We start from the raw sequence: 138,744 nt of genomic DNA, 5'->3' as shown, positions 1-138,744 counted from the left end.
TGTGGAGGTGGTAATCTGTATCCAGCTTCCACTCGCCTGATAACCTTGTGAAAAATTATGAAAAGTTTTAATTAATAAAGTTTAATTTACAAATTTACATTGGTAATTCATTCATAAATTCATAAAGAAAAACCTTCGATCATGATTTCTTCAACTTAATTATTTAGAAAAAATCAAATAATTAAAGAAATTAGTCGGTGAGGATCAGGAAATATTGATATCCGATGGCATCAATATTTGCCCCTTTATAATAATAAACCCCAGCTTTAAAAGAAACTTTTCATTTAAAAATTCTAGGAAAAGAGACAAATCATCTTTATCACAAGTTGAAATTCTCGTAAATGAAATCTTGCCGCTGTTATGAACCAATTAACTCTCTTTTCTAAGAAGTTCATGATAATGTTCGTTATCTCGCGGTATCACTTACATCGAAGTTGTCCCAATTCCAGTAAGGTCTGTCACAATATGACGTGATTTCCCACATTAGAATGCCAAAGCTCCAAACATCACTAGCTGAACTGAACGTTCGATGCTGAAGCGCTTCCGGGGCTGTCCAACGAACTGGAATCTTACCCCCCTTTCGGGTAATTGAAACAAAGACAAGCATTTGTAAAGGATGCAAGTCACATGGTTTCTTCGCTAAAAATCTATACCTTCGCTCAGTACCGGCCTCTACTAATGGTGTTGGAAAAGATACTTAAAGATCAGCAGGACACTTGATTAATGGGAACAAACTGGGACCTCACGTTGTGGGTCACTTTCTTTGAAATCGCACCTAGCCTTCAGATGAACTTCCGAAACATGATCAAATAATGGCGGCCGCGAAATCTGTCTCTCGTAACGAACTGAAATTTGGCTGGGTAGGTAAGAGAGTCACAATGTACCCGAACATGTGAAAAATGAAATACGAAAATTTTGATCTCAGGGGACTAAGTCTTTCATTCGAACAGAAAGAAAACAAGAAAGAGCATGAAACAGTGCCTGCTTCACTGGGTGACGTGAATCACTCAAAAGAAAGGTAAGACTGTGAAATAGGAAACACGTGATCTCTACTGTCATACTGACATAATGCGTCACATTAATCGCAAATGGTAGCGCGCAACCTAACGTCATTGTTGATTTTCAAAAAGTCAACATTTACCTGTGTCGTGTATTCAGCTTGTGCCTCATCGTCTTCAGCCAGTTCTCTTGAAAGACCAAAATCTGATACTTTGCACAGCATGTTTTCGCCCACAAGAACATTGCGAGCAGCCAGATCCTAAGTAAAGACAAACATAATTACAACTTCTCGGTACTCAATCAGTTTTAAGCTATAACTGTAACAGCTAAATTCAAAACACTGAAATGCAGAATAAGCCAAAATGCGTTTAGATCTTGAAGAACAACGCCCTCCTTTACGTTAAAATCGTCACTTTTACATGGAGATTATCCCACTGAAACTGAGGCTAACTAAGAATTCTGTGAGGCACGAAGATCGCTGACCTCACACTTCTGTGGCGCGCGTTTCCTTCTGCAACTGATGTCTCATGAGAATTGAATTTTTGCTTGGTTATCTTCTTGGCCACGAAAGCGTCACTCTCCAGGTTTATGTTTTTTTCTCCAAATAAATCACTTAATTCCAAACTCCAAACCCACCTGGAAACAGTGGACGAACGACCTCGTAGTTTGTGTACCAATGTTGACATCCAGGGCCCAGTTGTAGAACTGGCGGGTAACGCTACCCAGCGGATAGAGATTTATCCGACGTATAGCGTTATCCAACCTTCGAACAACTGGGGCCAGATGTGTAAAATTCATATTAACCAAATTAACTTAATTTGGTTAATTAACTTAATTTGGTTAATTAACTTAATTTGGTTAATATGAATTTTACACATCCTGAGGAACGATACAATGAAAACAATGTGTAAAGATACATATATACCCGATGAATGAAGTTTAATTCTGAAAGGTACTTCATTCCGTGAGCCACGCCTCTGGCCATTCCAGTCAACTGAAGGCTCGTCAGCTGATCCTTTCGGTCCTATGAGGAAACCAGAATATTCGGCACCGTTAGATATTTTAACTCCTGAGGTAACTGGGATCTAATTTCTCTTTACAGCGTTGCTGCTGAATCAAACATTAAGACCACGAGAATATGGAAAATTATCACAAACTAAAAAGCCTCTTGATTGTTAAACAAATTCTCCTTGTCAGTACCATAAGAAAAGTAAAAGGAGCAGTATGGAGAACAAACATGCAGATGAGAGGACGTGAAGGGTTTAGTCAAAGCGAATGATGGACACTACTTTAAAAACACTACAATTACTGCCCCAAAAGGTGCCTGGCACGATATGAGTAGTTACTCGTAGTTACGAGCGCTGGTCACCCAATCAAAATTTGCTTCTTCGGTCTTTTGATTAAGTTTGAGTAGTGTTTTGTTGTTGTCGTTGTCTTTGTTAGGAGAGAATTCTTAACCTTCACCAAGCGAGGTCAAATACCAGCTCCTTCTTCCAAGCTATCATTGACAAAATATAACTGAAAAAAACAGATGTTAAAAGGGAACCTTTAAATAGTGATCCAATGATCCACTTTTCAGGAATTCTGTTAAAATCATCATTGGTCTACCTAAGGGCATAGCAAATAATTCAACTTTAAAATTTTGTGTCAATATAAATAACAGCATATTTCAATTTTGTAAGTAACTAAATACCCTCGTGATTTCATTGTCGAGTCTCTAATACAGATTAATCAGTTCTCCACTCACTTCTTGTCACCACTCCGATGAGGCGGATAACATTTGGATGATCAAACTGGCCCATTAGGGACGCCTCGGAGAGAAAATCTTTCTGATTTTTCTCACTGGAACCAGGCTGGGATGGAGAAAAAATGATCATTGATTCAGCAACATAGCGCTATCTATGATAGGATGAAGTATTTCATTTGAGAAAATGAAGTAACGAATGCAAAGCCACGCGTATCTGCGAAAAATGTATTGAGTTAGAAAGATTCAAGCTGTACAGCATATATATCATCGAAGAAAGTATGACAAAACTTACCCTCAAGACTTTGACAGCAACCACTCCTTTGCCTTCACGAGACTTTAATATTCCTCTGTAGACATCCGCAAACTCCCCTAAAAAAGAAGAGACCAATTGAAAGCGAATATATGTGTGACAATAATATATATATACATACATACACCGTTTTCAAAAACGTTGCCATTTGAAAATATATGTCAAATATACAGAGGTTTTCTATTCTTATCAAAAAGGTGTTGATAGAAGAAATTAAAGGAACAATTTATCATAAGGAAAGTACAATAGCTGCTGTCAAGAGTTCCAAAGTATTTGTTTCACCTTCGCAAAATTTTTTCGCTTCAAGTGCCCATTTACTCAGATACATTATGTAGATCGAATTAATGAAGGTGAAAAAAAGGGAGAACGATTCAACTGTGGTCAGTTAGACAAGTTTTCCGGCTAAATACGTGTCTGATTGCATATATTATGAATCAATATACGCTTCCTGTATGGTCCCGAGGGAAACAGTAAGTTTTGTTTTCCCTCGAGTCCTGATATTTCCCGAGACGAAGGGGAGGGAAACATCAGGACTCGAGGGAAAACAAAACTAACTTGTTTCCCCAGGGGCCTGTACCTTCAGTGCTTTTTTATATATTTAGACTTTCCCTTAAAAAATCATTTAGCAAAAAAATGCTGTTGTATTCGGCACGCGGGCAACAACTGCGCAACTGTATCCCGGTCGGGATTGGTCGGGATACATTTGAATTTGATCAGAAGCACGTGACCAAGAATCAAGCAATCACAGCGCTCGTTTTGTTAAGTGGAAGTCTATAACAATAATCATTGTTCGAAATAACTTGACGATGAACGACATAGGACTACGCAGTTACTTGGAAAATTCACAAAGGTTTTGTTGCATCTTTCAATAATAATAATGATAATCACAAAACAAAAATTTGATAAAAGTAGCATTTAGTGGTAAAATCTTCCAGATGTACGCATCGAACAGTTCTACTCTAAGTCGTACCGTTGTACACCAGAAATGGACAACATTTCTCGATGAGATGGTATTCATACGGTCAGACCTACTTTTTCACAGTTATGTTTGACTTTAACGGCTATAATTAAACAGTCCTATGACACCAAAGATGGCGCTGAATATAACTAAAAAGTTATATATATATATATATATGTATGTATGTATGTACATATATATTGAAATTCTCATGATTTGCTTGAGATTTCAATTTCTAACGGCTTCCTATGCGTCAAGTACCAGGTATGTCGAGCATAAACAGAAAGCATACTCCGTCGTTGTTGTTCACATTCCACAAAATATATTCATTTTGTGATTCCACGTTGCCTCGACGAAATCACGAGGAATTGCTTTATTATTTAGCTTTGTTCTTGTTTTGTGACCTTACTGGAATGGACATCTTCTGATATTCCACAGTTAAAATGCTTTTATGTAGCCATGAGGTTGCAGCTTTGAGTTTACAAGCTACACATTTTCTTTCGACGTGGCTCAACAGATTTGGGGAATAGTAGTTCGGGTGATGAATGACTCCCGAAACAAAGGTACGTACAAAAATGTTATTATTGATGTTATTGATTACTATTGTCGATGGCACCGTGCAAAGGCTGGTGTAAGACAATGTTAGTATGTACAGCGACTCTCACACGATTACAAAAGAGATATTGTTCCTTTGATGTGCAACATACATGCACCGTTCATCACCTTTTTGATGAGAAAACAAAAGATATATATACATATATAAATATATATAAAGTGAAAATTTTTGACTTTCGTAAAACAGTGCTCAATACATAGGAGTAGAGCGATGTATATATTTTGGGAGGAAAAAAGGAAAAAGACAAATAAACTACAAGTTCATCCCTACAGGCCTGTTTCGTGGTTGCCCACTCATCAGGGGATTTTCCCTGATGAGGGGGAAACCACGAAACAGGCCTGTAGGGATGAACTTGTAGTTTATTTGTCTTTTTCTTCGCACAATATATATATATATATATTTATATATGTATATAATTGTGGGAAATTTGAACTATATATATAATATATATATATATGTATAATATTGCAACGATGAACACACATAACCTCATAAGGATTTATATACACAAAAAGTAAAACATCTACCTTGTCCGATAACTCCTTCGAGTTTAATGTCACTTCTTTTAAGTTCAGTCGTAAATGATGTCAAAAGTTCTTGCACGTCACTGTAGTCGTTTGGATCGATATAAGTTCTCTGGTCTCGGGGATTTGTAGTTTGAAGTTCACTTCCTAATGGTGGAAAGTTTCAAGAAATATTAACTTACGTCACGCCTTTAAACATATTAATTATGGTATTTCACCAAGGAAGAAGCGCCGTTTCTGTGCATAAATGACAAACAGTGCTCAAAATTGTCATTGGTTTGCTGTCACTGCACATTGCCCTAGATTAAATCATAGCTGCACAATTCCATTTGTATAAGTGACTTCGCTAGAGTAGTAGTACGTAGCGAAAGAGAAGAGAACGGAAAATCATGAAATATCAAACGTAATTGAAATTTGTAATTGCTCAGTTGGTTAGAAAGATGCACAAAGGCTAATTGGTCGAGTGTAAATCATATCACGAGAAAATGCAGACATTATTTAAATCACTAGTGTGAAAATATTAAAACGATAATTCTCCAAAGAAAATAGAAACATTTAACAAGATAATAAGCCCGAGATTCCCATTGTGTCATAGTTGACGAGGGCTGAGCCAGAACCCAGTCACACGCACAGAAATCGAAAGCGAATGTTTGTTTTTTCGTAAATTTGCTAGTCGTTCAATTCTGATCCAAAGGAAAGGCTCATGCTTTTATTTCATTGTATTTACAGCCACACTCTGTTGGGGTTTTCACTTTAATAACTGTCTATCGAGTAACAAGTAATAACTAATGTAGCCAATCAGAATGCAGCATTTGTAATAGAACGCCAGTAGATTTATACTATTACCGAATAGTCTTACCTAGCTGAAGGGCTTCCATATAGGCTTTCTCTACACTCTTTTTACTTCTCCTAGTTAAACACAGATAAATATATTGTATCATACTCAAGATAGAAAGGGGGATGATAGCTCCCATTTCACCGAATGGAAGACCAGATCTCAAGGTAATTTTCAAAACACCTCATTTTGGAAAGACTCACCTTCTACGAGACACAACGCAGGCAACAATGACCACTATCAGTATGATAAGTAGCAGTGCTCCTGCTCCTCCGGCTGCGTAAGCAATTAGCCGCAATTTCTTCGAGTTATCTGTGGCCATTCAATCAAAAAATCAGTCGATTAATCTCTCAATTACTCGGTAAAATTATCAGTGCAAAAGATACGAGAGAACTTTCACAAGCAAATACCTCCAATTAGAGTTACTTTATAACTAATCATTTTTCTAATTTCGGCTTTACTTCCTCTTTCAATTTATCTTTCTGTCAAGTTCTCCTGAATTCCAGTTATAATTTCTTCAGCCTTAGTTGCAGCTATGTTGGTGTCATTTTGCCGCAATGCACGGTAAACAAATTTGGAAATGCAGCGTTTTCCTTTTGGCTGATTTCATTTTGCGCTGAAGTCACAATAATGCCTGGAGGAAAGATATCAAGGCTGGTAGGGTCTAACTGAGAGGGTAAGATAAGTGAGATAAGTAGGTATTATTAATTCGATTAAACAGTAATTTACCAACCGTTTCTCAATGTAAAGATCTTCACGCCAGCCTGTCCCTTTCCGTTGTCGTTTACAGCAGATACCTGAGAAGGAAATAGACAAATGAATGATTTATTTGAAGGTTGCTTTAAACAATTTTCCAAACGACATATACTTAATCTACAAGAAAAAGCGGGGTGATCTCTGTTGCTGAATTTAGACCATTCAACGAGTCGATCGTGCATGGCATTATTCAGACCAATTTTTTAATCAAGTCATGTCGTTTATTCCTAAAATACGTTCCCCAATAATGTAAAATAATTCTTAACAATATTCGTCTCACCATAAACTCGAAGATATCACAGGTTAGTTTCCGCCATTAAAAACCAGGCTACGGTATTTTCCCAAGCTACTTGAAACCCACTTCCTTTTTCAATAGTACTAATTCTTTGATCAATTTCACCTTTTTCTTTTTTCGACGGGTTAGGTTGGTAAAATGGTAAAAAGAAGACCTACCTCAAATTTATAAGTGTTTCCTGCGTTTAAATCAAACTGTATTTCCGTTCTTTTCGTCTGACGACTCTTGGTTTCTGACGAATCATTCGTATTTATGTACGTCACGTGGTACTCCCTAATAACTCCATTTTTTCTCTTCAGTATCCAAGATACAACAACAGCTTTATCCGGTTGTTCAACAGACACTTCTGGCATACCTGGGACTAGTCAGTCAAAGATTAATGAAAAACTTCAATTTTTCATACAGCTGCTACCATACGTAACGGGAACTAGAGCGTACCTCTCTTCTACCTCTCAACAAGTAATGCAGGGACTACGTTATCAAATTAAACGAAATCATATCGAATACAGTCGAATGTAAATATTTCTTGGAATTCTGGAACAAGCACAAATAGAATAACAATAAAATATTAGAAAGATGTTGAAAACATAGGCAAACTACAGTTAACGGCACTGTTTGTTTTCATGGAAACAAATATTCACAAGATTGTTACGTCAAGATATATAAACATAGGTAAACTCAGTTTCAGTCAGATTCATCGGGCTTTCTTTCGACTGATACTTTGTAAAGAAACTTACTCACCCGATCCATTCGTCCTTACGGTGATTGTCTCGAATTTTCCATAATCTCCATGTTTACTTTCAGCAACGTCACTCACTCTATTCCTGGCGTAGATTCTGATAGTGTAGTTTATAAAGGAAGAAAGGTTACCGACAATGACTTGAGCTATGCTCAGCTTCACCTGAGATGGTTCGTAAACGACGTCATTCCCGCAAGCTTTATCCACACAATTGCTGTCGTCATCAATGTCGCATGGCTTACGGCAGTAGACGTCGTACCATACTTGAGTCTGATCACCAGTTACTTGAGGGGGCTGCCATTGTAACCCTAGTGCGCTTTGGTTAACGAAGGTCGTGTGGGCATTCCTTGGGGCTGATGGTAAAACTATGTGAAAAAAAAAAGATAAACACATCCTTAGTTTGGGATAGTTGGAAAAAAATTAATCTCTCTCTTTCATATGTGACCAGAACTACTTGGACAAATTTAACGACCTTTTTTTCAGGAAATTAAACTTGACTCCGATTGACTCAATTGTGCCCATCAATGCTTAGGATCGAGTTGCTTTCATTTTAACACCGAGTCTCGTATTGTATCTACCTACTTCTCCTATAGCATACGTCTGAGCCGTTTTTCGTTTATGACTTATTTGTCCCCACTGTAGAAACATTTTTTATTTTGGGTGATATTCGTGTTTCAATCGCTTAAAAAGGGGGAATTGAGATTGCCGAGGAATTCACGTGAAAGGCCAGATGTAGAGTGCGTGATTGAGTCTATTAAGCCATATCGAGAATCGAGGTATCGATAGCCACAGTAATGTGCTGACTTTCAAATTTGTCATCAAATTGAAACAGTACATATTTCTAAATTTTTTCCGGTCTGGGATAATTAAATGAGTACCATTAGACTCTTAAATTGTAATTCTACATCATCTAACAGAGAAGAATTTTTGTAGCATTTTCTCTCGTACCTGTGCAATTAAGGCCACTCTCGTCGTTGTATTTTCCCTTGACACAATCTAACGAAGCAAATACAAATGACCAATTGGTCAATAGATAACTAAACTAATTACTTGAGAGATTACGAACGGAACATGTAACAATTTGACTTTAAAACTTTGCCAATTTAACAATCTTTTTCAATTTCGTTTGAAAGTAAGTCCCAGTGTTCGGTTATGAAAAACTCTATTTACGGTTTGTTAAGGATCTGAACGTAATTCGGCGAGATTCTGCGGTGTACAACAATTGCTGATAAAGCAACCTTGAAATATTACAAGGTTCTCGATAGAAAAGATCAAGAAAAATGAAAATTAAGGTGACATGATACCCAAAACTATAGGAAATTTTGAAGGTAAGATTTGAACTCGATTGTACTTTTTCTGCTTGAAAGGCTATTTACAGTTTCCGGAAAACGTAAGTTATTTTTGTTTGTCTTAAACTGTTCATTTTTCTTTTTTTGCAGTACCGCTGTCATTGGCCAGTTACTCTATGAATACGTGATCACTTTCTTTTGGGAGGTCTTTTTTCGACCAGAAAACTTAACTAGATTACGAGCTAGAGAAATCTATCGTGTGATGAGAGAGAAAAACCCGAGTCAACTTTCACACTTATATAACGAGAATAAATAATATAATCTTTTTCCTTAAATAAACATACGCTCGTTGTTCGCCATCTGCCACGGAATAGGTAGCGAGTAGCGCGGTAGATCATGCAGCTGTGATAGAATGTTAGTAGATTAACATCAATACTAGTTAGACCTTGTCTCCGCATATCTACTTTTCTTTCCAAGATCCTCGATCGTGTCACGGGTGTGCACATCTTCCGCGAATTCTCCCTACCGCTTATGTTTATACGAAGGTTTGTAACAAGAAAAGAGTCCTTTGTTGCTGTTATAAAATTTTCCCAGAACTCATACGTAACAAAGAGGTCAGAATTGTGTCGATAATTATTCTCTCATCCAAACGCACCTATCAGCCAGTGAGACGCGCGCACCATCTTAAATGTTTGATAAATACGTGTGTATTTCGTACTCGGCCGTTAAATAAAGTACGACTCTCCTTTTGTTTGGCCAGAAAAAGTCAACTAATCGAAACTACTCTACGTAATGAGAATCAGAAGAATATCATGGTCAAAAATATCCTCAAGATAAGAATATGATGTTACTTTTTCATAGAAATTATGAAATTAACTTTCAGTAAAAACATCAAGTGGAGTCTTTTACTTTTAAAGTAAGTACGCGTTAAGGATTTGGATTTAATTACAGCAACGACCATAGGAAGCATGTTTCAAATAATCATCAATTCTTTAGAAGAATGATTATATGATATGCTGGTATGCTTAACCTGGTCCAACTGGAATTTATTTACCAACTCTTTCTATCTTAATCTAACCAGTTAGGTGACGTACCTTTGCATTCTCCTCCACTATTCTCCAAGTCTTCCTTGCATATACATCTTCCTTCAAGTGAACTGATGTTCCAAACGCCATTGCTTTGGCAGTCCACACTTGGAATACCTTGCTCGAAGTCGGCATTTGTAACACAAATGCCTTGAACTGGCTCAGGGTTGTTTGCTGGAGCCATAGACTGTGGTAAGGACATCAAACCACTAACAACAGCAAATTTTGGGCAGAAGTAATAACTGACTGTGACAGAGTGAATGGTGCTACACGAACCCTGGTTATGAAAGGCCAGAACGATGTAATTTCCTTTTACTTCGACTCCAAAATTTTTTGTTAACTTCCGAAAACCAAGGGTCGGCGCAATTATTTCAGCAATCTTTTCATAAGTGATATTGTTCTTGGATGGATCAGGTACCGTCGAACCTCTGGACTGATGCACGTAAAGGTCAAAGTATTCTCTACAGAAATCACCTCCACCTACGCCTGAACAGTTCCTTGTATTGTATTGAAAGGCAACATCAACCATTTTAACTGAATTCGGGACTGTGATACGATTGCTGGAAAACCAAGCATTTGGTTGTTGTCCACTGACCTTGCAAATCGAGTAGAGTGGATTACCATCAGGATCATGTGACTGTGTCCACTATTCAGAAACAATTATAAAATAACAGTATTTCAGTCCCCGGGTTTTCCAGCTAGTAAGAGCTTAGCAGTGTGCTTAACAAAGGCAACCGCTGGAGTATCAAAAATATGCATGATCAATGAAACACTGGTAAACGTTTTAACATTACTCGATAAATAAAACCATACCTTAAGAGGTCCAACCGATTGTCGATTCCAATCGTCCCACTTTTTACCTATCGTCGGCCTCTTTTGTAAAACAACTGTAAAGAAAATATTGTGTTTAAAAGTAAGACATGCGACGAAGCTAATCATTAACGGAGATACTTAATACTCAAGGTGGTAATAAAGGAAGGTTGAAGGCAGCCTGCTGGTGTTTACTCAGGTCAACAGCAATTTTCTCTTTACAAAGTATAGTTGGTTTTTCGTTCCTAATTAGCTCGCACATAGCATGATTCATCTAGGAGCTACTTTATTAAACAAGACACCAACTCTTCAAGCTTCTTCTCTTCTTCAGCAATCTCAGTAGAATAAAAACGATGAAAAGGAATGATTACCACAAAAAGAATACTCATGGTGCCGTTTTCTTTTATTCTGGTTGGTCTTTGCCTTTGATTTTAGGACTGAGACAGTAAAAATTTTACGTTCGACCCAGAGTGCATGTACCAAAAAAAAATAGACAAAGAAAATGTATGAAAACCTGCAGTTGAATGCACTTTTCTGAGGGTCAAATTGCTCATAATCTTAACATTTGCCTAACTTCTGAATTATACAGCCAAAGTGTCAAATGCATTGACTGTAACCAAAAGAAGGCCTTTTTGTCTGTAAATCAGTTAACTTATGATTCTTGTTCAATTTGATCTAATGAAACTTTTATTACGTTAAGTTGTCGCTATTACTCAAACGGGCATTTTTGGATACCAGGAGAAATAAGATAACGATTTAATGACATTTCTTATCTCATACCTTTATCAGTCGATGAAAAGGCTACAATTTGCAGTAAGATGAAGAGGAATCGTATTCGATGATCCATAAGCCACGTACTGTGCTTTTCACTGGAAAACAATAAAAATAGTATTACTGTGCTTTTCACTGGAAAACAATCAAAATAGTATATACAGTAGAACCTCGATTTAACGAAACCCTAAGTAACGAAGTCCTCAGTATAGCGAACGATACTCTTCAGCCCGGCCAAAGTTGCAGTGAAATATACGAGACGGAACCTGGATGTCACGAACCTCGATTTCACGAAATCCTCGTTAAATCGAACTCAATGCAAAAGCCCAAACGCGTAATATACCCTGATATAACGAACGAATGTCGACACGTGGCAACTTTTAAAAAATCTTAAACTATAGTAGTGAGCAGCACTCTGCGAACAGTAGTCGTAAAATTCCTTCATTCTCCGACGCATTTCATATAGCTGTCGTCGACTTCTTCAGGGACTTTTACATGCTAACACTAAAACTAAAACCGTGGCCCCAAATATTTTTCTCACCTTGCTTAAAATGTTTTCAAAATCTTTCACCACTCTGCCTATTCCTGTTCGTAAGTCCAGCCAAGCCTATGTGGTAATTGGCCTCCGTAATAGCCACTAACCATGGCTTATAAATACATGTGTTTGGTGTTAACTTGTAAACTCCTTGGGGAAGTCTACGACGGTTAGACGAAACCCCTCAGAGATTAAAGAAAAGTTTTACAACTGCTGTTCGCAGAGTGCTGCTTACCAGTTTAGTTTTTGATTTTTTTGCAAATTCTTCGTTTAGACATTAAAGCTAAAATGTTATTTACAGTAACTGTTCCGATCCCAAAATGCTAAGTACCGCAACGTCACACCACAAAAAAAAGGAAAAGAAAAAAGAATAAAAAAATAGTTATTACTAACCATACCTCGATATACCGAATATTTTGGTTTTTCTCCGCAAATTCGTTAAATCGAGGTTTTCGACAAAACGACTCGATATATCGAACCAATTTCCTTAGTGCCTTGACACTTCGTTAACTCGAGGTTCCACTGTGAACTAATGCGTTTGAAAAGTCTACAAAAGAAGAGATAAAGCAGCCGACAGTGCAGTAGAGATACTGCTTAGCCTATTTCTATTGCCCATTTCCTGTAGCTAGCTCAGTTGCCCATTTCCTGTAGCTAGCTCAGTTCCGGTTTTCCTCCATGCGGGTGCATTTCGCCCGTATCCCTGTGGTTTTGCTCACTGGTTATTATTTTTGCGAGGAGGGAGGAACTGCGTTTGTCTTGCCGATGACTTAACAACACATTTACCCCATCCTAGCGATCATGATAACAACATTTTCCGCTCAAGGTGTAAGAAAAAGCATCTAAGTTTCTAAATAGGATTCGAACCTTAAAACCATCAGAGTTCGTAGTCGAATGCTCTACAAGGTGAGCGAGAGAGAACACGTGGGTAAACCAGAAATTGCAAGGATTCTGTAACAGTTTGCATAATACTGGAATCAGCGACGTTGAATTTGACAAGCATAGGTACAAGGTTTCCACAGACATAATCCAATCCAAAGAAAAAAAAACCCCGGAAAGTCGCCTTTCAGATGCTCTATTCATTTTTTAATTGTTTCCGTACCGTTACTTACTTGGCCTATGTGTTTCATCATGTGCGATATGATGTCAAAAAGTGATCGGTCTACAAGAGACGACTGTGTTCTATAGTCTTCAGGGTACGTAGGCCCATCCTGAAAGCTCAATAATGTTTTCTAGTTCCTTCATCAAAAAGACGGCAGATATTACTCAAGTCCAAAAACTCGTCGTAAAAAGCAGTTTCACTTTATTCTCATTTTCATATCATCATTGTAATTTAAACGGAAAAAAGTGAAACGATAACGACAAATGCTAAAGCTGTGAGATTTTAGTTTTAAATACGAAATAACTGGCCTTTGAATTTCAGAATAGAGCAGCGACGACAATTTGATAGTCATTTGGTGGCCTTGATGTTATTTACGGCTAACTGGAGGGGTCACAAACACTGAGATAATTGGCTTTCTTTAAGTTACTTGGTAACATGTTTGAGTCTAATTTTTTTTCAGTTGTTTCTCCTCATTGAGCGAAGACAATTACGTGACTTTTCTATTGTTTCTCCCTGTATCATTGACATAATGATTGGACTCTTTGTATTAATTAATTATTAAGTACAGACCTAGACTGCCTTGTACCTACTGGCTAACTTAAATATGCATACTTTCACCATCTGTACCTTGGTTCTCTGAGGAAGATTTTGCGGGTAAAAGCAATGCCTTAAATCTACTAAACCTTACAAAAACACATCCTGGTTGAAACAGCAATCCAAAGACTGTTACAAGCCAAAATAGTTTCAACAAATCTTTAACCAGACTATTAACTTCCTGTCAAGGAAAGATTTTAAATGTTCGGTGTTGTTCACTTCTAGGAATGATTTTTCCTCCGTTATCTTCGTTATTCAAACCATAGTTAGTCTCCTCTACTAACTATGTTCAAACTAAGAAAATGTCGAAGAGTATGTACTACGGGTAAAGGCGACGAATACTGTCCAATTCTTAGTAGAACAAAGTTATTCAGAGAAGTAATCATAAAACTTAAGCGAGTAAACAATGAAACGGAGTGGCTCTTGCTTGCTTCAATTAACGATCGCTATTGAAGAATAATTTAATGTTCTCTAACAGAGGGTACACTTACCAGCTGCCAGTAGTTAACTGACTGTTCCAAGTTGATCGGAAATTGATGGATGATCGAAAAGAGGTTACCTTTAGAACAGGTTGAGGACAAAATGGCGTAATAGAAATAGGCTTCCGCGGTGGTTTATCAGCGACAAAAGGTCATGTGCTTATTGTTCGCCAAAGCGCGACTGAAATAATATATGCAGTTGATGTCACTGATGGAAAAGACACGAAGCAAAACGCTGATTGTCTATCTTTCCTGTTGTCTTCATCAGCAAACTAAATCCATGTGTTCTTCGTTGCTAATATTCTTGATAACTAATGTTTCTCAGCGGTTTTCAGAAACTAATATCAATTCGTGTGACTTCCAAATTCAACCGTGACATGATTTGGTAATAATTTACATACTTCCAAAATAGTTGCATCACATTACATTTAACGCGCTTTAAAATTACTTATTAAGCAAAGGTCAACAATAGAAATTTCCTGGTTCAGTTGTCAGACCTAGAGAATTAATTCTGAATTCAAAGCTTTTATTGTTGTGGTTACCTCGAGAAGGCCAGCACTGCAGGCAAGAGGTAATTAAAAGTTGTGGGAGAAGTAAGAAGTTGAATGTCAATATTTTATGAAAACGTTTTAACTATTTTTGTTTTGATAAAGACCCAAGGCTTGAGAAAACATTTTTCTTCGCAAAAATCCACAAACGTCTAATAATAATATGGTTTGAAAACGGACGTTATGTTCACAATGCACTTTGCCGTAGGGGGTCCGGATAAATGATCAGCGGCTAATATCAAATGATATAAATACTATTGACATCAGTAGAGGCTATAAAACCTCAATCACCGATTAACGTAACTCATCTATAGATTCTCGCCGGTTAAAAACTTCTCTGAACTACTTGACAAGAAGCTAGGTTCCTATTAAAATAAAACTCTCTAATAGAAACATACTTTATACCGACTGGACTCCAAAGCAAACCATCCTGCTACTGTTGAGGGGTGTCATTCCACTTCCCTTTTCAGCCACAATATCATGGAATGCAGTTCAAATGATTTTTTCTAAGTGTTTCCTTTGCGTGGTATCTTCTAACTTAATCTTGAAGTGACGTAGTTTTGTTATCTGATCTGTTTATCAAATAGTTTTTCCTCGGTTGCCAAGGTTCTTGAAATTGTCGTAATTCATCCTATTAAAATGGTGACCTCTGCTACAACTTTGTGTTACTTTTCTTTTATTTAATATTTTTGTCTTTTTGTTTCAAATTGTTTTTCTTCTTTTTTTCTTTTGGGCGTGTGAAAGGATTGACCAATTTCAGTACATCCTGAGATCGACTAAGGGCAGTCTCCCGCGAGAAGCGCGGTTATTTTTAATTGGCCTCGAGAGACTCGCGCAAGCGATGTGCGCCAAAGAATCGCAACAGAGTAAGTTCAGCCATAGATTTTAGAAAACGTCATAAAAAAGCTTTGGACATTCTCAGCAAAAATGGCTGTTTCATAAGTTACTGTTATTGTAAGGTTGGTCAAAAGTATCTAATGAAGGAAAAATTACTTTTTTAGCAAAGGACACAGAGGTGTCACAGAATATCTGAGAACCGGAAACTATAAGTGAATGGTATGTCTGACGTTATATCCTTTCGCAGCACTCAAAAAAGAACTAAATATGTCACGATAGGTGAGCCTTGAAATTTCTTTAGTCTTCCTTTTCAGCAATCCGTCACAATCCTCTTAATCCACAGTCATCCTTATTCCTTCTTGCTATATCATTGTCCTCTTTGTCTTTTTCTGCATTTCAGAACTAATAACTATCACTTTTTTATTGGTGGAAAGTAGCTATATAGTTTGATGACCCAAGATTTACTAGTAGTGACCTCGATCATTACAGCAAACTCATGTGTAAGTACTCTGTTCATGTTGTCCTTCAGCAGCAGAATTAAAAATATAAAACTGTTCTAATGAGGCCTTAAACTACTGTTTAAAAAGTAAAATCTAAAATCCAAGCTTTTGCCGATCAACGGCATCATCAGGGATGAGAAAATATTCCGGGCGCGCTATATATATGCAAAGAAAGTGTAGTGTGAAATGTGTAAAAGATGTGACTTATGTCTGATAGCTATAGAAATAAACTATGAATGGAACACAAGGCTCTAATGATGGACTGCCTCTAGACAAAAGACCTCTAAAAGAGCTAATATGTGTAAGTGCTCAAGCAACCAATAGTTAAATGAGTGACTTGTTAATCGTCTAAAGGTATCGAGTAAAATTGGCTTCGAGAGAAAATACAATGCTCTTAGCTCCACTGAGGAATGGTTAATTCAGTTTTCCTTCCTCTATTTAGTTATCAGTGGATATATCTAAGAACACGTTTGCCCAAACAGCCATTCAAACAGCAAGAATTGAAGTTTCGCTATCTCCGCTGTGTATTTTCCGTCTGCTCAAAGCATAGAACTGATGTATTTCAGGGGCTTTTTTCGGCGAATAGGAGGTATTTTTCACTTTTCGTTGGACCTATTTTTTCGTCTCAGGATCTGTGCATAATAGTTTCTTAGTGTTTGATTTATCCTTATATAGCCTGAGTCTATAGTCCAAGGTTTTTCCCGGCTCAGGTAACATAAAAGGTTTCCAAATTTAAGATGTATTGGTTATTTCAGTGAAGTAATTGCATATGAATGTTAGTGAGATAGACTCGGCTGTGGGGACTAACCTTCAAACACTTGGTAAACCATACAAAATATTCTTGCAGAGATAGAGTTTGAACTCCATGAAAGTTCCAATCGCTGCCGTTTTCGTTTTCCTTTCAGTCTAAGTTCTTCCAGCTTGTTATTCGACCTTTCTTTTTCACGTGTTTATCATTAGAGATTCATGTAGGTCTGTTTGTATTCGCTTTCTCGAGTTAAGTGATGCAAATATGCTGAGTAACAAAGGTCAATGGGGTATCGATGGAAACCTTCAACCTGTTCACTATTCATCTATTTAGTGGTTTTTTGGTATCAGTGGTATCAGTGGCATCAGTGGCATTTGCTTTAGTAGTAAGGCCTGAAAAATGAACTCAAGAATTTTGCTATGGTATAGAGGCTTTATATCATGGCTCAGACCCTTAGTGCCTACAGTTTAGCTTAGCTGTGCTCAACCAATCTCCCGATGGTGTAGCACCATTTAATGTCTAGAAGCCGAAATATTGTAGAATTAAAAGCCAATTGAAGGAAAGGTCTACTTCCCAAGCAAGCTGTAAACGTGCAAGTGGCTTTTCAACTTGCACCTGTTGCTTATACATGTACGTGAGAGCATTATTAGAATTCTCAGTAATGCTTTAAAAGGCCGGATGCTAGTTCCAGCTTTCCGCCCCAATATTGTGGTTTTTACGGTGGCGAATTGCGATAAAAATATAACAAGTAATTCGAAGTGGGAAGTTTTCTCTTCAGTTCACCACCTCACTCACCTTTATTTTTTTAACAGATTTAGATGTATTTCCGGCTACCTCTGCATTTTGGTTTACACGTTTAGGGTGTTGGTAACCTTGAGTAGAAGTGACAAAATTGCTATTCAGAATTAAGACGATTAGTTCAAACGAAGTATAATCGTTGTATTTTATGTTTACCTAAGACTTCGGCCTTAAAGAGTAATCACTTCAGAGACACAACAGTTTTGTATGTTACTTAGTTATTATCATAATTGAGTTTCATTAGATTACCAGCACATGTACCTTCAACAATAATATTGTTCTCATGATGCAAACATCACCATGAACACATTTAACCTTTTTCCGCATTTAATCTTTGACTAATTGGAAGCTTACTCCAAAACGCATGAGAGTAAATCATATAAGCGTCATATCTCCGCAGAAATAAAAGTGAATCAGGGTTTAATTTTCCCATCCGTGACGTTTAAATACTCGGTTGCTGTCGGCCATAAGAAGCCCTTTGTCAGAAAAAACATTCCTGATTTGGCCAACCTTTACTGATTTTTACCCTGCAGATAATCATTTTATGACAGACTACAGCACAATACAAGAGGTTTCGTTTTGTTTTTAATTAGAATTTCAAATTATTCATATCGTTCAACACAGTCATTCGAGATAAATGTCATGCTCCGTTTGATAATAGATCAGGTAAATTAGCAATGCTATTGATGATAAAATCCGGTTTACTCTCTGCAATAAACTCTCTACTCTGTGTCCCAGTTAACACTGAGATCGTCCAACAGCCAGCGTTCTTCCCTTCTTCAACATCTACCTTAGTGTCCCCAACTTTGACGACGGATCGTGGATCTTTTACGCCACAAAATTTCATAGCAGAATGGATCATTGCTGGATGAGGCCTTCCATGCCCCGCTTTCTCCGCACTACAAACAAAATCGACCAGGCTGGACCAGTTCAAGGTATGTGTGATAGTTTCGACGACACTATGCGGGAAGCCGCTGCCAACAGCAATCTTCACCCCTGTGGATTTCAACTTCTGAAAAACTTCAGTCGTTCCGACGATTTCGTTTTTAATCAATGACAAATTCTGATTCAGAGATAATTTGAAATCCTTAAATAAACCGTCGACGCTGATGTTAGATGAACTGTTGTTTGACCCGTTTAACTCGTGCAGTTCGTTCAAGATACTCTGAACTGCGTCTCTCTTCTCCATTCCACGGTATTTGTTGACTAAGCTTACGTCGATTTTGTAACCATTTTTGTGGAAAGCTTCTTTCATTGCAATAGCCACAAGTGGTACACCCTCAATCGAGTCATCTACAGTTGTGCCTGCGAGATCAAACACGAACAATTTCATGTTTGCCGCTAGGTTCGCGTCCGCCATTTTTGCCAAGTCATAACTGAGCCAGTGGTAAGCAGCTGGTATGTACAGCGGAAATCAGAGATGGCGGAAAGCTTGAGGGTAAGAAACTACTAAAAACAAACTTGCCATCATGTGTTCTAGAGCAAAGTTTTCCTGACAGTTTTAATATATGTTTGCTCTTTAGATATTGGTACTTCATGGATACAGGTAAATAAGCAAAATGATAATACAGCCAGAGATTTGGAGAGGTTTGAAGTTTATAGCGAAGGTAGAGGTTCAGCTGCGTTTGCAGAAGTGATAAGTATTGTGAACGCTTTTTAGTTCCGCTAAAGTTACATTTTCCGTTAATTTGTAGCGCAGAAGTATGAAAATATAATCAGAAGGGTACATAAATGAGCTAAAATTGTACCTCTATAAGCCCTTCCCCCTCCCGGCCAAATGATCAATGGAGGCTCCACTCTCTGCTAACTCTAGGTGCGTAGTCAACGAGGTTAGAAGTAGGAAACTCGTCATCATTTTTATTTATCCCTTTTTCTATTTTTTCTATATATGTTTTTTTTAAGACAGAGTGCCAAGACATGTAAAGAGAAGCTTGGTGCCTTCAGGAAGAACCTTAAGAAACTTCCACTTGAATTTGGTAGGAAATGTTAGCTTGAGGATGTTGTTTTCATAGTCCATCAATTGCATATCAATTATTTAAATTTAAGTTATTTATTTTTAATTTTTTTGTCATTTTATCTTCTTGTTCTTACAACAGTGTATATAACTGCACCAAATAAAATCCCAGCTGAAAACAGTAGTGATGTTGCTTCTCCAAAGGAACCCAGGTGGAAATCTTATTAAGATCTTGGAAGATCTTGTAAGATCTTGGAAGATCTTGTAAGAATCTTATAAGATGGCAATTAAGATGAAGATCTTACTAAGATCTTATTAAGAATTAATAATCTTAATAAGATCTTGCCAAATTTCTTGAACAAATCTTAACCAGGTTTGAGCATTGTAAGATCTTAAAAGATCTTATTAAGTTTATACAAGAATCTTGTAAGAATCTTGACAAAATTTAACAACACATGGGGATTAAGATCTTGGAAGGTTCTTAACAAGATCTTATTAAGTTTATTTAAGAATCTTGTAAGAATCCTCACAAAATTTTACAAGAAATGGGGGTTAAGATCTTGAAAGGTTCTCAACAAGATCTTATTAAGTTTATTTAAGAATCTTTTAAGAATCCTAAAAAAAATTTTACAACACATGGGCATTAAGATCTTGAAAGTTCTTAACAACATCATATAAAGTTCACTTAAGAATCTCAGTCGTAAGAATCCTAATCTTTAAGAAAAGGAAGATCTTACAAGCTTCTTGACAAGATCTTGGTAAGTTTGTTAAGAATCTTAATAATTAAGTAAGATTTGTAAATGTAACATCATAAAGATTCTAGACAGGATTTCATCTAAAGTTCATCTAAGAGTTTTGTAAGAATCAAAATTTTAAGATCAGTAGGAATTTAAATGTTCTTGACAAGATTTTATCAAGTTCATTCCAGTACATTCTTGAGTAACTTGAAATGCTTATCCTGTTCTGTTCATAAGAGAGCATGGGGATGCATAAGGCTTGAAACCTCTCACACATGATGTGAAAAATCCCATGTCCAAAAGGGGATCAAATAACGTCAAGTAAGCTTCCATGGTATGGTGTGCAAATTTCAGACCTGAGAACACAATACACATGCAGCTGCTTTCTAACGAGGTAATTGTTCCACTGGAATTATGGTATCAACAGATTAAATTTGGACAGACTTTTCAGATTACATTTGATGATTGATTATGAAATATACTGAACAGCTAGTTTAAATAATCACTAATCATGTTCATAGGGAGTGTCTAGAAAGGGATTAAACCTTCCCATCTTTGCCTTGAACATAAAGACACCCATAGATAATGTCACCACATTCCACAAGCAAGAGACTTTCGCTGATATGGTTCAGAAAAAAAAATATGGCAGTATGCAGACAGATGGCAGAATGAAAAGATGTATTTAAAAAAAATTTATAGCTAGCTACTTGTAAAAATATTTTTCAAGAAAGTTGCACGAAATTTGTACTTTCACCAAGGCATTCCACGCCACAGCGCATACGCAGAATTGCAAATTGTACACTTGATCGTTGTTGTTAACCGTTTTTGCATCATATCGTTTCGGACAAAGTTCGACAGAAATTCTACTTTGGTCGAGTGTTATCTGCCTGGTTGAGAAATTTAACTGTGCCTTACAGCCCTAAAGAAGAAGAATGATTTTGAGAATTAGGATTTTACCGACCAAATTCTTTACAATATAACTAACAAATAAACATCGAAAATTTGCAGACCGGTCAGATGGCAGAAATTAAAAGTATTTTTAAAAAGTTTATAGGTAGTTACTTACAAAATACTTGCGAGAGTTGCGTGACATTTTGTACTTTCACTAAGGCTCTCCCCAGTCTCCCGCTACGGCCGGCGCAAAATTACAAATTGTTCACTCGACCGTTGTTGTCAACCGTTCACGCGCCATTTCGTTTCGGCAAAGTTCTACAGAAATTTTACTTTGGTTGAGTGTTATCTACCTCGTTGCGAAATTTAATTGTGTCTAAAGCCCTGGCGAAGAATAATGATCTCGAGAATTAGGATTTTACAAGCCAAGTTCTTTGCAAAATCACTAATGTTACTGTCGCTTAAAATACAGAAAATGACGCAGTCGGTAAGTAACATGAGTTTACAGCACACCAGAGAAGATAAATCGCGTTTTGCTTTTCTTGTGAAAGAACACTACGATTACACATTCAAGGTTGCGATATCCTTGTTTTATTCTGTCACGTGAAGTGACCTCAGGTGAATAGTTTACACATCTAAGCACATAGAAAGCACACGTATGATTGTGCACGACACTCGCTTCATAACTCAAGGAACACATTGGTCTTGGTAGTTTAAGTATCTTGAGAAGATTTCCAAAAAAGCAACTAGTGCACGACTGCAACTGAAGCAAATGAAGGCAAATCATCCCGAAGGTAAGTGCTACTGACTTTTATTCATTAAGTTCACGTTATCAACATTACACATCTGCTGGAAGGTGATGCGATAGACTTATTTCTCGCACTTTTTAGATTCTTTTAGCATGGACGAAAAAAGTGACGATAAGTTTATGTAATTACAAGGCCACGGTATTTTTATATAAGGCAAATCATAAAATCTCGTCAGGGTTCGATTTCGTCAGGAAGCGTTTTTGTTTAGAATTGAGTGGAAACTGACACGAGATGTAACGCTATCATCATCAAAACCCCGTAACGGCGGCTGCTAACCTTACTGCACTTGTAGCAATTCTCTCAAGTCAGTTTTAAAAGAGAGATTGTTCCGGATTTAAGTGTTGTAGGCAGAATCATCGTAGCTTCCAGTCGTCTCGCATGGAAATGGTTCACAATAAACAATTAATTTGTCTTCGGCTTTACTAATAACCACTAGAAGTTAAGCTAGAAGGGTGCAATAACAACGCGAAATCGATTATGGAATTACTTTATTCCCAAATAATGAATTATAAATTGCCACGTTCTACTTAAAAGTTTCCACTGATGATGATGATGATGAAAGCCAAACTGGGTTTGATTATCACGACCATGTCCACAGTGATGGGAATCTTCCCAAAGCAAACAAAAATTACCAAAAAATGGGAAGTTCTTCTGATGATGTAAGAACTCTAAATATTCAATGTTGGTGCATGATAGTTCATTTCCCCCCCTCCTTCAAGACTTCATTGACTTAGATGCCTTAAGGAAGAATTTTGGCACTGTTATCCTGTTAATTTTTACTCTAACACATTCTATACCTGTATTAATTCCATGCAACATTTTTTGTATTTTGTTTGGTTCTGTTTAGTTTTTATTTGTTTTGTTTTGTGAATGTGTGTGTATTTTTTTCTGGTTTTCATTTAATGCTGAGTCATGATTCCTTGCTTCCCTTTCTCACAATTTTCTTTGTTCTAAAGGTTAATGAAACTTAATTCAGTGGAGGGATTGCTCAACAAATGTAAACATTTTTTCAATTCATATTCACAGGAGAACTGGAGAAATAGGATCACCTGTAAAAATGATTTTATCCTGAATAAAGTAGACTTTGAGTCCCATCTTAATGCTACAAGCACAAAATGGGATAGAAGGGTGGCAACTCCTGATTGTAAAAAGGTAATTTTTCATTTATCAACTTTTTGTGGGAATTTGGAATAGCTGTTTCAGCAGTGCAAAGCGTAAACAAAGTTTGTTGGATTGGAGTTGGGCAGTGCAAATTGCCAAGATTCATAACTGGGAATCTGTGCATAAAAATTTTGCTCTTAAAGATGATAAATTCTTGTTAAAGATAGTCACTACCTCCTTTCCTTTGCGTACAGATGAGGCATGATGGTGATCAAGGAGAACCATTGAGAAGCTCCTCCCCTCTACCTTAATAAGTACTCCTCACAATGAAACCAAGCTCCTATTACTCCTCTCTGGCAGGGATTTTAAAAAATACGCTCTTAAGGTTTTAGTATATTTTGTACCTGTATACAAATTACTATTTTATTTTTTTATTTTTTTCTTCCCACAGGAGCCATAAATCAGAAATTTGGTGATGCCCAAATGAATAAGAGGTGGTCTCAAATAAGGCTCTACTTGAATAAAAAAAATTGCTTGGATTCCAAGAGAAAAGTTCACAATGTAGAGGGCAATGTTGAATGAACTAAAGCTTGGTTGATATTTGTACAAAATTGAAATATTTGCAAATTTGCTTGTCAAGTAGCTGTCAAATTGACTAAAATGCCAACTGAGATGAGTGTTGTGAGCTTTAATTCTTTGAACACGTTTGCTGCAATACAAAATTTTGTTGTTTTTTTTTTTTGTTTTCATGCTTAAATTATTCTAAAAGAAGAAAAACCATTGCAGTTTGAATCAAACGAAGAACAATTTAAAACTGGGACATGCCTTTAGTTATTATGGCTTATTTGTGTAAGGATAACTATGGTAGTTCAAATCAAACTGTCAAATGACTCCAACAATTAAAACAATTGTTTTTTTTAAATTTTTAAAACACACCAAAGGGAAGAACAAGAACTCTTCTTGTACAGTTGTCATTTAAATCGTGCATGTTTACCAGTTAACGTTTCTTATCAAGATATTTTTTAGTAATTAATTTCACAGTGTTGAGAATTTGCAATAAATTTTGCTTAATGTTGGATGAAGAAATTCTTTCTTAGTTGTGATCTCCATTCCTCAATCATCCAGTTACTGAATATTGCATAAACCATCAGTTACCTACTATGGTCTGAAAAAAATATGATACTTAAGAATTTTTACAGATTCTGCAAAAATTCTTGTAAGTTGTTTGAAAATCTCACAAGTTCTTGTAAGTTCTTTTAGAGATCATTAAGACATTGTTGAGAATCTTAACAAGTTCTTTTGAAAACTTGTGAAGGTACTTAATTAAGATTCTTGTCACAGGAATCCTACCAGATCTTGTAAGATTCTTGTAAGTTTCTTACTAAGATACTTATCAAGATTCTTAGTTAAGAATCTTATAGAATCTGGTAAGATCTTGTCGCAAGATTCTTACAAGAATCTTGTAAGATCTTACAAGATCTGGTAAGATCTTGTCACAAGATTCTTACAAGAATCTTGTAAGATCTTACAAGATCAGGTAAGATCTTGTCACAAGATTCTTACAAGATCTTGTAAGAATCTTGTCACAAGATTCTTACAAGATCTTGTAAGATCTTACAAGATTCTTGTAAGAATCTTGTGACAAGATCTTGTAAGGTCTTACAAGATTCTTAATTAAGAATCTTAATAAGAATCTTAGTAAGAAACTTACAAGAATCTTAGTAAGATCTTAATAAGATTTCCACCTGGGAAGGTATTAATATGCATTTGGTTATACACGAAGGGTAGCTAACAATATTGATAAGCCACTTAGTGGCTGCTGGTTGGCTGGCCTTGTCTCAAATTCATTGATCAGTTGATTGACTGACACGTTTTGTTTTTTGATCAACTATTTGATGATTTGCAGATTGATTTATTTCTTGTGGAATTTGCTATGTAGTAGTAGAAACCAATTCCCTGCCCAGCCCCTGTCCATTTGGCTATCCACTTGAGTGTGACCTCTGTGCAGATAATGCAAATAAAATGTGTTGGCTAGAGTTGAAAGTAATTGCGAGTATGTTCTTATGTCAGCATTATTTTAAAATTGTCAGGTAAATTGGCCTTTTGTCAAATGTCTCATAGTTCTTTTGTTAACTTGTCTTAAATTTATTGCTGTTGTATTGGTTATAGTAATTTATCAGCTCAAGTTTTTGTTCTTTTAATTAGATGAATATGGTTGGTGGTTTTCAGCTGAAGATAACACATATGACCCTCTTAGTCCATCTGATGTCTCTAAAGGTTATGATGAATCAATTGAACTTGTCAAGGCCACCTTTACAAACCAGGTAATTAATCATGATGCCAAACACTATAAAGTAGTAGGAAATGCAATCTCATTGTTCCCCTCTCCTCCCTGTGTCTAATATGTTCTTCTCACATTTGGTTGTTTGGGTGAGAAAGAGACCCCTGGAGACAAGGTTGATTTTTCTCATGAATTTCTCTTGGAAATGAAAAAATTTCATTTACTAATCGTAATTACCTTTCTATATTTTATAATAACTGAGAAGTGTGGATGTCTATTTATTAGTTTTTGTTGAAAGTTTTCCTTCTAAGTATCTTATAAAATATGTACAGTAACCAGCGATATTTCTTTAGTATACAGCAACAAAGTTAGTATTGTTTGTTTTGCCCTTTCCTTAACTGTTAAATTCTCATGTTATCATTTTTTTTTACATTTAGTATTTATGTTATTTTTCAGGGGCCATTTGATGGTATGTAATCTCATTTTTGAGGAGCACTTGTAATGCTTGTAGGAAACTATCCAGCGAGATGCATTAGAGGAGTTTTTTATTGAAGAAGAGAGAAAAGTACTTTTTAATTATCATGATTAATAATTTCAATCACTTAACTACCATGGTCAAGCCTTTTGTTGTGCATGTAGTTCAAATGGTATAGATACAAAATAAATTGTTACCCAGTGAATAATTATTCATTAAACTATGCAATTGCTATTATAAGAAGCAAACAGCAAAGTAGGGTGATATGTTTGTGAAATATCCTTAAATCTTTTTCTCCATAGACCAAATATGCTTGTTGTCAGGATAGATTATTACCATTTAATAACAGTGATAAAACTCTGTCCAACTGATAAATGCTTTTGGTTTTAACAAAGCATCTCATGTTTGATGGTTTTAACTGGTATAAGGGAATTGTAGCAGTTTATTCAGAGGGTAGTGCAGGGATTTAAAAACAAGCCAGTGACTGCCGAAATTCTACCGGCTACTTGATAACATGTCTAAGTTACCTACTTTTTCTAGAGTTTGATGCCTACACTGTACTTCAAAAAATTTAGAAACCCTAGTAGTGTTAATATTCCATCAAAATTATTTAGGGGCAATCATCACTATTCAACAACCATTTGTAGAACTTTTTATAATCACATATGATAAAGTGGAGAATATTACACAAGCTGGGACTTCTTAAAACATTTTATTTTTATGTTCTTAAACATGTATGTGATGTTTATCAAATAGGTGTTCTTGGGTTTAGCCAAGGGGCATGTTTCCTTTCGATTCTCTGTGCATTAAGAGAACAAGGTATGTCTGTTTTCTTGACTGTACAAAGTAGATGTAACCCTCTCAGCTATCATGAATTTGCTATTAATATAATTATCATGAAGTTATTATTAACTGCTGTGATCACTGCTCAATCAAGAAAAGGTCCATTTTGTCTACCCTGGGTAATGTTAATTCATCCATTCATTTATTTCTTCTCTTCTTGGATAGTGTCTGAAATAGGCTGGGACCTACAGTGTAATCGATTTTGTCGTTCATTGTGTTTTAGGTTATTTAAGTTTTAAATTTGCCATTCTTGTGGCTGCATTCAAGTCAAGATCTTCAGGACACAGCATATACTACACAGAACCCATCACATGCCCCACCCTGCATGTGTTTGGTGATACAGACAGAGTCATACCTAAGGGTATGTATTCAGCTGGTGGTTACTTTAAAGTGGCACTAAAATTTATTTCCTTTACTTGTACATTTGTACAGGTGTCTTCCTTGCATTTGTCTTAAAATGTCATATTTGTTTAGAACCATGAATCTGTATCATGCTTATGGCAGCAATACTTCACTGAACCCCACATCTAAGTTTGGTTGTACTGAAATCAGCCTACAAAACAGTTTGAATTTAAGCTATAAATTACCTCTACCTTCAGTCCTCCATCTATCCCTGCATAGCCCTTCTTTAGTTTTGTGACACTGAGCTAGAGTAAGAAACTAATAGAAACAACATTTCTAAATATAGAAATATTTTGATGAATAGGTAGGCAAATAATCAAGATAATTAGCTTTTTTCTACCCCACCATCCCTGGTCAGCCCTCTACCTCTCTGTCATTTAAACCTAAATGTAAATAAATTACCTTCCTACATTCTTGGCATGTCCCTACACAGTCATTTCTGAAAGGGATTCCAATATTCTTTACACTTAAGCCATTGAAAGATAGGGCAACTGATTGGTGTCTTATTTTAAATCAATGAAACAGAAAACAGTGAAGATCTTCTGAAGCATTTTTCTAACCATACCACTCTTAACCACCCTGGAGGTTAGTGTATGTCTATATCTCAATTCCTTTTGACCTGATATGATGACCTAGTGTTGAAAATATTTGGTTTTCACTCTTTAGATATATTTCCGCCTTGTAATTGGCTCACTTTTATTTCCTTTTGTATGAAAAGTTGTTATATGGCCAAATTTCAGTCACTGATAGGCATGTCTATTGGGGTTAATTTGGTTTGGTGTCCAATTCTTTCCAAGTCAAATCATTATTTCACATAACAAAGAATCCTGCAGGCAGGCCTTCATTGGCAGTGCTGCAGATCAAACTGGGGACTTTTTCTCGCCCCTGGAGGGGGCCAATGTTTTTGGATGCTATATGATCAGACAAATTAGGGATCACACAGGAGAAAGGGAGGAGGCATGGCAACGAAAACAATTTACAGTAGAATAATTTGGCCATATTTGGAAATCAGCTCCGCTTCCAGCTGTGGATTCGAACCCGGAAAATTTTACATTGGAATTTGAACAAATTTGGATAAGATGACTTAATCTGATAAGTAAATTCAAAGCGACTGATCTTGTTACTTAATTTAGGAAGTCTGCAAGAATTCATGCTTCCTTGTTGAAACAAGAAAATTTTCTGACTTTTTTGCGGTTAAACTGCAAAGCTTGATAGGTAACTTGTTATCCTATCCACATGTCAAAAAAATATATTTCGTATACAGTGTAACGTATTGTCGGCTATTGAAACGATAGAATCTAGTCGATAGTATTTTACAATTATGATCGATCTTTTTAAGGTCGCGTGGTTTTAGAAATCAGCGTCATAACGTGCATGAAATATCTAAAACATTTTTTCTACCTTTTTCTAGGCCATTTCGTCCCAACGCAAGCTCCTCAAAAGAAGGTCTACATAGAGTTTCTAGAGCAGTTCATGAAGAAGACTTAACAAATGTTACATTCTTACCGTAAAATATGGCCACACCGAGTACCGTCATGTGCTTTCCTCGAACAATTTTTGTGTTCTGCAGCATAGATAAGAAAGGGAAAATTTTGGAATATTTAGTCTGCATAGCTAATGTTTGTCATGATCAGGCGCGTTCCCGGAAAATTTTAGTTAAGACTTCCAGGTTAATTCCTGGGGAGTGAGAGGTCAATGTATTCTTTATCGTGGTTTGACCTATTATTTTAAATTCTTTGTTTCTTTAAAGCTCCTGTCAAAGATATTTTAGCTATGCGCGGCGAAGTTGTAAAGGATCCGTTCAAAAAGAAGAAATTTATGATTTTAAATTGTACTTTACTGAGCCTTGACCAAGCGAAAGTAAACGGAGAATTGTTCCTCACAAAAAGAGGGAGAGAAAACACGTCATAAAAGATGTTGATAAACAATAAGTTACCCATGTTATGGACAGTTTATGTTTGTCACATAATAACAATGATAATATAATGGAAATAAAACTTCTCACTTTTTCCATAAGCGGCTGGCGATCGGTATAAAAGGCGTTTGTGTAGGGGAAGGTGCTGTATGAATTCGGCGGTAAGAAATCCTATAGGCGGCGATGGACCGTCGGTAACTGGCTAATACTGAAACTCCTTCAATATATAATGGAACCTTCAACTGTGTGTGTCCTCCTTTTTAAGGGTCAGACTTTTTTGAAGAGCTCAAAAAGTGCAAACCTAGCCATGAAATTGTCGAAGACTTGTAGCATTTTCTTCTCAGTAAAGATGAGGTTGTCCCTCTCCATTCATTACAGTTAGAAGCCGAAAAGAAATTATAGCCTTGCCTCCATTTCACTCTAGACGGGCGGAGGGTATAGCTACACGTAGGCGACTCAAATTGTATTGAATTGATTTTTTTAAGCGTCTTAAATTTCGATGTGGGTGGAGAGTCTAAATCTCAAGCATTAGTGCATTTTTTTCAGTTTTCAATGTTCTTTAATGGTGCATTTGTCTCACAGGTTTTCTGTGGTTGTCTTCAAACGGCAAAAGAAAATAAAATTTTTAAATGCTGTAATCCTTCGGCGGGAGGGGATTGAGATCTGCACGCGAGGAGGTTGGCCAAGTATAGGTCAGTGTAGCTTATACGAATAGGTCATTGGGCGGAAGTCCAATTTCCCTGTCAGCGGAATTCTTCATAAACGTAGTAGATCTCGTGTTCTTTCATTTTTCTTTCAAACTTGTGAAATTTGTTGAAATAATTACTGGAAAATTACGACAACTCTCGTTCTCCTATGGAGTATTTAAAGAGCCCAGGTATCCGTGTTCCAGGAGGTGGAGATAAGGTTTTCAAAGATGAATGTGTGTACTGCTTCGACTCGCCGGTATGTATTGCAAATATGTAGATGTGGTCCTAAAAAAAAAAATGCACGTAGGGTTTATTGAAGTGTGTTTTAATTCAAAAACTCTTCTTTGCAGTGTTTAATAACCAAGAAAAACTTTCAGACGTACAAATTACGTCGTTTTTCCCTTCTTCACATGTATCATGATTAAGCCTCGTTTTACTCCAATTTCTATCTTTTTTTAATTTTCCTGTCGCTTGTTCTATGAGAAAGAGTGAAATTATATATGAAATTATATTGAGTATACCTTTTTAGCCTTAAAACAGGAAATAGTATGGGGCTGTGCGGAAATTTTACCCCTCTTAGTTTTTTAATTTGCTGGTGGTAATTGCCATAACATTAACTTTAATATATGCTGTAACATTGTCATCAATTATCGAAGCTGACGAGAGCTCTAAAAGTGTCACCATTCCATTTGAACAAAATTATGAAGTTGACTTTCCAATATTGTCCATCCTCTCTGTGCATGAATGTCCCTTAGATTGAAAATACTACATTTTTTTTCTAAACTGATCATTATGTTACTTGTGGCAAAAATGCAGCATGCAAATGTTGCTCCACAATTAAAAAAAATAAGTCTGGTTTTGATGGCAACAAGTTTGAAATTTGACACCCATTGATTATCAGATCATGTTCCAGTTATTTCTAATTTGCTTTTAGTTCAGTGTGTGAGCTCAACCTATTCTATTGAAATAAAACTTTCTGTGCTGCTCACTTAAATTAACTCTTTAACTCCTGAGATCTGATTGTTAATTCTCCCCTCTAGCTGCTACACATTTCTATGTAACTTAGTAATGAGAATTTGCAGTTAGATCAAGACAACAACCTCTAGCTGATAAGTTTGAGTATTCGAATTATCTCTTTGCTGGATAAGGTATGGATATTATGGGGAAAAGTTACATGTTCATTACTTCTGGAAGTTAAACGGTTAAGCTACAAGGTTTAGACAAAAAAAAAATTAGACTTGAAAGTCTTTTTGGTTACTCTCCATCTCTTTTTCTCTATCCAATTCTTTCAGTGCAATTGAACATAACTTCCAGTGGTAAAGAAAGAGATTTGAAAAAAATTGTGGTGAATCAAAATGATGTTTGAGCTTTAGGAAATCACACTTATTAAGTAAAATGTTTACTTACCTTATCTTGTGAATTTTTATTTTATAGGAAAGTGATGGAGGACTCTATGTTTGTCTTTCTACATTTCTTGGTTTTTGTCAGGAACATGTTTATCTTCATATCAGTAAGACCTCTCACAAGGTTTTCTTGCATTTGAAGAAAGTTAAGAAGGTAACTATATTTCATAACATGAATGATGATTAATAAATAAGTCAGTTTGAAAACAGAGTATTAAATGAAATCTTTTTCAGGTAATATTAGACACCCACAAGATGGTTTTCTTGTTCAGTTTCCTTGTTGAATTGGAATTTGGAAGTTTTTTTGTGTAATGAGGAAAACCAGAAAACTCAGAGAAGACCCTTTTAGCATTACTGCTTATTAAGTGAGAAATAGCTATTTTGATGAATGAATTCCATTGGAAAATGGTAAATCATTTATATATTTTGATTACAAAGTCGCATTGGTAAAAGCATATTGGGAAGATCGGTTTGAATGGTGATTGCAACAAACTAGTTTGCTTGTCATTGGTTAAGCTGTGTAGTATTTTAGTGCTACTACATTGTGGCCTGTTCTTTAAAACAATAAACTGCCAACAATAGAAAAACAAAAGGACTACCTCATACATACTAATGAGGCCAATGTCTCAAGGTCGTGCGCACACTTGCAATTTTTTGATGTGTGCAATTTTTATTATTCATAATTGCATACAATTTTTAGTGCATTAAATTCGGGTTTTTTGGTTAATATATACACGAGTGTACCATAGTACATCTCTTTTAAGATGTATCTGAGTACCCACAGCATTTTTATCAAAGACATATTTTCAAAAAGACTGAAGGATTTTTTTTTTAATCTTTGGGTAAACTTTAGACATTTCATGACTGTTCTGCAGATCAGTTCTTTTTTTGGGAACAGTTTCAATGTTTTTTACGATGATGATATTTGTGTTCCTCTGTCTAGACCTCATTATGAAAATCATAATCTCAAACAGGGGAAAGGAAGATAAAACAAAGTAAAAAATTCAAATGGACATTTACGGTACTCCACATTGTTATTTCAGTGTGCATAAATTTAGCAGTCAAGAAAAGGAAATTTTTTAAGGAAGAATTCCCAGTAATTGTTTATGATCATTCATTATATGGTTACTATTTGTCTCTTTGTTTCCTCCAAAAGGTTCAGATTGAAACAGATAGCTCTACAGATACTCCACCAAAGAAAAAACCTACAAGACTGGCAATTGGTGAGTTGCGTTTTAAATTTCCTAACTTTTTAACATCATTATGTGGTATTTGCTGCACCTCATCAGATTAATTTCCATTTTATAATATTTGCATGCTGGTCCAGTGTCAAACTTAAAAGTTTAACATTTAAATTCAAGAAAAACTTCATGTCATTGATAATACCCTACCAATAAAGGGGCCTTTATATATGTCAGCCCAACTGAAGATTTAATTGGTACATGATGTTACTTGAAAGTTAGAAACTCCTTGTTTTCCCTGTGGTAGGCGTTGAAGGAGGATTTGATGTGGAAAAGACAAAGGTACTTGATACAAAATGCATGGACATAACAGGAAAGAAATTGTGTGCACTGTAAGTACCTTATAAATGCTTAGAAAACTTTTCTAAGGATTTATGAGGGAAAATGGGAGGTACTCACAATGTGGGCAGTTTCTGTCCTGTCATATACGTGTATTATGTAACATTGAGAGCATGATGGCCAAAAGTACTTGTACATTTCCAAACAATAACATGCTCTTTACTATACCTCCAAACAAAACAAAATAAACTTTGAAGCAGTTGCTAAAAGAAAATTACAAATAATAAGTTACTACAATTATACTCAAAGACATTGACAAATGCAAATACAAAATAACAGACGACAAAGACACTCTGAGAAATAACATAACAGAATATTGATGAAAGCGATGCATATGACAACAAGAGAACTTGATAAAAATGCAACAGAAAGGAAAATTTGGATTTATAATGAACAACAACAATATAATTTTTGGCAGCAACAGAGAGTGATATCAAGGAATTTTTCCACAGTGTACTTCTGGCATTGTGCATGGACCATGCAGCAGTTTATAAATTTATCCTTTGTTAGAGAGAATGATTCTGAAAGCTTGAGGTTTCAGTTTTCTGTTTATTAATTTTGCCACACACATATACACTTACAAGAAAATGAGATATTCAAGTTGTTTGACTTAGAGAGGTATGTATTTTTTCTATTGCATTATTTTAACAATGATGAACATTTAATTAAATTTTTTTTACTCGTGATAAAGAAACTTTCAGGTCTGGATTTCTGTAATCTATTGCCAAGTGACAAAAAGATGTATTAACTTAAAGGAAAATATCAATATCTTTTGTTACCAATAAATGTTTATTTATTTATACAGGTGGAATATGATGAGTTCAATTCAGTCTCAGTGTTGGGGACTGGGGGAGATCCTCTTGTCATTCCTCTTCCAAATGCTGAGATTCCACTCCAGGTACTATGCTTAAATTTAATAGGTATAGTGGAAATTACAGATTGATTCATCTGACATTCTTGATTAAAGAGGGAAAGAGGCAAGGCCAAGAATGGAAACCATTCATTTATGAAACTAATTTCTAGTTCTTGATTATAATCATGATCATGCGTAGTAGTACCGTACAATGATTTCCATTATCTGCAAGTACAATTATTAATTAAAGTTACAACATAAATCCAAACAGTATCATGTTGTACATCTAGCAATTTACCCCCGAGATCTGATTGTTAATTCTCCTCTGTGGCTGCTACACATTTCCTTGTGAACTAGCTACAAGAATTTGATGTTAGATCAAGATAATAACTTCTACCTCTGATAAGTTTGAGTATTCTCATTATCTGTTTGCTGGATAATGTACTGATAATTTATTATATAAAGAAGTTACATGTAAATCAATTGAGGGAGTTATAGGTTTAATTCAGTTTGCTCTTTTTTGATACACAAATCATTTAGACCTCTTTTAAAATTAGTTTCCTTAGGATCGAACTAAAGTCAAGATTTTATTTATTATTTGAAGCACTTGTTAGGAAAAGAACACAATATCACTCATTAATTTTCTTTTTTACTATTTGCATAGCTTCAGTTAGCCATAGCAGGAGTTCTTACTGCTGACTCATCAGCATATAGAGACCAAGTTGCCTCTTGGGATGGAGAAAAAAGATTTAAATCCAAGTAAGGAGTAAACCTGAACTTTAGTAAACTACTTTAAAAAATTATAAAATTTTTATAATTTTTTTGCACACTTTCTGTGTAGATGCATTTTCAAGGAAGGCTAGTTAAATTTTTCTTGCCATTGACTCGTACAGTTTTACAGTTATGTACTACACATATGCACTTTATTTTTTAAGGTATGCTGATAATCTCTTACAACTGGACAATGGTGTCAAAGTTCCACCAAGGTTAGTTTTGGTAATAAGTGCTCTCTTTCTTAAGTTCAACAATGGAGATGCAGTGGCTTAATGTTGAGTGCACTGGACTTTCGGTTGAGAGGTCCACATTTGAGACCTATAACCTGGTCAGTGTGTTGTGTTCTGGACCAAAAACCTTCCCCTTACAGTGCCTCTGCCCACCCAAGAATATAGGTGAGTACTGGCAAATTGTCAGGGAAGCCTGATGAAATGTTGGGGGTTAACCCTTGCAATGGACCAGCTTCCAATCTAGGGGAAGAACAGTGATACTCCTGATTGGCTCATGCTATGGAAACCATGATAAGCTCTGGCTGGGTGGGCCACTTTGCTCCAGTACAGACTTTTGAAGCTCAACACAGATTACATACTGACATTTTTAATTTTTCTCTGTCATTAGTTGCAATTATTGTTCCAATCCTTTCAATAATATTTTCCTTTCAGAGGCTGGAAGTGTTCAAAATGTGATTTAACAGAAAATTTGTGGATGAACTTAACTGATGGTACAATTTTGTGCGGCAGGAAATATTTTGATGGTTGGTATAATTTCTACTTCATGGAATTTTTAAATTGATACATATGTTTGAACTATTGTAGTATATAGTATATGAAAAGCAGCATGCTTTTGGCATGATATGAAAAATAACAGTGACAAAAGAAATACTCAATTGAAACGTTTGTTAGGTTACAGTAACTGAGAGTATTGTTGTGTTTCTGCAGTCGCGTAGTAGTATTTACATCTTCACTGGTTCGCTTTTTTTTTCTTTCGTGTTTATTCTCATTCATTAGCTTTTGTGTTCGTTGAGCCATTTCCCAATTTTTTCTGTGAGGTTTGCTCACTCAAATGGCTGGTTACAATCGAGAATTTCGCTCTCAGCTTATAGCTAATGGTTTTGCTTTTTCTTTTGGACAACACGAGTCTGTTGGAAGGTCTTTAACTTTTAGGGTCTCTGCTTATAGTCGAGGTCAGCTTATAGGTGAAGAAATACGGTAACCCAGATGTGCATGGGTGTACTTGGTTGTTGCTCAAAACTGTAAACTAAAGGTGCTTGAATGAGCAGACTTTAGGAGAGGGTGATTAAAAAGTTTTAAGGTAGATTAAATTAAATTTTTTTGTATTAAACCTCTTTCTTTCCTCTCTAGGATCAGGGGGAAATAATCATGCTGTTGATTATTACAGGGAAACAAAATATCCATTAGCTGTTAAACTTGGAACCATCACTCCTGATGGAGCAGGTACAAAATTAATGGAAATGTCACATGTATGTACATGTAGTCTTTAAACCTATTTTAATTGTCTCATGCATAATTATTTGGTGTACAATACATTGTTAATTATGTACTACAATCAAAGGAATTGTTTTTGATGATGATAATCTCCAAAACAAAACTTTTAAAATTGATACAAAGTCAATCCAGAGTCCTCATCTCCACATCACAGAATGTGTGAGAAGGAGATATCTTAAGGCCCAGACTTTTCTTACAATGAATGCACATCATACATTTCATTTGTCATGAAATTGTTTTGCACAATATTTGCATGTAGTTCTAAACAATTATCAAAAATTGCTCTACCCCAGAAGAGTACACCATTACATTCTCTGGAAAACACTAAAACTTAGACAAGTTTATACAAAGTCATGCATGTCCATGTAACATTACACTAAACCTTGTACAGTACATGTAATCTGGAGAGATGTTAAGGGGTGTGATCTTGCTTTTGTCTTGAAGATGTGTTTTCTTATGATGAGGATGACATGGTTGAGGATCCTAATCTAGCTCAGCATCTTGCTCACTTTGGAATTAACATTACTCAGATGGAAAAGGTACAGTAACTGTTTTAAAGATGCAATCCTGTTATGGTCAATCAACTCACAAAAATGCAACCCCATCTATATACTAGCGACACATCCTGATTGCATTATTACTAGGAAGTAGAAGATTGTAATCTTGAGTAACAGTAATTTATTGTTATTTTGTCCCTCTTTCCCTTAAATTGAGTTTCCTCCCCCCCCCCCCTTGCCAATACTGCACTCCAGTCTGTGACTGCACAACTTTGAATAAAGAAGGGGGGAGGTATTCTTTCAAGGTGGAGTGAATTGTGAACTTCAATTCTCCTTTTTAACATTATGTTATCAGACAGACAAGACAATGGCAGAGTTGGAGATTGACATAAACATGAGGATAAGAGAGTGGGATGTTATACAGGTAACAGTTTTTGATGACTTTGATGACAACCCCTCAAAATATATTTTTCTTATTTTTTCATTTGAGACTTTATGATTCATTTCCTTTGTTGTGAGGTTCTCTGACCTCAGAGATAAAGAATAAAGTCAATGATAGTTCCATAATTCGCTGTTTACATGTAACTGAGTCCATCTTAATGTTTTCTGATGTTATTATTTATTCAAGGAATCAGGCAAGAAATTGACTCCCTTATGTGGCCCTGGCTACACTGGACTGAAGAATTTAGGAAATAGGTAAACAGTAAAACCTGTATTTAGAGGGGGGACAGCCTGTGTTAAACCTTTAAATCCCACGAGTGACCAGGACAGAATTTTTCCTTGCAATATCAACACAAAATCAAATAAAAATGAGATGAGAATGAAGGAATATATATTGATTAGGGGATTTGGGACTGATCCAATACCAAATTCTCAGAACTAAGATCATAAGAATTGTGTGGCAGACCGAAAGGAGAATTACTAATGAGATCTAGAGAGTGAAAGGGTTAGGTGGATGCAACCTAAATTCATTATTGACTGTGAAACAAACCAGCATTTAGTAGACTCCTCTATTAAGCAGGCGTGGACACACATTACTCTAGTTTTGTTGTGAACTAAAAACTGCTCAATTACAAGGTTACCACCTAATACAGACCGTAGTTTTAATATACATCTTGACTCACTTTGAACTGGTACGTGTTACATTCTCCATCTGTCGCAAAATAACCATTTAACCGCTAACTATTTGTAAAGGCATGTAACTTGTACAGCTGCGATTAGATAAGTTTTTCTGTATTAGGAATCAAGAATGATTTGTTTATTTAGAGAGCCAGGAAGGAAAGTACACTGTGTCAGTAACACAATATTAACCCACAAGAGTCGTTTTCATTTCCTTTGTTTTGACAGCACGGTCTTCTGCCGCTTTTTTCTACTTCATCGCCGTCATTGTCAAAAAAAGAAAAACTTTGAAAGGCTGATAAACGTAATTTTTTGCTTGCGCGATATCAAGGCAGCAATCTCGAACAACTTTCCTACTCGGGTTGCTAATCAGAACAAAAGATTCGCTTTCAATTGCCCATGGGCACTAACCGCTATAAAATTATAATAATACATAGAATTGTCGTATTGGTTCATGATAATTGACAGTTTAGAGTATAACTTTTTTTTTCTTCTCTTTTTAGCTGTTACATGAACTCTGTCCTTCAAGTTCTTTTTACACTTCCGGAGTTTAGACAAAGGTATGAGTTAATATCGCTAACATTTGTTAGTACTTACCGAGCTGTCGATACGCTCTAGAATGTTCACTGCATGACATTTACATGTGCACTAATTGTCGCAATTATTAGAATGCTTTTCCCTATGAGTTTCTATAACCAAATCCAAAATAACGGTCAATCAGAAAAAAAAATACCTTAAGAGCCAATGAGAATTCAAAGTAAAAACAATCAAATTGCCTAAAGCGCGGGAAAACGCGGGCGACCAAGTCGTGATTGGTTTTAGTTCTTGAATCTGATTGGTAGAAAAAGTGGAACAATTTTTCTGGACCAATCACATAACGAAATAAAGCAAAACCAAAGGATTCACGGATTACTTTCGAAACTCAGTTTAAAATATTGTCCTTTTTGTAATGGCATATTTTTCGCACTTTTTTGTTGTTTCTCCAGGTATGGAGATCAATTTGCCACCATCCTTTTCCAGGCCCCATCGGATCCTAGTGGAGACTTCAACACTCAGATGTAAGTTCATCGCTGAGCTTTTCATTAATTTTCATTCCTCGCGTAGATCTTTTCCGCTCACAGATTTTAGACAAGTACTGGGCTCAATGTTTTCTTACAAATAGCTACTCTGGGAACATAAAGTGGAAAGCGTCTTCATCTTTCCCTACTCAAAGTTTTCGAAATCGAGAGGATAATATTCCTCTCTCGAAAAAAAAACCCTCTACTTCTTTCAAAGGGAAAATGTTTCTTTCTTTAGGGCGAAGGTTGCTCATGGAATCCTTTCTGGGAAATACGCCACAGCACCACAGGAACACCAGGAAAAAGCAGAGAAACAAACAGATCAGGTGTGTTTCAGTATTTGATTTGCGTTTTTGACGGAGTTCCGGTCACATGTATGTGTAGTTAGGTTCCAGTAGCATTTACTGCAGGTCTTCTCAAGAGTCAAAAGGTTGATCGCGAGATTTTTGTTGTTAATGGCTTGCTAACGATAGAAATGGGCCCAGGTCAGGTCGTGATTTCCTTGAACTAAACGTTTTAGACTTAAATACAAATCACGGTATCAGAAATTTTGGAGAGCAGCTTGATTTGGGCTGGAGTCCTGTGTGATATGGAAATATTTCTACAAGCGTCTCTATCCTCGATTCTCGAAAGTTGCGAGGATCGTGAAACGAGTTCCGGTTTGACACTGTCGTCATTGCCTTGATATTATGGATTATGCTTTTGCTCATACATTTTGGATAGGCCACGGACACGATTATATTCTACTCAATAACAACGTGGACTTTCACCGCCATACAGTGAAAACTCAACATACAATTAAATCTTTGAAGCAAGATCAAGACGAATACTCTACATGTCTCTAAGTAACATGCCATAATCGCAAGCATTTGTTAAGACCTTCGTTATCCTTTTACTTGTCAGGAACAAGATGGTATAGCACCGCATATGTTCAAAACTGTGATTGGGCGTGGTCACCCCGAGTTCTCCACCAACAGGCAGCAAGACGCGCAAGAGTTCTTTATGCATTTACTTTCCGCTATAGACAGAGCCGAGGTACATTTTAGAGGCAATTACCCTGATTGTGGATTTTCATCGTTTGCTTCTCATCACCAACTACAACGTACATATGCATTGCATTTATACTGACCTAGTTAACCAAGGCAACTTGAGAGTGAGGATAAGAACATACCCAGGAAACGAGGAAGGAAAATTCTTGCCAGTTGGTTTCTTCTTTCCATCTGAATGGTTGAGAAGGTGGAATGAATCGTTTGTCAACCAATCACAGCGCTTATTATCGCCTCTTTGTAATTATAAGTGTGAAGGTTTTAACATGATTTATATTTCTTCTTAATTTCTTTTAGCGATCCAATGCAGGGGCCATCAACCCAGCAGACTCGTTTAGATATAAGGTAAGTTGTAGTTCGGTTTCATGGATTGGTAGCATGTGTATGTGCAGGTAACTATTTCATTGTTGTTAATCAGGTGGAAGAACGGACACAGTGTATGAAATCAGGAAAAGTTCGGTATAACAGCCGTGAGGATACGTTGTTGTCATTATCAATACCTATGGAGGCTGTACTGAATAAAGGTGACAAATTTTCTTCGAATACTTTAGATTTTCTGTTTTGATGAGCTCAATCAGCTACAACAGAGACGCCTTGGGAACTTTGCATTAAAACTTAAAATTAATATTTTGTATGTGGATAGTGCTGTTTCCGGTTTTTAACAGCGCTATACCTCCCTCCTAGGACACCAAATGTCAGTAGGGATAAGTCCTAATAGAGACGAGGAGAGTTCGTCTTCGTGGTTCTCGCTCTCATGCCGTGAAAAAATTTGTAACTTTCCCTTATTTCTTTTTTAAAAGACGGCTAGGAAATGGGCAGTATTTTAAAACACCTATACAAGATTTAAGTTCTATCTGTTGGATACTTTATTTTCACCACTTTCTGGTTTCCGTCGCTTTTCAGGTTTGTTTAAGGTCCCCAACGAAAATTTACCAGCTTAGTTTGCTTTTCCCTGCTGTCATTTTGGGTTGCTATCAGTTTAATCGCAGATCACGTACTTTTTTTATTCCCTTTGCCATCTCTACAGAGAAAGTAGCGGCTTACGAGTTAAAACAGAAAGAAGCAGAAGAAAAGAAGGAGAGACTGTATGTTATTTCTTTCATGCAGTCCATACACCTAACATTAACGACTACTCTAGGAGTAATTCTCAAAAATCGAAAGTCGCCCAGAATTGCTTTGATTTTGCTTTACTTCGCTCTGTGATTGGTCCCAACCAATCAGATGCAAAACTAAAACCAATCGCGCCTTCGTCACTAACGTTTTCCCGCGCTTTACGCAGTGTACTCATTTGTACCCTACCTTCACAATGCCTCCATCTGATTTTTGTAATTACTTTTCGATTTACTACACTCAATTTAAAAGCGTTCTATTAGCAGCACTGTTACCTTCGAACAATGAAACCCATAAAGCTCTATACTTTGAAGAATGAGTGTCAAAATTTTTAATGATCTTTTCTAGGCTGTAACTGTGAATTAATTTCTCAGCAGCCGAAGGTCAAATATGCAGTATCCTCTCACTAACAGGAAGTTTTTGTCACTTTTCATTTGCAGAGACCCAAATGAAATTGTTCGACCTAGGATAGCAATGTCAGCGAGTATTGAAGCTTTTGCTGCTCCTGAGATTGTAGATGATTTTTACAGCACCGCAATTAAAGCAAAAAGCGTTGCGCAAAAGTAAGTTCTACTCCCGCAGTACGATATTTAACTAGTACACTTAGTGTGTGGTATGTGACAAATTTTGTGTGTGTGTTTGTTTGTCAGAACAACTAGATTCGCCACGTTTCCTAATTACCTAATGGTGCAGATGAAGAAGTTTACTCTGGCTGATGACTGGACTCCAAAGAAATTAGGTATGGCCGGTTTTGTAATATTTATACACAAGATGAGAGAAAGTGTCTCGGTGCTATGCATGTAGATAAATCCGCTTCCTGCACTTAACCTGCACTGCGTTTGCTCGAAAAGTGACTGTGTTACTGTTTTCTAGCCTGTAAACAGACTATAGATGTGATGATATCAGTTCCCCTAAATTTACATATAACATAAATTTACTGCAAACGTAATTTTCTCAAATGGGAGGTCCTAGAAATAGGTTCCCTTCTTTACATTAACCACCTATGTATGTACATGAAACAGAATGGATACGGGAAGTTTTGTTTACAAGAGGAGCGAAGATGGAATTTTCCTTGGCTTGTCGTTCGTCGAAAAAGTGGCTTGCTTGTAATGTAATGTATTCTAAAGGAATAATTGTGTAAATTTTTTCCAGATGTTTCTGTAGATATTTTAGATGAACTAGACCTGACTCATCTAAGAGCTACTGGTCTTCAGTCGAACGAAGAAGAACTCCCAGAAGGCGAACAGGCTCCTGCAGGTACAACCTTCTGAGTCTCTCATTAGTTGTAAGAGAAATATATTTTTGTTGACGAGCTGTCTCACTGCAAGGAAAGTTGGGTTCCAGGGGTATCCAAGGCCTTCCATTGTGTCTAGCTAGCTTTGGGAAATAATCCGTGCACATGGCTGGCAAATCTTTGCAACCGAGCAATGAGCCCCCATTCCAACACGAACGCGATCATTGGCAGGAAAAAATAAGGAAGGTAGATGAGGGAAGGGAAAACTGCTCGAGACTCACGATGAACAACTAATGAAAAGCTGCTTTAGAACTCAGAACAGCATTTTCGGTAAACTACTTTAACGGTTGATCATTAACTACCATTGCCGTGAGAACAGTGTTTTGATTGCCACGCATCCAGGCGAAATACTCACCCCACCTTCTGCACCGTACCAAACCAAGACCGAAATCTCATTTCGTGTTTATTTCTTTCCAGCTCCTCAGATCCAAATCGATGATAGTGTCGTTGCTCAGCTTGTTTCTATGGGCTTCGACAAAGAAGGTTGTCGGAAGGCTGTCTATCACACGAAGAACCAAGGTAAGAGAGCCATCCACAGTGTTGTTAAAATCTTTAAACTGTGTAATAACATTGTGGAGAGGTGTTACACGTGTGGCATGCCAGGGGCGAAGACATGTATGAGTTTTTCTTTTAAATCCGACCGCAGTCAGTTTTGATTTCTCATCAGTATAATTTACCAATGGATAGTTTACTGGTGAGTTAAGGCTGTTAAACCAGCTAGGGTCATAAGTGACAGGGGACAGCAGAATGCAAGGGTAGACAAAGTTGATTGTGAATTCTGTAGAGTGAGAAATACGTTGAAGCAGAGTAGAAGAGATCAGTTCATATCGAATGTTTTTCATGCTACTTTCCCTGATTGATGTTCATTTGTTCATTGGTTTTTTTCTTTGATTAGGTGTAGAACCTGCCATGAACTGGGTTTTAGAACATATGGGTGACCCAGGTGAGACGAGTGTTAGTAATCATTTTTGTGTGCAGGTTTCCACGTTTCAGATGGAGCTGCTCTTAAAGTACTTTGGGTCTTTAAAATGTTATACTTCGTGTGTTGTCTTAATCATTTGCAATCCACGTTAACCTTTTCAATTCTTAACCATCCTGGTGTCATTTTTGGTCTCCCTATTTGGTTTTACTTTCTTATCAAAGTTTCTTTTATTTCCTCTTGGCTCAAGGTGATTTAATTTACAAGGTGCACGAAAATGGCTTAAGACATCAGTCGTGACGCGGCCCCTTTTTACAATAGAGCAATTCGGTCATGCATTCTTCTCCTTGTTGGAAATTACTCAAAACATAAGTGTGTAAATAACATTTTTAACGACTACGAATGTTTTGTTCGAAGACGTGTTTGCCACAAGATTTCGGCCCATCACTGTGCTCTGCTCGTTAACCTCTCAGTCATGATAAACAAGGAACGTCATCTCAGAATATCCATACATTCTGAGGCAAAGAGGTGATAAGAATGAAAAAACTTGTCAGCCAGAGAGAATTATCTTCATATCTTAACAAATTCTCGTAACTTCTTCAAAAGGAAATGAATGAAAACATGAAGGAAAAATTGATAAGTGATCCCCACACTCATTCTACACTCTTTGTTAAGAATGGGTAATGATGAAGTTTCAATAAGACCTGTCAACAATTTTGTTATTGGGGCTGCTTGCAATAAAAGTTATGTACCAGCATGTATTTAAAGAGAGTGACTAGTATGTCTTGAAGCTTTTTTTTTGCCAGTCCCTATGTAACGATTTCAAATCTCTTAGAACCATTCTGTCTTTACCATTCAAGATTTCACCTCACCACTAGTCCTTCCTGGTAGTCAAGGATCAAAAGCTATTGATGAAGAATCATTGGCGATTATTACTTCTATGGGTTTTACTGAGGCACAAGCTATCAAGGCTTTAAAAGCCACCGTGAGTATCTCCTCAATGTAAACAGCTTTAAGCCTTCCGTGATAATATTAGCAATTTAGACCACATTTTTTTGTGTGTTCCAAGTCCAAAAACACCCATTTTTCGAGGAAACCTAACCCACCGCTTCCGTTGCGCTTTGCTTTGTTTGTTTGGTTTTTTCGGTTTTTTGGTATTTTTTTTCTTGCGTAATTCGGATCACGTGATCTGACATGCCATGTTCAGATCGCTAGAAGGTTGTATCTCACCCCCACTCACTCTCTTGTTTGTTTGTTAGCTAGCCATTTTAAACGGATAATCGGCTGTTTGATCCATTTTTCATTCTATTGTGAATGCATTCGCGCTTGTCATGCTGATGGCCAATGTTCTCTTCTCAAAGTTTGCCATTTTTACCGTCACCCTCATGTAGGACAACAACTTAGAGCGTGCAGCGGATTGGATATTTAGTCATGCGCATGAGCTCGACTCTATGGAAGAAGAAAGTTCTGCTAACCAGGAGACTGGACCCCAGTATAATGATGGACCAGGAAGTAAGTATCAGTATAAGACAGGTTTGTTTGTGTTGTGAACAGTGTTTGACTTTGGTTACTGCCTATAAGGTTTCATTCACTGGCCTAACTGTTGAACTCTTGTCTCATGAGCTGTATCCAGTAGATAAGTTGCAATGTGGTAGATAAATATTGGGCAAGATTTCAGTAAGCGTGTAATTAAGATCATATCAGTTTGTGCAGAAACAATGAGATCGAGTTGCGCTGCAATTACGCCGTGAATTTAGATGGAATAAAATGAAAAAAAGACTATATTCCAGTTGTTTTCGTGGATAAATACATTGCAATGGAGAACTTGTTCAATACATACCGAGCAAGTTGATTAAAATTTAAAAAATTTGGTTTTTTTGTGGTATGTTTCTCATGATTTCATTTCTCTTTCAGAATACCGCCTGATTGCCTTTATCAGTCACATGGGTACATCAACGATGTGTGGTCATTATGTTTGTCACGTGCTTAAGGACGGAAGGTATTGTATTTACAATTACATTTCCTCATCAAATTGCGCTTAAACCTTGAACTGCTATAATTTTGTTGTTTCTCAATAGGTGGGTGATTTTCAATGATCGTAAAGTAGCCCTGTCAGAGAAACCGCCAAAGGATCTTGGGTATTTGTATTTGTACCAGCGAGTACAAAGTTAACTCAATCATGCGCAGTTTTGTGTTTTTCTGCGCTTCTAAAGTTCTTCAGTGAAGTTTTGTGCCGAGTCAGAACAGAGACGGACGTAGGAAAATCATGTTTGCAGTGGATTTGAAAAGTGAAAGAACACTGGCATGTTGACAGACGCCTTAAAATGACGTGTTAGACAAATTTTAATTTGGAACTAAAAGAACCGTTACGCATTAGGTTGTTAATAAATTTGCTCATTGTGGATAATGGATCTGCTAATTGCTGTAATGTCAGCCTGGAGGCCACTTTTATTCTTCTTTCCGACTGAACGACGTAATTTTGTAATTTCGTTTTCTTTTTTTTTTAAAGTATCATGTTATAACAAGCGTAATAGTTGCCCAACGTGCACACGTGTGAAACACTTCATTCTAGTCGCGCGTTGCCTTAATGGCGTCTCTCTCAGCGCGTAAAAAGGTTTTCTGTAGAATTCGAAGTTGTTGAGGCAACTCCAAAAACCTCCTGGTAGGTCAAAGAGAAATCCTTGAGGCTTTATTTAATCTCATTTATTGGTAGAGTTCCTTATCGGTAAAATCTAAACTCTATCTGTAAGACCAACTTCTGTAAGGAAATCAACTGTTTTCTTGTGTATAGAAACAGTATCAAGGCTCATACTGTGTTATGGTGCTGTGAGATCTTTAAGAGTGATGCTTCGTCAGTTGTTCTATTGACATGGAAGCCAAAGAAAATCTGTTAAAATCCGCTGATGTATCGCCATCTCTGACTGTACTCTGGTCTTGAATGCCATTTGACTGGGGCTCAGCGGTGCATTTTAACCCTTTGCCACGGTAAAACCTTTCCTTGAGCAGTCCACGTACTCTTTTAGAAGTAGTGAAGCACAACGCGATGAAAAACCCTGAAACAAATCTCACAGAAAATTAGTTACCAGAAATTTAATTATCGTTAACTGCTTGTGCCATACCGAAGTGAAAATAACTTTAACACTGTTATGAAGGTGGGGCACTTAAATTTTTTGGGTGGCTTTTTTTGATTAAGCGGGGCCTCCAGGCAATGTTGCGGCTCTTGACCGATTTAATACAGTTTACTGTTAGGTCCTAAACATTATTCCCTGATTGTAGTTTGCACGACCGATGGATGCTGTTAATTTATATCATTGCTTAAGTTAATGCTTACATAGGAGGCTGTAGCCCCTCCCCCTTTCGCAACGAAAACGATGGCTTGCTTGTAATAAAATTAGTTGGCGAAATGTTCCCACAAATAATTTCACTAGGATCGCGGTGGGCGAAAAATTTTAGACAAGGAGTATTTTCGTTTGAAAACTACCCCTTCATGCATAACAAAATTTGATAACGGAATCTCTAGATTTTGTCCTGATTACATTTATGTGTGCTCCTGCCAGAAAAATCTGCAAAAGCTATTTAATTTTTTGGGAAATTTTAATAGGGGAGTATGGAGAGGCACACACGCACGGACGCACGCACGTTTGCCTTGGTACCTCACAAATCAAACTTGAAAAAGTACCTTGCATGCAGTTCAACACAGTGGAAGGGTAATGAAGAAATTCAGTTTGTTTCCAGTTAGCAGCAAGCCCCAGGATCCAGGTCAGTCCCATCACTGTGGTCAACTTGATGTAGATGAGGGTCAGAGAAGCTTTAGAATTGTTTGCTGCTAAACTGGCACCCTAAGGTTAAAAAACGTAAACGAACAAAAGTTTCTCTGATCTATTCAACCAGTCAATGAAACGTAAGTAAAAGATATCCCAAGCGGACTTAATGTAAACTCTAATGGGTTTCTTTAATGAAGATTTGAGCATGATGCCTCTTTCTTAATGCTACTGAATTCTTGATGCTACTGACTGATGCCAGAACGTCTCCCACACTCCATAAGCCTAAGGTCAAACCTCAAGTACTCTTCCTTACGCATACCTTTTGTAACTGATGGATGCCATAGAGATTTTTCGCCAGACACGTTATGTTGAAAACCAAAGCAAGGCTCACTGGGGTGACCATAGCAACAATCATGGCTGTGTTTCCAAATATCCAGCAATAATTCGATTTACCTATCGATTAAATACAGGGAGAAATCGAAATCGTTTCTTAGGAGTTGTCCTTAGAGAGGCAGTTTGCTCCATAAAGATAGCAAAAATTTGTCAATGATATGCTGATCACAATATTTAACCCATTAACCTCTATGAGTTACAATATCATTCCCGAATCACACATTTAGGTTACCAGAATAAAGGATCACCAACCAAAGAAGCTCTTGATTGCTAAACAAATTCTACTTGTAAGCACCTTAGGAAATGTAGAGAGCATAGTATAGAGAGTTTGCATGCTGATGTTAGGGTGTAAAGGGTTAAGGAGCGATATGACAATGATAAGCTGGTGTAAACGCTGCTAAAGGAGGTCAGTTGAAGCTCCTATTGATGAACAACAGTACCTGTAACAATTTTAACTTCAAGACTTATTTGTACAAACCATATCCGACATGAAATGATCCTGTGAAGTCAAGTACAGTAAATAAACCAACAACCATTACAGGAAGTCCCCATCCCAGAATGCAATACTTGATGAAGGTTTTCCTCTGGTTCGAGCTTTGTCTCCTTGCATTGCCTGCTGCAGAAATTAAGAACAAGTGAATGGCGTTTATTTTCAAGATATGTGCAAAATCAGTATGATCAGTATCTTCAGTCAGACGTGATTAGACAAACAGGTATGTGAAATTTTTTAACATAACGGTTGCTTAGTTTTGAACTTGTTGGCCAAGTGGTTGGCGTCTCATACCACAGATCAACAGGTCTAATTCATGGTACCACCCTCCACCCAATTTTAGCAAGAGTTTAAAGGGGACAAGCAATCTGTTGGAAACTTAACCAACTGCTGAGAGGTGGCCAGCATCAAAAGACTGCTAAGCTCTTTAAAACATTGTTAATCTTCGTGCGTTAGTTGACCAACGTTTTAGGAACTTAACTACTCACCCTTAACGGTAAAAGCATTTGCTGTATTAAACGCCATAATGCTCATCCACGAGAATGCAGCGAGGATGAAGAAATGTAGAGAAATGGCAACTGCCTTACATAGAGCGTCCACTTCATTCGCCTTTTCAACAGCGAAAAAAATTATTTGGTAAAAGAGTAACGCCCCACAAATGTTGATGAGACATTTTCCAGGCAGATTTCTTAGCTCTTTGAAAAACAAGTAAATGAAAAGAAGAAAGCAGAGTGAAATTATTGATAGAGTTGTACCAATGACTGTGATATAAATGAGAACTGTGAAATCCTGGTTGGAATCGTTAGTAGCTTTATCATCTGGACACAATACATATACAGTGCTCCCATTCAAGTCCATGGCAATCTTTTTATCGAGGAATTGTTCACTCTGTATCATTACATGGTGTTTGTCTAGGGATGCATTAATTTGTGCTGATTGGTTTTTTACGGGAATGAATGCTTTGCAAGTTTTCCCATCAATAGTGATGGTGCAATGGCTACTGTTTGAAGTACAGTGTAACATCTGAGCAGTAACGTTAAACTTTTCTTTGGTTGCTCCAGTTGGCTGTGGTGTCTTTGGTGTTTCAGGATTCCTAAAGTTTCCGCTGACATCCAAGATGATAGACCAGGGTATAACTGGGCCTTGAGCGGTCGCTGGCTCGGAATGTCCTTCAGGATCACAGAGAGCGCAATGAGGGTTCTTGTATGATACTTTAGCCTTTTGATAGTCAACTGAAAAAGGCATGGAATATGAAGAACAAAGGTCTTTAACTAAAGACATCCAGGGTTGTTTATTCACCGCGCATATTGTATCATGCAATACACAATGTCGCGTTTGGTTGGACGACGTCTCGTATTTCCATGAACACTTGTTTATTTTGTCCATGAGAAACGTCCTAACTGCCTTGATGTCCGACCCATTGAATTCTAATCTTCCACTCCCGCATTTTACTTGGAGTTCCCAGAAAGTCACTTTTTCTTCTTTGCTACATCTGGCACAGGCAATGTTTCTGTATGTAACATTGTGCTTCCATCCAAACACGGGTAGTTCGCTCTGTAATGTCATATTTAACTTCTTAACAGCTTTGCAATCTTCACCTACTGGATTGCCTGATAGGCTGCAGGATGATTTCATGATTATCCCAGACCATGGAGGTTCATTGAAACGCTGCCCCCCGTGGCTAATGACATCTCCACAGGTCACGGTCTGGTTTTGTATAGCCTCAATAATACTTGCACTTAGATGACATCTTAAAAAACAGTTGTTTGGATTCTTTGTATGAGCGAGCATGTCAAGTAGAGGAAATATATTAACGTGAAGAAAATGTCCAATACCTTAAAGTATGTTTTGTGCCGGGTTCGTAAAGGTAGATAGATAGGAAGAGATCAAAACATAATTGTATTAAGGTGTTGGTGATAACTTAGATCGGAAAAAATGACATCACAAAGTTTATTAGCGACGAATTTGAAAATCTGAGGCTAATTTTTCGAGCTGCGTTACAAAAAATAAACTAAAACAAACTGAAAAAATCGAGGAGCTTATACTTAGCGTTAACTGAACTCCAACACTGATAAAGAGTAATCAAACTATGCGAGGGCCTTCAAAGAACATCGCGCTCAACAAGTATTAGGATGATTTAGGACTATCAACTAAGTTGCGAAGGTAAATTGGCTACGGTAAAGAGTTGTTCCAAAGCTGACGTTTCGAGCGTTAGCCCTTCGTCAATCGCTCCTACGAAGCGCTGACGCTCGAAACGTCAGCTTTGAAACAACCCTTTACGGTGGCCAATTTATGTTAGCAACTCAGTCGATAATACTAAATCACCTGAATATACTCTTCCACCGATGCAGCACCACAGTTTCTTTTGAAACTTATTTCCCTGAAGTATTAGGATACGCAGTTAAAACGAAAAGCGATGAATTTCCATTTGTTGTTTCGATAATGACTTCATAAAATTCCTTATCATCCAAAAAATCACCGTAGCAACACTGCAAAAGACCACCCTTATTTTATCGTTGACTCTGACCACGGGTGACCCCGTTGTTGTAAAATTGCAAGTAGCGTAACAAAATTATATTTTAAAGTATTTAAGCTACCGTAATCTTTTGTGAACTTCACTTGAAAAATAAATGCTTAGCAGCATCTCGTTTGCTGAATTTATCTTCAGTTTCTGCAAATTATTGCAGGAACCGCTAAATGCACTGCCACAGCTTGGATGCTTCTTTAATCAATTGACCAATTAATCGATGATCGAAGTACAATATATTGCTGTCAATGTAGCAAAGAACAACGACTAGAGATGTTACGTATAGAGGAAAAACAAATTGTACTTACTGCGAGTAGAAGTCCACGCAGCAGTCACCAAGTGTTTTGCAAACCTCATCACAGAAACACTTATTTGCCTCTCCTCTTTCATCTCGGTAGCATCTGCCTGCGCATGATTGTTCAGAATTGTTTTTCTGCTTAAACACTTCAGCAAAGTATCTCTCCTCTTGTGGTAGGGTAACATTGTGGAGACGTAAGAGCTTTGTCAGGTTTTTCAAGCTGACAGTTTCACCTTTAAAATTCACCACGAAGTCTTGATGATCCGACTCTAAATTAGGAGAAAATTTAAAAAATCGTAAACAAAATGTACATCAAAATTCTAAATGGCAAAAATGTTGCAACAAAATTAAGGTGTAAAGTAACTTATACTGTGATTCTTACATGATATGGAATTGAGAGGTGGCCAGCATCAGCAGACCGCTAAGCTCTTTAAAACATTATGTTAATGTCCGTGCGTCAGTTGAGTAACGCTTCAGGAACTTAGCTACTCACCCTTAACGGTACAAGCATTTGCTGTATTAAGGGTTTTCCAATTTAGCAGAAGTTCCGCAGAAGTGGAACTTACTAATAAGTAAAAGTTCAGTTGAAGCAAAAATGACTGAGTTAACTGGCGAAACATCCACGAACAAAAACATTATCACTTCTTAATTGAATATATCACCAGGGCGCGAAAGATTGGAGCGAACTTTCGCAAAATCGGAAAACCCGAGTAAATTGAACCTAACAGGGTTATCTATCATTTAAGAATTTGCAGAAAGCGAAGCCTTGAAATCAAAATCTAGGGCTTCCACAGTGCTTCAGTCCACGCCCTCAAGATATCTGATACGTACCACTTAACTCCTGAAAATGTTGAGCAGAGTCGATGCCAAAAGATTTAACAAGAGGAAAGTTGATCGCCCAAAAAGTCGTAATACACACTGACACGAGAGTTAAATTGCCACGCTTCATAGTTATTCCGGAAAAATTCCAAGCTGAAAGAAAAAACAAATTTGAGCGAATGTGGAACCTGTTTTAGACTGTACAAGACTCGAAAAGAGAACGGCTTAATCATTTAAACCTCTTAGGTGTCACATCTTCATTGCAGCGTCTCTGAGTTATTATGACGATCTTTGTGCCAACAGCCGCATTTTGCATGTGAGCTTTTAGCTAATTAAACCAAGATTAATTTCACAGGCGGGTGGCGTTGATGTGTTCTGTTGTTTACGTTCCTAGTAATTAAAACAATTTTCAGTTGAACGTTATTTGAATTTGCAAATGACAGCTCGATGAAAATTTCAAAAAAGCTTATCTCAATAGTTGTGGTTTCGCAGTATCGTCAACTTTTATCATTCACTGGTGGGCTACAAATGAAAAAGTGGAAAAATTTTAGTAAACTATCATTTGAATTTTCTCAGGGGTAATTAAACAGCTGCGGGTCAAAAATAATTTGAAAAAAATCAAATTCCCAATGTTGACAAAGAGCAACTAAAATTGTGTGCAAATGGAAAAGAAAGTTAAATCTCTGCTGCAAGACCAATCATGATTACAAAACTGAACTATACAGTAGATTTATTTCCTACCATAATGGGTTCTTCAGATGTTTTGTTGATCGAAATAACCAATTTTAGTTTGTTTCCATGCAAACATCGGTAAATGTCTTAAAAGCATGTTCCTGTTTTTTCCTCTCTCAGTTTTCTAACAGCCTACACCCTGAGTCAATCTTTGCTGTGACCCTTTGTTTTAAAGAGTATGAATTTATTTGCTTGATTAAAATAAGTATTGTTCTGCTTAACCAAGAGCAAGGGGTAACTGTTGTTGAAAAATGCCAAGTAATAATAAGTGTGGAAACTACAAGAATTATTTCTGGCATAGAAAAAGGATTTTGTAATTACGTTTTATAATATTATGTTTGAAAGAAGGGTGACATTACTAGCTCGAAATGAAAACATCATAAAATCATGTTAATGGCCAGTATTTGAATAATTTCATCCCTGGCCGGTGAATATTTTCTAGATTACGACTAACGGAAATTATCTAATCATACAGATAGAAAAATGAACCAAAGTCTGTTGTGATCATAAAACTGGTTATCACATGCTCTTTTCAAATGTACTAGGCGGAATTTTTTGCTCGAGAAAATAAATTTTCCTTTATTATTTTGCACATCTTTTGTTCCCTTATGTTATCTTTTGTGAACCCCTCGAGCGCTTCAAAAAACACTGCTGCATTTCGAGTCGTCGTAATACAAATATCTCCGTTATCCCGCGGTGCATCAAAGGGCCCCTCGCAAATTGCACGTTCACCATACATTGATTCTCCTAATATCTCTCACGCATGCGCTACGCCTCTAATAAAGAAATAAAAACTACTCCAAAATTAAGGTTTGAAAATTAAAAGCCCAAAACGATTCTTTAACTAAACTGCTCAGGAAATTTGAACTTGCACGTGCGTTGTAATTCAGACAGCTTTTGTTTCGCAGAGGATATTGAATTTTGAAGTTAAAAGAAATACCGACACGGCATCTGTGTGATGGGGGCTATATGATGCAAATACTGTCATTCGAATACCTATTTATATGAACAATTTAGGACTTTTGTTCTCTCTTTCATTCGGGCTGCATCCTCGTGAGTCTCATTCCCATTCAATCGAGCTTCTATCTTATTTCTTCTTCTTTTCATTTTCTTTTCATTCTTTTCTTTACATTACCAAGAAACTCCCGTTAACCCTTTACACCCTAAAATTAGACTCAGTGTGCATATTCTCCATAATGCTCTCTATACATTTTCTAAGGTGCTGACAAGGAGAATTTGTTAAACAATCAAGAGCTTCGTTAGTTGTTATACATAATGAACGGAAACGTTCATTATGTGAATGAGGAATACAACAGTGCCGATCTTTCTAGATCTACAAATTTTCTTTTCTGCACAAAAATTGATAAAAGGCGTTCAGGACTAAAAGGTTTACATAAAAATCCACTCAGCTGCTGCCTGGAAATAATACGCGTAAATTCCTATAATGGAAAAAACGAGAATACGATTGGGTGACACAAAAATGTTGACTAATAAGGAGGAGGTTTTTATTTCGACAGTTTTATTGCCAGGTCATTCATTTCCGTTCCTTTACTTAATGATTCACAATAGCAAGTATAATTATGGCATACAAACTTTTATTCAAGTTATACTGCACTTTATGAGTGTATGTACAATTTAAGTTAAGAATTACTTCATTGCGTCATACTATATCGAGATAACATGCATTTGAAATAACGTAAAACAAGATGACTTTCCGAACTTTCGTTTCTTTTTGTAAACTATTCTATTTTAAACTCCTCATCTACTCAGCTAGGGGTACATCCTCCCAGTGTTCAGCTTCTTTTCTTAAAAAGCTGTTGATTTATATTACTCGGATGCCACACGTGAAAGTCACTGCCACCCTTCCTTCCACGAATTTATCAATTTAATAAAGTTGCAAGACAAAAGTACAGCTTTACTTTTCTAAACCTAAGGTATAGTGTAGCTACTGCCATGGGATCCCACGTTCGAATTCCACTATTTATTATTGTTATTGTTATCAGTACTATTATTAGGTAAATTATTATTAATAACTACTTTACATAAGCTATATTGTAACTCTCACCACTTTGGATGATAACAATTCTACCCAAAACACAAGAAGAACAGCAGAAAATATGTACAAAACAAACAAGCAGAAGAGAGAAGCGAGAGCTTCAAGGAAAAATACGATTCCTCTTCAAGTTCGATGAACCTGTATCTCTTTCAGCCCTAGTCTGAATTCTAGTATATTGAACACGAGTGGGATGGTTACAATTCCCTCGTTTAAAAAATCTTTTCTCAAAGAGATCTCGGACTCTTTTGGTGGTAACGAAAGACAACGTGATGAAAAACCCTGAAATCATAAAATTTTTTAATTAGCCTCATCGGTTTGAAAGTAACGTAGGCTCAGCTAAATCCTCTCATCCAGAACTATTCTATAAACGCACTCACTGGACAATGCCTTTCGGTATAACCACCGAAGATTACACTAAACAACATCTTACGACTACATGAAAGATTTAATCCAATGCAAACGTACGCCAGTAACCCAAATAGATTCGAAGGTATATGTAGTTCAGGGGTACACCCTTAAGAGTGGAAAAGTTCCCGATTGAAATTAACCCTTAAGTTGAACCAATATATATACAAAGGACATAGGAGCATTTTTCATATCTATACACATGTATACATGTATAGAAAACGAAGTTGGATTCAAATGAAAGAGGTGCTTCCTTTAAAAATAAGTCTCCAAAGAACAGTTCCTCTGTGTTTGTTCCCTTTATCAATTGTCAGGTTTTGGTTTGTTTTTTTTTTTGTTTTGTTTTGTTTCTTTGTTTTTATCAAACGATACCTTGCAAGCAGTTCAACACAGTGGCAGGGTAATGTAGGAGCCCAGTTTGCTTCCAGTTAGCGGCAAGCCCCAGAATCGTAGTCAAACCCATGATTGTGGTTAGTTTGATGCAGATGAGAGTCAGAGAACCTCGAGAACTATTTGGTGATGCCAAGTTAGAGACCTAGGAAGAAAAACAACACCATTACTCTCTGATATCTCACCCAGCACTCGATAAATATGAATTGAAACCTCTCAAAATTCAAATGGAGTTGCTCTGCCATTATCCCACATACCTGCTGTAAACGGCGAAATGCGACAAAACACTTCGTCAGGCACATAATATTGAAAACCAAAGCGACGGTCACAAGAGTTACCATGACAACAATCGTTGCTGTTTTATCAGATATTCAGCAGTAGACCAAATTCCCTGAAACAAGAAATATATGAAAAGGGGCAACTAAGCTATCTTGCAAAATATATTTAAACCATTTCAACGAAGACTAGACAAAAGGGAACTGCTTTCTGCCTCAAAACGGTATCTTATTGAACAAAAGTTGAGACTGGAAAGGAACTTCTGTAGAAGTGAAAATAATCGTCATTTCAATTTTTGTTATACCCTATGAGTTGCAACAATATCACTGTCATTTAAATCCAGAGAACCGTCAAGGATACAGAACCTCATGTAAATATAAAATGTCTTTTTTACGTAATAGATGTGGTCTTCTTTGGTTTCAAAAACAAAGTTTTCAAAGTGAAAATTAGGTAGGAATTGACCAGTTACAGGAATCTGGTTATCCCTCGTTAAAGGTTAGACCAAAACGATCATTACGTAAAGAAGGAATCCAATATTGCCTACTTGTCTATATTTCATTTTCTTCCGCTTTCAATCTCTCCATAAGCTACCAAGATGTCCCATTATTTTCCCTTAAAGCTACCAATAGTTATACACTTTGACAAAAGAAGGCTAAAGATCAAACTGTTGGTTAAACAAGAAGTCAAATGCTTATTTTCATTTTATTGAACTATATTATTACAAACCGTATCGGATATGTAAAGTTCCACTAAGGTCCAGCACTAAGCATAAACCAACGATTACTGCAGGCAGTCCCCATCCCACAATGCAATACATGGCGAATCCCTTTGTGGTGTCTGATGGCTGTCTTCTGATGGCTTTCACTGAGTGGAGATGATTATGGATTTATGGTGAAATATTTTCCTATAGGGGCTAGTCTAAGGTCATCACATTTACAAGACTTTCCACCCAGAAAATTACTTTTCTCTCGAAAAAAAATATGGCAACATTTCCATCAAGAGTGTACATAAGCTCAGCTAGGGGAAATGGAAATATCCCACGAAAAGTGTCATTGATGGGCAAATTTATACAGTAGAATATTAGTGTGTTGTACAAGGTTGTATTTTTCTCAAATTGTGTGAAACAGCAGTTATGTTCTCTTTACGTTCTATGAGTGAAATTCTACAGCCTTTTACCTTCTTCACAAGAAGTAAGGGAACGTTCTTATGCACTGGTGACACACTGAGCAAAAGAGAGACTCTTCAGATGTGGAGCTTTTTAGCTTTTTCGATCGAAGAAATTCAGTGAAACCCTAATAGGCACCCACGGGAATCTTCCTACTGTAGGCTTTATTGCGTGGTTTCATTTTTATTGGAGTGAATCGAAGAGTCGGACTTACTGAATCTAATTTCCGCTTCATGAAAGATTTCCTCTATAGTCTATATGATGCGGATTTTACTGCATAGATGGAAAATAAAATGTTTCAAATTGCAACTAATTATAACTAAGGCTCACACCTGTTTCTTTAAAAAAAAACTTTTGTACTGGATTTGTGTTCGTATGTGTTTCTCTATCACGATTCCAATTACCAGTCGTGGTAAACGTACTTGCTGTATCTTTGGCCATAACCGTCATCCATGAAAACGCAGAACGAACAAAGAAATGAAGTAAAATGGCCACTGCTTGACAGAGGATAGGGACTTCCGTTGACTTTTCTGCGCTCAGGAAAAGTGCTTGATAACACAATAATGCTCCACAGAGATTGATCACACATTTCCCACGAAGATTTCTAAGTTCCTTGAAAGACAGGTAAACGATTAGAAGGAAAAACAAAAAGGCCATAGACAGCGGCATACCAATGGATGTGATGCGCTACAACACTAAATTGTCGTTTCCTCATTTTCTGTGATCTAGCTATTCAGCTGGAGCTTTTGGGCACAAAATAAGAACTGCATTTCCCTGTGGCCTTAGCAAATTCGCATTGACAAAAGCGGATTTCTCTTCAATAGCAGAAGGCTTGTGTTAAAGAAAATCTCTTGATTAGACAAATTTTTTTGTGGAGTCAAAGTTGTACAGGTATTTCAATTTTCGATTACTTTACAGCTGTTACCGATTAACGTGCAGTTGGGCAGTTTCAAAGACAGATTAGAACCTTGAACTGGAAGATCAGACGGGATTACTGAATGTGAAGACTGAACAATAAATTTAGGTTTCATTATAGCTATTGAATTCTTCGGCAGTTTAGTTGTGTCTCTTATGTTTTTGATCACGTCGAGAAGGATTTGAAATGGAGGAGTGTAGGGCGGGGGTGCATTCGATGGTGATATTGTAATCGTTTGCTGGGGAATCAGCCATCCTCCCTGTTTACACAAAGCACACTGAGGGTTCCTGTAGCTTCTTTTACCATCAACTGTAAAAAACCATAGAGTACAAAGCACACAGTTCTTGAACAAATAGGCAAGATATTTAACTTATTCGAAGAACAGCGTGCATCCCTTACCACACAACTTCTATAATACCCTGTAAGGTTGTTAGTTGGTGCGTATTTCCAGGATCAATCTTTGTGTTTCTTCAAAAATTTCACAGCAGTGATGTTCGGAGCAGGTGGTTTACTCATGGTAGTTGTGCACGAAATATTAAGACGCCATAAACTGGCTTTTTCTTCGTTATTACATTTAATACCTAAGATGCTTCTGTATGTTACGTTTTGTTTTATGGCAAAGATAGGGACTGAAGGAGTTCTTTTTGTAAAGTTAGATTCAACTGCTGAACAGTCAGGGTATGGCAGTCGTTGGTACTCTGATTGTTGTAAGATCCACAGGTAGATCTCATTATTACACCAGACCATAAATAGCTATTGATATCTCCACATTCCACATCCTGAAGTAACACATTACTTCCACTTTGATTATACAAGGATTGGGGATATATTAGAAGATTTTGAAGGCTTCTGCGTATTTCGGTAAGAAATAAGAACCTATTTCAAGACGAAGCCTAAGTAGCATCTACTTTGTTTTGTTTTTTTTTTGTTGTTGTTTTCATTCTTCTAAAATCCTATGATCAGGCCCTTCCCAGCCTCAGTCTTTGACAACTTTCATTTGGGCCCATCATCCACCTTGCTCCCTTCCACAACTTGTTGCGAGACTAGTTCAAACGACAGGTGCCTAAGCAACCCGAGGCCTATTTCTTAAGAGTCCCGGAAAATACCAATCCGGAACTAGCATAGTTGCCCTTTTTCTTGATAAATCTTGAAAGATTTATATATAAAAAGTTTTGGAAACAAAACGAAAAAAATACCAGGAACCGAAGAGGAAAGGAGTGATTTTTTCAGCCGAGACTTGCCGAGCTACATTCCTTAGATAGAGATTTAAAATGATGACTTCGAGATTGTAAAGTATTGACTTAATTTACGATGAACGGGCCATGAGCCTTTCTAAACTAAAGCTAGAAAAAGTCGTCTGATTTTGCTTCATTCAAATCAGAGGCCAAATTTGGATGGTAATACTAACTTTGAAATGACTTCCATAATCTCGAAAGGCGGCTAATTTTTAAAAGTAAGAACACAAGTTTTCCGAGCTGTAAAAGTTCACGATATATAGAAAAGAGATATAGTAATTGCGAAATCGAGATAGGAACATGCGACTTGAATGTGTTTTCAGGAAAATTAAACTTGTACCCTTACGAATGCCCACCTTTTTCTTGTCACTGTTCAATGGTGGATATTAGTGAACCTCAATCGAAACTATTACTTTTCTCAGAAGATCCAGTTAATAAATGGACTCTTAACTTTTAATTGCCTCGAGTAAAAATCCAGGCCGTGACAGTCACCAAACGTTTTGCATGCGTTGTCATAGTAACAGGTCATATTCTTTTTCCTTTCCTTCTCATGACTCGGAGAAACGCCTTACCCGAGTCAACCGATCGAATTTAGGAAAACGTGGACATCGCCTAGTTAGCAACTTTAAAGTCAAGCTACCCCGGGATACTCATTTATACGCCTACTCTCTGGGGATCTCAATTAAGATGTTGAGCAAACAAGTCGTTCTAATGAGTACTGGGCTCCCTTTTAGTTAAACAAACATGGATTTGTAACCGCTTTAAGAGGAGTTTTGGCACAAATTTCGGTATATTAAAACTAAGGTCACTTTCTTCGCACTCAAATCTGTCATGAAAGACTCTCAACTTCTTCCATAGCTGAATAAATGGAAAGGATATTGATAATATATGGAACAGCTGAAAGTTCAAGGTAACGATTGTTTTATCTTTTCTTCTTGGTGATCTTAAAACGGGATTTTATATCCTCTTCCTCACGCCTGTTCATTAACTGTTCATTAACTGTCCTCCACTGTGTCGGTTTGGACTGAGTCTTCTCTACGACGAGGTGGATCACGAAAGGTTTTATAATTACAGCCAGAAATATGCTGGTTTCGATTTCCGATCGTCAAACATCGTTTTCCCTAAAACGTCATGACAACCGAGAGCAAGCCGGAAATATTGATGTCATTTGATCTCGATAAAATCGGACGCGGCTGTAAAAAGCTCTCTTTAAAAGCCATCGAAAGGCATTCATGCTTTTGAGGCGCGAAATTCTGACCTCCAATTTATTCATTGTTGGTTTCTTTTCTTGTCAGTTTTGCTGTTTTAAACTGTTGTTCCCTGCCCTTTTTTTTTTCTCGTTTATTTTTTTTTTTCTCTTTCTCGAGAACAAAACCAATTTAAGTCACGAAAATAAGATCTGTTTTAAAGTGCCTCTTAAGTTGACTGGCAAGTTCTCCAAACAGGTGTTCTCGTGACAGAGGAAATGAACAGACATTGACAGTTCCTGCATAGAGCCTCATGAAATGAAATACAAACAACGATAAAAATTATTTGGCCTTGTACAAACAATACAATAGACAGTTTCCTGCGCTCCCCACAAGAAATGGTTTATGGCGTACAGGACTAAAAGGTTTCATTCAAATTCCCTTAGCTGCTGTCCGAAATTCATACATGTTAATTCCAGAGGCGGTTAAAATGAGAAAGCGATTGGCTCGAGCAAAAAAGGTCACATTACTACGATAATTACCATATGCGTCGTAGCTCTTAATTTAGGTTTTAACCTTTTTTTTCCATTTCCGTACATCAATCGAAGTTAATTTCTAGCGCGCACGTTATTTACGTGAAATAGATAGTCTTACATCAGTTTATTATTTTGGGTGATAATAGTTCACCTGTGTCGAATAAACAGATAAAATTGAAGCGACGACTTAATGCCGCGCTTCTTAAAGGTACTTTTGTATAAGGTCACAAGAGAGATGATTTTTATGTCTTATTTCGGTCCTGGCTTATTTATTCGGTCAATTGTGCATTGATTTACGGTCTATACTTCACGTTTGCGCCGATTTTTGATTTGACCATAAGTTGATTAAAGAAAAAGTGTTTTTTTCGCGAAGCTGATATTTAAAATATTCTATTTCCTACCCCAAACCCCTGTCTATTTTGGTTTCAATATTCTCCCGGTAAAAACACATTTTAAGGTGTTCCAATGTTACTGTCTCTCTTGACATTTTGTCGTGTTACGCAATGCGCATAGCATTTGACATGCTTTTGGCATCAAATAACATTTTCTTTAATTAAGACTTGACACATATTTGCTATTTGCTTTGGCTGCTGCTCAATGCTTCTTTCAATTCAGTAGTGTAAAAAAATCCTTGAGTCCGACGTCAACTCAAGTTTTAGACACTTAACCCTTCCTAGACATACTTGATCGTCATCATTTCCCGGTATTACAATGGCAAAAGCCCCAACATTCGCGCCAATTCAAAACATTTCGTCCGCCAACATGACTGATCCAGTGCCAGAGTCTGGTTGTTTCCACGACGATGCATCTGCGATCAAATTTGCTCGTATTCTTCCATATATCCTCATAATTGCAATCTCCTTGATTGGAAACTCGATGGTGGTTGCCGTTGTTTTCAAAAATCAGCGCATGTGGACAACGGTGAATTTTTACATTGTCAACATGGCAGTTGCAGATCTTATAATTACACTCTATATGCCCAGAATGTTCACGATGGCTTTTGAGGGATTCGAATGGGTCGTTGGTGGAATAACCGGTGAGATCTTTTGTAAAATGTCCATCCTTCTCAATCAGGTTCCGATGATAGTTTCCATCTTCACTGTGGTTGCCATAAGCTTCGATCGTTTCAATGCTGTGGTCTTCCCGTTAAAACCTTTAGTTTCCACGCGAATCTGTAAAGTGATCATCCTTTGCACATGGCTGGTCGCAGTAGCGTTTCGTATTCCAACCATATACGCAGTGGAAATCATCACAAGCGAATCAGACGGCAAACCCTATTGTAACCTTAAACTAGACGATAAATTCGGTAAAGGGGTTAAGAGAATTTACTATCACTTTAACATGATTGCCATATTTTCTGTTCCTCTTTTAATGATCGTTATCTTCTACACCACAATTATTGTAACACTAAAGCGAAGAAAAACACCTGGGCTCACTCCAGAAAATTCGTCCAACAGCGGTGAAGGATTCCGACGCAGAGAAGTTGTCAAAAAAAAGGTTCTTCGCTTGGTTTCCATCGTGGTTACCGCTTTTGTACTCTGCTGGTTTCTTTACTATGTCAGACTTTGTATGTATGCTTATGGTCGTGACCTCTCATGTGATTGGTTGTACGTCCGTCTTCTTTTAGCTCACATGAACAGCGCGCTAAATCCATGTTTGTACGCAATTTTTAGTGAAAACTACCGCAGAGGGTTTAAAAAGATCCTAGCTAGAGCTAACTTCTGTAAAAGACGTTCGCAAAGACAAGACTCGCTAAGATCCGTTAGGTGGCACGGAGCTTGGGACAGTAACGGAAGTATCAGCATACGAATTGAGCAGGAAATTCAAAAATTATCCTCTCTGTAATCGTAAATTCGAGCGATAAACATGTTTTCCGTTCCTAAGAGTAAAATCGGAACGCTTACGGGAAACATTTCTGGTAAGCAAACCTTTTTAATTAATACAGGTGGCTTTCAATAGTGTTGGTGGTCATGCTCTTGATAGTTTTCCTTCACATTATTACCTGTCGAAATAGAGGGCTTAATCGACTTGAGCTATTACCTCACATTACCCAATTTTTCACAACGGCGAAAGGCGACCAGAGAAGTTTTACAGGGAAAAATATATTTCTGTGAATGTGTAAATAAACCGTGTAATAACTTAAAGGTCTGGGTTTAAAAATAATTTCCCATTTTTTACATGGTACGTTATAAGAATAACAAAATTCACTCAACTAAAATGGAAAATATGTAAGAATTTCTTGATGAAAAATTCAATCCCGTTGAAATCAGCGTATATGCATAGGCACAAAAGTGTTATATGTATCACATTAAAGCGAGATTTTTAAAATAACTGGGTTCTGTTGGAGGCTGTCAGTTTGGTAATACTAGTGTCGCCTCTGTTGTGAAATATTTTCTAGCGAGCCAAGTCAATGTAAGTGCATTTAATTCAGTGCTGGAAAAAAGCTGTTTCTTTTACCGCAACGTATTAAACAAATAGCAAGAAGACAAGAGAAAATTGAATTCGTCAATACGTACTTAGGTAAAGCAACTGTCACAGTTTGATTGATTTTCAATCATAGAGGCGGCATTTCTTTAGTTTTTGGAACAATATATTTATTCAAATTTCTGAAGGCTTGAGGCCGTCACGAAGGCTCCGGCGGACATGCAAAACAAATGATTTAAAATGTAATTAGGAATCGACATACATAAAAAGTAGAGTGATTCACAAGAACGTTAAAAAAACCGTAATTTTTTGGCAATTTGAAATATAGCACCTTGTATTTCATGGTACCATAGAATAGCAAATTTCCAATAAAAATTTGTTGGTTATGGGAGTCGTAGCACTTTACCCCTGCTGCTGTATATTTCTTTCTAGTCGGGTTACTATGTCTGACCTCAGTGAAAATCGTGTAGTATTTGAGGCGTTTGATATCTCGTCACCAATGCAGTTATAAAGGGAGTGAGCTTTTAAAGAAACTGTAGTGCTGTGTCAGTGGGAGAGTATAACAGGTAATTTAGTGTTAACAACTGACTTGAAAACGTAAATTAGCCACCGTAAAGATCGATTTTAAAGGCTGACTTTTCCAGCGTTAGCCATTCGTCAGGGCGATTGGAGGAATTGTGGGTTGTGTGCGGGTTTGTGTGCAGAAAATGGAGCCACGCTATTGTTGGGAATATGGTGACGAGAAAACAAGAATAAATTAGTAGAATAAAAAGTGCTCATTAATACCATGGGGATTAGGAGTGCCGATTTGGAAGATATGTTTTGCGGCTTTCCGAACTACCTAGATGTAGGGAAAGGCCGCAAACTACCATACGCTGTTTAGAATGATTAGGGAGATTAAAGTGTCTAGCGACTGGTTTGAATGCGTCCTTGTCATTTCTATCTACTTCGCGACGGTGTTCTCGGAATCGGTCACCTAGTCGTCTTCCTCTTTCACCAAGGTATAAATTTTTTTAATAAGTGCAAGTTATGCAGTAAATGACATTGGCGGAGGTCCACATAAAGTGATCGGTGATCTTGACGAATCTCTTAGGTCCTGACATTTTCTCTACCTTATGAATGAAAGGACAAGTTGTGCATCGTGAGCGAGCGTATTTGAAAGTTCCAGGTTGGTCATTAGTTTGAAATAAACTGAATGAACCTCCACTAAATGAAATAAGTGGATGTTGCGAAAAGATAGTACCAGTCTCCGAATCGTTTTGGAGTAATTTAAAGTTTTTAAGAATAATAGATTTAACTGCGTGGTTGTGAGGGTGAAATGTGAGAGTGAATGGAATGCGGTCAGTGTTTTCTCTATCAGCCGTTTGTGGTGCTTGCTGTCGATCAATTTGTAGGGCACGGTGGTGGCCCCGCTTGAACGACAGAACAGGATAGCTACGTTTATCGAAAAACTAGCACATTGCATCTGATTTTCGGAAAAATACATAAACGACGAAGTCTGAGAAACTGTGAAAAAGATATGGAATTCTTGACGTGTGATGGATGCGACGATGAACACATGAAGTAAATATGTAAGTTAGTCAATACCACAGCCCCAGACCTGAACTCTACGGCCGTTGTATTGACGATTGCATCGGCGCTACCTCTTCTACCAGAGAGGAGCTATCTCAATTTATAACCGCCGTCAATTCCTTTCACCCGGCTCTTAAATAAACATGGGAAATTTCTAACACTTCTTTGGCTTTTCTAGGCATCAAAATTTCAATTGAAGGCAACAGTTTAAGCGCTCGTGTTTACTACAAACCTACAGACTCACATAGTTGCTTGTACATCACCATCCCGCATGGGTAAATTGATGGTTCGTATTCGAGTCAGTGCATGCTTTCTGCTTAAAAAAGACGATAGGGCATTTTATTATCATAATCTTCTTACAGAGTTAACAGGACATATGTTAATTAAAAAAAACTGACGCGTATGCTACAATTGCTCTTTTTCAAGTCTGATCGTTTTTCCGCCCTCACCAAAAAGCACAATCACCTACCACAAGGAAAAAAGTAATTTGTTGGTTAAGGACTTCTGAGGACAGTGAGGGCAACGGTAATAAAACTTTCCAAGTATCATTTTACTCTTCTCTGGTTGAATGGACGACTAAGTTGTGAAATATAATGGTGACTTTGACGACATTGAAAGCGGCTTTGAAATATGGAACGACTCAAAAGTCTCACGTGACAACCAGAAAAGGGCAACGTGACGTGGCTGTGCATAACAGGAAGAGATTGCAACAGACGACTTTGGAAAAAACTTTAAACTGGTCTGCTTTTATAGAGTTTAACTCTATTCGCTCTGATCAATAGCACCAATTGCATAATTGGCGGCAGAGATCACTTTGACGACCACTTGATCGTTTACTGCACTCAGTATAGTTTTTGAGCGAAGGTTATGTTCAATTCATTGCAAAATTAAGCTTTCAACTTTTCCAATATTTGACACACACAGAGATAATGCAGATCTGAACATAATGGAGACAATACGTTTCCCTAAAGAGTCACAATTTTTCATTGGCAGTTCTAACCGGACGCAGTTTTGCCAAACTAGTTATAATGCCAGAGTAGCTGAATGAACTTACCATTATTATGTTGAACAGCATGAAGAACATACTGACTAGGAGTGGTACCAGTTTAGGATGAAAAGAATTGGCCGTGGTTGTGTCTTTGTCATTTGTGCAACTCTCCATGTCTTCTTCTGGATCTTCCTCAAAGTCAAACGGAAATTCATCATCCTCAATTATTGGTAGATCATCGTCACCTTCCTCCAAAAGATTTTGTTCTCGCTGCCATGATAAAATTGAAGATCGGATTATTTATAAGCCAATGTAAGGGGTCACTCAGTATTTATTCAAGGGGCAAGTCAGTCAAAAAAGAAATTACAACTCTATTTTATCTTTTCCATCCTTAGCCATCCCTGTTCCTTTAGGGGTAAATTTTTTTTTCCTTTGAAGTTATTCTATCTTTCTCAGCTAGTATTTCATAGTCTCCCTCAAGCTGTAGGATATTTTCTTTGACCCAAGAATATTATAAGTATTGTTACCTTCCTCCATTAAAAGACGTATCCCTTTTTGCAGGGACGAGAGATTATTTTAAAAGTAGCAGGGCTTAACGACCATTCTTGTATAAAACAAATACGTAAGCTAGATCATCCTTGGTACTTCACAGAAGCTAGGCTGTGGAAATTTTTTTAGTAACTCAAAGATTTTAGAAAATTACGTACCATTAAGTCAAGTGTGTTTTCCTCTGTAGACCTTTCTAGCTGTAGTAGGTACATATACTCTTTCTTGCTTACGGAGCGCGAAGCGGATTTTTTTTACATGTTCTAGAACAATTTTATAATATCGTTTGGAGGTTCTTTTAAAATGATCAGTCTTTATTTAGAGATAGTCTGTTTAATTGTGGGGACATAAAAAAGGACATAGCTTCTGGGATAAACTTTTATTTTAAATAACACGAAGGAGGAAAACTAAAAGAGTAGGCTGACAACCTCAGTTTGTTGAACAATAAAAATAAGAGTGATTTCTTTTACCTCAAAAACAGCAATCAATAGCATGGCTGTAATATAACTACTTAAATCTGCCTGAGGTCTTAAAATCGTCTTCCACCAAGATTTGACAAATACTGGAAGATTAAAAACGAAAACATGACACTAGTTTAACAAAAGAGGCAAAGCACAAAAGGTCGCAAAAAAACGGAATTACAAAGCCAATTGAAATGAAAATATATCATCTGTTGCCAGATCACTTCTAGTATACATTTGTGGAAATTGATTTTGCTTGACCTCTGATATCGGTCAAGGTATTCATTGATTTTAAAACAGTTTTATTGACTTTTAGAGGAAACAACCCAAGAACTTTGCATTATGAAGCCGAAACAGAGCAAAATTAAAATTTCAAATAAACTATATCTAATTTCCCGACAGGAACGTAAATTTCTGTGACAGTTGTTTACTGGAAGCCTTTGGCCTTAAAGCTAAAGACAATTTATTCTGTTTTGTTGGTATTATCTAACCATCAGTAACAAAATGTGTCGGCAAGAATGCTTACCGCATAAATGACTCTCTGGATTAGACTCGCATCTCCCAAAAAATCCGCATGTTGTCGTTACTAACAAAACTACAGTAACAAACTTTTCAATTCCGTTCATGAAACTTTCAGATGGATTTTAAGAAGAATATTCTTGAATTTTGGCTGGAAAAGATGGTGCAACGGCTCACGAGAGCAGTAAGCCTCAACGAATTCCCTGGTATACGTGTTGAGAGGCTATGATGTCATCAAACAGTGTTTATAAACGCAACAAATTGCGCGCGCTGAATCATTGTTGTATGCTAAGGTTTTCCATTTGATTTGGAACTTCCAGGCTTTGCAAAACAGCGTTTTAAGCAGGCTGTGAACAGCTTCTCTATATATTACAACTTCTTGCTAATTCACTAGTATAAGACTGACTCAGCACAAGATCAGACTAAACCTAAAATGAACCCAGGCACGTGAGTTGTTATGCTGATGCGAAAGAGTTGTTAACATGACTTCTAATAATTTATTACAATACCCTTTTTTCGTCCTAAATTAAATTTTAGCTCTCTTTTAATAAATGTTAATTTAATCTGAGATTAAAAACGTTACTTTATTCAATTTTCATGGGTTTCATATAGAATCAAAGTCAACAGACTGATTTTTGTTTACTTGCATATAATGATCAATAGTATTGTTTTGAGGTGACGGACTTGAAGCTGCTTTTCTTTAATTTTATGACATGAAGTAGATCTGTTTTACAGATGTTAATATTTTGTAGTTAATATTTTATGATAAAACAGTTTTGCGGCATCAGTGTGACGCTAAAATTTATCATGTTGGTATAGTAAGAGATTATATGTAAACAAAAGTAACACACAAAGATCTACCAGCTATTTCTCTCACATTTTTATATTTGTTTTCGAGAAAATGGCACTTCCGATTCATATGGCAGATTAATTTGATTTTTTTAACATCCTTTCAGTGCGTCGATATCTTTTTTTTCATCCCTCAGAAACTGAATTGCTTTGTGATCGAAATATAAAAAAATTCGGCATGCTACAAAAAGGATGGTCTGGAAAAAGTTCATTTTTCAATTACTCTAGACTGAACAAGAGGATTGATAATTGAACTTTGGGTAAACAATGAAGTACTAAGTAAGTGTTGGCTTAATTAAAAACCGAATCCAAATTTGCAGTACTTCAAAGAGATTCACTCCATGAAGTCATTTACAGTGAGCTGCAGCTTCAGGTCGATGTGAAAGTTCGATTCATTTTTTGATAAATTTTTCAACTGCGTAATTTTTTTGTTTACTTCGAAATGAACCTACGCACTTCAAGCCTTACGTACTTAGGTGTTGTGTTTTTGAGTCTTGCTGTTCCGGAACGAGGAATCGCTGACGGTTCGAATAACCTTCCAGTTTTAGTCTGTAAGTAATTCAGTTTACCTTTTTTTTTAGTGCTCTCGTCCGGATACACATTTATCTTCGCAAGATATACCTACAAAAAATATTTACACCACCCAGAAAATGTTGACTTTTTCCTTCTAGTTTAGAAGATAACTTTTTGGTTCAGGGTTGAAAGTGTTGGCTCTAAAACTGAGTATTTTAAAGCCATTTCTTCAAATAAACTATGCCAGAGGACAGGAATACTGAGAAGTTCATAAAAAGAGGAAGATTGTATTGTATTATCTTTCAAAAAGAGTTATCTTTTGAGTAAACGCGAGCGCCGCCAATTGCAAGATGATTTTGTTTTCTTCCTGATTCAGATTCGAAGGACGACTTCATCGTGAGTTACAAAGGACAGAATCTTAGTCTGAGAGATATTTTCCGTCGTCAGAATGTTACTCCCCCGGAAGGAAAGTTGTTTTTCTATGAGGTTAAAAGACAGAAGACTTCGAAACACCAGTCATGCAAAGGCAGATGTTTCAGCGAAGAAAGGAAAAAGGACATGACCTGTTACTGTGACAACGCATGCAAAATGTTTGGTGACTGTTGCCTGAATTTTTACTCGAGGTAACTGTAAGCTGGGAGTCCCTAAATAAACTGGATTTGCCGAGAAAAGTAATAGTTTCGATTGAGGGTCACTAGTATCCACCGTTGCATAGTGATAATCAGAGCGTTCGAATTAGTTTTTTTCTGAGAAAATCTGGATGTTTAGCATTATCATTTGTTAGGGTAAAGATTTCCCCTCGCTTGACAACAGAAATTATTTTACACTGGTATTTTTAATTTTAACAATGAAAAGAGGAATGAATGAATTGTAAGTTGAAAAGAAATAATGCAAAGGGTTGGGCTAGTGCCCCTCAATTTATCTTACATCCGATTCTCAAGGTTTAACACCGTTACCATCGCATTTATTCGCCACAGGATTTACTGCTTCTGATATTACATCCAAAATATTTGCAGAACCTTCCTTTTATCCTTTATTCGCTTTTTTCCTCTCGCTTTTAGTCATCCCTCTTCTACTGGCGGCGTTTTTAACTGGTCCTCCCTACAGCCCTGAACCCATCTGGATTTCGCCGGAAAGTTATACATCTTATTCTCTCCATACATCGGGATTTTTTTTTTTTTCGAAATTAGTCGCATTTCGAACTGTGGAAGTCATTTCAAATTCAGTGGTATCATAAAACTGGTCCACGGATTTGAATGAACCAAAATCAGAAAAGTAATTTAGAAAAGCTCATGGCCAGTTCTTCAAAAGTAAAGCTAACATTTTGAGCTCGAAGCCATCACTATAAACCTCTATCGAACGAGAGTAGCTCGGCAGATATTTACTGAAAAACCATTCCTTTCTTTCTGACTTTTCTGATATTTTGATAGTTCCATTTTCAAAACTATTTAGATTTCGATTTCGAATGTAGACAAAACTGATGAAAAAAATTAGCTAGTTCGGGTCTGGTATCTTCCGTGAATCTTGAGAACTACCGGGGCCCACGGTCGCTTAGGCATCTGTCATTTGAAGTTATCATACAATACGTTGTGGGAGGGAGCGAGTTAGAAGCCTGAGACTAAGGAGAGCCTGATTAAACAATATTAGAATAAAGAGAGCAATTAGACGGAGGTCACTAAAACTTCGTTTGAAAACCGTTTCTTATGTCTTAACAAGCCTTTAACACCTCTTAATATGTCGTCCTCAGCTGCATTCAGAGTAGTAGTAATGCACTACTTCAGGATAAGGAATGTGGAGATGTCAACAGCTATTTATGGTCCGGGGTAATCATGCGATCTACTTGCAGTTCGCACGAAAATCAGAGCACCAAAGACTGCCATACCCTGACTGTCCAACAGTTAAATATGACTTTACAAAAAGAACTCGCTGTCTCTGCCAAAAATGTAACATATAGAAGCATCGCTTGTGCCAAATGTAATGATGAAGAAAATGCAAGTTTCTGGGCTTTAAATATTTCGTGCAAAAGTACCACAGGAAATCCACCTGCTCCGAACATCACTGTTTTGACGAAGTTTTTGAAGGAGCACGAAGATTGTTCCTGGAAATACGCACCAACTCACAACCTTACAGGCCATTATAGAAGTTGTGTGGTAAAGGATGCACGCTGCGCTTCGAACAAGTCAAACATCTTGCCTATTGTTCGAGAATTGTGTGCTTTGTATTCCATGGTCTTCACAGTTGATGGTAAAAGAAGCTACAGGAATCCTCACTGTGCTTTGTGTAATCAAGAGGGATGGCTAATTCCTCAGCAAACTAACTCACCTGGGATATCGAGTGTAGGCCCACCCTACACACCTCCATTACGAATCCTTCTTGATGTGAGCCCAAACGTAAAATTCACAACCGAATCGGGAGAGAAATCACAACCTACGATCAATACTGAAGCTCCGCGATTTCAAGTTTTCAACATGTCTTCGCAAGTGCTTAACTGTACATCAACTGGCATCAACAACTGCACTTGCCAAGCTTTGATTCTAGCAAATAATCAATCAATTCGGGCAAGCTTGTCGTCAAACAAAACCCTTGTGACATTGACATCAAGTCGGATTTCATATGACGACGATTTCATGCAGGGAAACGATGTTTCTAATTTGTGCCCAACAGCCCAGCCTGGACCATTAGATGCACTCACGAAATATGAAAATGACAGTTTAGTGCTAGTTCACGTCACCTTTGCCGCTATGATTTTGTCCATCGTCTCGCTGTGTTTTCTTCTCGCTGTTTACCTGTCTTTTCAAGAACTGAGAAATCTGCCCGGGAGATGTGTGATCAATCTCTCCGGAGCGTTATTATGTTATCAAGCATTTTTTCTCAGCGCAAAGAAGTCAACAGAAGTCCCTATCATCTGTCAAGCAATGGCCATTTTAATTCATTTCTTCGCTCTTTCCGCATTTTCATGGATGGCCGTTATCGCCTTTGATACAGCAAGTACCTTTACTCCAACAGGTAAGTGAACCCTTTATACGGGGACCGAGAGCAACCCACACCCAGAGGAAATTCCAACCGCTACGGAGTTGATTGTCAAAGGTGCACTCACTTCATGCTATGTAATTCACCCCAAACGAAGCAAACAATCACCTCAGAAATTTAATTATTTCAGTATCCCAAAAAGCAACACCCTTATTACAGACACACAGATGCAATTCACTGTATTCGGTGGGAAACGCACTTGAAAACGTAAAATAGGCACCGTAAAGGGTAAAAAAGCTAACGTTTCGAGCGTTAGCTTTTTTTACCCTTTGCGGTGGCTAATTTACCTTTTCAACTCAGTTGTTAACACTAAATTACCTGCTATACTCTCCCACCGACGCAGCACCACAGTTTCTTTAGAAACTTACCCCTTTATTCATAGCTAGTCAACATTCCTTATTTATGTTAGCTTTCAAAACAATTACCAAGCTGCCAAATAATAACAACATAACCATACCTTAATGTCATTGTGTATAACAAAAAAAAGGAGGAATCATAAGAAACATTTGAATCGTGAAAACTTACAAAAAAGTCGTTCAAATGCCAAAACATTGTGATCGTCCTGAAATGTTCGTTCACCCATTCATGGCACTTTTTCCTTTTCCCTGGTCTTCCTCCACAACCTTTATGCCAATTCGCGTCATACTTGGATTAAAACCGAGGCGAACTGAAATGACAATGCAGATAATTCATAAAGAAAATGTGCCTCATTAAACGGTGTTCCTTTTACTTTAACAAACTAGTGGCTGACACAAGTAGGCAACCATCAGACACCAGAAAGATCTTCATCAAGTATTGCATTCTGGGATGGGGACTTCCTGCTGTAATCGTTGGATTTTGCATTGTGTTGGACCTCACTGGAACTTTCCATGTCGGATACGGTTTGTAAACAAAACATCAGGCCCCGGTTGTTCAAAGGGTGACCAATGCTATCATCTGGATAAATCTCTATCCGGCGGAGAGCGCATTTCGTTCTATTAATTCTTATCCACTGGAAAGCAAATTGTCCATTGGATGGTATTATATACGCTCTTTTAACAACTGAACCCTGAAAATTATATCCAAGCTACATGTAAACTCCCAGCTTGACTACTTTACCAACGTTTGATGACGTGCAGTGAAAAAAATCCCCTTGTTCGATAATTTTTGCTCAAACAAGTAGAGAATATATTCGAATCATTCATGAGATAAAATTAAAAGTTCAAACAATTGGCCACAATAACTTTTTCATTCGCATCACGAAATAAGTTGCAATTTACTTTCAGATTTTCTTTCCATAGGAAATTTCCTCTTCTGTTGGATATCAGATAACACAGCCCTGACTGTTGTCATGGTAACGCCTGTAAGCGCTGCTTTGATCTTCAATGTAATCTGCTTCGCAAAAAGCGTGTATGCCATTCGTCATTTACAACAGGTACGCGTATATCATACTGAAGCATGAAGATTTCAGAGAGTATTAAACAGATTCATACAAGGTTCTTGGTTTAAACTACGGTATCTACTGTTCTGAAGCAAGGTGACATAAGAAAACACTACTCTAAAACCAAGGCTTAAAGCAATTTCCTTACGCTATTTTTCTTTTTTCTTTCACTCAGGCTGCCGCCCTTGCAGCATCTAACAGCTCTAAAGCTTCTCTGATTCTCATCTGCATCAAACTGACTACAGTCATGGGTTTGACATGGATTCTGCAGCTTGCTGCTAAATGGACACACACACACAGTTCTTACAATATCCCTCCGCTGTATTGAACAGCATGCAAGGTAAACGAGCTGGTTTGAGTTATTTGGATTAACCCGAGCGTAACAGCGAAGCTCCGAATCCCTGTTTCTTCTCAATCCCAGAAAGATCCTGTATTTCTGCAAACTTTCCGTGTCTTCTTTTCTTTTTCGTATCTATTTAAATTTTAGACAATCAAAACCAAAAAACTTGTTTAATTTCGTTGCCCTTATTCTTCCGTAATTTGGAGAAGATTTATTTCAAGGCTTTAACCCGTGAGCAGAAGATTTACTGGGAGGCACCGCAATATTTAATTTGACAATATCTCGTAAAGATAGAATATTATAGCTCCTACGCTCTTATCTTGATTTCATGCGATATAGCTCATTTACAAATACAATGTTTTACAGGGTTATTCATCACTTCGTGTTTTGTTACCACTAAGAAGGTGCGAGGTCTCTTCAAAGAGAGATTCTCTAATCGAAGAAGTCGTTCAGTTGAACCCCAAACAAACTCTGCTCGTGACCAACCTACTGTGGGAATCACTGATGTTGAAAGAGCTGAAGGTGCTACTATCGTTCCCAGGGAACAAGGGAGAACAAATTCTCAAAGAAGATAAACCTCTTTTTATGCACATGGAATAGAATGAGACTTTCGGCCTTTCCATTAAAGCTGTAACATAGTGCGTGTAAAACGAACACAGATTATTATGGGATAATTTGGTATGATCAACAGAGTTAATTACGTAAATTGGCTATCGTAAAGAGTTTCAAAGCTGACGTTTCGAGCGTTAGCCCTTCATCAGAGCGTCAGATCATTATGCATCTGAAAACTTTCGGCATATTACTCAAACGAGCTGCTTTACTAAATATGAAGATTTCAAAGCTGCTTAGCTAAAGGTAATTAGCTTATTTACCGTAATACTGGAAGCTAGTATTATCATTGTTTGTATTGTAAATGGTATGACTAGTAGTAAGGAAAGTATTGAAAGTACACACGTTTTTTTTTTTTTGCTATAGCACGTCTGTTCATTGATAGATCACAGATGCAAATAACTGATATATGTAATCTACTGGTGTACGAACGCACGAACATCGATTGATGTTATTGCTGTAATAAGTATGTTATCATGATTAAATAGGATTAAAAATCACATACCGGCAAAAAACTTGACATTGTAGAAAATTCGGGTAAACAAGTTTCGGTTGATCGAAGGATCGATCTGTGTTGTGCATGTTGCTCAAGTCAACAGGTGTTTGATAAACACTGTATGTACTCTTCCAGTGTAATGAATTTCCATGTTTATGAACGCACGAACATCGATTGATGTTATTGCTGTAATAAGTATGTTATCATGATTAAATAGGATTAAAAATCGTATACCGGCAAAAACTTGACAATGTAGAAAATTCGTGTAAACAAGTTTCGGTTGATCGAAGGATCGATCTGTGTTGTGCATGTTGCTTAAGTCAACAAGTGTTTGATAAACGCTATATGTACTCTTTCAGTGTAATGAATTTCCATGTTTATGATTGTCTGATAATCTGTAAAATCCATTCTCATTTATGAATTGGTTTTAACGTGTCAAAACATCCTTTACGCGGCTAAAAAGGTTTGAATGACCAATTTCTATAATTCATCGAAAAACAAAACAATCATAATCCAAAAGAACTGCTCAGATCTTCTTCGCATATTTGTTCCGAGCTTTCTGTGACGTGCTATGCTTTTGAATGTCAGGATGCATTAAAATCCTTATTTAAGGTTGTCCTCAGGGATGTAATTAATTTTGAGCACAAAATGTAAGTGCCTAATCATTTCAGGTTCTGAGTGTTTTTTTCTTCTTTTGTTTTGTTTTGTTTTTTTTTTTGTTTGTTTGTTGTTCGTTTGTTTTTTTTTTTTAAGCTTTATTTAACATCCTTAAGAAATTAAAGAATTATTTAAGTCACATCTTTTCCGAGCCATAAATTTAAACATTGATTTTTTTTCGTTTACTACTTCTGTGTGGGATTATTTTTGGCTTGAAATAACCAAGAAGGTACCTATCACTAAGTAGTTTTCGATTCGTTGTGTAACGATCAAGCACCAACCAAGTTTATACTTCCAAAAGGAGAAAACTTAAGAAAACTGATCCATAATATATTCGATCAAATGTGACTCTTCGACCTCTGGAAGTGCTCCTCGTTATTTACATAAGCTGAGCCTTTTGTTATGTTGAGACAGATAAGGAAACTCTGACAGCTATATTAAAAAGAACTTTAAAAAGCCGAAAAGTAAACACTGAGTCTAAATTTTTTAATGAAAACTGTCAAAGCAAGCTGGGTTTTTTTTTTTTTAATTAATTATTTTTGTGAATTTAACACAGATCAAGATGACGAGTTTAAATCTTAGAAGTATACATTTTTTTTCGGAAAACATCCTATTGAAGATTATCTTATCACATCATCGTTATTATCTTTGGAGGAACAATTAAGTCTCTGATCTTTCAATTTTCCCCCTTTTAGTTGACAGTATGTTTTACTATCAGTAAGTGGTGTGGAAAAGGCAGGTCTTTTAAGGTTTAACGGGGGCCATATATTAATGCAATTCCTAAATTAACAATTTTTCCAAAACAATCAGATTCGTGTCAGGATGAGCAATCGATCTCCTTTATGGATTTTGACTAACGCTCGCTACTTTATTTGCTTACATCATGAAGAGCTTTTTACGAATGCATCTCGAAACCGTTATAGCACAGGTCAAAAGATGAAATATTGATTTTTTTTTAATTTTGAAAATTAAAATAGCATTTGTACAGCATTTTTGTTTTTTTAAAAATAATTAAGCAATTGTGAAAAGGGGGTTTCTCTACGTCTTTGCATTTGGTTGATTGTCAAAAGGTTTTAGCCGATAAATTTTAAAGCTTAGTTAATTAACAAGCTGTTCAGCTGCTTTTTACAGGAATAAAAGTTCTTTTCATATTTGCTCTTTAGGTGTCAAAGCTCTGAACTGTATTTGCATTCTTAAAACTTGAAGTTTTTCTTGTGACAAATCGATCACGTTTACATAGGGCGGCACGGTAGAAAAAAAATCTTGTCCTTCGGTAAAATTTGCGGATCGTGTTCAAAATATTCGTCGCTCTTAAAATGTGACTCTTTATTAGACTTTTTACACTTTCACATAAAGAAAAGGATATGGAATCACTTGGCCGGAAAAAGGTCATCGATAAAGAGAGAAAACCGGACAGCAGTGAGACATGAGATAATTGTTGACTTTATTAGCAACGAATCCGACACGTTTCATTTCAAAGCGGTTTTTTTTTTTCCATTAAGTCCTTCGTAACGAACTATCACTCTTAATCACAAACATTCGCAAAAAAGGGGGAGGCGAGATGTGACACAAACATAAGAATTTCATTCATGGTCTATGTAAGATTCTGCTTGGTTCATTGACTTTAAATGACCCTATGATCATGCATTCGAGAGTCTCTGGTCGAATATCGATTTTTATTATTGCCGCTGCGCTATCGAGTCTTTTCTTGCCAGGAGTGGCCCAGGAAAATGATGAACATAACACCGAATCTAGAGCAACAGATGTGAAAAACAACTCCAGGGAATCTCCAAAGCCAGTTGGTATGTTCAATGCGTTTGTTCATTATTTTGTTTATGAGTAACTCAATCGACAGGCTGAAAGAAGCAATGACCATTAAGGCTTCGACAAATTAATTTAGTTTTCCTTAATTGGATTTAGAAGACCAAGATTCTTTTTTTTGAAGCTCTCAGAATGAAAGCAAAAGCTTGAAAAATGGGAGCAATTTATTGACAGGTATGAATGTGCGCATAAATTTTTTGGGATTTTTTATTATCACCTATTTCTTTATCTTTTCATTTTTCCTTAGCAAAATCCCAAACTAAGAATAAAGATATCAGATGTAACATTCTCGTTTTCTTCTCTAGATAAATAAATACTATCTTCGAAGGAGTTACTGACACTGTAAGAGTAAGTGCGGCCAGTTACTGTGTGGATTTTTTTCCTCTCTGATTCAGATTCAGGCGAAGATGACTTTGTTGTGAAGTTTAAGGGTGAAGTTATCAGTTTGAGAAATATTTCCAAACTTCTCCATCAGCAAAACATCACTCTACCAAACGAAAAGGAGTTTTTCAGAGTAATACTTCAACAGAAGAATTCCACAGCACAGTCATGTAGAGGCAGATGTTATATTGGAGAAAGACAACAGCGTAAGAAATGTTATTGTGATAAGGTTTGCGAAACATTTGGGGACTGTTGCTTTGATTTTTACTCGAGGTAAGACTCACTGAATTGAATTCATAATTTGTTTGTAGCGCGATTAAGATATGAAAATTCTTAGAATGAAGAGATTAACTTTTAGCCTTGTTAGATGCTTGAAGCAAAGTTACAATAGTGCTACAGGAAAAGTATTCCGTTAGGTCGTTATCATGCTCTCGTTCTTGGTACCCCTGTGGAAGCAAACTGTGCGAGCAAGCAAAGGAACAAATACAAATCAAAAAAGGGTATGGGCTCTCTATCAAATAAAGGAGTTAATAAAACTGGCGAGCCAAATTATATGAAATTAATGAAACCATAAGCTTCGTAAACACACAACTGACGAAAAATACTTTCCTATTATAGGGAGAAAATCCACGTAGAAAAATTAATTAGGATGTGTATGAACATGAGTAATGAATGACAGATCATGAAAATGAATGATGAAAAGTGAAACAGGGCATGCGCAGGATCGCAAATGCGCTTACCAACCGAAATTTGATTTAAATTCAATATAAAATTGCCAGGTTAAAAGGAGAGTTGACACCAATTTTTTTCCTCAAAACTCCAACAGGCAGCGATGAGTCGGTCATTGCGTAACCGAATTCTCGACTTAAAAAGAACAATTTATAGCGCAGTTTAAATTGTGATCTTAATAGAAACTAGCTATCCCATAAGGCGTGAGTGCACAATGATTCCTTTTTAGTTTTTTTCAAAAACCTAAAAACTACACTTTTTTCTGTAGGTATCATAAAATTTCAAGTTCTTTCTTTCCGAAGAATATAGAGTGTGGGAAAGTTGGCAGTTCATCTTGGTCATCTGGAATAGTCATGAGATCTACATGTGATTCACGTGTCAGTGCGAGTACAAAAGACTGTCATCGTATCCAAAGGTTGAATTTCACGCCATATAAAGAACTACCAGTGTATAGCTGGAAACACAATCTAACTTACAGAAGCATTGCCTGTGCGAGGTGTAACAAAGAAAAAAACACGTCGTTTTGGAGTCTCGACATCTCATGTAAATTTACCTCCGGAAAAGGACCTGATCCAAACATCACCATTATTAAGAAGTTTCTAAAGGAACACAGCGACTGCTCATGGAAATATTCACCAATGCAAGCCATTGAAAAGTACCAACAGTTTTGTGTCATTCATGATTCATCATGTTCTTCTAAAGAGCTGAGAATGCCATCTGCAGTCAGACAATTGTGTGCGCTGTACGCCATGACTTTTACAGTTGAGGATGGACAGGGACGGCGCGAGTATAGAAATCCCCATTGTGCATTTTGTAATCCCGAGGGAAGACTGAACACCGCTGAAAAACCAATACCTCCGATAGTGCCTCCATTGAACATCCTTCTAGACGTAAGCAAAAATATAGAGGAACCCGCTGCACCAAAACCTGTTCATCCAACAAACCCAGCTGAGACTCGAACAGTGAGCCCTGATATTTCACTACAGGTTCTTAACTGCAGCTCAAAATTGGATAATTGTACAGTTATCTTTAGAAATAAAACATGTCGGGTTTTCTATCCTGTGAAAAACCAATCAAATCAAACGATATATCCTTGGAACAAAAGTTTCACGATGGTGACGAATCAATCTTCATACGACGAAACTAATTTTCATATTTTGTGTCCAGATCATCCGACCAGAAAGAATGAATGGTACAGCGAAAGTTCAGCTCTTTTCCTCATCACATTTACTGGCATGCTTTTTTCCATATTCTCGCTCTGTTTGCTACTCATAGTCTACGTATCCTTCAAGGACCTTAAAAACCTTCCCGGACGATGTGTCATCAGTCTCTCTGCCGCGTTGCTGTTATATCAAATAATATTTCTCAGTGCTAAAAAATCAACAGAGGTTGATGTTCTTTGCAAAGCAGTCGCCATTTTACTCCACTTTTTTATTCTTTCTACATTTGCATGGATGAGTATTATGGCCTTTGATGCGGCAAATACGTTTTCCATCAAAGGTAGGTGACCGCAAAACAATACCGTCAGCGTGTTTCCATGAAAACTGCAAAAACAATGATAATAACTCACGCTTATCTTATCAATAAAGTACTCAACGTTACTGACAATTGACCTTTTCATGACAGACCTGAAATAGACCGTAGACTGCAACTTACTCGCGGCCTCAAACCACATATGACGTGCAGTCTTTTATTGTTAATAAAGGCAAAACCAAATACGCTCCACGGTTTTATGCTAATGGCGAATTTTTCATTTATGGAATCAATGATTTCATAATGATAGCCAGCAGTAATTATGCTTTATCTATATTTTTATCACACAGTGACTGCCAGGAGAAGACAACCATCAGACACAAGAAAAATCTTCATCAAATATTGCATAGTGGGATGGGGACTTCCTGCAGTAATCGTTGGTTTATGTTCTGTGCTGGACCACACCGGAACCTTCCATATCGGATACGGTTTGTAGGAAGGCGCAATCAAATTGATATGTTTTGAAATGGCGAGTTTAAAAATCTATTCTTACTATCCTAGTTGACCTCGCACAGTCAATAATAATCATAACCATGATCTCTTTTAAAACTATTAAAAGAGCTACACAAAATTCTACTGGAAATATCAAAAGAAATACTGGTTTAAGGACATGACCCTTTGCATTCTGTGTCTACTCATTTCTCAATTTTTTTTTCCAAAGACCCCGCCAGGACTAAATTTTCTCTTTGATTTTTTTTCAAAGGAAATTTGGTTTATTGCTGGATATCCGATTCAAAAGCGTTGACTTTTGCTATGGTTATTCCTGTTAGCGCCACCTTGGTCTTCAATATAGTATGCTTCACCAAAAACATTTATGTCATTCATCACTTGCAGATGGTATGTATACTGTACTGTAAAACTTGGCAGTTCTACTGATAGACACTCTTAACTATGTCGGAAGACATTCGAAGAATGGAACGTAGCTCGTGGCATAGAACACCAAAGCCAGTCATACTGAAAAGGACTATTTTTTTTCCATAATGGCTTCAAATGTACCAAGATATATGGGAAAAGAAAAGTTACCGTTAATACACAGATCGTGATATGAGATCAATTTGGTTTTCTAACTATTTCAGATGCCACGACGCAATTTTAAGCGCGGCGGTGTTCCAGGTTTAGGTCCCGACTGGGATTATTTTATTGTGTTCTTGAGCAAGACGTTTTACTCTCATAATGCCTCTCCTCACCCATAGGTATTCATGATGACCAGCATAATTTCATGGGGAACTGACGAATTTCTGGGTGTAACTCGCGATAAAAAAGGGTAATTTCGCATTATTAACTGAGTTAATAATGTAAACTGGTCACCGAAAAAGAGTTTCAAAGCTGGCCTTTCGAGAGTTAACCCTCCATCATTCTCTCTGACAAAGAGCTAATGCTTCAAATTTCAGCTTTGAAACGGTGGCCAGCTAGCGTTATCAACTCCGTTGATAATACTAAATTACCCTGTTATACTTTTCCACCGACGCAGCACCACAATTTCTTTAGAAACTTACCCCTTCGCAATAAAATAGTTTCCCTTTAAAGCGAAGTGGAACTAGCCTAAATTTATGTCTTAACATGTTGCAAGCTTTTTAAAAGGATTGATATTCAGCCTTTTCCTCTATACAGGCTGCCAATATGGCAGTATCGAACCGCTCTAACACGTCTTTGACCCTCATCTGCATCAAACTGACCACAGTCATGGGTCTGACCTGGATTCTGGAGCTTGCAGCCAACTGGAAGCAAACGAACTTCCTGCACTACCCATCTACTGTGTTAAACAGCTTACAAGGTATTGAAGCTTGACACTCATAGAAGGGCGCGGCTGAAGGCTTAACCCTTTAACACCCCGGATCTGATTGTTCATTCTCCCCTCTACCTGCTACATATTTCCTTGTAAATCAGTTATGAGAACTTGGTGTTAGATCAAGATAATAACTACCTGATCAGTTTGAATATTCTCATTACCTGTTTGCTGGATAATGTGAGAATATTGTGGGGAGAGGTTTCATGTTGATCACTTCTGGGAGTGAAAAGGTTAACGGGGGTTCATTTGACTCTACTCTGTCTAAGGGAAGTGATACTTTATGATGATGAAAAGCTACCTAGTTTTTCCTTCAAAGCCATTACGACATAAGAGTTGGATTCTCCACTTGAAAAATCCTATTCTATATACGTCTCTGAAGTAATGTGAAATGAACAAAATATCAAAAATTAAATTGTTCCATGTGAAAGTTATATTATAGAAAGCTCCTCTATCTTTTAAAAATTCATCATAGCGTCGATGTTGAGTCGTTTCGATAATTTCTTTGTTTCGATTTCTTTCGCTTTACATCTTTACAGGATTTTTCATCACGTTGTGTTTTGTTACCACTAAAAAAGTCCGAGGTCTGCTCAGGGAAAGATTTTCCAAACGAAGAAATGAAGTAGTTGAAGGGCAGGCAAGTTCCTCTCGTGACCATCGTGCAGGATTTACTAACGTTGAAAGAGCTTCAGGTTCATCCCCTGTTACCTCGCGACGAGCGATGCAAAACTTTGCTTACGGTGTCTCTTGTGTCTGAATCCATCCATTTTCTTTTACATCTGAAAGAAATTCGTTAGCGCTAGTCGAAGAAAGCAAGACTATTTTAGTTTTAGGCAAATGAAGGTATTACGATCTTTTGGATTTGATGACAATAGAGATCAAAGACCTTGCAAGGAACGGATGCTTTGTGGAGCAAAGGAACAGAGGAACAGTTTGAGCAGACTTTTCGTAGCTACTGGTATTTGATGAGCAAACAACAGGATGAGTTTATGATGACAATGGAATTGAAATAGTGACCTGCGTATTAAAACGATGGAATAACAATTATTTACCGGAGTAATTGTTTTACATGTGAGTCTTTAAGTATAAAATAGAAACAATGATCCTGAAATTCCTCACTAACCCGTCCTCAAAAAACAAGTTTCTTGTAACAAGGTTACTTAATATTACTTTTCACATTTTTTCTATCAGGGGTGTTTTCTCAATAAACTGGTTCATTTTGAAGTAAACATTGGACGAAAAATTTGGAATTGAGTTAATCCCTGCGCTGTATTGGATAAACCTTTAATATGGCGTCTTTTCAACACAGTTTCCACGTGATAAAATTGATTCACCAAGACGTTTACCATACCTTCGAGTCAGCTAAAGACACAAATCTACATGGCTACAGTCTCTTCTTCGCAAAGCTGAAAAGTCCCCGTCTTTTAGGTGTAGAGATTTTGTAACACGATACTTCGGATTAGGGATTAAAGGTGTAAAAATGAGTGGGACTTAAGATCACATGCCATGAAACCATGAATCTTTTTAGCTTTGTTGCAAAATAAATTTTGAGTTTCATTTCCTCTTTCGCTTCTCCTCCCTGCCTGCGTTAAGAAGAACATTCTAAAATACGTTTTCTTCATAGAAACGGCATTTCAGTTTCATTTTCCTGCTCAATTTTTCCTTAGTGGGAGTGAAAATTGACTGACAGTCCTGCTGGCTAACCGCGTGAATCCGCGCAAATCTGCGTGTATTACGCAGTAGTGTTGGACGAAAACACTGGGAACAAGCTAGAGATAAATTCATAAAACATGGCGGCGTAAATATCGGACGATGAGTTAACTGCCTTTTTTTACACCAAAAGTGGCCCACAAACGGCTCTTTAGGTATAACTTGTATTTCTTTGATGTAAAAAATTATGCCGCATTTGATAGTCACATCAACTGCTAGAGGTAAGCAATACTTTGAAAAAAATTATTCCACGAACATTCTTCCGCAGTGGTATATGGTTTCTATTATTTTAAATTGCAATGTAAACTAATAATATGACAACAGTATACGGATATTTTAAGAGAACACTTCGTCTTAAGCAATATTTGAATGCGTCATCACCATCTTGATTTAGTTTGAGTGAGGCCTTTCCCTTTTTTTCATTTTTGTCCACAAATTCCTGCTTGTCTGATGACGAAACTCCTTTCCAGCCATTTATAAATGCTAAAGAGTACTTTGATTTGAAACAGGGCATTGCTTTTGCATAGCTAAGGTACCTCACCAACTAACTTTTGACCTACAGTGTGCATGTAGATCGGAAGTAACTCACACTGGAGATAGGCTAGCAGATTACCTCAATCAATTATTTTATCCTCCAATCAGAGAAGGTACCAAATTCTGCTTCATATGGAGGATTTGAAAATGATGTTAATTGTTTGCATGGTTTCAACTGTACATTATAATTATGTTGGTTGAGGGTATTCTTAATTCCTTATAAATCATAGAATTCTCTAGGTACTATGCAGTTTTCTCAGGCTTAATTTTGATCACCTAATTTTCAATCAGTTGTCGAGACTGCTTTGCTGTTACTATGTACAATTTTCCTGCTACTGCAATTATTAACAAGGGAAACCCTGTTTTAAAAAGGGTTTTGCACCTCTCCTATTTGCCATTTCTTTTTTAGGTATTATATGGGCTGGTTTGGCCCAGATCAGATTGGCTTGGCGTGGATCAGTTGAATCATAATGGCTATAGAGTTTGTACCGACAAATAAATTGTTACTGTCTAGCTATTTCTAATATTCTATGACAAGCTGTGTTTGCAGCTATAATTACCAGTCAAAATTGCTGTCCTTTAATTGACTGAGTTTATTATTTTTGTAGCACAAATTTTACCTGTTTAATTTTCTCCTTAGCATTTTACTTTCTGGCACACGCCAACCCCTTTGCAATATGCAAAGTTTTCTTTCTCATGCATTATCAAACTTATGGCATGATACCATTATCTTGTTGCTCAGTCCAGTGTCAGTGTTATCTGCTATAAGGTTTAACTTTGGAAAAGAATGGAGTGATTTTTATGTCATGGTCCACAAACAAGAAATTGTTACTTTGTCAAACAGTTACTGTAAATTCACAAATGAACATGGTATCTCACAGTATTTACTCTCTGGGACCAATAACTACTGTTCTTTATTGTTATTCATACTAAATAGGTTCCACATTGAGAAGGATTTTTTGTAAAAAAAAGTAATTCTGCTCAGATACACAAACTGTCTGTATTAAAGATTTCTTAGTGAGGGGAGGTTCAACCATGTGCACATGTATAATGCTATTGCATTTGTGAGTAGTATTGTTAATACGTACAACAGTAAGTTTACAAATTTAACTTGTGAGAGGACATCAGCCATCACTGGGAACTCATGAAGAAAATCTAACACAAATAAATGTTTTATTTTTTTATAGGTGGTATAAAAAGTACAATATACAGTTAAAGCAAATTAACATCTTGAGCAATTTTTTCTATGATGGAACTTTGTTATTTGAGGTAAGAAAACTGACACTAAGTGCTTTAAAAGGATAAAACATAAAACATATGATTGTAGACTTGTAGCAGATAAAATTTTAAAGGCAGAGTATCAAATTGACTGACTAACTGACTGACCTATCAACTTAATGAAAGGCTTGCTAACTAACTGCCTGACCGACTACTTAAGGGATGGCCCGACTAAGGAACAGATGGACTGGCCATTTGACAGCTAGTAGGCTGACAGGCTGTGTTCACTGTAGGTGACTGATTGCTGGACAGAATGTTAGACTAAATTGCTGACTGACCAATTAACTGACAAACTAATTGATTGATGGCCTGACTTAGTGTTGGACCGACAACTGGTGGGCTTACAAATGATTAACAGCCAATCTTGATGATGTGCTGACTTTGTGACTGACTCATTGGCTGACTTGCTGATAGAATGAGTTACTGATTGACTGGGTAACTGATAAATCAATAAACTGAATGTTTAATTATATGTGTTATTAATCATACTGTAAATTGGATTCGTAGGGGTACATGGCCACAGGGTGCCCCTTTTTCCAAAAGTTTTGCTTAATTACAGTGATGCTTAAGTTAGAACAAAGTGTTATATTTTTCACCATGGCCAGATTGTTTGTGGAAGGGGAGGGGGGTGGGGTCACTGCACTCCTTTTTGAGTAACAAGCATGTAAAGTTAAGGGTAATGCTATGGAAATCAATCACAAAAATGCTGAGAAATTTCTGAATAATTTTAGGTACCGTGTTCAAGGGAACACTCAAAAAGTGCAGATAGTATATTTCATCAAATATATTTGTGTTTAAAAATAATGAAACCATGTTAAGCCACCTTAGGCATGAAATAAAAATCAAATGAATATAAAAATACCGTAAAATATAATGAGCTTTGCTGGGTAATCATTTCTTTTTATTCCACTTATCAAATCCTATAACTCTCAAAAGTGGCTAGCATCTAACATCTCCTTACAATATCACTCCTGTATCACTCGTTAAGTTCATAAGAATAAAGGAAATGATCACCAACTAAAGAAGCTCTTGATTGTTAAACAAATTCTCCTTGTTAGAGCCTTAGGAAATGTATGAAGAAGAGTATGGAGAATATGCATACTGATGTTAGGGTGATAAAGGGTAAGGGGCTGATTTCAAATCTCGTGCTTGTAGATGTACTCGCATCGGAGCATAGACCAATCAGAAGAAATAACTTAAGTACTGCAGTAATTTACAGCAAAAACTGAATTCAAATTTGATAACAGTAGGTCATGTGGGCTGTGAGATTAATATACCGATTGCGAGTACAAAAAAGTAGATGGCCGAAACTTTTCTGTCCCTGTCCCAGCTATCACGGGGCTTCACGACGCTAACTTACATATTAGTTCTTGTGGCAAACATTCCTTTCAATCATTCCTTTTAGGACTGGCTGGCCTCCGTTTCATTCCAAACGAGATGGAAGCTTGGAGAAGAGAAGCTTTTTGCAGACGGGAAAGAAAAAATTAAAAAGATTCGGAAGAAATCGTACGCGATTTGCGATAACTTTTGTCACTTTACCCTTTTAATTATTAAAAGAGTACTTTTGAAATGAACTTGAACACAGTTATTGCTGGGCACATTGAAAAACTATCTGTAAGGAAAATTGGTCCCCAAAAATGAGGAACTGAAGAATGTTCCCCAATAACGCCCCCTGTATGGTTCTATTTCATTGGGTGTCCTGAGGAGCAACAACGTCCAGTAAAACAAAGTGGAAAGTCGCTATTAGCAAATGAAACTGAAAATGGAAACACGTGTAACTGCCTGAGGCGTGGAAAAACGCAAACGATACAGTTGCGTTCGGTTTTAGTCCAGCATTTCATTGGGTGACAGGGTGGCGCCAGCTTTCCAGACAATCTCAGAGTGAGATTATGCAAAACAAATGCAATCTGAGATTATTTTGGACGCTCAGTTACAAACTTTCTTGATGCTTTCCCGTGATTCAAATTGTATCCCACTCTGCCTTCGTAACAAAGCCGTGTTCAACATTTCCAAAACCTCTGTTTCAAAACGAGGGTAAGAGCTGAAAACTCTTTCAACCTCAGCGGTGCCAATTCTTTTTTACTCGGAAGGAAAAATGTCTAGTCTTTCTTTGTTCTCTTCCACTCTAAATATGGATTTCAGATTCCATTCTAAAATCAGAGTGATCGGCTCTCTTTTCTAATCTGGTGTAGGTTACTTTCCAAACACAATTTTCCTTAAAAAATAATTCGGAAAATTTCTCTCTACATTTAACGCTAATGATGGTGTTCCGAAATTCTGTATTATAGGCTAACCATCATATCACATTGAGATACAGCGATGAGAAAACTTTCGACCGCATCGCCTGACGAAGATTACCGTGTAACAATGGCAGTATAAATTTCTCGATCTCAGGTAGTGACTCTGAATTACAAGACAAACGAGTCAAAGTTTTATTTCGTGTATCTGGCTATCCTAGGTGGTAACATGATGGGCCATTTTCGATATATCAAAATTCTAACATGGTTCCGAGGCCGGGGGAAATAGAACAAAATAAATTAAACTTTCATCCCTTGACCTCGATTCGATTTTTTTTGGTTTTATTTCCCCTGGCCTCAGAGCCAAGTTTGAATTTTGATATATCGAAAATGGCTTATTTAACGACAGTGACCGAAGAGTTATTCGATAATTTTCGGACACCTCTCAAAGTCCGTAAACTCATTTGAATTACAAATAATTTCTAGAAGTTAATATTCATATTTTCGATCAGTCTTGCACGTGGAGAGAGCGTAAGAAGTTCAAGATATTTCAGCGTCTTTTCCAGCTTCTACAGGGCTACAAAACACATCACTTCCACCGTGATAATCTCAAATATGGTCCGTTTTGTCGAGTTCTGCGTGAGTTTCTTTCTTCGTTCGAAGTTGCTTAGTAAGGTGGCTCATATTCCACGTCGCAGATTGATGAATGCTATCCGTCTCTAATTATCTTGAGGTACATTACCTAAATATAAATGCATATTTCATAGAAGTACAGAATCTCATCGTTGCCCTCGAAATTAAGCTAAAATTGGAGATTCGGACACAATAAGGAAAAGCATACCATACACTGTACATTATACAGAATAAGACTACTCCCCAACTACAGCCGCCATGACAGTTCTTACTACACCACGTGATTTAATGAGCAACACTGACAATTTTTTGCTTTAAGATTAGTTTATCAATAGTGTAATTATTTATCGCTTTTTCAGTTGATTTCAATACTCATTTTTATTCTACATTCAGTCACTTTTGCTTACGGTACGTCAAATTAAGACTTGCTATGAACGCGCTGTTGCTTTCCTGACACCCAATCACCACCGCAAAGTCCAATGGGCGATCGTGAAAAAGTTTCGAAGTAAATTCTTTCAAAGAAACCAGATGACCTTAGTCCCCATTTTTAAAAATGACGCTGCTAATGGCACAAATTCCTGTTTTATCTCGAATTAAGTAAAATATCAGGTATCTCGCGCGTGCTAACGTTCGAAGTTGGATCGTAAGGCCCAGGTTAAAAGCCCGGCTGGGTCATTGTGTCATGTACTTAGGCGAGAGAACTCAACCTCCAACTAAGAGCATAAATAGTCTAAATAGGTACCAGTGAAGTGTTAGAGAAATCTGTCAAAATACTTCAGGGCGCCCGACCAGACGAAGTATCTTCATACCATAGATACCGGAATATACCATAGTGGCTGTGGGAGTTATAATTAGTTTCGAGTAGAAAGGTAGCTTTTATGATCTCTTGTTTGACTTCTTTTGATTTAGACAGCGATTTTTATTATTCACATTAAACTGAAGTACATCTACTTATTTAAAGAAGGGTACACTCGTATTCGAAATCGATTCAAACTCAAATATTATATTTTGGTTTTCTCCACAGCAAAAGTCAAGCATAGAATGAGAACATCTCAGAAAAAAAAAATTCGAGAAAGGAAATGGAAACTGGTCAACTTCTTATATGGTCAGTATTTCAATTTTTGATAACGAATTGTGCGCTCGTGCGTCTGATCTGCTTTGAACGCTCAACTCTTTCACTCCCAAGATCTCGTTAGTAATTCTCCTTACTGTCCCCCATACAATTCTCATGAAGTTAGTTTGGAGAAATTGGTGTTTGATCAACTAATTTCCGCTTATTGTTATGTTTCTTTATCCTCATCGCTTGTTTGCTTGATATTGCATTGATAATACAAGTAGAAAGTCTCTCTCGGTAACCCATGGGAATTAAAGGTTCAAACCTGGATTTAACGGACTACAATTGAAAACTAGCTGGGTGCAAAAGCAGAAACATTGATCTAATCCATTAGCCTACAGCGCTTTTGGCTTGATGATGATGGCAAAACACTGGTGTCAAAGAAATACGTGATGGCTATCGTGCTTGAAAATCCATCCAACCTTCCTAATGTAGCGACTGATTAGCCTACCAAATATTCCCTTAATTGCGACATGTTTTTAGAGAACACTGATCTTAAAATTGTATGGCTTAACATGTTATGGTCAGGGGTTTAGCTGATAAAAAATTATCTGTTGTATTTTTCCTTCTAATCCGAAAAAAGATGCATCTTTGCGTTTGTTGTTGTTACACTTGTCAGTTCTTTCTTAGATGGCACCTGTTCCTTTAATGGCGTGCGACGTGGTATTAATAAGTACTCTGTTATTGGATTTGCAGACTCGAGAGAAGGGAAAGAAGTTGAGCTGAAAATGAGGATAGTGAACTCGGAATGGGAAACAAAAAAAGAGAGATGAAGGGGAATTCGGTCAAAGGTCCGTTGTTGACTTAGTTGTTTTGCTAGTAGTAATCCACGACAATGAAAATCAAGATTTATAAACAAATTATTCATGTCAGCACCTCAAGAAATGAAAAGAGAACAGTGTGAAGAATATGCATACTGATGTTGGGTGTAAAGGCTAATCAATTCGTCCTATTGGATTTGCAGAGTCAAGAGAGGAGGATGAAGACAGGGATTGAAAGAGGAATGGATAAATGGGATGGGAAATGAACTCAGAGATGAAGGAGAACTCTGCTAATTGTAAGTTGTTTGAATTATTGTTTTGCTAATAATTCAAAGCAATTTATTACAATAGGAATTTAAGAAAGCTGCTAAAATACTCATTTTTCTGATGATTCCACCGCTTTTTCTTATATTTTCTTTTCTTGTCTCATAAATTTTCGAGATTGTTGCAAAAACCCAGAAGTGAAAGAATCAAAACTATTGAAAGTTACGTTTTTCGATATGGGAAAAATTTCCAAGTAAATAACAGTGATAAAAAGAAAATGCTTACTTTTAAGAAAAACACTTTCATAATTTAAAAATTAACCATTACATTTTCCAGTAGAGGATGGAAGGCTTAGTTTAAACAAATTGAGCAGTTAAAAACCACACGCTTCAAACAATACAATCATTTTATTACAACATTTCAGAATATGTGACCCGCTGTCAGCAGATTTGCTGGTCGAGGCAGGCCAACAAACTGCCAAAGATTTCTTAATTATTTAAAAAGGTTTAGGAGATTATGAATCTAAATACTACAAATTAAGGAAATTAAAGAACGACAGATGAATAAATAGATAAATGAATAAGTAGTGTGCAATAAGGTATTTTAAGGTATAAGTGCAATAGAAAAGATGTAATATGATCAATTCCATTTAATGTCACAATTTTTGAGTTTCAAATCATATTTTCAAAATTGAGATAGGAATCTTCATTTTTCCAGCATGTCAAATACAGATTTCTACATTTTTTGTATAATTTTTTTGATAAAGATGTAAATTCATGAGATCTTTCATTCCAAATTTAGCCAGTTAAATTAAACCAGCTAAATCAGTTGAAAGTTCATTTCAATTGAAACAAGTACATGCAACAGACAATGCATGTAATGTAAAGCAATCCACTACAATAAAATTTACAGACACTCCAAAATACTTATTAGTTCAACTATTCAAATTATTTTTAGTAGTTCAGAGTTATTTCTTGAAAAATTTTTAATCTTTTCAAACTCGAGTATTACTCCAAATTGTTACAAAAATAAAAAGGTGGAAGGTCAGAACTACTGTAAGTGAAAACTTTCGAGGAGTGCATTTCAGCGCCAAAATGGTAAAAAAGAAAACCATTTTTACAATTAAAAATTACCCACCAGTGTTCCAGTAGAGAAAGGCTTAGTAAACAATTGAACGATTAAATCCAGTTAAAAGCTTATTTTATGAATGTTCAATCCGGAGGATCTTTTCTTTCATCTAATGTTTCTCAGTAATTTTTGGAGGACCAAATCAATTTTGAAGAACAAGAAGACGTTATTATTACGAAAATATCATTACATATATGTTTATACATTTTATAAAGCATTGCTGAAAGATAGCAGTCTTCCAACTACCATCCTCCAAAAAAAAATAGGCTAAAACATTAGATAGAAATATCTCTGCGAGCAAAAAAACAGCAAAGAAGTGCTATTAACGACTAAATTTTTGGTCGAGCAAGACTATGAACTATCCCCTAGAAATATCGTTTTGCGCTTTTTGGAGGGAATTCTCACTAGATCGATCACCATATATTTTTTCCTCGTATTAGCTGTTTATCAGCAAATATTCTGATATTGACGTTTATAATTTGGACAACAGCATGAAGATTAGCCATTTCACGCCCATGTTGCCAGTAGTAACCTATTGAATTGGAATTTTTTATTGGTTTTCGTAGGAGGCAAGAAGGTTTTTTTCTCAAGAAATCGAACGAACATTGCATGCACATTTAATTAGGGCAAAGGTGTTATTATAATGACAATCAATCGTTCAATCCCAATTTTACTTTTTTGAAGGAGACTTCAGAAAAAGACAGGTTCTGAATTTAAAGAGAAGATGACGTAATTTGCGACTTATTTTGATGAGACTGACATTTTTATCGAAAAAAATAAAAATTACAAATCATAACTTTTTTTCAAAAATGGTGAGAATTTTTTTACAAAGTTTACGTATCAAGGACGTAATTTGAACATCATTTAATTTCCAATTTAAGCGAGGGAACCTTTAAGCGATTTAAGTTATGAATAATCCATCAAAGAACTTTTAAACAGGTTGAAGTATCGGAGGAAAATTTTCACATGAACTTAGTGAAGCGAATTAATTCGCTGCACATCTGATGTTTCAGATGTTTTGCTTGTAAACAAACGTTAATCAGTCCCCTCATTTTCTAAAGTGAGAAAAAGCTTCTGAGGAAATAGCAAATATGTTCCTTTAATTCCCGGCTTCGGCGTTTTTCAGGGGGTGATCTCTTCCAACTTTCGTTTATCTCTGGAGGGCCTGAAATATTCCTGTGTGTACCTCTCCTTGCTCTCTATGTATAAACAGAACAATTAGAAAGAGTGAGATTGTCAAATGTTGCCTTAAAGGTCTAGGAATGGAATAAAAATGGTTTTCATGGAATGTCTGTCATATGAATACGAGGATATCATTATCAGCTCTTTCAAAAGCAGGTCTCACCATAGAGATGGCACTTTTGGCACTTTTGACACTTTTGCCGTTCCGAGAAAAACAGAAAAGTGTTGTCATTGTACAGCGGAATCAATCATCAGAGTTTCACAGTACTAGTTTCAGCTAGTTTGTGAATCTTGTCCAGTAGAAACAATTCGGCTAGTTTGACCATTTTAACCATTTCAACCAATTTAGCTAGATTGTGCATTTTGTTCAGTTGTGCATGTCGGCTAGTTTGACCACTTTAACCAGTTGAACCAATTCAGCTAAATTGAGCATTTGTCCAGTTAAAGCAATTCAGTTAGTTTGACAATTTTAACGCTACGGTTTTTTTAACAAAGAAAAACAGGTTTAAAACGTAGAGAAATCATCCTTTAAACTTGGATAGTATCTCTTTTAATTACCAAACACCAAACTGTTGAAGAACAACTTAAATCAAAATCTTTCAAAAAATTTTTTTAAGTCGAAAGATACAATAAAAATACGGTAATATTGCAAAGCAGCAGCCCGTGTCGAGAAAGTACAGCAATATTTTGGAGCTATAAAGAGACACATTTTGCAATTTTTTATTTATTAAGAATACAAATCTTCATTAAATGGTTTCTAGCTTTGCCAAAGGAATTCTCAATAGTGAGATAACAGCGTGGTTGTTTTCGGATTATGCTTTTTTTCCATTGCAACTATCGATCTGATGTTTCAACTCGTGCAGCAATGTCAAGGTTAACATCTTTCGCATTGAAGATGCCCGGGATTGCTCTATTGCTAAACAGATCCTTGACTCTTTTTGCAAGATTTTTTTCTTAGTGAAAGAGCTTCTTTTGAAAAAACAAAGACAGCCTCTAACACAAAAAGAGCATTTCTAGACATGGATAAGATAATACTTGCTATTTTAAATCCTCGATGTTTCACCAGTTGTAACTAAAAACCGTTCCTGGACAAATCATAGCAAATTCTTTTGAATTAAAACACAACTGCTTGAGTAGAACATCAAATACTTTATTGTTTCAAATCCGACAAACTGTGATGGGAAAGTAAAGTCTATCGAGTCAGAGAATTTCTTTTCAATAATAGAGATAACTTGTTCAAGGGCATATATATATATATATGAGATATTAATGTTGTTATCCTTTGCTAGCTTCTGAATCAAATTATTTATCCATGATCAGAGAAATTTTGAAATGAACGATACCTTTCGGAGAATATCATATAAGCGCACTGAACGAAACGAAGGTGATTTTTGAATGTTTTACATCTTACGGGATTTATTTGCAAACAAAATCAATAGCGTTCTCATTTTTTTTTCAAAAGCCAAAAAACGTTAATTGGTTTTTACCTTCATTCTAAGTTCCCAAAAAAGTTAATTTTTTTTCAAACACTATAAATTCAGAAAAAGCAAAAATATTACTGAAATTTACCTTTAAAAGTCTGCCATATTAAGATAGACCGACAAAAGAGTTGACGAGCTAGATCGTGACCTCTTATTGTAGAATAATGCAGACTAAGGTAGTCACCTTTTTAGTGTTACGGATATCTATATCTTTGCAAACGTTTCGAAGCGAGGTCTTTCTACAGAACTCTACAGAACATGTTTCTTTTTCTCATTTAGCTATGCACTGACACAAATTAAACGGCAAATTTCAATGTTAAAAATTGTGCTGCAAAGTCAAGGCTCTCCTCTTTTAATTTAGGTTGCCTCTTGCATTGTGTCAAAAAATCAGACTTTCTCCAGTGAAAGTGGATTTTTTTTCTTTAAAATTGAAAAAGGATAAAAAATAAAACAAACACAAAAAGTAGTTTTTAACTGAAGATTACTGCTGAAAAAATTTTAAAATGTCTTTTCGAGTGAGAAATATGATGAAAAAAGTTAAAAAACTATAATTCGCTATCATTTACAAACGAACGAAAAACTGTATCAACTCAAATAATGTGGATATAAGTTCCTTTTTTAAGGATGAGATTTTTACTCCAAGGTAGCTACCGCTATAGGCAATGAATTCACCATCAACGAATTTTTATGTGAGACCACTGAAAATGTTTCACTTAGTTTCCGAAGAAAGTTTGGATATTTTGAGGTTGATTCAGATTTATCTGCAAACGACATGAATCTCCGCGATTATTTTTCGGGAAATTAAAAAATTAGGCATTTCTGAGGGCTCGACTTAATCAACCATTCTCTCTCTGGAAAGGTTTCAAGTACTTCCCACATATATCCTATATCCTATAGAAAACAAGAGAATTAAGGAACCATGCTTGGAGCAGTAAATACTAATATTCTTCCAATCGAAAAATTATCCTTTAGTTAGAGTTGTGTGCGTCTTGGAAAAGTGCATTGAAGTTGTCAAAGAGCTCTTCTAAAACAGCTTAAAATACTGTTCTTTTCGTAATGTCAATCAGCACACAAAGATTACATTGATATTTCGACGTCTGTAGTAGCAAAATGCAAATTATCTTCCTGATTGTTTGATAAATTTTGTCAGAAACTATATGGTGAGAGGATAATGAAAAAATTCTAAACTGAATAGGAAAGGGTTTGGTTTTCTTTAGAACAGAAATGTCTTCATCTGTGAAAATTGATTTTTCAATCAACAGATAAATGACAGGAACTCAAAAGAAATTTGGAAAACATATTTAACATCTTAATAATACAAAAGTTCATGAAAGCTACATAAAGGAACAACGGAAACTGAAAAAAAAGCTGAAAATTTTTTTTCAACAAATAAGAATTTCAATAATTTAAGCCTTTACATGGAAGTCTTTCTAGAAAGATTTTGATGTGTTCCTTTGGTGCTCTAGCTATCTATCAGCCCATCTGTCTATTAAAATGTGCACTTTAGAAATATTTACCTTTCTTAACTTTATTTTTCTTCAAAAAAGACAAAAATGCTTCATTAAAAAACTTAGAATTTTTGCTGAACGGAGGTAAAATTTTCGTAAATAAAAAAATTACTTTAGAATAAAAATTTCAGTTTTTCTTTACAGTTATAAAACAAGCATCTAAAAGTCATTGGACCTCTTTAATTCCAAACAAACTACTTTAAAAATAAGTTTGAGATTGTTTTATCGACAGTATCTAATTTCTTAAAGTTAAGTTAAAACCTTAACAGCAGACAAAGTTAAAAAAAGGTATTTATTATCAGAGAAATTTTAAACAAATAAAACGTCATCAAGAAAAAGTTGTGAATGCCTTTGAAAGAAGAATTGCTCCGCATGTCGGATGTTTGAGGATGATTATTTTTACATTTCAATATTTTTTTCCGAAAGACATTTTTCTTTTACTATGTTTCCTTTTGCTTTTGATTCGCCTCTGTGTTCATGTGGCAATGCCTGGCTCGTTCAACGACCATATTCTTTCATCCTTTTGTAACTTTAAGTTGTAACAATTCCGAGCAGCTTTAATCTTAAAATGAGTAAAAATTCATCTAATCATAGGAGCTTTGAGAATTTTTTTTCTGAAAAAAAAAAAATTCAGATGATAATTCTCGGAGCTCTTAAATGCGAAATAATTTTTGCTCTTTTAAAGATTAAAAGGAAAAGGAAAATCGACCAACGGGGCCTTGACCCCTTGGAGTTGCTTCAACAATTTAAATTAAACGACGGCGGGGATACGGCCGTCGTTTAATTTGAATTGTTAAACGTGCACTACCGCTAGACCACAGAGGCTTTTGGTAAGATTACCCTGTAAAATTACACTAGAACTAGGTTGGCTCCCATTGTTCATAGAAACAATGGCTGTGAATTTTGTTTTATTCTAATTGTTTTCCTTCTTACTGGGACATGTTGCTGTATTATGTTCACCTTCAATTCTTGTTTACTTTTTTGCAGGTTGCTTGAATTTTATTATTGAAGAAAGAAAGTAGAGAAAGTATGTAAGGCTCTGTCTTAACAAGAACTGTCAAGTAAAGTAGGAAATTTAAAGTGTCATCTCACTACACTGAGTCATAAAAAGTTTGTCGAAGTCGAACTATGCGTAAGTGAGTCTATAAAATTCATTATGATTCAAGTGGAGTTAGCAAAAACATCTAAGAAAATTTGCTTGTTCTAAAGGCGCGAGTGGAAATTTATTCGCAAATCTGTCAGTCTATTAGTAGTGCAAGTGAGAGCACTGAATCTGTCAAAGATTAGAAGGAAAAGTGCTTGTTGAAAGTATTTCAAGGATAAGTCTAGTAATAGCTTTAGTCCATCTGCAGAGGTTTTTTTTTAATTTTTCAAAGCCTATAAATGGTTCAACTGAAAAGTTGCGCAAACATTTGTCGTGTCAAGCCGTAGACGTAGTGATAATAGTATTTTTAAAAATGAATCAGTCCAACAGTAGTAGTACAATTTAGAATCTGACAGTCTAGTAATAGAAATACAAATAAATATCATTTTAGAATTTTGTCAAAGTCTAGAAATAGTTGTTCAAAATAAAGTCGTTTGAGAATCTGACAAAGTCTAGCACTAGTAGTACATATAAAAAGTCATTTCAAAATCTTTTAATAGTTGTACAGTTAATTTAATTAAGTGCAATATAAAAGTTGTTTTAGAAAGTCTAGTAATAGTAGTACAAACAAAAACTCGTTTGAGAATCTGTCAAAGTCTAGTAGTAGCAGTACACATAAAAAGTCTTCTCAAAATATAGTATTAGTAGTACAATTGAAAAGTTCTTTTAAAATCTGAGAAGGTCGAGTAGTAATGCAATAGAAAAGTCGTTTTAGAATCTGACAAAGTCTAGTAAAAGTAGTACAAATAAAAAGACGTTTGTTTGAAAATTTTGACAGTCTAGTAAGAGCAGTACAATTTAAGAGTTCTTTTAGAATCTGACAAAGTCTAGTAATAGTAGTGCAAATAAAAAGTTGTTTTAGAATCTGTCAAAGTCTATTTATAGTAGTACAAATGAATAGTCGGTTTAAAATCTAAGAGTAGTAGTGCAAATAGAAAGTTGTTCTACAGTCGAGTAACAGAAGTGCCAATCAAAAGTCTTTCAACAATTTGTGAAAGTTTCACAGTAGCAGTACAATTAAAAAGTCGTTTTAGAATTTTGTCAAAGTCTAGTAAGAGCAGTACAAAGAAAAAAGTCGTTTGAGAATCTGACAAAGTCTAGTAAGAGCAGTACAAAAAAAAAGTTGTTTTAGAGTTTTGCCAAAGTCGAGTAAGAGCAGAACAAATAAAAATGTCGTTTGAGAATCTGAGAAAGTCAAGTAAGAGCAGTAGTGCAAAGAAAAATTTCGTTTGAGAATCTTACAAAGTCTATTAATAGTAGTGCAGATAAGAAGTCGTTTCAGAATCTGTCAAAAATGCAATTGAAGAGTCGTTTTAGAATGTGTCAAAGTCTAATTATAATAGTACAAATAAATAGTCGCTTTAAAATCTAAGAGTAGTAATGCAAATAGAAAGTTGTTGTACATCAGTCAAGTCGAGTAACAGAAGTGCCAATCAAAAGTCTTTCAAATATTTGTGAAAGTTTAACAGTGGTAGTGCAGATAAAAATTCGTTTTAGAATTTGTAAGTCTTGTCATAGTAGTGCAAATAAAAAGTCGGTTTAAAGTCTAATAACAGTAGCGCAGTTAAAAAGTCGTTTTATTATCTGTCAAAGTCTAAAAGTAGTAGTACAAATGAAGAATCGTGTCGTAATCTTTCAAAGTCTCTCAATAGAAGTGCAATCGAACATTCGCTACAAAATCTAACAGTAGAAGTGCAAATAGAAAGTTGCTCTGCATCAGTCAAAGTCTAGTAATAGAAGTGCAAATCAAAAGTCGTTCAAAAATTTGTTTAAGTCTAGCAGTAGTAGTGCGAGAGAAAAGCATGTCAAAATTTAGAGGTAAAAGTGCAAGTGAAAAGTCGTTCCGTAATCTGTCAGTTTCATTTTACTTAATTTAATCTAATGAAGGGAATTATTGTGTAGCTGCAGTGTTAGTAAGAGGACACCAAAGGCAATTAGATTTCAGTCACAGTCTCAACTCCAAAGTTTATTCAATTTTCTTATTTGTATTTTTAAATGTCTTGAACTTCCTCCTTGTCAGGGTTGAAACCTTAAAGAGATCGAAAACAGATATTCAATTTTAAAAGACCACCACAACAATTGCATTGAGAGTTTAAACTACAAACCTTACATACATAAGATCTAATATACTTGAAATTTTTGTTGAGAACGCAAATTAAATGTTTTATGCTAATTCTGGTTTGCACGCTTTCCTTTTGGTCCCTTTGAATAAAACTCATATGCAAGAATCGCTTGCTTCGAGTTTTACCCTTGAGTGGCAAGAAATATTGGGACTGGAAAAGCTTACCTCAAAATCAAAGTGCATTTTTTTAGAGGAGAGCAAGTCGATAATAGAACTGCATATCAAAATGTTTTCTCCACAGGTAGAAATTTGAATCAAGCGCATGTCAAACATTCTCACGAGGGTGATACATGTACTGGGTGAACCTATTGTTTTTATGAACAATGGGAGCGAACCTACTTCTAGTGTAATTTTGCCAACTTCTCTTACTAAAAGCCTCTGTGGTCTAGTGGTAGTGCACATTTAACAATTAAAATTAAACGGCGGCTGGATTCCCCCCAGCCGTCGTTTAATTTAATTGTTAAAGCACATCGGAGGGGCTCAGGCCCCGCTGATCCGATTTCCTTTTAATCTTTAAAGAAAAATTTTAGTTGTTTTAAGATCTCCGAGAATTTTTTCTAGGAATTTCTGTTCTGAGAGAAAAAAATTCCCGGAAAAACTTCTCGGAGATCTCAAAATTAGACAGATTCTGATTTAGAGAGTAAAATAAAATTTACGTCTGAAAATAAAAAATGATGGTGAATGGCCGTCGTGCCATGCCCTGAAGACATGCGCAAACCACGGAAACACAAAGCCAAACAATTAACAAACGTAAATGGGAATTCCACAACAAGAACTGGAGAACGAGAAGAGGTTTGTAATATATCTGGTAAAAAGTGCACCGTAAAAACATCATTTGTAAACTTAGAAAATATGAAACAAACCTATAATCCTAAGTAATGTTGGCACCTTAAAAACAATAATGGAAATGATGTTCGCAAAAATAAAAAAATTGTAACTCCAAACATTTGCTTCTCCCTACTAAATGCAGTCACAACTTTTGATTCGTAGTTTTCAGGGTTAACAAGTTTTAAAATGAACAATGCCAAATTACTTGCGAAAAAACTCGGTTTAGTTCAAAAGTACATTTCACATCAGAGCGTAAATGAGAATATTCAGGAATTTTAATTATTTCTGTTTTGTATTTAATTTTCACTTGTATGGAATTTTACAGCAATGGCATTGATTTACAAGTGTCCCTTTTTTCATTCACCGCGAAAAAAAAACTCGAAAAATAAATCGTTTGAGTTGTATGACTGTTTTGTCCTTCGCAAAATTTGCCGTTCAAAAATATTATTGGTAATAATTCTTGTTTTGCATCAATTTTTTTTTACTTGAAACGAATATTGAATTTTTCAGAAACGTTTGTGACTTACAATTGCTCTCTTTTCTCTACCATTTTCATTGAAATATGTCCTTGGTGAGTTCTAATAGCAAAGTTGAGAAATCTCCTTGACGTTACAAAAGATTGGGTTATTTCAAGTATTATTCGAGAATATGTCCACCTTTCATGCGAAAGATTTCTCTTATAAAGAAAAATCACTCCTTTCACCTGACAAGTTTGATTTAAAAGTAGAAATCTTCCCTTTTGCTCTCACAATTTGAAACAACATGAGGTGGTCATCAATTCCTATTTTTGCTGATATATACTTCCGTATACATATCCTCATCTGACTCGAAAGGCCTTTTCATGAAAAGTTTGAAGATAAATTATACGCACACATGACATGTAAAGAAACCTACTGAGTTAATAGGTAAAATTTCACAGCGATATTTGACAACCTTGTTCGTCTATAGATGACTCTCCAAGCGTTCTGTCTAGTATGTTTTTTTCACCATAATTGAAAAGAATGGTTCCAAAAATTTTCCCTCCAGGGACGCTAAATATAAAGATTTTAGACCTATTTTGTTATGTGACAAAGAGATAGCAGTCGTACAATAGCAAACCTTAAGGCTTGCTTCTCAATCGAAAAATTTGTGGAAATTTAAGTTTTCTTGATCGTCACGAAAAGTAAACAAAGAAGAGAAAATCATTTTGTTCTAAGAACTACTGAAAACTCATCAGCTATCCAGCAGATTCCTTTCTCTCAGTCAAAGCGTTCACACTCAATACTACAAGGATATAGAGCTTTTTCGAAACTTTGTTTTCGGCCATGTATCTATTACGTAAATAAAAATAAATGCTTCACAGTAAAACTGAAAATTTAAAGAAATTACGATACAACTTGTCCATTTAATCTCCAAAAACTTTTTTCAGCAAAAATTTTTCGTTTCTAAGATATCTAACGGGGTATGTTTGATTTTTTTTTTTTTGTAATTTTTCAAAGCGATATAATTGTTGACTTGAAGGAAAAAAAATATGAAATATACACACAGACACTCGCCTTTCGCGATCTTGAACGATCCTTTGCTAGGTTTAAAGAGAATATGATTTCATTTCAAATTACATAAGTTGTCTTCATTGTTTGATTTATTGAAAACAAAAATCTAACAACTTACCAGGCGTAGGAGCTCATTCCGTATCGAAATTTCGCTTATGTTTGGTTCTACCACATAATTTGACTTACACCCGCGCAATAACAACTATCGCAAATTTCGGTTGAGAAATCTCCCTTCTGAACTCAAAACCTGTTTATCTAGTTTTACGAAATTTCCCACCGTCATTTGCTAGAATTTTTTTATTCTTTCGGCATTAAAGTTTATTTTTTGAGTTCAAAGATAAATTTCAGGTCACATTGTAGTTGAAATAATTTTTAATTTAAATTATTTCTGTTTAGTACTTAATTTTCACTTGCATATAATTTTCCAGCAACACCTTTGAAATACAATTGTCTCTGAAAATAAAAGCGTTCCATTTCTATTTAAAAAAAAAAATTCAACCTTAAATTGTTATTTACGAGTTTCACTTTCACTAGGCATTAATTCACCTTGAAAACTCATTTTGGAAAAGAAAAGGAATCGTTTGTGGTGTTTGGTGTTCGAAAAAACGATGAGCAATATTTTGTTTTGCATCAATTTTTTTCACTTGAAAAGACTGGAATTTTTTCACAAACGTTCGTAGCTAACAATTGCCCCATTTTCTCATAGAACGTACCATTTTTCATCAAAACGTTTCCATGGTGAGTAGTGATAACAAATTTAATAACTTTACTTCAGGATACCAAAACTTGGGTTATTTTAAGCATTATTATCGCATAAAAAAACCTATCACCCTATCACCCTATCTTTTTGCTATCACAACACTATTTTCTGCTTTTGTTGATTTGTACTACCATGTGAAACATACTGTAATCTCTCATGAAAAACTTCATGGAAAGGTTAAAGAATCATTCTAAGCGCACATGACTGTTAGGAAATCTATTGAGTCAATTGGTGAAAATTCATGAGATGGTTCATAACCTTGCCGTCTATAGACGACTCTCCAAACGTTCTTTTGTTTGTTTGTTTGTTTGTCTGTCATTCCTTTCTGTACCATGCTTGCAAAAGCAACTTAAGCTGATATTTTGGGCTTTTTTAGGAAGAAAATGGTTCCAAACGTTCCACCCTTAAGAGACACTCAATAAATAGATTTTAGGCCTATTGTAGTTTGTAAAAAAGAGAGCAGCAACCCTTGAGGGACGCTTAATCGAGAGAGTAATGGGACATACTTGTTTTCTATCGAAATTTTTCTTGCTCCTCTCGTGAAGTAAACTAAAAAGGCAAACTCGAGTACTGAAAGTCATCAGATATGCAACAATTCCTTTCCTTCACTTAAAGCATTTATTTTCAATATGACGAGTTGTCAAAAGTTTTTTTACACTTTGTTTTGACGATGTATCTGTTACTTGAAAAGATAGACACCTCACAGTGAACCTGAAAGTTTACAGATATTGTAATTTGAGCAATTAATCTTCAAAAACTAATTACGGCACGAAAGTAGATTCTTTGTTTACAGAATATATTCGAGAAGGCACTATTTTCATTGAAAGATCTCCTTGGTGAGTTCCAATACCAAAGTTTAGAAATCTCCTTCTTGCTACAAAACCCTGTTTTTTAAGTATCATTAAAGAATATATAATATAAAAGTATAAAAGAAATTGCAGTTTTACTAATTATCTCCAAAAGTTATTTATGGTTGAATGGAAAATTCATTGTTTCTACGATATTCCTTTTGATCTAAAAGTCTAGTCTGCTCGTCTAGTTTTATGAAATTTCCGTCTCTTTCATTTTGCAAAGTATCTTTTGATTCCATCGGCGCTGCAGTAAATTCCTTTGAAAAGTTTCTTAACACAAGAAAATCGACATTATGATAGCTTTGATTTTTTTTTTTTATAAAAAAAAATAGATGCCTCATGGTGAAACTGAAAATTTAAAGAAATAGTATTTTTTTCCAAATGATCTCCAAAAAATTTTATGGTTCAAAAAACAATAAATTCTTTGTTACCGGGGAAGTGATGAACGCATGGGAAAATTCAATTCCAAAAAGCTTAAAAGATGCTGCAAGTTTAGCGTAACAATTCTCAAAGGTAAAGCGTTTTTGTTAATACAATGAAATAAACCTGTTAAAACTGCTGGCTTCTCTTGATACTAATAATCAAAACAATTGGAACAAAATATGCGCTGTGTTTTCTTTATTTAGAGAATTTACAACAGAATTCAAAAGCACCTAAGCAATTATACTAAAGCAATTATTCAGCGAAGGCGAAGTGAATATTTTTCAATAATCCGGCATGGTAGCATTCGTTGTAAATTTGGCCTTGTTCTCCAAGTTACATTATAATGGATTTCTTTGAGGTACTAACCAATAACAAATTGAACAACTTACGTGTAGGTGAGGTCGTTTCTTTTTCCCAGTTTGCAGTCCTCTTTTCCAAGAACACTTTTCCATTTCCGTGGTTCTGTTCTGCAATCCAATAAATACATTGATAATTGACATGACAAGCCAAATAAACCAACAAATCTGACACAAATAAGACAAAAAAAGAGAAAAAAAGCCGCCAATTATTTGTCTATCTATTATTTGCACTGCTGGTTTTGTTGGGTCTTAATAGTTGCGATTTTATCTGGCGTCGGCTAGAAGAATAATTCGAGAAGTAATTTGTTGGAACAGGTCTGACGACAGTTCTTTTTCAGAACTACCCTTGCCCGACCATCACACTAAAATTTCTCGAAAAAAGTAAATTGTTTAGGTCGAGACGGAGTTAAGGGGCTCTTCAATGTTAACCTAAGTTGAAGCTACCCTCAAAACTTAGCAACTTATCAGTCACAATTCATTATAAAATGAATTGAATTTGTTCTACGACATTATTTAGTTTCAAAGACTAAAAAATCATCCGAGCGTTTCAGATTCTACAAGAAAAATAGTATTTCGTGTGCAGCGTGCCCAAAGTTCCCCTTTTTCCAATAAATGAGCCCCTTCGGCGTTTGAACCACGTCTCCACAAAAGTTGTCACATGTCTAAAGCCGATTCTTTCGGAGTGGTTTAGGAATTAACCATAAAATCCCTCTCTTTTTACATTTTTGGTTTTCCTTCTCCAAACTTTTAATTCACATTTAAACTGAGTTTCCCACGAGTCCAGTTTCTTAGTGGCAAAATCATGTAAATTTAAAGCTGAGAGTAACACGGTTCAAAAGTTAAGCAACAGCAAACAAGAGGTAAGAGAACGAAAATAAAAACACTGCCATATCAACGAAACAGTTTGGAGTAGTTCAAACAATGGCAGCCTACGACGAGTGTTTTGGCGCCCTCCTCACCTATGCTTAATTGTCACGATTTGCTTTGAAATGCCATTAATGCAATACAATAAAGAACTTACGTTAAGTTTCGTTCTTTTACATCACTCCGTGCATTCCACATTCCAGCTTTCCAATCTTCTTTTTCAATCTTAATTTTTATTTCCTTCTCACGACTCTGTAAATCCGATGAGTACACTGATTAAATAAAATGTCGCACACCATTTAATGACCGTCCATGCTAAGAATGGCCGAAGGGAAAGGACTCTTAGAAAAGATGCAGAGTGATCCAGCTTAATTTTCTTTCTCAAAGAGACATTTATCGGTAGATTTTAAGCATTCATCAGTAAGTTTTATTACTCATCTCCACCTCTTTTTTTCTTTTTTCCTTACTTTTTGCTTAAAGTAAGCAGTTTACGTGGTTAGTACGAAGGCTGGCATCTCGCTTTTCACGAATTCTAGGTACAAGATATACACCAAATATGCATCGCACAAAAGTTTACGTCTAAAAAGCATGATCCATGAACGATGAGAACCAACGGCTTAATAGAAAATGTTTGCACAGTTACATATGGATGGCTTCTATCATTTACCACGTTCTAACAATTGAAGTCGTCATAGCCGTTGGGTCTCGTCGTTCATTACTTACGCCACTTAGGGTCAAGTTTTTGTAATCGAGAGTATATTGAAGTTCATGTTTGACTTACCAATCAACAACAAGTTCGCAGTCCATAGGATTCCTGCATCTTGTATCATCGTAGTCCTTGAGAAAAGACACGAACCAAAACAAAAATATTCAGAATAGGGAATAAGACGCCAAAATCATTTTCCTTATTATGTTTTCATTTATATTACACTTTGAAACTAGGAGTACCGAAGCACTTACCATAAATCTGAGAAGAAAAAACTGTAGTAGTCCTGATACTTACTAGTATTCAGTAAGGTAACTCGATAAACCCAGAGCACAGAGTCTCAAGGTACCGCTTAACTATGAAAAAGAGGACAAATTCAACTTAAAGACGAGATAAAATTTTGTTGAAGAAGTTCTCTCTGGCAACTTTTAAAAAGATGTGATAGAGTCGACATTTAAGACGAAGTTATAAGAAAGGTCGAAGTACAAGAATTAAACGTAACGACATAAGCAAATAACCTATCAAAGTTCAGCATATGATTCATTCTCTCACCTCGTGTAAAGTTACTGGTATTCTGCAAAAGTATACTAATATTTCCATATTTGGCTGCTGATCGCGGGAAAAGGAAACAGTCGTCTTAAAAATACTGTTAGAAACAGTTACGAGCGCAGAAACCGGCAGAATATGTCAAGTTTCTGTTCGAAGAAGCAAAACACGATAACTTCTTGAACCACATGTCACACTGACCCAAGGTGTGAGACAAACATGAATGAATAATTAATTTTTGAGACAATTTCGTCGTGCCCTTTGCTTTCTGCATAAATTGATCACAAAAAATTCAGAGAATTTCATATTTGCCCCAATAGTTCTTTGTTAGGATTACATCTGAAATAAAAAAAAACCTCATAATTCATCTATAAACTTATTTCAGTTTTCCGATTAAATTTAAGTCCACAAATATAATTTACGGCCAGACGGCTCTTTCCGGACCAGCTTTAGTTAACCTCTCCGTCAAACCCTCAGCCCTACACATGTCAGCTTTCATTATGATTTTCTACAAGATCGGGTTGGTGAGGCCATGCAGGTCATATCATTATGGCCGTGCGAGAAAATTTTCTAGTCCGGTCCTCCCACTCAGTCAATATGTACATAGGGTCTTAGGGTAATTCAGTATTAACAACTGAGTTGACAACGTAAATTGGCCACCGTAACTGAAGAGTTTGAAAACTGGCGTTTCGAGCGTTAGCCCTTCGCCAGAGCGATTGGTTGCAAAAGAAGTATGTATAAGTAGATGGTTGATGTTACGCTCCTGTTCGCCCCACTGCGTACCTCCCTTGTACAGGCATCTTTTTTTTTTTCAGCAGAAGCGCGCACGGGGCCGCTCAGGTCATAATTACGATAATTCGGATAGTCACCCAGGGAAAAGCGATTGACATATAATACCAAACTATGCGAATTTTGGGAGAAAAAGCGCATTTCAAGGAACGACGTTTCGGCCTCTCCAAGGCCATTTTCAGGTTTTTGTAAAATACAAAAATTTAGCACATAAATATAATGGTTAAATACAATAAATCTTGTAACAAAACATGAAATTATTTTCAACTTAAATATTTCAATTGTTGTAATTGTGCAATTTTAACATGACATAACCCTTGTTACATTCTTTTCCGGTTTTTTTATAAATATTGTATTTATATGCTAATTTTTCTTAATTCTAGATTCTACTAGAACTTGAAAATGACCTCCAAGAGGTCGAAACGTCGTTCCTTAACATCGCCAATCTTTATTACAAAGTCTATATCAAAGAAATTTCAAGGCTCAATCAAGCAGCTTTGTTGCGTAAAATTCGTCAGTGAAACACGAGATTAATCAACCTTTATTCATTTCCTCCTACTATGACGACAGATTACATTTCGCAAACTGATTGTTTTAAGTCAAACACTGAAAATGTATTATAACCGTATCGATCTCTGAAAAAATGATGACTCATCCCACTGTCGCCGATTTGCAAAAATTTGGATTGCTGACTAGTCATCGGACTTGAAGCTGAAAAGATTATTTACCTCACTAATCGAAACTGAAATTTATAATTTTTTTCTCAATATTGTATTGAGGTAAAACAATTATAAATTTGAGTCAGAAATGTCAGAAATGACAGACAAGCTAGTTGAGTAGATGCTGAACGAAGATAAGTTTTCATCAAAAGAGCCGACCTTTTTGAGTGGCAGCACTAATTTATATTATTCATCGTTTTATTTTGCAGAGGAGGCGGTCAATTTTTATGATAATTTCTCAGTTATTTCGTACCGAGCGAGAAGAATTTCTTTCATAAGTATTTACTGCCAAAAATTACAACTTAAAACTAATGGAGGAATCAACCTTGAACTGCATAAATTCGACGACTTTTTCACCAACTCCTCGGGAAGAGGAGTGCTTTTCCAGAGATCCGATGCCATTGAAAATCATCCGAATTTGTGCGTATTGCATTGTGATCTTCGTCTCTTTAGTTGGTAATCTCTTGATAATTGCGGTGACGAGGAGAACAAAAATGACAAGTAGAAAATCTATCCATTATCTGATTGTGAACATGGCCATGGCAGACATATTTCTAACAGTGTACATGCCTCGGATGATAGCTCTGGCTTATGTGGGTTACGAATGGCAGATTGAAAACCTGCCAGGCGAGATATTCTGCAGAATTTCAACACTACTTAATCACGCTTGCATGACTGCATCGATTCTCACTGTTGTGGCAATCAGTTTTGATCGTTTTTTAGCTGTAATTTTCCCATTACGATCGTCGCTCCTCACAATTCCAAGAACCAAGATGATCATAATTTTCATATGGCTCACGGCTATTGCATTTCGAGTACCCATGGCATATTCAGCAAGCCTACACAACTTGAACGGAAAACCCCATTGTGTCATTGTCCTGGATGAGACATTCGGTGATGGAACCGAAAAAGTCTACTACTTTCTAAATCTCTTCAGCCTTTTTGTGATACCATTCTTTATCATTTTGATTTTATACAATGCCATTTTGGTAACTCTAAAGAAACGTAAACCACCACAAGTTGACACTACTCTGAATATAAACCCATGGCAACAGCGTAAAGAGGAAACTACAAGAAGAGTCCTACAACTGGCAACAGCTGTTGTGATGGCATTTATAATTTGCTGGTTTTTGTACTTCATTCGTCTTATCTTGTTCTCCTACAACGTCGATGTTTCATGCCATATTTTATTTTTGCGCCTTTTTCTCGCCCACTCTAACAGCGCCATCAATCCATGTCTTTACGTGGTATTCAGTGAGAGCTATCGACACGGAGTCAAAAATATCATCTCGCAGTATTTTCCAAAAGTTTGTTGGACAGAAAATTATGTTTTACCAGCGTCCGCAGCAGTTGCAAACTCTAGAGCTACATGTCAAGAAAAAGCCGACGGAAAATTTCCCCATCAACGAAATTGTAAAGGAGAGAGTGCCATTATCGCAGAAAGGGCAATGGAGAATTCCATTTCCGATGAAGACGCAGTGTAAAAAAACGCGATCGACGCCTGGCGCGGGAAAACGCGAGTAACCAGGTCATGATCGGTTTTCATCTTTTATCAAAACTTTGGCTTAACATATAAACCACGTAACTTCCGACAAGAAGGGAAGTTTGTCTATTGTGCATTATTCCTCTGTCTTTCATTAAAATTACCTGACAGTTCCTTGTTACTAGTTCATTCCCCTTATTGGAAAGAAAAACTGTTAGAATGAAATGTCTTGCCTAACAATGCCGACTCTCACCCGTGGCTGATTGTGAGCTGTGATTAGCTCGAAAGGAAACCTACGCTTTCAAATCAACTAATCAGACGTAAGGTTCACGCGAATGCTGACTTGGTCATGTGCCCCATTGGCCTTATGTATATCTTTGTTGTCTGCATGAATGGCTACCAATAGCAGTTAATTTTATGAATGATTACAAATAGCAGTTCATTTTACGATCCTCAATCAGTCATAACTGCTTAATTGCAATGCGTAGTATATGCATCTCAATAGTGACCATAGGAATTTGTTGTTGCATAAAACTAGTCACTAAGCAGAGCGGGAAATGTTTTTCTGATCAGGTAGATAGGAAAAGGATACAAACGTAATTTCCCTAGATATCATTAAGCAATAGTTGCATAAAATAAACTTTGATGCGGTCATTTCATTGGTAATTCGTGTCTAAACTTGAACCAATGACGTCGATTATTCGGAGCGTCTTAAAAAAAATTGAAGTCACAGTTGGAAGTTACTGTTTTATTTTTATTGGTGAGAATTCAGTTTATCTTCGAGCTTAAAAAGAAAAGTCTATCCTTTCAACTAATGAATATTGAAAGCTTCCGAAAGGGTTTAATTTGCGTTTGAGCAGACATATTAACGGTTTTCTTAAGCTTGAACCGTAGAAAAATCATGTTTTAACAGCTTGGCATGTTTTATTTAGCTTGGGCTCTTCGCAATGAGCCTGCCAATACAACAATATAAACATTAATGCCAAGGTTGTTGAGAGCCGCTGTTTACTTTATTTCGAGCGTTTGACACTCAAAGACGATTTCAGCTGCTTTACGACTTGTATCAATGAATTGACCCACAAGAGTGACTAAAATCTAATTTCTCCTTACAATATCCCCCCTGAATCACACATCAAAGTTACGAGAGTACAGAAAACGATCATCATCTAAAAGAGCTCTTGATTGTTAGACAAATTCTCCTGGTCAGCACTTCAGGAAATTTACGGGGAACAGTATGGAGAATATGCATACTGATTTTCAGAGATAAAGGGTCAAATGTGAATTAAAGCCGACACATATTGAACATTCCCCCCGGAACTACTCGGTTTTTTCGGTATGTCGGTCATGTATTAGATATCTTTATGAGATTTGGGTATTTGTAAGTATTTGCAACAAAAGATTTCCTTCCCCTTCGGTCACGAATTCAGCGGGCAGTTTCTCCAGAAGAAACAGCTTGATGTTTTGCTCACTTAGATATATTCAACGTAAAGAAGGGTTGAGCGAAAGAACAAAATCAAAGCCAGGAAAAATGTTGAACAAAAACCCCAGGACAAGGTCGAATTAAAGTCGTCACACTGTTGCTTTACCATCGAGGCTCGTATTCATCGCCAATTTGAGCTTTTTGTCAACATCTTGTCAAACTCAGGTACTTTTCTTCAATTTTAGGCCTTGTACCAAACAGCGGGCGCTAATCAGTTTTTACGTAATTCAAATACTGAAAGGGAAGATGTAATTTTTTTCGTTTCGAACCGTTTGTTAATGGGCACGCTCACGCTTTCTTTTTGTCCGCATTTTCAACTTTGCTCATCGTCATTTTGTTGAGTTTTCCACAGATTCATTGTGCTTGTCGGAAACACCTTTTGCGAGGAATTCTTCTCGCTGAGAATTCCACTACAAAGCGCGCAGCGAACCAGAATGCGTTTCAATCCTGTACGGAAGTTCTCGTTTAAAGCGAAGCACAAACATGGATTCACTGCACTGTTTAGATCAGCCAAAAACAATCTGAAAAATAAAACTTCACAGCCCACTTGTATTTTGTACGAAAATAAAATGAGTTGGACAAAGTAGAGCAACCAGCAGAGCATAAATGCAGCCACCACTATCAACACCATTCGAAGAACTTTCTTCTTTATCCGTGTGTCTCTTGTATGCTCTCTTCCTGCGATTTCTTCTCCGGGTGCTTTTCGTAGTTTCAGGGAAATTAAAATGGCCGAATACAGCACAACTATCACTGCTAAAGGCACAGCAAACAGGCCAATGAGGGTAAAATTGTAATAGGTCCTTTCGGCTCCTTGGTAGAACACATCGTCTAATGACAGATGACAACTCGTTTCGCCGTTTTTGGTCTCAATAAGTTTCAGGCCATACAACATTGGCAGACGAATAACGATGGATGAGAACCATATCATTGCAATAATGATTCGACAAATTTTCTTCGTTATAATGGTCCTCAACGGCAATATCACAGCGAAAAATCGATCAAAGCTGATGGCTACCACAGTGAATATGGAAACGCAAATGGCAGTTTGATGCATGAAAACAGCGAACTTACATACCACAAGTCCCAATGTACCGTATAGCTGCCATTTATAGCCATCATGCCACACAGACAGCGAGCGAGGCATGTACAATGTTATTAAAAGGTCTGCAGTACACATGTTGACCATGAAAAAGTTAACCGTTTTCCTCAGGCGCTGTTCTTTCCATACCACGGCAATGATCGCAGAATTTCCAAGAAGAGATACTACAAGCAGCACGCAATAAGGAACGATCCTGGCCATTTTAACAGCTGTTAAATCATTCTCAAAGCAGTCCTCGTTTTGGGCGCTTTCGTTCTTGGGGGTATAATTGAAGGTTTCGTTGGCCAACGACATCGCCAGGCTGGGAAAATTAAAATTAGTGAATTCCTTGCCGCACTACTGAGCTGTTGGGAAAGATCTTACAGGTGATTAATATTTAAAGAGTCTTTCATTTCTTGGTCATAATACTCACGAAAGATATTTTCCACTAAAATTCCGGTTTAGGGAAAATTCCTTCCGAATGAAAATGTAAAGTGATCTTTTTCTCAATTTGTTATGAATTTAAATAATAATAGAACGATGTGTTTTTTTTGGACACATAAAACCGCCCAGGTTGAATTAAGAACTTCAAATACACCTGCAAGACTTCCAAACAGTATAGGATCTACCCTCGCTCAGCAGAAAATCTTAATAACAGAGTCCTTAACTTACCAATAGCAGTTTAAAGGAAAATCCGATTAGTTTTACTCCGATGTAATTGCTTAATGTACGTTTTAGCTAAGGCGAAAACCTTCAACTAATCTGATCATGTTACGACGTCCATAAACAAACAGTTACGAGTGGGTATTTTGTAAATGCACCTTGTGTTAGGTTTGTCATCCAACGAACCAATAGTTCGCCAAGATAGTGAAGCACAATTCAAAATGAATACAAACAGTGTCATGAAATAAAGGGAGCCGCTGATATTCGGTGCCTTAGTCTGAACTAATTATGTACTTTTAGTGGGAGCGGAGGGGAATTTTGAATGCTTAGAAATGGTATTGACTAGTATTTTCAAGCATTCAAAAAAATCCCAGTCACTGAAACAGCGTAAATTTTTGTTGCGGCAATAATTTTTGGACTCTTGTTCAATAGAGCATTAGCACATAAATTATCGGAATACCACTCTATGATATCGTTTCTAAGGATTTTCATTTGTGAGGTTATTCGATTCGAAGTAAATATTTGTACATAGTGGAATTTTGCACAAGGTTTTGACATTAAATAACATCAAGTTTGGAACCCGTCAGAAACACCAAAACTGTCGGCTTGAATTTTTTTCATCGTTGCACCTGTGAAAACAACGACAGTCTAAGTGTAAGACTTTGTTTAATCAAATTCAAAGCGTCAATAATCAACTTTCAGCCTGTACGAAAATCGACTCAAATACATCTACTGATGTATACAAAATGGAACGCTTTCTTGGTAGGAGTAACACGATGACCTTCGCTGCTAAGAGGAAAAGAGAACTCAACTTAAGACCACTTTATCTTTGAAATTATAACCCCCTGTTGAATAATGAGTTTAATCTCATCTGCAAAAAATGAACGCTCAATTTTCATATCGCATAATTCTTCGCTAGAAAAAAAAATTCCCCTCTGTTTAAACAGGTTATAGTTCCACAAATAGATGTTTTTACAGTTGCTTTGTGTTTTGCCAAGTTTTCACGAGTTGTCTAAGCACCTTAACACCTCTAAGAGAACAAAGGACGTATGTTTTGAGTTATTTTACCTTTAAAAACATTCCGTTTTTTTTTTACAAGGGCTCTACATATGCGTTAGAAAAAACGCGATGGTCATAAAGGTATAATACTTGGTAATAGACGTCAGACACAAAATGGTGACAACGATTTTTTACATTTAATAATCGTTTCACAGTTAGGTATTTACGTCTAGAAAGGGAAATACTATTGACGAAATAAAAGCCAGCAAAAAAGAGGATTATGGGCAGACAATTCTTCGTGAAAATAACTTATATCAACAAGATACCTAAGCGCACAATTAAAAAAAAGTTTTTGACGAATGCGTAAAATTGTCGGATATGCACATCTATTTACATTAGGTCAGTTATAACTACAAGGCCATACCAAGACTCTAAAAAGTCCTCCCTGCTTTAACTCGTTCTCGGTGGGTTGCATCACAAGTTTTGTATAAGATTAAGTTATTTAAAAACTCCTAGCTTGACCGGTCAAGATTTTGTTGACTTACAGTTATAAAGCTAGATTTTATGAAAGTGGCGGAGATGAACTGCACATAAGTACAAGAACTTGTGGATGGTCTTCATGAAAAGAATTGCAAAAATTTAAAAAAAATTCTGCACGATGTAATTCCTTTTTCACAAGATCGGATTTTAGGAACATTTTAAGACAAAAATAACACTAAAATCTAAATAGAGAAAAATAATTTCTTATTTCAACTTTTTAAAAAAAGTACTTGAGACTTTTCTCTTCCGAAGAATGATCGTAAATACTCACTGGCATCGCTTTAAAAGAACGCTTTCTATCGCTGACTTAAGTTCGCTACAAAAATCTCTCGACAGCTTTCAAAAATTCAACGAGATTACTCATGGTTCCTTCGTCAGACGAAACTGCACTCTCGCAGGCAGTTCGAGCTTTGATCCCAAAATCTCTTGCCTGCAACGAAAATAACAAACGCTTCAGCGCGTAAAAGAACAGTCTACCGAACGATGGAAACTAAGACATTTAGTTTGGAAACTTTTAACCCTCTCAGATTGAAAACTGATTATGAATAGGGAGGGAAGTGATTCGTCGTGTCAGTAAGAAATACATTAATTGTATCAAGTTTACTATGAGGACAAAATCAGACGGTATTTAACGAGGTCCGCTCGTTTCTCACGGTGTCGCCGTTCGAGCCGCAGCCTACGGCCTGCTCGCGGACTATCTTTCAGACTTTATGCACAAATCAAGTTTGTGCATGCACACGACAATTAACCACAGTCGTACGATTTAAGTTATACGGACTTACTTTTGGCATATCTCCCAAAATAAACTGTAACATGGCTGTGGTGAAATATATTTTACACATGACTGCAGGAGTTTGCACTGTCTGCTGCTCTCGCAGGTCCAATATGGCATTTACCACCTGGATAGCCTCTGCTTCTTGAGCCTCGTCTGAAAAAACGAAACATCTAAAGTTCGCCTTTAATTTACCTTGCTTATAAATTTTACACAAGGAAGTCCTGACACGAGTCTCTGATAGCCTGCTAGTTGCGCAACCTTTAACTATTTGAAATCCAGCTGTAGCTAATGTTATTTTTTTCAAAACTTCTAGACACAAAAAGGGCAAATTACACAAACATAAGCCCCACCAGAGAGGCTCACTCAGACAAAAACAATTGCAATAAAAGACGCAGGTGATTGTTTCGAAGAGGTTTGGAATGGAGTTCTATGAAATGAGTGGCAAAGCCTTGAGAGCCAATTGTTCAGGAGCTCGTTTCCTTCATTCCTATTTAACGCCCTCGAAGCCGGCACGAAAAGCAAAATTTTCTCAGCTAGCGTCAAAAACATTCGAACTAAGAAAAAATACTTCCAGTGAGACCCTCAGTAACATATTTTATCACAATTATTGTCACTTTGGATGATGTGCCACTGAGTTATAGGAAACCGAAATTGCCCAACGAATGAAAAACAAACACAGATCTTGTAATTTAACACACATTTCACATTTTAGTACCTAAAACATCAAAATCTGTTGGTACACCAGAGTTGAAGGCTGGTCCTATCCCAGAAGGTTCTGCAGGCGTTTTGGTTCTCTGACCCACCAATTTGCCAAGGTGTTCAAACCAGATGTCTGTCACCTGGAAATAAAAATGAGCTTATGCCATTAGAATTGTGAATATGCATTCATAATAGTCTAGCACACAAGACAAGTGACAGACCAAATCATTGTAGCAAATTGCAATTTCCATGTAACTTGAAGTGAATACACTGCTAATGCAGCAGTCTTATTACTCCCTCTGGCTATAGCCTGCCAGCAGACCCTCATTATCAGTACATTACCACAAGCAGTTTTTTGCCCATTGTAAAGTATGAGGCCTAGAGCAAAGCAAGCTAGTGAGAGGTCTCAAGGGGTCTAGCAACTGTTATTATCAATGACACACCCCCAGCATAACCTCTTCCAAGTGGTATCAAAGGGGTCTTAGCAACTGATATTATTGTCGACAGACCCCCCACAAACCTCTCCTAAGAGGTCTCAAGGGGTCTAGCAACTGTTATTACAAAAGAACACTATGCATATTGGCTGATTGGCTACAAAAGCACCAATATTCTACTTTTCTAAAGCCTCATACCGAATATGCCATCCTGGAAGAAGTGCTACATGTGAGACCAAAAATACTGATATGCATTGCCCCTGAGTAAGTGCCCCAACAAGTAACGTGATGCTTCTTAGGAACTTAATTTAGGTTCACATTTGGCTTAAACAGCCTTGGAAATTCATCTTCCTCCAAAACCACATAGTTAAGTTTGACTGTTTGAAACAGTGATGGTTTCCTTCCCTTCCATTAAACTCTTAAACTCAAATCAGCAGGCAGTGAGGTCAAAATTTTGCAAACATGCAAGGAGCAGGGCAAGAAGAGACAGCAGATGTAATTTTAACATTTTATATTTCTTTGTCTTTATTTTTCCAAGAAAAATAAAGAATGTTATAAAAACACTCCATGTTTTGCAAAAAATGTTCTAAATGCCATGATGTTGGTCTTAAATAGAGTAAATACAGTCTAACAGTTTGACAACTCCTGGACTTTTTAACTCTCTCACTCCCAAGATCTAATTAGTAATTCTCCTTACTATCTGCCATACAATTCTTATGTTAGTTCAGAGAATTTGGTATTGGATCAACTAATAATACCATAATTGATATTCTTCTCTATTCCCATCACCTGCCTGCTTGATATTGTATTGATATTGTAAGGAGAAATTCTGTCTTGGTCACTTGTGGAAGTGAAAGGGTTAACTCTATACAGTCATCACGAAATTGCCTTACTTGATTGTACAGAGAAAATGCTACATCCAACTTGTTCTGCCTGTAGAACACATTGGCCATGTGAAAATATCCACCAGAGGTCCTAATGTCATCTGTACCATGCACTCTGGATGAGTGATAGATCTACAAAACAATGAGTGGACATAAACATTGGAGGTTTTGTCAAAGAAAGGCCTTTGGGTCACACTTTCTGCATGAATCAAAATTGCATAAAAAAAATTATTGTTCAAAAAATTATTTCTGTTATTGACTTGCATTTCTAAACAAATAAGAGTTTAACTCTTTACACTATATGCATATTCTCCATACTGTTCTCTATACATTTGTTAGGGTGCAAACAAGGAGAATGTGTTTAACAATCAAGCACTACTTCAGTTGGTGATCATTTTCTTTATTCTCATGATCTTAATGTTTAATTCAAGAATGATTTTGTACAGAGAAATTAGATGCTAGTCCATCCTAATGCTTATCTGGTGACTTGTCAGACTGTCAGTTAAACTTACATCATCAGCTAGTTGTGAGAGAGCATCAGGGTAGTTTCCCTGTGCAGCATACAGCAAACCCAAGTTTCTGAAGAGCTTTGATTTAATACTGTCTGGACATTCAGGAGTCTTAAGCACTGTCCACTGGGCCTGAGCTAAATACTCCTCTGCTTGAGATAACCGACCAAGACCTAAAAAAAAATACACATGTAGGATATCGACTTGTTAAAACTGCAACTACTCTGATAAAGTGACAAAGAACTCTTTTGCCATACAAGTCCTCTATAACTCAGTGCTAATGAGAGGTTAAAGCAAATCCAAAGGTCTCACATTTGATTCTTAATGGTATACTTAGATTTCTCTTTTTTTCCAAGCTGATGAGAAAACAAGTAACATCTTTCTTTAATTTCACCAGTGACACTTTACCACATGTCTTATTCTATTGACTAAGCACACAATGCTTTGCAAACAATCATAACATTATTTTACCCTTAAAGTTTTTATTGAGAAGAGTTGCTTTATCTCAAACTATTGAAAGAGACATTTGACTTGACTAAAAAATATTACCACAGCACTTATCAGCAAAGGTTGGAGCCTTAGAGTAGCCATGGCTTGTTTAGTCCAATCATCCATGTGAGAGTAGTCTTGGAAAGAAATAACATTTCAACAACTTGAACTGTAGTCATCATTTGAGTCACTGACACCAAGCATGACTCCAATGATGACTTTTGCTCCTGTTGTCCAAACACCAGTCATTATCACAAACAATAGTTGTCTCTCAGGTCTACACAAATCTTCACAATCACACTACATAATTCATTATCTAACTTCAATAAAAGTACTCACCTATACTTGCCTCTCCCAGTATAAGGTATGAAGGGACAAGCTCAATGCTACTCAAGCCATAAACCTCAATAGAGAACTTTAAGGATTCCAGTGCTGCTGGAACTACTCTGTCATATCTACCTTCAAAGAGCAACTTTTGACCCTCTGTGCGGCATAATTCAATCATTTGTGTCTGTTTGAAGGAAACCAAACAGTGATTTATTTTTAACTTCTCCTTGCAATTCCACCTTTTCATCTTGCAAAAAGTTATATAGAACTAATTTGATCTTGGGATTTAAAGGGTTAAGATATTTTAACAATTTTGTACTTTGAATTCTTAAATGCTTTTCAATACCTTTCTGTTCAAAACAGTAACAAAAATGATGAATACCTGTCTGACTATTTGCTGTTGTTTCCTGTGCTGCCTTTCTTCTTCTGATCCAAGAAATGGAATGGGTGTTCGCAATGGAATTAACAACTGACATATCTTTTCATGAATTCCAAGCCAATCAGTTTTCTGATGCTCAGGACCACTGAAAAGGAACAAAACATGCAACACTGCCATTTCATTTCAATTTCTACTAATAATTTTAACTTACTTATGCAGAGAGAAAAGAGCTTTCTTCACAGGTAGTTTACACACCAAGTATTATACACCAAGTAATAGTTCACAAGAATAGCTGCAGAAATCTTATAAACAAAATAAGGAACATAGCTTAAAATGGATTTCAGGTCATATTGAGAGAAACCACCCATTTAAATTGTTTGTTAAGTCTATAAATATTCCCATCAGATGGTCAACTTACAACACACTATAATCAATATTCACCTCACTTAAAATACATTTCAATTTTTAACTACTGTGTGTGATCAAGACAGAATTTCTCCTTACTATATCTATACAATATCATGCAGAAAAGTAATGAGAATACAGAAAAATATCAATTAAGGGATTAATAAATGATCCAATACCAAATTCTCTAAACTCACATAATGATAATCACTTGACAGACAGTAAGGAGAATTACTAATGAGATCTTGGGAGTTAAAGGGTTACTATACAGTCATGCAGTAGTGCCAATCTACTCCTATGATGAATGAATTCTTAAAGAAACGACACTACATTATTTCTACGACTAAATTACCGAAATACTTAAGTAAAGAAAGCACATGCATATCAAACTAGTTCAATTTGAAATTTTTATTACGAAATTATTTTCATCTACAACAAAACACCTTAATATTAAGTACCGGGTATATATAATGCATAACTAAACAAAAATTCGGTGGTCTTCAAAGAATTCCAATTTTTCTCCCAAGTGCCGCAGCACTAGTATCCTTGTTGCAAATTTCAAAAATTAATAACCCTCTAGTGCTGCAGTAAAATACTCCTCTAATAATGAAATTAAATCATTGGTATAGTGACCTGCGGGTGTACAAAGTAAAGATACGATCTTTGCAGATAAACTACAATTAAAATAATCTCTGAAAAGAAGCCTGAAAAATTCCAGGCTCCGATGTGCCCCCTATCTGTTATTTAGAACAATTTACTTCACTTAACAATTTAGAAATTTTAATTTCAAGAGCAGAACCTTTCATTTTAAACAGAGTAAACATTCAGAATTCAGGGCACAAGACATGAACTTACCAATAGTAGGTTACTCGGCAGTCCGTACATTGAACAAATGCTGGCTTCTGGCACAACTCACATAAAAGTTTGACACCCTTTGGGTTGGCCAAAGGATTGATAGTATTCATTTCTTTCGCAGCCGACAAATTTGTGAATAAAGTCCTCTCAAGTCCTAAAAGTCAACTTCATTCCGACCGCCATATTGTTTCGAGATGCGAAAGGTTTGTGAGGTTGCTAAGCAACCTCCCTATCACAGATTCAATGTCCGTGGGCTCATATGTTGACGAGATAAAATTTAACGGAGGATAGGATCGGTGGAAAAGGATTATGGAACTTACTTTTTCTGAGACCAGTAGGTGTTGCGCCGGGTTAATTGAAGAAAATATGCGTCACTTACCGTAAAAAACGCTAGAGCGAAGACTTTTTGCATATAATGATTAACAGAAACATGCTGTAAGTGATAAGGTTAACGGGAAAGAAATTAATGAGGAGAGGGATTGAAAAACAGACTGGTTCTCAATCCTCTTAGGTTGTCTGGCGCATTTTTCCCCGAGGAATTCTCATTGGATGGGATAGGAGAGAAAAGGAGGATAACGAAGGCCACCAACTCCCTAGTTCCTGCAAGATGTCGGGACGTGGGCGTTTAAATCATGGTTTCTGCATTTTGAACAGCTCATATATTAGAGAGGTTGGAAATGACGTTAATGCTGCTAGCGGCAGTCGGGAATAATTGAACTACTTGTCGTATTCTTTCAGCCGTTTGCACACTAAAGTGATAACACTTGAATTTAAAACGGTTTGAGTATTAAAGGAAAGTGGGCAAAATCAGATTCTGTTATTTTATTTCAGTCGTTCCTGTAAACGTCAAGCTTAAATTTATTTCTCCACCGTTCATGATCCGCTTAGATAGGCTGGTCCCTTCCTGAACAAAAAAAATTATCAAGGAAACATACTGATTTTCCATGATTTTTTATTAGTTTTATAAAATTTTCTTTTTAATAAACTTAGCAATAAAGAAACCGATAGTATCTTCATTACACTGAGATCCTCCTGTGTCCATAACATTAACTTTAGTCGGATCAAACCGCTGTACCAATTGACATTCATCATCTGAGAGACCACAAGTACGAAGACCTGGTTCTCCCAGATGAGGTGTCTGTAAGAAAAAGAAACAAAACGTCGACTAAGAAAAAGATTCCGAGCAGTTCATCCTTTTCGACAAAGTTCGTCGCGCGAGTCCAAAAAAAAACAGCCAAAAAAAATTGTGTCTAGGGCGAGAGAGTTTGACCTCTGCGTTACGCTCGCAACACACTTCTCGCGCGCCTCGTTCCCAGAGTTCTGCGCGGCGTACTAACAACGATTTGTTATTGTCTATTTTTTCCCACTGATATTTTTGGATTAACGCGATGAACTTCGCCGAAAGGAATTAAATCAGGTTTGCTATTTTCAATCCGTGTCAATCGTCTCCATTCTTGATCATCCTTGCTATCTTTGGCTGTGTTCTTGCACCTTAGTATTTGTTGACCTTCATTGGTTACATTACAGGTACCGACAGCTTTCAAAAATTCCTCATGCAACCTCAAAATATCCGAGCAGAGATCTTATAAGACACATGTTGCATGAAATATTTTCCCTTCACCCTTAAAAGCCATGTCAAGCCCAATAACCCACAATTTCACCGAGACTAAGACGAGTTTCTGCAACGTAAACTGAGACTGAATAGAGCACAAGAGACTAAATCACTGACTGGATAATTAGTCATAAATTAAAGAATGATACCTGACCTGTTTATCTAGTTTCAAGCAAGGAAATGACTTCAGAGCCCAAGCTACTTGTTCTTCATTTTCTTGTGGAGTTATAGTACAAGTAGAGTAAACAAGTACCCCTCCTTCCTTTAATAACCCCACAGCCTACAAGAAAGCAACGGATGGGGTCAGTACAGGGGAAAAAGTAGACAAAATATACTATTAGTTCAGAGAGATTTTTAATCGATTGTTAAGTTAAAAAAGGTTTCATTTCTCTCATACAAAATGTTGCAAGACTGGTTTTTAAGGATCTCCTGAAATCGCCTTTCTTGGCAAGTTTGCTAAAGCATCCTTTTTCGTCTCAACTAATATAAAGCAAATTATTTTCATAGATAAAACCGTTCTCGAATCAGTTTCAGCCGTTCACAAAGTCGCGTATTTACTTGAAAATACCAACATCTTGATGAGCTTTTGCTTACATTCCCCCTATAAAAAAACGCTGGAAGACAGTGGTAAGAGCACCATTATGCGACGCTTTCCTCCAAACCGTTTTCAAAAGCTTCGCTTTCATTTAAGTAAAAGGAGCGTTTCCAAAACGATGCGTTTTCATGACAACCCATAAAAAGCCAGAGTGCTTTTATGAAAATGGAGAGTTTCGAAAATGGGTTTAGAGGCGAAGTCTTTCATAAACACCTCGTTTTTTGTATAAACAGGCCGAAGTTTCTAGAGACGGTGGTGTTGCGTCGATAAGGAGTATTACAAGATAATAAATTTGGGTTTTATTAACTGAGTTGATAATGTAGATTAGCCACTGTAAAGACCTTTTAAAGCTGAAGTTTCGAGCGTGGACGAGGATTTAGATATATTAGCCCACTACCTATGTAGCTACAACCAAGCACGAGATGAGTATCCATACAAATAATGAGAGGGCCGCTGGTCAAATAATGACAGCGTCCGATGGAAGATGGTTACATGTATCATTATCAGACGTTAAAAAAAAAAATTAATGAGACAATTTAAGTAACAGTAAACGATCCTTTAGGTGTAATTATTTTTTTCAACTTACAGTTGTGAAGAGTTTTCTTTGTAACCTCGGATAAGACTGTAACTCTTTTAAAGTCATTCGGACGAAAAACTGAGGACGCTGACCCAAAGCACTACAAGGCGCATCGAGAAGAATGCGGTCAAAACTACCACACGGGTAGGGTGGGGACGTCGAGAGAAAAGCTAAACAGAAAGCGAAGGAGGAGGACTAATGTAAATGCGATACTCATTCACGTAAATAGTATTATGAGGTACACCTTATTTGTTCTTGATTTATTTTCAGTGCACTCTGTGATTGGTTAAATAAACTCCAGCCACACCCTTTACCCTTTAGATGAAAGAAAACAGTATTCTATTTAGAAATATCATCGGTTTACTGTATTTCTTCCTTTTTCCTTTATGTTCTGTGATCAGCCGTTGATTGGGTTTCTCAAATTACTTTTGTCCAGACTTTCCACAGTTACAAAAGACAACACTACAGCTCAGCTTAATGTTACCACAATGATAGGCACTTTGTTCCATTTCCCAAATTACAACCAATTGTCCAAAAATTGCATTATTTGAGAAAGCAACATACACTTACTGTTTTCTCCACCGGAGTGTTTCTCAGAGTCGAGAGACTTAACACCATCATATATAAAACTCTTTACACATTGGATACCAAGCTTTTCACAGTTTGCCCTCAGTTTGGCTACTTTTGGCTCACTCTTGTCAAAAGCAATCACCACACCCTAAAAAAAAAAACAGAATAACAACCTAACTTTCTTTAACCCTTTAACTCCCAAGATTTCATTGGTAATTCTCCTTACTGTCTGCCATATATTTCTTCTGATGTTAGTTTGGAGAATTTGGTATTGGATTAACTAATAATCCCCTAATTAAGATTTTTCTTTATTCTCATCACTTGTCTGCTTGATATTGTATTGATTTTGAAAGGAGAAATCCTGTCTTGGTCGCTCATGGGAATTAAAGGGGTAAAAACACAATTCAGAAAAGGGACAGAGGATAAAAGTCTTAATTAATTGTTAAATACCTATGACCCCAACTGTCAATTCAGAAACATGCAACGCCCCAAAATAAGTCTAACTTAGGGAGACAAAGAGTTGATGTAGGAGGCAATGCATTTGAATAAAAGAAATTCAACCATAAACATGTTTCAGAGGTATTTTGCTGTCATGACTCACCAGTCATTTAATTTAACAATTTTCTAAGGTGCAAACAAAGAAAAAGTAAATGCTACACCTAATCACTAAAACCTTTTTTTTCTTTTAAAAGCTCACCTTGTCTCCCATGAGTGAGGCCACATGAGTGGTTTTTCCACCTAAAATAACAAATGTAGGGTAATGTAAAAACACTCTGTACATTCTAAAACAACTTCAACTATTTCTCTTGAAAGAGATTCTTTGTCCTTGTTATAATAGTAAGATTGTTAGTAGGCTTATTCAATGAAGTAATTGTCAACACAGGAGTGAGTTTGTAGCATGCTCCCAGCTGTTGGCTATGATTCTTGCATATAATCAAATATCAAAGGGGTATGGAAAGCACACTTTTCTCATGACCAAAAGGTCTGAGTTCAACTCAAGCTGGGATATTGTTCTGTAGTCTCCAGCAAGACAGTTTAATCTCACACTGCCTCTCTTCAGAATTTTCCATGGTATGAATGTCATCATGACTTAGCATTCTAGAAATTTCTAGATATGTATTTTACAGTTATTATCCATAACACTGTCACTAGGTATTAATAACTTTCTAGGAAACTTGATAAAATGCTTAGAGGGGGTAGGGGTTAGCCATGATGGACTGGCACTCATTTCTAGGGAAGGGTGGGCAAATTCCCATTCTCATCAAAATTAAGACATCAGGATTAGCACTGATAACAATGGGCAATCAAGTGTTTAAAACCTCAAGACTTAATATAACCCATTTCCAAACTAAAAGGTGGCAGTGGATTATCTATTTTACCTGGAGCAGCACACATGTCTAAGATGACTTCACCAGGTTGAGGGTCCAACACATGTCCAACAACCACAGATGGCAGGTTTTGAAGGAACAGCAGATGAGGAAGCATTCCCCCAAGTGATGGACAGCTGAACAAAGGAGATGTCATATGAACTGCCACACCACTGGAAAGAAAACAAAGATGCAAATTAACAACCTCTAAGGCTTATCCATGTCTAAAAAATCCATCAGTAATGAGGCACCATTGCCCTAACCCTTCTGCAAATGAATTCACATAGCAGATAAGGCATCTACCTCAGTCTTCCATGAGCAACACTACAACAAATCATGCAAGAAAATCAAGGTAATCTGAATTGTTACATGTTTTAACATGCTCTCTGGATTAACAGTTAGCAAAGAATTCACAAAAAAAGTCAAGTTTGTCATGACGAGAATTAAAAAGACCTCTAACTGCAGCCAAAACAATTACCTCACATGTTCTTGTGAGCAGAATAGATCTTTTCTGGCAAGGAGAGCTGTTCCATTTCCCAAAAACACCCTCTTACCATTGTAATGTTTGGTAAGACCTTTACGGCATTTCCCTTCCAGATCGGCATAAACTGAGACTGTGTCTCCACTCTCCATGCCTATAAATGAATGTTAAATAAAAGTAATTTATCACATTCCCACATCATAATGCTATCCATTCTAACTGCATATGTCTCTGTTTCTGCTATATTGCTGTACATGCAATGCCACATTAAAACCAGGTTGAGGAAAGGTTTAAGAGAGAATAAAAATAACATGGCCATATGAAAGGGGTTTATCCAGGTATACATAAATTTTAAGATTTTCAAACCAAAAGAGCTGCCAGAGCTAGTAAGGAAAATGGTTCCTCCTCTTAAATCAGGCACTATCTACCACAAGAATCAGCATTTTTTCTGGTTTCCCAGGGCATTTTTCCCAATATCCCTAACTTTGAGTCCCATTTGATCCTTTACACACTAAGATAAGTATGCAGATTCTCCATACTGTTTTCTATACAGTTATAAAGAAACTTTCAAAGAGAATTTGTTTATCAATCAAGAGCTTCTTCACTTGAAAATTATTTCCTTAATTCTCATAACTTTATTTTTAATTCAGTGGTGATACTGTAAGGAGAAACTAGATGTTAGTCACTCTTTGGGGTCAAAGGATTATTGGAGCTCTCTCTCTCCTGTCTCTCTCTGAGATACATGCCTTATCTTAAGATTTCTTGGGGAATTACATGTAAATACTCACCAGGGTGAGCTGCCATGACTCCAGGAGCAAAGATATCTGCCCCTCTAAGTATTGCAGCCCCACAGTTGGAATCAACAATAATCTCCTTTATAACTGGTACAAGATTGGTGTCTGGGCCAAATCCATGGATTAGCAAGACATCATTCAATTGCTCATGCAGGATCACTTTGTAATGATGTTGTCTTGCTTTCTTGCCCTCCTTCAATCAAAATGCAACTTATTTGTTATTAATAGTAAAACATTTACTTTGAAAAGTTTCAGTTCTTACTTTTATCAATTTGAATGATCCTTTGTTTGCATGTTTTACCTTATCTCATTCAAGGAGTAAGATGTACATTAAGCCCCTAACTCACCCTAAGTGACCAAGACAGAATTTCTCCTTATAATATGAATTTGACACCACACAGACAAGTCATGCAAATAAAGATAAAAAGGTAGGGGATTATTAGATGATCCAATATCAATTTCTACAAACTAACATTATAAGAATTGTATGAGAGACATTAAGGAGAATTACAAATGATATATGAAAGTAAAAGGGTTATGTTACACTTATTATGTTTCAGCTCCTAGTGAACCTAAATAAAGTGATATCCATTTTTATTTAAACCAAATCCAACTCTGAAAGTAACCAATAAATACTTGTGAAGAATCAAGCAATGGCACCTCCACCAAGGAGATCCTCTGATTCCAAGTTGAATTAGGATTTGAAGGAACATCTTTTGTCAAGTGAAGAAGCAAAAGAACCGAAAAATGCATATAAAGCAAGGTTAAGAATGAAAAACAAACCAAACACATTTGTGACATCAGGATTTAGGAATTGAACCTGGGCATGGATTTAGATGCTTTTACCACTGTTCTATCTCAGCTTTGGGGGAGACCAGCCCTTGTAACCTACCCACCATTACTGTTATGTTGGCTATTAAACTTAACCAGGGAAACATTGTCACATCCATATACAAGATCTTTAACAAAACGTCACCAAGCTTTACCTACCTCTTGTAAAAATATTTTTTTTACATTTTATAGAGAAAATAACCAAGGGGCTAGCTACTCAAAGTAAGCTTAGCTCTCACATACCTCCTCCAAAATCTTCTGTAATTCCTGCTGTGCATCTTGAACTGTTGTCTTCAGAGTATTAACCCTCACAACAGTGTACAAAGGTGGAGTAACAAGTGCCTTCAGTAGCTTATCAAATCCAGTAGTACTATCACTCACATCATGTTCCTGTCTTAACAGAGAAAATTTGCCTTTCAGAGCTTTATTTAGGATTTTTCATAGGTCACTGTCTGAGAAAATTACATGGTACTAGGTATCACCTACAGTCAGCAAAACCTTAACTTGACAGACCTAACATCAGTATGCATACTCTTCACACTGTTCTTGGTACACTTCGTAAGGGGTTGGCAGGGAGAATTTGTTTAACAATCAAGAGCTTTTTCAGTTAGTGATCATTTTCTTTGTTCTTCACGATCCTAATGTTTGATTCAGTTAGAATGTTTGTTAGAAGAAATTAGATGCTAGTCAATCTCGAGGGTCAAAAGTTTAATGAGTAAATGGCACAGTTGGTTCGCCATGGCTGTTTAACAACCCCATGTACTTCATGGGTCTGCAGTTACTCTGCCTCGTAACATTTCAAAAAATGAAATGGAACCGTGAGAAACTGAATTAAAGGGAATGGGTATGCGATTAACAGGCCTGGGGTGAAAAAGGTGGGGTGTACAAATCGATAGATTAGGATAAAGGCACCACAGATGAGCTCCCAGGAGCAACCATTAATAGGACTCCATACTACAACAAAGCGCATAGCCCTAGCATTAAAGCTTTCTAATATATCGAGCATACCCCCGATTATTGAAAACGTTTTGTTTCACCAATGAAGCAATCTATCGGGATCGTCTAAAAACTGGCCACTACCTTCATAAAAAGAATTTCTTACTTCTCTTGATTCTCTCTAAATTACTATATCTAGAGCAAGATTGACACGCCTTTAATTACCTTTAAAAGACACAGCGAACTTCTCAAACAGTCCTCAACTTCTGGGACTGAGAAGGTCAGCTTTGTAAGACCGTACGACATGCTAAATATCCGCCATGTTTTCTTGATTGGTTCCCAGGTTCTAAAGATCGGCCCTCCGTCCCCCTACAATCCCCGACCCTCCCATGAGCAAATTATTTCCCACTTCAGCTAGCGGTAGTATTCTTTTAAAAACATAAACGTGTTATGTTAACCTCATTTTTAAATAAAAATTATACCTTTTCTGCACATGCCGACGAGGTTAGGAGGGCTAATTTTTCACGGATATGAAAAGAGCAGCAACTAAGCCTGTTATTTGTAAAAAGAGGTGTAATCTTTTAAATGAAGATTCAAAATCACGGTAACTTTGTCCTCATTCCGCTTATGTAACTTCTGAAATTTTCCTTTCATGTCATAGTAAAGCTTATTCATTGAAATGACCATGTAATGTAGTGATTGGTCATTTTCCAATTACGGAGAAAAAGATAAACTTTTGAATAAGTGCCGGTGACTGGGGCACACATTACACTATTATGTAATCGTTGACTACGGAAATATGTCAATTTATAACCGGAAAGTACACGCCCAATTCGTTATCAATCCGAAGCAATGTGATTCAGGTTAGCCTACCTTGTGAAACCTGTGACTGTTCATCAAAGTTATAAGATTGAATCTGTGACCTTCCTTGGATGCTGACTTAAGCGGCCGGATAAATTTAGGAAATAGAGGAATGAACCGTTAATTGAATGTTATACGCAAATTAATCATAATTGAGAGCAAAATGAGGTCCCACAATCCTCACATTTTCTGCAGCTTACTTTCTCAAGAAATTTCTAAAAAGATATATGAAAAAGAAGAACCTTTTAAATGCCTAGAGCCTTTATTTTTCCTCCGCCAAGAGGGTGGCAAAGGCGGAGTCCTGACCAGATTTACGCCCGAATTTTAGAAAAATTCACGCATCACGTACATTTTAAACAGCATTTCAGGCTTTACAAATTAAAAAGGCCGGAAAAACTTTAAATATCTCTTCTTGTGTGTGAGGTTTTAGGGAAATCTCAAGGTTTTTAGTAAAGAGGAAAAAATTGATGGGTCACGTCTACTTCACGAGGCAAATCACACCTCACGTTGTTTCATAAATATTCACGAATCACACTCGCCTTTGTGTAAAATTCACGTGTCACATATCAATGTTGGCCTTAATCAAGCGTCACGCGTACACCTTTGCTACCCACCAAAGACGATTCAAAATTTCCTCAGGAGACGTTAGTCACTCTGGAAATTCGCTCTGAAAGCAAAACAGAGTAAATGGTTGGTGGAAAACTACCTTAATGAAGATTGACAATAGTAATGGCTTGACATCACTACTTTGAAAATGGAAGCTAGTGGCGTGATTTTTCCAATGTTGTTCTGAAATAAGGGAACGTGTTATTAAGATTGACATTTTTGAAGGCGTGTCGCCTAAATGTGTTTTTCATTTAACACTACGACAAAAATAGGTTTATATTACACGAGAAAAGAAATTAATGGAAACGAAAGGTAAAAGCGAACTGGTCTTCGGTTAAAATAATTGTGTAAGCGAGAGAGGGTTTGTTGTTCTAATGAAATCAGTTTACAACACTAGAAAATTTGATTTCATATGGCAAAATCAACACTAGGTTCTGAGCGTTGTATGTTTTTTAGCATAAATATTGATCTAAGAGTGTCTTATTTGAGATAGGAATAATGAGGGTCATGATTAAGGGTCATAAATAACACATAGTTTCACGACCTTGTACGTGGTGAAAGTAAGTGACCCTGAAATTCGACCCAAAAGGCACGTGCACCCCTTTATTGAGCACGTCTAGGTGAGCCACAGAGTCAATAAAAACGAATATAAATCAATTAAGAGGTCAATAACAGTAGATATTCCGGCTCTCCTAACTAGTAAACGTCAATAATCAAGATTAATCCTTCCTGAAAAACTTATCTACAAATTGCGAAATGTTATCAGTCAATGATTCAATTCAAATACATAAGTTCAGTTACTAGGATAAAAGTACATGCATTGTTTCTTTTGAGCCAGGGTATGATCTGAATGAAAGAGAACAGATTTCAATTTAAAGAACACTTTTGGGTGGGGAAAGAGTACACAGTGGAATTATTATTTTCAGTTACGCTTTTGTCCTTTGACAACGTCGCGCGCGCTTTCCACTAAAGCAAAAGGTGTCACGGATGACGTCACGAAACAGTCGTCGCTTTTATTCAAGGTATTTCCGCCGGCTGTGAATAACCATCTTCGCTTCGGTGAACGTGAATCGAATCTCGCATTACACATCGATCATCAAGTGTTGTGTCTCGTTGAAAATTTGTCATTTTTGTGAACTGTCTTTTCGGGTCAACTATGGCTCAATTCGAAGCCCATGAGAACGATGTAACGGAACAAATTAAAACAATCGGGTCGAACGAACCGGCATCGAAAGGTTGGCAAGCATTCCAAGTCGTATTTTGGACATGGCTGACGGTAGTGACTGTTATTGGGAATTCTTTGGTGCTTCTGTGCATTGCGTTTAAAAAGCGACGAAATTCGTCCATGTTTAAGTTTTATGGGAGCCTTGCCTTGGGAGATCTGATCGTAGGTGAGTGAAACAGAAAGGGTAGGTCATAAAGGATTAACTAATGATGGCAAAATTTTTCGTCACATGTCTAATCGAGAAGTTAATGATTTGTTCTTCGAATTACAAAAGAGGCGCAAATAATTTGCATGCAGAGCTAGTAAACACTTGAATAATATACCTGCTCAATCAATTAAGCCGCAAAACCAAAATTTCTTATGCTAACATAATTTTTTTCAACCCCGTATTCAGGTGTACTAAACTATTCTGTAAAGATAGTGCATTATTTACAAAGAAAACGGCACGCAAACTACATCAGTCAATTACGAAAAAATATTAGAATTCCTTACATTCTGAAATTTAGATTCTAAAAATTACCTCCATTAATTAAATCAATATTTTTCATTTATGGAGATTACTCACTATCATAGCTTTTTGGAAGAAATATAAAAATATTTAAATTTATTAATGATCTACATGGTTAGTTTTTATTGTGATGAAATTCATTAGTCATATTTCCGATGTTCTGTTTCGCAGCAAGGACATTTTCCAGATTAGAAAACCACGCTGCCGCTTGGATTCCTTTGATAATTGGCATTAGTAAATATTATCTTTCACTCTAAGTAAATAATTGTACGAAATTCAAAAGGTTGAATACAAACAGTAGTGTTTAGATGTCAGATCCTTTCTTATTTTAAATTATCTGACTGAATAGAGTTTCGTGACCTGTGCCCTGTCTATCGATATAGATCATACGTCTTTTCTTTTTATATGTAAACATAAGGAAATTAACTTTTTTTTTCAAAATTCTTACAAACAAAACCTGTATTTTTGCTTTTTTAAATCTTGAGCAGCTTCCTCTTGACTTTCTCAAGGAAAATAATTAATTAAAACTCTGGAACGTTTAGCTAAAGAATCGGCCATAAAAAATTACCTGGTGACCTTTAGACTTAAAATGGTGTATAACAGTTTCAGGATTTCCGAGCTCACGTTCACGCCTCGAGGGCTTTCACGTACACATTTTGCACAATTCTGATCTATCTTCGTCCTCACCTTATCACAAATCGTCCCTTGAAAACCAACCTTAAACAAAAATAACTTCAGTTGAAAATATCTGCCATCATTCTGAAGAATAGTTTTGAAAAATTGTTGCACTTTACTACAAACATTTCTTTTGTGCTTGTTTCATTTTAAGACTCGCGCTTACTGTCTGGTATGATATCGGATTAGTTTCATAAGTGACGTCAGGAGATCACGTTTACAACGACACGTAACGCGTACGTAACGCCATTTTGAAGTAGGAGTTGAAGTAGGAGTCGCGAAAGGGCTCACGACAAGACGCAAACGGAAGATCGAAATCGAAAGCAGTCACCATAGATATACTACATTCATAACAGAGTCGGAAAAATTAAGCCATCTTCATTTCCTCCGGTACTGCGGCGCCTCATTTAAGACTATTGTTGGAGTGGCAAGCAAAAGCAGTAGAATCCAGCAATCACAAGCCAAGCCAAGCATACACTTAACCTTACAATAGGTTCAAAAGTGACGTCGGTTTTCTCCTTCTAAATCCTTGGGTTTGATTTTCACTGAATCGTATCCTTCTACATTGCGCTTCTAATCACGACTCTGACTTAGACGCTCTCGTTGGTGCAACCAGCCTTAAGTTCGAGTAGCTGGTAGAAGGAAGCGCCGAATCGGAGTCAAACATGGCTGCTTGTGTCGGTGTGAAGGCGTAATGACCGCGAAAAGAAGTCAGCGCGCGAGGGAATTGCGGTTCCACCTCTTTTACGTCCCCACTACCGACACCTGCGTGGGCAACTTTACAATGACTTGATGACATGCCACACCGAAATTGAACGTCATCTGATTTATCGTTGTTGTCAAATGGACGTCATCTGATTTATCGTTGATGTCAGATGGTCAATCAATACCCAAACACTCATACACACACAAACACACACACACACACACACATCACAAATGATATGCACTTCGAAAGTGGCGCTTTTCTATATAAATGGCTTATACCATTATTGGATCGTGATTCGAAAATTTTTTTGTCATTGAGTAATGCTACACGGTATCTCCGTCAGTAGAGTTGCGATATAGTTCAGAGATAAAGGCTCCTAATGATAGCAGGAATGCTTTGAATGAACCGGCCCTAATCTAGTACGCGTACGCATTTTCTAATGGGAAATGGGATATGGGTACTAGATTAATATTTTTATGAACGAAACAAAAGGGTGCTTTTCCTTTTCGGCACAAACTAAACAGTTTCCATATCTCTTTCCAGGGATTTTTTGCGCTCCCCTTCTACTAGCAGCAGCATGCCGCCAGCAGTGGAAGATGGGAAACGCTCTGTGTTACGCTTACTCCACTGTGATTTCACTGTCTCTCAACGTCTCCGTCATGACTTTGTTTCTAATCAGCTTAGACCGCTTAAACGCCGTTTCAAAGCCTTTCCAGTATAGAGCAAAAGAAACCTTCACGCAGAAATGGGCATTATGGCTCATTCTCTTCACCTGGCTACATTCCATATTCTGGGCCGCGGCGCCCTTGGTGGGCTGGGGAGAGATAATCAATGACGAAATTACCAACTCCTGCAAGCCTAACTGGTCAGCGAAAGGACTCAAAAATGGTACGTACTCCATGGGATTAGCAGTATTTCCCTTCGCTATTCCTGTGTTGTCGATGATAGTTGTGTATATAATGATATATCATAGGTCGAAAGCGAGCAATCGTTTCATAAGAGATAGATCACAGACCTTAGCCGATGAAGAAAAAAAGCGACGAAAGCAACAAAATGCTATATTACGGACAGTGTTAGTAGTCGTGGGTATGTTTGTGTTTTGTTGGCTACCCTACACCATCGCTACCATGTTCAAACTGTTTTTCCGCGCCCTTCCACCCACGTGGTTAGTTCATCTGGGTTTAATGCTTGCCACTGCGAACAGTGCGGCTAACCCCGCAATATACTCAGCATTTGATAAGAGTATGCGGAACGAGTTCAAGCGAATGTTACTCATTTGTCGCAAAAAACGGAACATGCTAGAAGAGGATAGGGTGCGAAGTCGGCGAACCAGCTCAAACATGGCTACGTGGAACAATACGATCACAAGAATAAGCGACGAAGCTGTCAACAAGATTATTGATAAGGATACGAAGGAGATGAACGGTAATAATTTACCAAGAAAACAAACGATGACAGACTCTTACAACAATATGATCGAGTTGTTCGTTAAGGACATCGGTCAAAAATGGGAAAACCCCTCGAGAGAGACTTGGGTATAGAAATCTGTGTTGTGGATGTTTATATGTAAGAACACATTTGTGAAACAGACAGGGATCCCCGCCGGATCCTCACGGAACCCATCCTCCATTTGATGCGCCAATCGACAATCATCCGAAATTCGCGGAATATTGGAGTACATTGACTTCTTAGTGTGAGCTGTCACCATCGCGTGCGATGTGTTTCTTTGCCCCTTGCTTCTGCAACAACTTGTATTCATTTTCACTTAGTGGAGAGTTACCCCAATTATTTTTTACGGTATATGCCATTGACGGCGCATATAGACGAAAAACTTGCTTTCATATTGACGCTTTCTATCGCGTACCAGACAGAGCTAAAACGCCTTTACGCGCATCACGAGATCGCGCTTGATAAAATTGTTGCAACACGATAGTGGAATTTACCAAGAAATGTAAAGTAGCGAGGCTTTCTGTTCTTCATAAGACGAGGGTAGAATGATTAAGCTTGGACCTTACACTGCAGACCGTCCTAAAACAGGATCTCAAAATATATTTTGAGCAGCACAGGTTAACCGAGAATTATAAGTTCAGTCGCAAAAACGAAACGGCAAAAAGCCGTATAAGTACCCGGTTTGTCGGAGCACATTGTACATTGACATACAAACAAGTTCCACAGTTCTGCCCTCGAATCTCTGTTTTACTTACTGCAACTACTGTAATTAAATATTAAATATATAGTCAGACTTCAAAATTTCACGCAGTGAAATTTCATATAAATATATTCTAATGACTGTAACAAGGTTAAAGCTAACATTGTAAATATTTGTTTAAAATAAAAATGAAGGTATTTATTTTATTTAAGTCAAAAGAGATTATAGGAACAGAAACGACGAATTTGTGATACGAAGTAGAATCATATGGAATTACTAGAAACAAACAAAAAAAAGATTATAATGATGTATCAACTTATCCATTACCCTTAAATAAAGAAATATTAAATAATGATCTCGAACAGTTTATGTTTCGTTCTTGTATGGAAGAATTTCATAAAAGGAAATAGGGCTTAAACGACTGGTGGGAAAAGAATTAGAAGAGCCCACGTAAAACAAAAACAAAGTCATCAGCCAATTAGAGCAAAGGAAAATATTACAAGGAGCCAATGAGAGGTCAAAAAGAAAACAAGCAACCAGGCTGAAGCGGGGGAAAACAGAAGCTGCCAAGTCGTGGCTATTTTAGTTTTTCACCTAATTGGTTGAGAAACCTTTCCAGAAGGTTTCTCTACCATCTATAGCGCAAGTTTCTATAGCAATCTGAGAGCATACTAAAGAAAAACCAAATCTATGTAGACATTTAATTCGAAAACTCCTGTGCAGAACAGCAAGAAAAGACGCGCGTAAAATGACGAGGTAAAAGCGCACAGAATAGTCTGGACAACAAGTAAGTTTCCCTTCCAAAGTAATTCCAATTAGAAAAACAAGTATCGTTCTAACTTCCGCGTGCGTTTACCGAAACCTCGCCACATCAATTGCTAAATCCCTCAATTTACAGAGCTACTATGTGCAACGATTCAGCCCGACGAAAAAACTGAGAAAAATACAGAAAGACTCCAATTTTCTATAGCCTATAATTCATTATGTTTGCCCTGTGATTCGGTCTGTTGACTTTTTAAAACATCATCAAGTCTTTCCTGTATAAAATCTCTCACAGACTTGTCCAGTCGTTCCGAATGTTGTCCAAGAAATTTGTTAAAATCTTCCAAGGTTTTATCGTCTCTCAAGAGGAACTCCTCGACAAAAGGGGGCTGCTTCTCCACAGATTGTAATAGTGTAGTAACTCTATCGTCACGTCGCCGAGATTCGCCACGGATATTTACCTGAGAAGTAATGACAAGGGCAAATCAGAGCAAAGACAAATTTGCGAAACGAGCCAATGAGAACTCAGAGAAAACTAAAGTAGCTGGTTCAAGTGCGGGAAAATGCAAGTGGTCAAGTCCTTATTTTTTTTTATTTTCAGACTTTCATTGTTGGCTGGGGCATGTAGGGAGATTGCATGAGTTTTCTACACCAATAATAAAGAGTACAAAAACAACACCAAAGAAATCACACTACAATGGACAATTGATTGAAAAGTAATCAAAATACATGTACTATTTAAAAAATTACTCATCATGCATTCTCAAACACAAGATGATGTGGTTTTATCAACTGAGCTGATAATGTAGATTCGCTTTGCCAAAAGGCTAACGCTCGAAATGTCATCTTCAGAAACTCTTTACGGAGGTCAATTTACATTATCAACTCGTTTTATTCCCCCACCAACGCATCACCACACTTTCCTTATAAACTTGTCCCCTTAAGTCTCTAATACAGTTTGCTGAAAAAACCCTATCGGATTACCAAGACAAATATCTGGTTTTGCTGTTTCAAAGAGTCCTGAATTTCGTGAAAAAGATCCAAAGAGATAGAGTTTCCACGCTTGTAGCGAGAACGGAATGTGATTCCTACGCTTTTAAATGACACAGTCGCAAATAGTTGCTGATCAAAGATAAATCAAATCTCATTCCCTGTCCCTTACCTCTCCAGGCAACGTTTGCCCGAAAGCCTCATCTACCACGTCGGCAGGTACGGACATGACGTTATCTTCTGTTAGGTAACCATCCTGGTCTGTATCAAGTAGCGAAAACCGCTGCATGATACAACAGGGGAAATTGGAGGTTAATAGAGCGATTCAGATTTCTGTAATAGTTCGCAAACGTGTATAAAAAAAGGTCAAGAAGTGTTTGTCTGAAAGCCTCATTACTCAAATGCCAAATACAGAATAATCTTTTGGCAGACATCAAAAGGTATGGTAAAAAAAATTGCTGAGCTTTTGGAAGCTATTATTATGATTTACCGTTTTTGTTATGAGTCTTTCTCCGGTGTGCTCTCCCTAGAGGAATATCAAAAGATAAAGACAGTCAAATACAAAAATAAGTCTTTATATGCTCAGTTAGGCACTGCATGATAAAAACGGTCGTTAAGACACGGCATAGTAAACTAAGCTTAACAAAGAGACAAAGTTTGCGAGCCACTGCAAAGGCTAGTCGAAAGAAACAGAACTAAAAACAAAGGGACATTAGGAAGTCAAAGAAAAAAATTATGAAAACGCCAGTGATCAAGTCGTGACCTGTTTTAGTAATGTAATATGATCTGATTGGTTGAGAGGGTGTGCGGTTGGTTAAGGCCATTCACTGAACCGGAAAAAGCAAAGCCAAACGAAAACAGTATGTACTTACCACAATCAAAGGATTGATAGCATTATATGTCATCATTCCACTGTGTTCTTTTATCACTTTAAGAAGCATAAATCTGCAATGCAGTAAGCAGTAGACTAACTTCTGGTAATGCTAACTTGGGTTACATCCAGCCCAAATTTGTCAACTTCACAATTCAAATTCAAATTTCTTTTAACCCATTTTCCCTTTTCTTTTCCATTCTCTTTTTCCCTTTTCAAAATGACAGATAGTGATACTCATTCTATTACTAATTATCTTAGAGATCTACTGGTGCAATATATATGTTAGGCTGAATTAACCCTTTAACTGCCAAGATCTCATTAGTAATTCTCCCTACTGTCTGACATACAGTTCTTGTGATGTTAGTTTGGAGAATTTGGTATTGGATCAACTTATAATCCTCTAACTGATATTTTTCTTTATTCTCATCACTTGTCTGTGTGATATTGTACTGACATTGTAAGGAGAAATTCTATCTTGGTCACTCATGGGAATTAAAGGGTTAAGTGCTCATTTTGATTGGTTCTTATTTATATTGGAGGACAGATGCATTGATAACCTCACGACTGATGACAATTTGTTTTTTCATCATATAAAACAAATAGATTTTACATTGCCATGAGTCTGTTCCGTAATAATAGATCACAAAGGATAGCAAAATGTGACAAGAAAATCAGTGACACCCTCAGCTGCCCTTAGTATGCCATTTTTTTTTTTTTTTTTACTCATCTGTGATCTTGCTATTACTGAACAGGGAATCTATTTGTAAGACAATCAACCCAATATACTAACTACATCTAAGTAAAGAGACAATGGAAATGGATGGAAATGCTGGTTATCTCACTCAGGGGAGACTATTGCATATTTTGTTATTTCTTAGGATGCTAAGGGCTAAATAGAACTAGTTTTAAAAGGAATAGTGACAGGAAATGCTGTTTAGTCTGTCAGGTCAATTTGAGAGGAATCATTTCATGGGGGTATCTACCACAGAGGAGATTGGTTCTCTTTTCCAAGGAGTTTTCCCTCTCCTTGGGAAACAGTTTTTACACACCTTAGCTGCTCTCCTGTTGTGAACTTAAAGTTACTCAACTTTGCTTTTGATGAATCTACATTTTCTGAATTTACTGTTGGTGAAGGAAAGAACAGAGAGGATTCACATACTTCATAGTTGTGAAGTATATAAATTATAACATGGTATAAATGTGTGAACCTATCATTTGGAGACAAAAGAAAAACACAGGCATAGCTATCCTATGTTAGGGCTATTTGTAAACTGCTCATGGCTACCTTCAATTCTTTTTCTCTTTTGTTTTCTTTGGCTCACAAGTTACTTTGAGATTTTAATTTGTTGGCATCATTTCAATTCTATTCCAAAAGTAACACAATCATGAAAACACTTGTTTTTTTGGGCAAAGTATCCATCACTACAGTTTACAGCACATCTGTTTTTACCTTCACAGTCTGTTGAGTTAAATCTGCTGAATGGTGTCCACCAAATGTTCACAGCAATGTTTCGAAACGATGATGTTACTTGATGAGCCCATCTAAACAGAAAAAATTATAGATTCAAGAAACTCATGAGAAGAAGTCATCCAAGTTGCAGACATCTGCACTGTGAAAAAGGCTACAACAAACAAATAAAAATCTGCCAGCTAAATATGCAAATGAAGGCAGGAATGTTACTAGAAATTTCAAGTGTGAGGTAGGGGAGCAGAAAAACTAAACAAGTCAGATTCAAATCCTGAGGAAGCACCTGGAAGATCTTTGGATGAGAAGAATGCTATAACATTCTGACCCTGCTTTTGGACAAGTCACATGCTATCTGTAAATCTCACTGCCCGATAGTGGCCTATCAAAGACAGAAAAATAATCATAGAATATTCTGTATCAATCTTGCCATGTCATATTAATACTCATCAGGTTGAAAAGTTGATTTAGGATCAAGAAAAAATGATAGAATTTCAAATGTAAACCATGTGTCACAACATTAACACCCTGTTGAAAACTGTGGTTTTAGAAACACACCCAGTTCCAAGAGGCTGATCAGTGACATTACTTGACTTGGTTAGATTCAAGGCCTGAAAGCAAACAACTTTTTGGGAAGTAGACTCAGTATCATGGCATGGAAGAAACTTCTCACCCATATGGTATAAAAAGACAGTCCCCTGGCTCCAGACGTGCTGACCACCATGGAAGATTTTGCAAACTTGGATACTTGAACATGTCTACTTGATCAACATTAACACTGCAGTAATCACCCTCTCCATGGTCCATATCAATTAATTTGCTGTGTTCCTGAAAGTTTCAATTAGACAAACACTCATTTATCAAAATTAGTAAGACATAAGTCAGAAATGATGTGCCACCTCTGAGTTTCAAAATCCCAACCAACGAAATGAGATCAAATGCAAAAACAAGTTGTGGGAAGAAAAGGAAAAGGAGAAATAGAATAAATTTAATTGTAAAATAATGCTTTGCATATACCCACTGAACACCAGTTTTCAACAGATGCTATGGGCATCAATGATACAGCCTCCTAAATCCATTCAATGTTTCCTTTTTAGACGGAGTTTCTATAGGAGCCCAGCTAACATGTTTCTCCTAAGACTCAAATACTGCTAGAAGCAACACATAAACAACACTACTTTTGTATAAATATATATATAAAGTTTTAAGCTCTAGCTCTATATAGCTGGCATATATTCTGATGAGGGAGTTCTTGATATTCTTATTGAGTACTGAAGCCACCTTATTGGAGAAAGATCAATTAAAACTCAGAGAGGAAAAGGTAGTGACAATGCATTAAGTGATTAAAAACAAACAAACAAACAAACAAACAAACCTCTACCCCACCAGTAGTTGGTCATTCACCCTACCACCTCCCTTGCCTCACTCAAGGCTCTCTGGTCCTTGAACTTATTGATCCATAATGGCACCTCAATACTCATTCAGAATACAAAGCCGTTGCCCATCACAAAATATTAACCATCTAGAGAGTGATGTATTTTGATCAATAGATAATGCATTACTTTCAGATTGATCTCTACCACTTTTCAATCTTCATGTGAAAGTGCTCCTTGTCAGGCAAATGACTGAAATTGATTAATATCAATTAAAAATTCTTACCAGGTCAACTATAAACCACTCCTTTACTCCACTGAT

The 138,744-nt window shown here is 36.6% G+C and overlaps 15 protein-coding genes, 3 long non-coding RNA genes and 2 pseudogenes across 29 annotated transcripts in view; 9 read left to right on the top strand and 11 right to left on the bottom strand.

Annotated features, from left to right (window-relative positions):
* LOC113674890 (ephrin type-A receptor 4) overlaps window positions 1-15,338 on the bottom strand; it is an 18,047-nt gene extending 2,709 nt beyond the window's left edge. Inside the window, exons 1-18 of the mRNA XM_089181156.1 lie at window positions 14,454-15,338; window positions 11,744-11,832; window positions 10,967-11,040; window positions 10,163-10,799; window positions 8,728-8,775; window positions 7,782-8,144; window positions 7,199-7,401; window positions 6,723-6,786; window positions 6,193-6,301; window positions 6,014-6,063; window positions 5,158-5,301; window positions 3,039-3,115; window positions 2,747-2,852; window positions 2,546-2,607; window positions 1,925-2,023; window positions 1,142-1,258; window positions 428-577; window positions 1-44 (exon numbers count right to left, since the gene is read on the bottom strand). The exon at window positions 1-44 is cut by the window's left edge and continues 1 nt beyond it. Coding sequence (XP_089037282.1) covers window positions 1-44; window positions 428-577; window positions 1,142-1,258; window positions 1,925-2,023; window positions 2,546-2,607; window positions 2,747-2,852; window positions 3,039-3,115; window positions 5,158-5,301; window positions 6,014-6,063; window positions 6,193-6,301; window positions 6,723-6,786; window positions 7,199-7,401; window positions 7,782-8,144; window positions 8,728-8,775; window positions 10,163-10,799; window positions 10,967-11,040; window positions 11,744-11,810 — 2,414 coding nt within the window. The 5' untranslated portion in view covers window positions 11,811-11,832; window positions 14,454-15,338. The remainder of the gene's footprint in view (window positions 45-427; window positions 578-1,141; window positions 1,259-1,924; window positions 2,024-2,545; window positions 2,608-2,746; window positions 2,853-3,038; window positions 3,116-5,157; window positions 5,302-6,013; window positions 6,064-6,192; window positions 6,302-6,722; window positions 6,787-7,198; window positions 7,402-7,781; window positions 8,145-8,727; window positions 8,776-10,162; window positions 10,800-10,966; window positions 11,041-11,743; window positions 11,833-14,453) is intronic.
* LOC149041392 (ephrin type-A receptor 4-B-like) overlaps window positions 1-17,697 on the bottom strand; it is a 75,091-nt gene extending 57,394 nt beyond the window's left edge. The window contains exon 1 of the mRNA XM_089180859.1: window positions 17,135-17,697. Coding sequence (XP_089036985.1) covers window positions 17,135-17,156 — 22 coding nt within the window. The 5' untranslated portion in view covers window positions 17,157-17,697. The remainder of the gene's footprint in view (window positions 1-17,134) is intronic.
* Window positions 17,698-18,439: 742 nt separating this feature from the next.
* LOC113682585 (uncharacterized) lies at window positions 18,440-19,232 on the bottom strand. The gene has a single exon (XM_027199748.2). The coding sequence runs from the start codon at window positions 19,230-19,232 to the stop codon at window positions 18,513-18,515; it is 720 nt and encodes a 239-aa protein (XP_027055549.2). The 3' UTR covers window positions 18,440-18,512.
* A 24-nt stretch (window positions 19,233-19,256) lies between these two features.
* LOC113682575 (esterase OVCA2) lies at window positions 19,257-29,369 on the top strand. Of its 2 annotated transcripts, XM_089181182.1 has the most exons (10): window positions 19,257-19,310; window positions 19,396-19,418; window positions 19,775-19,848; window positions 19,969-20,033; window positions 25,569-25,688; window positions 26,102-26,114; window positions 26,877-26,939; window positions 27,187-27,324; window positions 27,891-27,950; window positions 28,777-29,369. In XM_089181182.1, the coding sequence occupies exons 1-10, from the start codon at window positions 19,293-19,295 to the stop codon at window positions 28,851-28,853; spliced, it is 651 nt and encodes a 216-aa protein (XP_089037308.1). In that variant the 5' UTR covers window positions 19,257-19,292; the 3' UTR covers window positions 28,854-29,369. The 2 variants fall into 2 exon arrangements, with proteins under 2 accessions (XP_089037308.1, XP_089037307.1); XM_089181181.1 differs by lacking the exon at window positions 19,257-19,310 and having other exon boundaries at window positions 19,339-19,479; window positions 19,779-19,848.
* On the top strand, window positions 20,040-24,450 carry LOC149041391 (uncharacterized). 2 transcript variants are annotated; one of them, XR_016179442.1, is made up of 3 exons: window positions 20,040-22,248; window positions 23,290-23,415; window positions 23,816-24,450. It is a non-coding gene; the product is annotated as an uncharacterized LOC149041391 (long non-coding RNA). The 2 variants fall into 2 exon arrangements; XR_016179441.1 differs by having other exon boundaries at window positions 20,040-23,415.
* A 460-nt stretch (window positions 29,370-29,829) lies between the features above and the next one.
* Window positions 29,830-45,534, top strand: LOC113682534 (ubiquitin carboxyl-terminal hydrolase 5). 2 transcript variants are annotated; one of them, XM_027199690.2, is made up of 28 exons: window positions 29,830-30,225; window positions 31,404-31,526; window positions 32,529-32,595; window positions 32,861-32,895; window positions 33,758-33,850; window positions 34,470-34,564; window positions 34,741-34,791; window positions 35,242-35,333; window positions 35,941-36,033; window positions 36,529-36,623; window positions 36,937-37,005; window positions 37,210-37,277; window positions 38,204-38,260; window positions 38,687-38,758; window positions 38,997-39,084; window positions 39,662-39,793; window positions 40,102-40,149; window positions 40,223-40,328; window positions 40,832-40,889; window positions 41,355-41,477; window positions 41,565-41,653; window positions 42,067-42,171; window positions 42,626-42,727; window positions 43,104-43,151; window positions 43,988-44,112; window positions 44,519-44,639; window positions 45,042-45,126; window positions 45,206-45,534. In XM_027199690.2, the coding sequence occupies exons 1-28, from the start codon at window positions 30,136-30,138 to the stop codon at window positions 45,297-45,299; spliced, it is 2,424 nt and encodes an 807-aa protein (XP_027055491.2). In that variant the 5' UTR covers window positions 29,830-30,135; the 3' UTR covers window positions 45,300-45,534. The 2 variants fall into 2 exon arrangements, 1 of the variants encoding a protein (XP_027055491.2); XR_016179428.1 differs by having other exon boundaries at window positions 29,933-30,225; window positions 44,489-44,639.
* LOC113682532 (uncharacterized) lies at window positions 45,456-51,749 on the bottom strand. 3 transcript variants are annotated; one of them, XM_089181176.1, is made up of 8 exons: window positions 51,658-51,748; window positions 51,431-51,571; window positions 50,610-50,868; window positions 48,263-49,524; window positions 47,763-47,897; window positions 47,211-47,344; window positions 46,807-46,966; window positions 45,456-46,180 (listed from the first exon to the last, which is right to left on the bottom strand). In XM_089181176.1, the coding sequence occupies exons 2-8, from the start codon at window positions 51,546-51,548 to the stop codon at window positions 45,963-45,965; spliced, it is 2,286 nt and encodes a 761-aa protein (XP_089037302.1). In that variant the 5' UTR covers window positions 51,549-51,571; window positions 51,658-51,748; the 3' UTR covers window positions 45,456-45,962. The 3 variants fall into 3 exon arrangements, with proteins under 3 accessions (XP_089037302.1, XP_027055490.2, XP_089037303.1); XM_027199689.2 differs by having other exon boundaries at window positions 47,763-47,900; window positions 51,658-51,747; XM_089181177.1 differs by lacking the exon at window positions 46,807-46,966 and having other exon boundaries at window positions 47,763-47,900; window positions 51,658-51,749.
* A 1,887-nt stretch (window positions 51,750-53,636) lies between these two features.
* LOC113682516 (uncharacterized) lies at window positions 53,637-67,083 on the bottom strand. 2 transcript variants are annotated; one of them, XM_089181153.1, is made up of 5 exons: window positions 66,834-67,083; window positions 66,317-66,408; window positions 65,367-65,570; window positions 54,984-55,146; window positions 53,637-54,485 (listed from the first exon to the last, which is right to left on the bottom strand). In XM_089181153.1, exons 1-5 carry the CDS (start codon window positions 66,931-66,933, stop codon window positions 54,307-54,309), a joined length of 738 nt encoding a protein of 245 aa, XP_089037279.1. In that variant the 5' UTR covers window positions 66,934-67,083; the 3' UTR covers window positions 53,637-54,306. The 2 variants fall into 2 exon arrangements, with proteins under 2 accessions (XP_089037279.1, XP_089037280.1); XM_089181154.1 differs by lacking the exons at window positions 53,637-54,485; window positions 54,984-55,146 and adding an exon at window positions 64,630-64,777 and having other exon boundaries at window positions 66,834-67,075.
* Window positions 57,020-58,783, bottom strand: LOC149041390 (uncharacterized; annotated as a pseudogene).
* Window positions 59,113-62,642, top strand: LOC113682568 (neuropeptide FF receptor 2). Its single transcript, XM_027199733.2, has one exon. It carries the CDS (start codon window positions 61,028-61,030, stop codon window positions 62,159-62,161), a length of 1,134 nt encoding a protein of 377 aa, XP_027055534.2. The 5' UTR covers window positions 59,113-61,027; the 3' UTR covers window positions 62,162-62,642.
* Window positions 67,084-67,790: 707 nt separating the features above from the next.
* Window positions 67,791-74,312, top strand: LOC113682517 (uncharacterized; annotated as a pseudogene). Its single transcript, XR_016179424.1, has 7 exons — window positions 67,791-68,226; window positions 68,565-68,811; window positions 69,936-71,194; window positions 71,962-72,099; window positions 72,499-72,632; window positions 72,814-72,978; window positions 73,345-74,312. The product of XR_016179424.1 is annotated as an uncharacterized LOC113682517 (transcript).
* A 1,541-nt stretch (window positions 74,313-75,853) lies between these two features.
* On the top strand, window positions 75,854-86,086 carry LOC113682518 (uncharacterized). 2 transcript variants are annotated; one of them, XM_089181151.1, is made up of 10 exons: window positions 75,854-76,542; window positions 76,957-77,215; window positions 77,940-79,171; window positions 79,495-79,632; window positions 79,908-80,041; window positions 80,816-80,978; window positions 81,530-82,921; window positions 83,644-83,715; window positions 84,422-84,503; window positions 85,918-86,086. In XM_089181151.1, the coding sequence occupies exons 1-7, from the start codon at window positions 76,377-76,379 to the stop codon at window positions 81,745-81,747; spliced, it is 2,310 nt and encodes a 769-aa protein (XP_089037277.1). In that variant the 5' UTR covers window positions 75,854-76,376; the 3' UTR covers window positions 81,748-82,921; window positions 83,644-83,715; window positions 84,422-84,503; window positions 85,918-86,086. The 2 variants fall into 2 exon arrangements, with proteins under 2 accessions (XP_089037277.1, XP_089037278.1); XM_089181152.1 differs by lacking the exons at window positions 84,422-84,503; window positions 85,918-86,086 and adding an exon at window positions 84,172-84,205.
* A 1,200-nt stretch (window positions 86,087-87,286) lies between these two features.
* Window positions 87,287-96,475, top strand: LOC149041389 (uncharacterized). The gene is made up of 5 exons (XR_016179423.1): window positions 87,287-87,482; window positions 88,407-88,487; window positions 89,193-89,287; window positions 89,461-89,553; window positions 95,808-96,475. It is a non-coding gene; the product is annotated as an uncharacterized LOC149041389 (long non-coding RNA).
* Window positions 96,476-97,903: 1,428 nt separating this feature from the next.
* On the bottom strand, window positions 97,904-104,846 carry LOC113682555 (uncharacterized). 3 transcript variants are annotated; one of them, XR_016179420.1, is made up of 4 exons: window positions 104,485-104,669; window positions 103,861-103,975; window positions 102,870-102,947; window positions 97,904-97,993 (listed from the first exon to the last, which is right to left on the bottom strand). It is a non-coding gene; the product is annotated as an uncharacterized LOC113682555 (long non-coding RNA). The 3 variants fall into 3 exon arrangements; XR_016179422.1 differs by lacking the exon at window positions 97,904-97,993 and adding an exon at window positions 104,707-104,846 and having other exon boundaries at window positions 102,907-102,947; window positions 103,861-103,955; window positions 104,485-104,540; XR_016179421.1 differs by lacking the exon at window positions 97,904-97,993 and having other exon boundaries at window positions 102,907-102,947; window positions 103,861-103,955; window positions 104,485-104,608.
* Window positions 104,847-106,654: 1,808 nt separating this feature from the next.
* On the top strand, window positions 106,655-108,930 carry LOC113682556 (substance-K receptor). Its single transcript, XM_027199716.2, has one exon. The coding sequence runs from the start codon at window positions 106,775-106,777 to the stop codon at window positions 107,945-107,947; it is 1,173 nt and encodes a 390-aa protein (XP_027055517.2). The 5' UTR covers window positions 106,655-106,774; the 3' UTR covers window positions 107,948-108,930.
* LOC113682558 (RYamide receptor) lies at window positions 108,680-111,016 on the bottom strand. The gene has a single exon (XM_027199720.2). It carries the CDS (start codon window positions 110,817-110,819, stop codon window positions 109,740-109,742), a length of 1,080 nt encoding a protein of 359 aa, XP_027055521.2. The 5' UTR covers window positions 110,820-111,016; the 3' UTR covers window positions 108,680-109,739.
* Window positions 111,017-112,341: 1,325 nt separating this feature from the next.
* Window positions 112,342-118,688, bottom strand: LOC113682557 (zinc finger MYND domain-containing protein 12). Its single transcript, XM_027199718.2, has 8 exons — window positions 118,463-118,688; window positions 117,206-117,347; window positions 116,836-117,007; window positions 116,011-116,180; window positions 115,508-115,630; window positions 114,197-114,320; window positions 113,489-113,634; window positions 112,342-113,136 (listed from the first exon to the last, which is right to left on the bottom strand). Exons 1-8 carry the CDS (start codon window positions 118,570-118,572, stop codon window positions 113,023-113,025), a joined length of 1,101 nt encoding a protein of 366 aa, XP_027055519.2. The 5' UTR covers window positions 118,573-118,688; the 3' UTR covers window positions 112,342-113,022.
* A 709-nt stretch (window positions 118,689-119,397) lies between these two features.
* On the bottom strand, window positions 119,398-126,587 carry LOC113682578 (tRNA (cytosine(72)-C(5))-methyltransferase NSUN6). 2 transcript variants are annotated; one of them, XM_027199741.2, is made up of 10 exons: window positions 126,451-126,587; window positions 125,533-125,679; window positions 124,453-124,651; window positions 123,662-123,818; window positions 123,196-123,356; window positions 122,514-122,554; window positions 121,817-121,964; window positions 121,256-121,416; window positions 120,229-120,354; window positions 119,398-119,600 (listed from the first exon to the last, which is right to left on the bottom strand). In XM_027199741.2, exons 1-10 carry the CDS (start codon window positions 126,529-126,531, stop codon window positions 119,424-119,426), a joined length of 1,398 nt encoding a protein of 465 aa, XP_027055542.2. In that variant the 5' UTR covers window positions 126,532-126,587; the 3' UTR covers window positions 119,398-119,423. The 2 variants fall into 2 exon arrangements, with proteins under 2 accessions (XP_027055542.2, XP_089037275.1); XM_089181149.1 differs by lacking the exon at window positions 120,229-120,354.
* Window positions 126,588-128,689: 2,102 nt separating this feature from the next.
* On the top strand, window positions 128,690-133,320 carry LOC113682539 (adenosine receptor A3). The gene is made up of 2 exons (XM_027199697.2): window positions 128,690-129,083; window positions 131,353-133,320. Exons 1-2 carry the CDS (start codon window positions 128,849-128,851, stop codon window positions 132,348-132,350), a joined length of 1,233 nt encoding a protein of 410 aa, XP_027055498.2. The 5' UTR covers window positions 128,690-128,848; the 3' UTR covers window positions 132,351-133,320.
* Window positions 132,988-138,744, bottom strand: part of LOC113682540 (tRNA wybutosine-synthesizing protein 5) — an 8,656-nt gene continuing 2,899 nt past the window's right edge. The window contains exons 3-10 of the mRNA XM_027199698.2: window positions 138,709-138,744; window positions 137,723-137,877; window positions 137,035-137,126; window positions 136,634-136,706; window positions 135,583-135,655; window positions 135,201-135,236; window positions 134,883-134,993; window positions 132,988-134,181 (exon numbers count right to left, since the gene is read on the bottom strand). The exon at window positions 138,709-138,744 is cut by the window's right edge and continues 78 nt beyond it. Of these exons, the coding sequence (XP_027055499.2) occupies window positions 133,930-134,181; window positions 134,883-134,993; window positions 135,201-135,236; window positions 135,583-135,655; window positions 136,634-136,706; window positions 137,035-137,126; window positions 137,723-137,877; window positions 138,709-138,744 (828 nt within the window). The 3' untranslated portion in view covers window positions 132,988-133,929. The remainder of the gene's footprint in view (window positions 134,182-134,882; window positions 134,994-135,200; window positions 135,237-135,582; window positions 135,656-136,633; window positions 136,707-137,034; window positions 137,127-137,722; window positions 137,878-138,708) is intronic.

Source organism: Pocillopora damicornis, chromosome 8, assembly GCF_964200805.1.
Source record: "Pocillopora damicornis chromosome 8, jaPocDami1.2, whole genome shotgun sequence".
NCBI classification, from domain to species: domain Eukaryota; kingdom Metazoa; phylum Cnidaria; class Anthozoa; order Scleractinia; family Pocilloporidae; genus Pocillopora; species Pocillopora damicornis.
Note: the sequence above shows the minus strand (reverse complement) of the source record. Positions and strands in the feature narration are given on the sequence as shown.

Coding starts and splice junctions, on each gene's coding strand:
- LOC113682585 (XM_027199748.2), bottom strand. CDS start 19,232: ATGGCGGACGCGAACCTAGCGGCAAACATGAAATTGTTCGTGTTTGAT.
- LOC113682575 (XM_089181181.1), top strand. CDS start 19,432: ATGATAATACAGCCAGAGATTTGGAGAGGTTTGAAGTTTATAGCGAAG. Junction 19,480..19,778: donor GTTTGAAGTTTATAGCGAAG/GTAGAGGTTCAG, acceptor TTTTTAAGACAG/AGTGCCAAGACATGTAAAGA. Junction 27,951..28,776: donor CACTCTTAACCACCCTGGAG/GTTAGTGTATGT, acceptor ACCTTTTTCTAG/GCCATTTCGTCCCAACGCAA.
- LOC113682534 (XM_027199690.2), top strand. CDS start 30,136: ATGGAGTATTTAAAGAGCCCAGGTATCCGTGTTCCAGGAGGTGGAGAT. Junction 40,150..40,222: donor CAGACTCGTTTAGATATAAG/GTAAGTTGTAGT, acceptor GTTGTTAATCAG/GTGGAAGAACGGACACAGTG. Junction 44,113..44,518: donor TCAAGGCTTTAAAAGCCACC/GTGAGTATCTCC, acceptor ACCCTCATGTAG/GACAACAACTTAGAGCGTGC.
- LOC113682532 (XM_027199689.2), bottom strand. CDS start 51,548: ATGAAGCGTGGCAATTTAACTCTCGTGTCAGTGTGTATTACGACTTTT. Junction 49,525..50,609: donor TGCGTGGACTTCTACTCGCA/GTAAGTACAATT, acceptor CTGTTTTTTAAG/ATGTCATCTAAGTGCAAGTA. Junction 46,967..47,210: donor GCATCCATCAGTTACAAAAG/GTATGCGTAAGG, acceptor TTTTAACCTTAG/GGTGCCAGTTTAGCAGCAAA.
- LOC113682568 (XM_027199733.2), top strand. CDS start 61,028: ATGGCAAAAGCCCCAACATTCGCGCCAATTCAAAACATTTCGTCCGCC.
- LOC113682516 (XM_089181153.1), bottom strand. CDS start 66,933: ATGAACGGAATTGAAAAGTTTGTTACTGTAGTTTTGTTAGTAACGACA. Junction 65,571..66,316: donor TATTGATTGCTGTTTTTGAG/GTAAAAGAAATC, acceptor TTATCATGGCAG/CGAGAACAAAATCTTTTGGA. Junction 55,147..65,366: donor TGCTGTTCAACATAATAATG/GTAAGTTCATTC, acceptor TTTTCTTCCTAG/GTCTCTAACTTGGCATCACC.
- LOC113682518 (XM_089181151.1), top strand. CDS start 76,377: ATGATCATGCATTCGAGAGTCTCTGGTCGAATATCGATTTTTATTATT. Junction 76,543..76,956: donor GGAATCTCCAAAGCCAGTTG/GTATGTTCAATG, acceptor TCTCTGATTCAG/ATTCAGGCGAAGATGACTTT. Junction 79,633..79,907: donor AACCTTCCATATCGGATACG/GTTTGTAGGAAG, acceptor TTTTTTTCAAAG/GAAATTTGGTTTATTGCTGG.
- LOC113682556 (XM_027199716.2), top strand. CDS start 106,775: ATGGAGGAATCAACCTTGAACTGCATAAATTCGACGACTTTTTCACCA.
- LOC113682558 (XM_027199720.2), bottom strand. CDS start 110,819: ATGTCGTTGGCCAACGAAACCTTCAATTATACCCCCAAGAACGAAAGC.
- LOC113682557 (XM_027199718.2), bottom strand. CDS start 118,572: ATGAATACTATCAATCCTTTGGCCAACCCAAAGGGTGTCAAACTTTTA. Junction 117,348..118,462: donor TGCCGAGTAACCTACTATTG/GTAAGTTCATGT, acceptor GTTCCTTTTCAG/TGGTCCTGAGCATCAGAAAA. Junction 113,635..114,196: donor AACAGATTTTGATGTTTTAG/GTACTAAAATGT, acceptor TCGTTTTTTCAG/ACGAGGCTCAAGAAGCAGAG.
- LOC113682578 (XM_027199741.2), bottom strand. CDS start 126,531: ATGTCGTACGGTCTTACAAAGCTGACCTTCTCAGTCCCAGAAGTTGAG. Junction 125,680..126,450: donor GTTCGCTGTGTCTTTTAAAG/GTAATTAAAGGC, acceptor CTGTTAAGACAG/GAACATGATGTGAGTGATAG. Junction 120,355..121,255: donor AAAGAAAACTCTTCACAACT/GTAAGTTGAAAA, acceptor GCTTTCTTGTAG/GCTGTGGGGTTATTAAAGGA.
- LOC113682539 (XM_027199697.2), top strand. CDS start 128,849: ATGGCTCAATTCGAAGCCCATGAGAACGATGTAACGGAACAAATTAAA. Junction 129,084..131,352: donor CTTGGGAGATCTGATCGTAG/GTGAGTGAAACA, acceptor ATCTCTTTCCAG/GGATTTTTTGCGCTCCCCTT.